The 122,050-nt window shown below is 52.0% G+C and overlaps 6 protein-coding genes and 1 long non-coding RNA gene across 58 annotated transcripts; 2 read left to right on the forward strand and 5 right to left on the reverse strand.

The window, feature by feature from the left end:
* Positions 1-1,488: 1,488 nt before the first annotated feature.
* Positions 1,489-60,506, forward strand: CAMK2G (calcium/calmodulin dependent protein kinase II gamma). Of its 44 annotated transcripts, none has more exons than XM_051982088.1 (25): positions 1,489-1,649; positions 3,060-3,154; positions 14,752-14,811; positions 24,703-24,757; positions 25,948-26,013; positions 29,639-29,711; positions 29,942-30,044; positions 30,439-30,522; positions 31,327-31,421; positions 31,879-32,001; positions 36,883-36,966; positions 37,343-37,385; positions 40,519-40,581; positions 41,813-41,856; positions 48,090-48,122; positions 50,798-50,926; positions 52,512-52,556; positions 52,963-53,011; positions 53,988-54,104; positions 54,806-54,931; positions 55,686-55,761; positions 56,083-56,177; positions 57,409-57,489; positions 58,015-58,256; positions 58,578-60,506. In XM_051982088.1, exons 1-24 carry the CDS (start codon positions 1,585-1,587, stop codon positions 58,245-58,247), a joined length of 2,037 nt encoding a protein of 678 aa, XP_051838048.1. In that variant the 5' UTR covers positions 1,489-1,584; the 3' UTR covers positions 58,248-58,256; positions 58,578-60,506. The 44 variants fall into 44 exon arrangements, with proteins under 44 accessions (XP_051838048.1, XP_051838049.1, XP_051838052.1 ...); XM_051982089.1 differs by having other exon boundaries at positions 58,581-60,506; XM_051982092.1 differs by having other exon boundaries at positions 50,798-50,860.
* On the reverse strand, positions 28,113-29,632 carry LOC127551914 (uncharacterized). The gene is made up of 2 exons (XR_007951203.1): positions 28,837-29,632; positions 28,113-28,596 (listed from the first exon to the last, which is right to left on the reverse strand). It is a non-coding gene; the product is annotated as an uncharacterized LOC127551914 (long non-coding RNA).
* Positions 60,507-61,199: 693 nt separating the features above from the next.
* On the forward strand, positions 61,200-68,065 carry NDST2 (N-deacetylase and N-sulfotransferase 2). Of its 2 annotated transcripts, none has more exons than XM_051982087.1 (15): positions 61,200-61,439; positions 61,978-62,030; positions 62,445-63,695; positions 64,377-64,464; positions 64,852-65,006; positions 65,281-65,391; positions 65,532-65,660; positions 65,785-65,967; positions 66,057-66,153; positions 66,272-66,395; positions 66,520-66,694; positions 66,832-67,002; positions 67,111-67,220; positions 67,429-67,531; positions 67,617-68,065. In XM_051982087.1, exons 3-15 carry the CDS (start codon positions 62,691-62,693, stop codon positions 67,740-67,742), a joined length of 2,577 nt encoding a protein of 858 aa, XP_051838047.1. In that variant the 5' UTR covers positions 61,200-61,439; positions 61,978-62,030; positions 62,445-62,690; the 3' UTR covers positions 67,743-68,065. The 2 variants fall into 2 exon arrangements, with proteins under 2 accessions (XP_051838047.1, XP_051838045.1); XM_051982085.1 differs by having other exon boundaries at positions 61,201-61,439; positions 65,206-65,391.
* Positions 68,066-68,175: 110 nt separating this feature from the next.
* ZSWIM8 (zinc finger SWIM-type containing 8) lies at positions 68,176-83,357 on the reverse strand. Of its 6 annotated transcripts, none has more exons than XM_051982078.1 (26): positions 83,138-83,357; positions 79,842-79,995; positions 79,575-79,669; positions 79,303-79,475; positions 78,999-79,106; positions 78,789-78,870; positions 78,462-78,582; positions 77,630-77,831; positions 76,845-77,020; positions 75,534-76,527; positions 75,027-75,158; positions 74,767-74,946; positions 74,448-74,631; positions 74,224-74,307; positions 73,356-73,480; positions 72,646-72,886; positions 72,399-72,557; positions 71,918-72,146; positions 71,479-71,768; positions 71,135-71,358; positions 70,232-70,711; positions 69,837-69,987; positions 69,536-69,730; positions 69,205-69,324; positions 68,821-68,999; positions 68,176-68,698 (listed from the first exon to the last, which is right to left on the reverse strand). In XM_051982078.1, the coding sequence occupies exons 1-26, from the start codon at positions 83,340-83,342 to the stop codon at positions 68,495-68,497; spliced, it is 5,487 nt and encodes a 1,828-aa protein (XP_051838038.1). In that variant the 5' UTR covers positions 83,343-83,357; the 3' UTR covers positions 68,176-68,494. The 6 variants fall into 6 exon arrangements, with proteins under 6 accessions (XP_051838038.1, XP_051838037.1, XP_051838035.1 ...); XM_051982077.1 differs by having other exon boundaries at positions 74,224-74,322; XM_051982075.1 differs by lacking the exon at positions 83,138-83,357 and having other exon boundaries at positions 74,224-74,319; positions 79,842-80,044.
* Positions 83,358-86,198: 2,841 nt separating this feature from the next.
* Positions 86,199-87,874, reverse strand: CHCHD1 (coiled-coil-helix-coiled-coil-helix domain containing 1). The gene is made up of 3 exons (XM_051982136.1): positions 87,688-87,874; positions 86,807-86,925; positions 86,199-86,468 (listed from the first exon to the last, which is right to left on the reverse strand). The coding sequence occupies exons 1-3, from the start codon at positions 87,809-87,811 to the stop codon at positions 86,355-86,357; spliced, it is 357 nt and encodes a 118-aa protein (XP_051838096.1). The 5' UTR covers positions 87,812-87,874; the 3' UTR covers positions 86,199-86,354.
* A 2,548-nt stretch (positions 87,875-90,422) lies between these two features.
* FUT11 (fucosyltransferase 11) lies at positions 90,423-95,759 on the reverse strand. The gene is made up of 3 exons (XM_051982135.1): positions 95,038-95,759; positions 93,988-94,610; positions 90,423-93,023 (listed from the first exon to the last, which is right to left on the reverse strand). The coding sequence occupies exons 1-3, from the start codon at positions 95,704-95,706 to the stop codon at positions 92,864-92,866; spliced, it is 1,452 nt and encodes a 483-aa protein (XP_051838095.1). The 5' UTR covers positions 95,707-95,759; the 3' UTR covers positions 90,423-92,863.
* Positions 95,760-95,852: 93 nt separating this feature from the next.
* On the reverse strand, positions 95,853-116,750 carry SEC24C (SEC24 homolog C, COPII coat complex component). 3 transcript variants are annotated; one of them, XM_051982082.1, is made up of 24 exons: positions 116,649-116,750; positions 115,293-115,489; positions 111,945-112,083; positions 108,220-108,392; positions 107,485-107,850; positions 106,843-106,979; positions 105,555-105,623; positions 104,048-104,159; positions 103,679-103,806; positions 102,168-102,306; positions 101,796-101,911; positions 101,553-101,677; positions 101,213-101,404; positions 100,393-100,486; positions 100,141-100,257; positions 99,746-99,916; positions 99,454-99,550; positions 99,199-99,344; positions 98,741-98,879; positions 98,298-98,416; positions 97,969-98,148; positions 97,580-97,771; positions 97,267-97,356; positions 95,853-97,118 (listed from the first exon to the last, which is right to left on the reverse strand). In XM_051982082.1, exons 2-24 carry the CDS (start codon positions 115,459-115,461, stop codon positions 96,978-96,980), a joined length of 3,351 nt encoding a protein of 1,116 aa, XP_051838042.1. In that variant the 5' UTR covers positions 115,462-115,489; positions 116,649-116,750; the 3' UTR covers positions 95,853-96,977. The 3 variants fall into 3 exon arrangements, with proteins under 3 accessions (XP_051838042.1, XP_051838043.1, XP_051838044.1); XM_051982083.1 differs by lacking the exon at positions 116,649-116,750 and adding an exon at positions 115,969-116,330; XM_051982084.1 differs by lacking the exon at positions 105,555-105,623.
* Positions 116,751-122,050: the final 5,300 nt, after the last annotated feature.

A 122,050-nucleotide genomic window follows, 5' to 3' on the forward strand; every position in this document is an offset into this window, starting at 1 on the left:
ATGCATTTCACTTGGCTCTGGTCAAATTTGAATTAAACCTGGGTTCTGGAGACTTTAAGAGTCAGTAGGGGCTGGCTCTGCCATCCAGCTCTGTCACCCACCTGATATGTAGCCTTAGTAATAACAACAACAACAAACCATAATGTGCTTTATGGTCTACAAAGCATTTTACATAATCTTATTTGAGCCTTACAAACAACCCTGTGATGTAAGTGCTTTTGTTATCTATTTTTTACACATGAGGAACTTGACTCAGAGATTTAAGTGACTTGCCCAGGATCATACAGCAGACTTCTTTCTGCACTCTCCAATTTACCTCCTAGCTTGCCTCAGTCGAACTTATTCAGCCTCTCGGGTTTCAATTTCCTCCTCTTCAAAATGAGGAAGGTTTGACAAGATGAGAGCTCTCAGGTCCCTTCCTAGCTCTGACCACTCTGGGGTGTTCCCAGCTAATCCTCCTCTTGGCTTTGAGTTGGTATCATCTCCTGGAGCCAAGAACTGTTTCCTGCAGGTTCCTAATTCTGGTCTCTATTGTCTCTGAAGATCATAGCATTGCCTTAGAGTCCAAGGGGACATTAAGGGACAGCAAGACCCTTAGGTCAGGAAACGGAGATTAAGAGAAGATAAAGAAGTAACAGCTGAGTGTAGCAGTGGATAGAGCACCGGTCCTGGAGTCAGGAAGAACCGAGGTCACATGGGGACTCAGACATTTGACAGTTACTAGCTGCGAGGTCCTGGGCAAGTCGTTTCACTTAAAGCCTCGCAAACAACCCCAAATCTAAGCGGTAGATTCAGAATTAGACTCGGGTCCTCTGCCTCTCCTTCCGCCCAGGACCACGGTTTTCAGAGCGGGAAGGAGCCGGAGACATTTGTTATCTAGTGGAATCCCCTCCTGGGGCCGAGGCCCGGGCAGGACCCCGCTCGCTAGAGTGGCCGTGCTGGGATCCCGGGCTCCTGGGACTTCTTTCTTCTGCAGCCCGGGTGGTGCAGGGGCCCGGCTGGGAAGGGAGACGGGACCGCCCGGCCATGTGCCCGCAGCGGCTGGGTTTGGGGGCCCCGGGGGTCTGTTTAGGAGTCCCTCAGTCCAGGGCCCGGTCTCAGGGCCTCCGTCATAGAGGCAGGGGCCGCCAGCTCTCTGTCTCCACCCCCCAGCCCTCCACGCCGGACTCCTCCGTGCAGCCCAGACCCCTGGGAAGGACACTGGGGTCACGTCCCCTCCCGCCTCTCGGGACCTTAGCCGTGGGGCGGCCGCCGGGTCAGTAGAGCCCCCCCCCTCCCCGCATCCGTCCCCGCGGCCCCCCTGCCCGGCCCCGGCCGTCGGTCCCGCGGTGCCCGGGCTGGGCCGGCGGCAGCCCGGCCGGGGCGGGGCGGGGCGGGGCGCCCGCGAGAAGCCCCTCCCCGGGGGCGGGCGGGCCGGGCTGGGGGCGGGCAGCGGGGGTGTCCCTCCCCGCCTCGCTCCCCGGTAAAGTCTCGCGGTGCTGCTGGGCTCAGCCCCGTCTCCTCCTCCTGCTCCCTCTCGGCCGGGCGGCGGTGACTGTGCACGGAGATCGGAGCGGGCAGCGCAGCCGTGCCCGCCCCGCCAGCATGGCCACCACCGCCCCCTGCACCCGCTTCACCGACGACTACCAGCTCTACGAGGAGCTCGGCAAGTACGGCTCGGACTCCCCCCGCCCCCGGGCGCTGCTGCGGCTCCTCCCCCCGCCCCCCGGCCCTGCACCGGCCCCGCTGCGGGCGCCCGGCCGGTGCAGCGCCCCTTCCCCGCCCGGCGCCCCCGCCCCCGGCCCCTCCCCGGCCAGCTCCGGCCTCTGCAGCCAGCCCCGGAGCCTCCCGCTGCATCCGGCTGGACGGGCGAGCCCCGGCTGCCCGCAGCCCCCCGGCCGCTCCCGGGCTTCCCCAGCCACGCCCCCGGCCCGCTCCGGCCCCGCAGGCTCTCCGACCTTGGTCACACCCTGTCCGAGCCCGGACCCCGCGGCCCGAGCCGCAGCCGGTGCCCGGGGGTCTGAGGGGGGACTGCTCGGGCGCCTGGCCCCGCCCCCGGCTGTGGGCTAGTGCAGCCTCTTCCCGGATCCGGACCCCGCTGCCGGGCGCTGCTGCAGCCCCCCCTTCCTCCCTCCCTCCCCCCCCACCTCCCTGCAGTGGTCCCGGGAGCCGCGCGCCGCAGCCGCAGCATCCCCCTCCCCTCCGCACGGCCCCGAGCTGCCGCCGGCCGCCGCCGCTACTGCTGCAGCCCCACACTCCCCTCCCCGGCCACTGCAGCCCCCGCCCTGCCCCCCAGCCTGGTCACATACAGGCCGGGGGAGCTGGCTAGCGCAAGCCGGAGGGCTTTCTCAGGGCTGGGGGGGCGGGGGGGAGGGAGGACGGGACCGGGAGGGAAAGCGAGAAGGAAGGGAGAGACTTTGTAGCCCTGCCCTTGACAGCTGGGGCCCCTGCCCCACTGGTGACGGCTCTCCTCCCTTCTGCTTGCCGCCAGCCTAGCGGGGGATGCGGTGGGACGCCGAGGGTCCTTGGGCCTCGCTCCGCCCCCCACCCCCACCCCGGGCTAGAGCTTTATTCCTCCGGCGGAGGAGGGAGATGGAGGGACTTCCACCTCCCCGCATTCCAGGGGCTCCCAGCTATGACTCCCATGAGTAGGAGAGGAGGGTACCTTTGCCTCTCTCACTCTGCACTTCTCCCCTAGAATGCAGGGTTGCTCTGAGTGCATCAGGTGTGCGTGAGGAACATTTCCCACCAATCCCACACCTGGGAGCCTGAAGTCGGAGCTCTTTCTTTGCCCCAGGGTCAGATGGAAGGAGAGGATGGAGGGAAACAGCATTTTATCCCGTCCAAGCCGTGCCGCTTTTCGTCATGAATGCTCAGATGGGGTGCCATTGGTTGGGGGGTCAAGCAAGAGGCTAGTTCCAGAGCTGGAGGAGTCCTGGGTGGGAGGCTTGCTTAAAGGCAGGGGTCCCTCTGATCTAGAAGCTGGGCCTGGAGGGCGTTCTTGTTGCTGTGAGATCAGTCTGAGTATTTGTCTCTCGGGTCCAGCCTTTGTCCCAGTTCTTGCTCTCTGCTCTTTCCAGGGGCGCCTTCTCTGTGGTCCGAAGATGTGTTAAGAAAACCTCCACTCAGGAGTATGCAGCAAAAATTATTAACACCAAGAAACTATCAGCCCGAGGTGAGTGTGGACAGGGCGGAAGCAGGGACTGGGGCGCTTCTGGCTTTACATCCCAGCCCCCAGCAGCACCTAGTAGGCCCTAACAAATACTGGTTGCTTGGTTGATCTTAATCTCGCTCCCCAGAAAGAGCATTTGGATGATGGAGCAGAAGTCGGGGATGGTAGGAGGTGACTATTGGAACTTGGAAGAGAAGTGACTTTCTGGGGAACTGGTACAGAGAGCTCCTCTGTCTAGGCAGGAGAGCCCCAGGGGCCTTTGGGATGGAAGAAGAAATGAAGAAGTGGTGGGTTGTTCTCGCAAGGGTGACTGGGGCAGCTGAAGGTTCTGGCACAGCAGGGGGAGTTTGATCCCTTAGGGGGAGAAAAGGTGGCATTAACTGCGAGTTTTGCTGGAGAAATGTAGAGCTTAGTTTCATGTAGCACAAAGCAAGAAGCCCTAATTTGGTGAATGTGAGGAAAGGTCCCAGTGGATACTGATTTGTTGGGGTCAAAGGCGGTGAATATTGAGCTGTCCTATCCTCATACAATCCTCCCCCTCCCAACTTGTGCTTGGGTCGAAACTGCAGTAAATGAGCAGCCTGGATGGTTGCTTGCCTCCCCCTGCCCACCAGGCAGCCAAATAGACTCCCAAGGGGAAAAAAATCTGTAAACATCAGGGGAGGCTGGTATTGGCGAGGACTCTTCGGGAACAAATCCTGCCAGATGAACTGGATTGCCTTTTTTTGATCAAATTACCAAGTTAGTGATGCAGCCGCAGATGCAATCTCTCCTGGGCGGAGGTTGGTTGCCTCATGAACAAGAGAAAGCGAGAAAGCACCTGATGGTGGTGGGTCAGAGGGGCCGCAGCTCTCCAAAGCAGGGAGGTCTGACTCCCAGGCCTGACTGTGGAGGCTTTCTCAAGGCCAGAGAAGACAAGGTCTAATTATCTCTCCCCCACCCCAAAACAGCTCTTCTAATCTCGCCGTTGGAATATACCAGCCTCTTGGCTTGTGTGGTCCCCAAAGTATGAGTGATGGGTAAATGAATAGATCCAGTGAAGGAGTAATTATGTACAGATGTTTAGTGGATGGGGTGGGATGAGGACTCCAGTACATAGCTGTGAGGGGAGAAGGATGCAAAGCACTACAGGGAGGGTACCCCAAATGGGCCGCCTAGAGGGACTGTGTGCAAAGAGTACTGGGGCTTGCCTTCAAGAAAGACCCAAATTCATATTGACACTTGGGTGTATAACTGGAGGGGGGAAAGTCACTTAACTTCCTCTTAAGTTTCATGTGTGAAATGGGAGTGATGGTTACGGAGATAGCCTAGCTCACTGGGTTGTTGTGAGAGTCCGGTGTACAAAAGGGGCTTTGTAAGCCTAAAAGCACCACATCGGGATTTGTGGTTATTATCCTAGAGAATGAGGAGCTCTGGGATTGCTTGAGTAGAATGTAAGCTCTCGGAGGGCAGGAGGGTTTCATTTTTGCTTTATAGAGGTTTTTGAAATTTCAGAGTCACATTGCCAGGCTCTAGGATTGAGGGGAGCTAGAGGGGATTGGCCAGTGTTATCAGTAACCCAGTAACGAATGTTCTGTAGTCAGGACTGACCCTGGTCCTACAGCACAGATGCTTTCCTCTGGGCCTGCCTACCTTCTGGTGTTTGGATCCCGTGGGAGGCGACCCTAGGTGTGGGATTTGTCGGCTTCTGTTGTTCACGGCCCAGCTCCCCCTCGCTTTCTTGGCCCTGAGCATCTGCCACCAAGTCCAACTTGTTCATTGGTGCCTTTTCCGTTTGGGCATCTTGGCTCCAGGGTAATGGTTGCCATAGGAACACGTGGGTGGCCAGGGTGCCCTCCCACCCTCCGTCGGGGCAGTGTGGGCTGGGATAGGAACACGGCTTGGTTCCCACCTTCCTCCCCCTGCAGACATTCTCTGTCCTAGGAATGGATACATCTCTCACCAGCAGCCCACAGCAAAGTCCCAGCGCCCTCAGAAATGGGACCCTGGTGTCTGGTGTCTCCAGTTGATGATGCAATGTCCCTCTCTCCTCCCGACAGTGCCCTCGTCTTGTCCAGGAGCTGGGGAAGGGAAGGACAGCTGGGAATTGAGTCCTGTGCCGATAGACCTGATTTGGGGGAGCTGTCTGCTCTCTTTGACCTGACCTGAAATAGAGCTTCATACCTTTTCTCCCTCCCCTTTCCCCCCAGGCTGCCCCGAGGTGGTAGAGGAATGTCCCTTTATGGTCCTTAGCCTTTTTCCTCTTTATCTCTTGTAAATCATCCTAAACCAGTACGTTTGTCCCCAAACCCCGGGGACCTTAACCCAGAGTTATGTTTTAAACCAGGCTTTATTATTTTCCCCCCCTTAGAAAAAGAACCTTAGCAAAGTATTTTCTGTGGGAATGTGAGCTAGGGTACCATGTTGTTCTCTCTTGGGACTGTCATGCCCAGATGGGGACTGTGCCCTGGGGCGGGGAGAGGGGAGTATGTGCCAGGAATCTGTGGAGCAGAAGAATTTAGAGAACCGGTCCATTCTGATTGGCACAGATGCCAGGAGTGAGGACGTCCTGAGTGGGAGCGTAGAGGAGGAAGAGATGTTCATTGGGGAGTACCAGCATCAAATGGCTATGGAGTCGTTGGGACGATAGGAAGTGTTAGAGCATAACAGGAAGGTACATTTTAGGGCTGTTTATTAGGTAGGAGAAGGGAGAGGGCAGCAGGGTGGGGTAGAGTCCCTGGGGTGAGGGTTGGGATGTGTGCCACGTTCTGCTCCTGCCCCAGAGGGCCCTGGAGTAAAGGCCGTGGTTATCCTGCAGCCTCTCGGCTTACGCTGTATATTTTATAAAGGTACTAGAGCAGCTGGGGCTGGATTTCACCTCTCCATGTTTGCCCGGGGCTAACGGGTGTTGGATTTCGGAGCCCGGGCCACGGTGGGCATGCAGGTAGTGTCGGGGCTTGGGGAACCCTTCTAGGGGGAAGAGGTCTGGGGTTGTTGCTCCATCACCCAGATTCCCTTGTCTTCTTTTCCCCATCCTTTTCCTCTTCTTGCTGCTGGCAGTTCAGCTGACCTGGGAAGAGAAGGTGTAGAATTCCAGTTGGGAGACTAGAGTAGTACGTGTGGTGAGGTGGTTAGAAAGCCAGCCTCAGTCAGGCGGTCATGGGAGTCTCACCTCTGAACACTTACTAGCCGTGTGATTCTGGGAGGGTTATTTAACCTTTCGGTGCCCCGGGCAGCTCTAGGATGCTGGAAAGCTGGTGATTGGCAGAGCTTCCTTATGTCAGTGGAAATCTGGACCCCCAAAATTATTAGTTGCTGGGGATTCAAGGTAGCCTCTGACGTCCTTCCTGGCCCTAAATCTCGGTTTGAGGATTTCTTCTGGGGACGTAGGATCTGGTTACTTGGACAAGAGGATTAGAAAAATTGTGGGCTCTTCAAATCCATGCCATGTGAGTGCATGAGTTTCCCCTGTGGGATGCTGAAGAACTAAAGAACCTGGGTTCAAATCTTGGCTCTCCTAATTATTACTCGTGGGAAAGAGCTTACCCTCATGGTGGGCCTCTGTTCCTTTCTTTATAACAGCAGAAGTTTAGAGCAATGGGTTAAAATATTCTTTTTTTTTTTTTTTTTTTGGTCGAAACCCTTGATTTCATTGAACTCTGATGTTCTCTGATCCTGTAACCGGCTGGAGACTCCCCTCCCCTTTTTCCTCTCCAGTCTCCCTGTGGCATCAGAGGTTTGTCGTGACTTAGTTTGGGGGTAGGAAGTGGAGCCGAGGTGGGCTGGTCACTGAGCGCGGAATCAGGTTTAAAGAGCTCTATGATTGCTTTCTGGCTGGGCCAAATTAGGGGTCAGGGACCTCCTAATTTGATCCTGTAGCACAAGGGGAGACGGCTTATTCAGCTGGAGGCTTTGTGACAGAGGATGATATCGGACCCTTGTCTGTTTGGGACAATGTAAGAGCCCCCTGCCCCCACCTCTGATAGGACCAGTTGTAGCTTTCCCAGTCGGAGCATAATTACCCCAGACTGCAGAAAAGCCTTGAAAACTACAGGTTGAGTTGATGACATACTTTCAATGAAGAGTAAGCTGTACATTACAGACACGTGAAGCTTAATTTGCAATTTATTTCTGTTCCTCCCGCGTCTGTGGAAATGCACATTTTATGTGGTGTTTATTCAGAATAAAAATGAAAAAAGCAAGCGATGGGCAGTTTTTGGGAGGTCATCCAAGCCGAAGGGGCGGCAGCAAGAGGGAAGCACGTGGGGTCCTTCCCCATCGCTCGGGCCCCAGCAGGGCAAGGCGGACTGTTAGTGCCGTGTGTTTGTCTTGGGCCTGGCCCTCACCCGCTGCTTGCCCTCTTCCCCGGCCCGGATGCCTGTGACTGGGGTTGGGGTGCGGAGGGCGGCGAGGGAAGGGCGAGCCTATCGCCGCGTAGTTCAGCGCGGGATCGCCCCCAGGCCATGCCCCCATTTTGCTCTGCCTGTTGCTGGAGGCCGGGGTGGGCCCGTGTGGCCTGTTGGCGACTGGGAGGGATGAGGCTGTCTCTGCCATGGCCCAGCTGGCCCTCGGGCCTGAAAGGGGATCCGCCTGGGTGGTGCCAGCCGAGAGTCTCCGCCCCCCTCGAGTTGGCCTGAGCAGCCCCCATGACATTTGTGTCCCTTGCGGCATCTCCGAGAGCTATTTTTCTGCTGAGGACAGGGGGTTGGGGGGACGAGAGGTTTATGATGTACTCGGACGACAGACGGGGAAATGGGGGGACAGGGATCCCTGAGACTGTGCTCAAAATGAGGCTTTGGTGCTGGGGGAGAAGGGGCAGGAGAGAGGGGCCCTTTGGTGCTGGGGGAGAAGGGGCAGGAGAGAGGGGCCCTTTGGTGCTGGGGGAAAGGGGCAGGAGAGAGGGGCCCTTTGGTGCTGGGGGAGAAGGGGCAGGAGAGAGGGGCCCTTTGGTGCTGGGGGACAAGGGGCAGGAGAGAGGGGCCCTTTGGTGCTGGGGGACAAGGGGCAGGAGAGAGGGGCCCTTTGGTGCTGGGGGACAAGGGGCAGGAGAGAGGGGCCCTTTGGTGCTGGGGGAGAAGGGGCAGGAGAGAGGGGCCCTTTGGTGCTGGGGGAGAAGGGGCAGGAGAGAGGGGCCCTTTGGTGCTGGGGGAGAAGGGGCAGGAGAGAGGGGCCCTTTGGTGCTGGGGGACAAGGGGCAGGAGAGAGGGGCCCTTTGGTGCTGGGGGAGAAGGGGCAGGAGAGAGGGGCCCTTTGGTGCTGGGGGACAAGGGGCAGGAGAGAGGGGCCTTTGGTGCTGGGGGAGAAGGGGCAGGAGAGAGGGGCCCTTTGGTGCTGGGGGACAAGGGGCAGGAGAGAGGGGCCCTTTGGTGCTGGGGGAGAAGGGGCAGGAGAGAGGGGCCCTTTGGTGCTGGGGGACAAGGGGCAGGAGAGGGGGCCCTTTGGTGCTGGGGGAGAAGGGGCAGGAGAGAGGGGCCCTTTGGTGCTGGGGGAGAAGGGGCAGGAGAGAGGGGCCCTTTGGTGCTGGGGGACAAGGGGCAGGAGAGAGGGGCCCTTTGGTGGGCCGGGCCTGTCTCGTTGGCTGTCACAGTGCTGGAAGGGCTAGGGCAGAATCTGGGCCCGGCCCGGTCTCCCATTTCCTCTCCCCCTTTCCGGGGTGCTCTAGAGCAGGTCACCGTCTGGGCGCCCGGAGGAGTGGTCCGGGTATGAGCCGTTCTCCCGAAGCGCCGCGCTGGATGCTGCTCCGACGGCCCCTCGTGGTGGGGCCCCGGGAGGGGTCGGCCGGGCCTCGGGCCGGTCCTGAAGCCCGTGAGGGGCGTGGGCGGCCGGACTCTCAGGCCCAGGGACAGCACGGGAGGGTTGGCTGTGTTAGGGGCAGGGTGGGGGCGGGGTGTACCCACCCCTCACCCACTCTCCCCGGGAGCCCTGGCAGACAGGCGGGTGCCGTGCCCGGGGCTCTGGGTGCCAGAGGAGCTGGTGACAGCAGCAGCTTGGCACTTTGCACCTTTTAAAGTACCTCTCGGCAGAGGGCCTTTGCCATCTGCCACCACCAGAGTGAGCGGCTTCAAGGCCCGGGGCGCCGAGAGCTGCCTTTGGCCGGGGACTCTTCATCTCGCCGGTGCCTCGAGCCTGGCACGCGGCCCCTCGGCCCTTTCCTTGGCCAGGACTCCCCTTACCTCCCTGCCACCAACCAGAGGCCCCGACCCCGCTCCCCTCACCCACCCCCGCCCGGAGGCTGGACCGCAGTGATGGAGGAAGCCTCTGCCCCTCCCCGAGGTCCCTGCTCTGTCCCGCCCTGCCCCCGGCCCCCAGATCTCCATCGCCCCGGGCCCGCCTGACCACGGCCTCTCCTGGTCCCCTCTTCTCCGTGCTCTCCCCTCCCCCCTGCTTGCTGCTGGCCTGGGAGGAGTTATTTTTAGGGTTGCCTTCCTGGGATGCTTTACTTGGGGCGGGCTGGTTACCGCGAAGGAAATGTTACCCAAGCAGGCGGCAAAGACTCTGACACCAGAATCCCCTGGCCTAGGAACCCTGGGCGCTGACCCTGCCCTTGCCCCGAGGGCTGGCACCCTCTAGGGGCAGCCGGCGTGATGTCCCGTCCCCCAGCCCAGAGTGCTGCCCGGGCAGGGCCTTCCCCTCGCAGAGCCTTCCCCTCCCGGGGCAGCGGAGATTTTCCCCGGCCTACAGCGGGTCTGAGCTCCTCGGGTAGGGACGCTCGTGGGGGCTTCCTCCCCTCCCGGGGAAGCGGAGATTTTCCCCGGCCTACAGCGGGTCTGAGCCTCTCGGGTAGGGACGCTCGTGGGGGCTTCCTCCCCTCCCGGGAGGCAGGGCCTTCCCCTCCTGGGGCAGCGGAGATTTTCCCCGGCCTACAGCTGGTCTGAGCCTCTTGGGTAGGGACACTCGTGGGGGCCCTTCCTCCCCTCCCAGGGGCAGCCTTCAGGGTCAGAGGCCAGGGGTTGGGACCAAAGGGTGTGATCGGTGTGTGACTGAGAGAAAAAGCTCCGATGATGGGGGGGGGGGAGGGTCTCCATCCCCGTGTGAGGAAAGGAAGCCGGCCCGGAGCTGGGAGGCCCCGGATCCCATCCCACTTTGGCCCCTCAGTGGGGACCTCACACAAGCCCTTTCGCCTCTCCAGAGCGGCCGGGACCGTGCGTTGTCTCGGTGCAGGAGACGCCGGGTGAGAAATCGGGCCGGGCCAGTTCCCTTTCTGCCGTTTCCTGACCCGGCGGCTTGGAGCCGGGCGCTCGGCGGCCTCAGTTTCCTGACCTGGAGCAGGAGGTGGGGGCGGGGCTCGGCCTGGGACCAGCGATCCTTCCCAGACGGAAATCAGTGCTCCTCCGGCTTTCGGGGGGGAGGGGGCCATTTGTGGAGATGGTTTCCACACTGGGAGTGTTCCCAGCACTGATGAAGTCACGGCCCCTTCCCAGCCGCCTGTGCAGCGCGCCTGGATCCTGAGTGCCGTGGGGAATAGGAAGGGAACAGGACACATTAGGCCATCCTTCATTAGACCGCTGCCAGGCTCTTTGTGCCTCACAGGAACTGACTCGGGGTGGGGACGGTGATGGAGAGGATGTCGCAGCCCGGGGAGGGGGACGCAGCCCGGTGGGAGAGCTATCGGATTAAGCCTTGCGATTTCCTCTTGCCCGCTGCCCAGGGCCGGGGGGCTGCCTACAAGCTGCCGGGAAAGCTGGATTAAGACGCTGAGCCCCCGTGAAACATTCCTGCCCTACAGAGCAGGGCCGGAGGGGGCTGGGCTCGGAGGGAGGGGGGGTGGTACTCTGGGAGAGAGCTGAAGGAGATTGATGGTTCTGGAAGTGACCTCAGCAGTGGCTGGATCTTATGAATGCTCAAGAGCCCAGCACTGAATCATGGCACGCTGCTTACGCAGCCTCCGGGGGCTAGGAGAGAGACCCCCCGCGGCCCCCCCAGCCAGAGTGGGGGAGGGTCTCTGGGGGGCACGGAGCAAGAGAAGGGCAAAGCCGGGGTTAGAACTCGGAGCTGGGCCTGAGGGGCTTGTTGTCCCGCATCGAGGGACTTGGGGCTCTGGAGCTGGCTGCCGAGGGGCCGTTCCGGGGCCCACCTTGTTGTTGCAGAATAATGAGAACTCCTATTTATGTAGCCCTTTCAGGAACTATAACTATGACATAAGGTGTACATGTCCCCATTTCATAGAAGGGAAAATTGAGGCTCAGGGGTTCACCAGTTTCCCTGGAATCCAACAGGCAGTGACAAAGCCAGGATCGCAGGAGGCAGCCTCAGAATCAGAGGGGACCTTGGGGGGGGGGGGTTACCAAGCCCAGTCCTTCCCGTTCTGCGGATCAGGAGACTCGGCCACCAAGAGGTAATTTGCCTTGCCCAAGACCACCTGACCGAAGACCCTCACTTAGATCCAGAGGGGGTGGATCATGGAAGTCATAGAAGCAGGTGGATGTCTCAATGGGCAGAGCAAAGGTGGCCTCAGGCACTTAGTAGTGATGTGACCTGGACAAGCCCCTTAACCTCAGTTTCCCCCTCTGTAAAATGGGGAAGATAATAGCCTCTACCTTCCCTACTTTGTGGGGACCAAAAGATGCAGTATTTGCAAAGTGCCCGGCGTACAGCTGGGGCTTAATAAATGCTTGCGCCCTCCTCCTTGGGCTCAGAACCACCCCCTCGGAGGGCCAGGGTCCTGAGTCCGATCGGGGTCACGCTGGGTGGAGAGCTGCTGCTCCTGCTCTGCCTGGGCCCTCCCTGGGGGAGCCCCGCGGCCCTGGGCCGGGGCGATGGGGGAAGGGCGGGCACCCCTGCATTTGCCCGGAGCCTGGCCCTGCGCCCATGGGGAGAAGGCAGGATTGCCCCTGGGCCTTCAGGAGGGGGTGTAGGTGCTTGATGGGAGAGAAAGCAGAAGCTGCTGCTGTGGTTCTGGGGGGTAGAGGGGACAGGGGGCTGCGGTTGGAGCTGGGCTCCAGGGCCAGCGTGGGTCCCTGCCCATGGCAGCAGCAGCAGGCGGCAGGAAGCGGCTTCTGCAGAAGCGGGAAGTGGCTGGGTTTTGAACAGGAAGGGGGTGGAGGGTGGGGACTGGGCTGGGGGGGCGGGGTCCAGGAGCCCGGATTGGGGGGGGGGGGCTGAAGAGGTTGGGACTTGGAGCCCCAGCAGGGCAGGCTTGCTCCCCTGAAACGGGCTGGGCAGCGGGCTGGGTGGGAAGAACCCGAGCACTTAACCCCGGACTGTGAGCCGGCTCCCCAGTGCTGCCCCTGCCCCTGCTGGGGGGTTAGCTGGGGTGGCTCCGGAGGAAGGGCCCCCCAGCCTGGTTCCTGCTGGGGAGGAGCCGCAGAAGCGGCCCTGGGGGGTTGCTGTAGGACAGGAAGTGTGGGGGGCTGGGGGTGGGGGAGGCGGGAGATAGCAGTTGGAGCTCTGGAGGGATGGCCCGGCTTCTGCAGGGGAGAGGTGCAAGCGGGCGGTAGCAGAAACCACACGGCTCGCTGAGCATCCTTGGGGCGGCCACGTGCCATCCAGGGCTGAGGAAGCATCCCGGCGCACGGGCCGGGGCCGGAGGGGATGTCACATCCCGGCCGAGCGGCCCCCGCCGCCGGGCTTCTGCCCACAAGCCCCTGACACGGGGCCCTGGGGTTTTCCCCCACCCAAAATGGGGGGGCGAGAAGCCCAGGGCAGGGGGAGGCAGCCGGGCTGGGGGAGCCGCCTCGGCCTGGGCCGGAGCCCTTGCTCTCTCACGCGGGGCCCGTGGGTGCCCGAGGCCGCTCAGACGCCAGGCCCTGTTTGACGCCACTTTGTGCGTTCTTGGCCGGGGGTCGCCCCGCTGGGAGCCCCTCGGCCGCCTGTCCGGGTCTCTCTGGGCACGGGGCCTCCCCCCAGAGTGGGAGCGCGCCGAGGGCAGGGGCCGTCTCCTTTCCGTTTCACCCTCCGCCTGGTGCGCCTTCCCGAGTGCCGACAGAACGCTGGCTGGGCCGAGTTGGGTAGCCTTCCCCTCCTCCCGAACCCGGCCTTTGGCCGAGCCCCGAGTTCTGGGCCTTGGAGCGGGAGTGCGGGCAGGGCCCGGGCCTTTCCGGGTGGGCCCAGCCCAAGAAGCCGGTGCCCGCCAGGCCAGAGGGCGAGAGAGCAGGGAAGCGGGCCCGGGAGCCGGGGCCGGGCCCTGGCCGCCCTCCTTCCCCGCCGGGAGAAAGCGGGGACCATCGCTTTCACACTCCGGCTCCCTTAGTCTTAGTGCGGGGCTGCCTTGGGTCTGTCACCATTAGCCGGTAAGAGATTTAAGAGCGGAGATAAGCATTAATCTCCCCGGGCCTCCCATGCCATCCTCTTGCCCACTCTGGCTTGGAGGCAGGCGCCAGGAGTCGGCGGGGCGGGCAGCGGGACCTGCAGCTTCAGGTGCCCCGCGCCCGCAGGCAGGGCCGTCCCCGAGGGCCCCCCCCTCGCAGCCGGCCACACCGCGAATCCCACTCTGCCCGGGAGCGTGGGGAGGATGCTGGGGCCCTCCCTTAGCTGTATCCTAGAAAGCCCAAGAGTGCGCAGGAACCATGCTGAGCCGGGGGCGGGAAGGGCTGCTCCAGATGAGCAGCTGGCCTGGATTAGCCCGGCAACAAGGACACTCCTCATCCCTGCCCGCTTCCCCTCCTTGGGCGAGCCGGAGCCGCCTCCCGAGGGCTTATCCCACCGCGAGCAGCGCCGGCCCCTCACACTTCCATGGCACCGGAGGTCTCTGCAGCGAGGGGGAGGGTGGCAGAGGGTTTAACGAAGCATGAATTCTCGAGGGTTTTTGTTTGTTTGTTTGAAGTTGGACCTAAAGGCTTTTCCCTAAAGACTCGTATAGCTCCTTGGAAGGGAAGGACTGTTTGGGGCTTTCTCTTTGTACCCCTCCCTCCCCATCCCGGGCTCTTCCACATAATGGGGGCTTCATAAATGCGGAACTGAGCCTCATGGAGTTAGATCAGAAGTAGAAATGTTTCCACCTTTGGAGAAAAACAGCTTGGACGGTGTGTGGGAGGAGGCTGGGAGGAGGTGCAAGACCCTGGGTGCAGTTCGGCTGAGGGCAGCGGGACCCTGACGTTCCGGTGTCCGATGCCGTGGCTGAGGGAGAAGCAGAGGCCATAAATCCAGGTCTGGGAGGCCTCAGAGGCCGAGTCCCTTTGGCTTCGGAGATAAGGAAATAGACCCTGGGAGGCACCCGGAGGTGAGACTGGTTCCGCTGTCCCCTCCTTTGTCCCGCAGCAGTCACCTTTGGATCCTCGGGAGCCCAGGGTCCGCTTCCGGCCTTGCTGCCTTTCTCTGGGGCTCTGACCCCAGAGCGAGGCCTTGGCCCTCGGAGGCTCCTTCCAATACAATCCTGTGACTCAAAAGCTCAGAGAGGGGGTTGGAAGCGCCTCCCAACCCGGGCCTTTCCCCCCGTCCCGTGCTTCCTTATGAGGAGCTGGAGAGGAGGCAGACGGCCGAGAACTGGAGAGAGCGAGGTCCGCAGAGGCCTCCAGACTTCTCTGGGGAGAGAGGGCATTCGTCAGCAGGCTTCAGCTCCCCTCTCCAGAGAGGGGGAGGCCTGTGGAGGGGCGAGCTGCTGGGAACATCCCCGGGGGGCGGACGGCGGAGGGGACGGACGGCGGAGGGGACTGACATCTCCTGGCTTTCTCTTATGATTGCAGATCACCAGAAGTTAGAACGGGAGGCCCGAATATGCCGGCTCTTGAAACACCCAAACATTGGTAAGTGCTTTTGGGTGCGCTGCTTGGTTTCTTGCCTGTTTATGGGAAATGGTGGAAGCAGTTCTGTCTTTTGGGGCTGGCTGCTCTCTGTTTTGGGGACGTTCTTCCCCTGGCGTCTGGTTTGGCTCTAATGTGTTTAAAAAAAGGACAGCAGCCGTCTCATTCCGAGTTATGGGGATGCTCATAATTACAAAGTGCTTCTTGGGTCGGTTGTGAGGAAGGAAGCATCGGGTTCGGAGTCAGAGAATCTGCTTCCCATGCTTGTGCTGCCATCAACCAGCTGTGTGACCTTGAGAAAATTGTTTTCTCCCTCTCTGAGCCTCAGCTTCCTAATCTGTAAAATGGGGAGGTAGGGGTGGCCTGATCCTTAAGGGCAGTTGACCTCTCTTCTGTCCATGAATCTGGGAGCCTTTGCTCCCCAGCGTTCCCGTAAGCTCAGGGGGGTGGGTGTTGCGCCTGTTAGCTCGGTCAGAGGGGAAAATCCAAGGCTGTCGGATTGCAGACTTTGGAGTTGGGGGTGATCTCGGTGACCCCTCATTTAACAGAGGAGAGCACGGGGGCCCTCTGCCCCACGGACTCGGGTCTTCTGGCTGCCCTCCCGAGTCAGGGCCTGAGCCCCCCGGATCCGGCCCAGGTCTGCCTCGCCTCCCCCCTTCCTCGGCCTGGATTCCCAGCGTTCCGGGCAGCAGGATGGATCTGCCAGCGTCCCTCAGCGGGGGCCGCCTCGGACGGGTCAGCATTTTGTTTCTGTACCTGAAAGCGTTTTGTCCCTGCCGCAGTTCCGTGCGCACTCGAGGGGTTTCCATGGTGCCTGGGTTTGTGTTCCCCCAGAGCCAGAGAGCGCGCTGCCCGGGAGCGGCTTGGACTCCAGATACAAGGGAAGGGAAAGATGGGGAGTATTCTCTCTCCCCCTCCTCCCACTCCCTCCTCGGTGGGGGGAACAGGAGTAGATTGTCTGGCGTTCCAAATCCTGCCGAGTTTTGCCTGACACAACCCACTCCAGTTAAATTTCACATTGTTCAGCCGAAGCAGTCTTTGGCAAAATCACTGGCCTTGATTTGCTGCTCCTTGACAAGGGGCCAGAAATTAAGCCGGCTGCCAAGTCTGAGCAGAAACCAGGCCCTTGTCTTGAGGGAGAGGCACAGGGGAGCATCTCATGAGCTCGGGCTTCAGAGTCCTCCGGAAGGGAAAGGAATTTTCCGTGGCCACGGCCGGAAGACTCGGGGGCTCCTCCAGGCCTCGAGGGCCCTGAGACTGACACCGTCGGGAGCATTCCGCGCCTTCCGGTCACCTCTCATTTAGTGGTGCTGCAAAGCCCGGTAGTCTGGGCAAAGACAATAACTAGCTGGCATTTTACCGTGCTTGAGCACTTGCAAAATAAGTTATTTCTGTCTCAAGAACTCTGTAAGGTCAGCGCTGCAGGGATCTTGATCCTCATTTTCCAGATAAAGAAATCGAGTCTCAGAATTACGGAGTGACCTGCCCGGGATCACCCCGCTAGTGTCTGGGGTGAGATTCACACTCGGTGCTTGCTGGCTCCGGGTCTAGCCCCCAGTCAGTCGGTCTACAATCACTTATTAAGCATTTTCTGTGCGCCAGGCGCTGTGCCACAGGCTATTGTTCAGTTTTATTATTGATAATAATCTTATCTCTTTGCTGAACTATAAGCAGAAATCCTCTTTTATTCTCCCCCAGATTTTTTGGGCACATTGCCTTGCTCCTGGGGGTTGGTAAATATTATTGCCCTTAGTCACACACAGCTAGAAAGGTATCCGAGGCAGAACTTAAACTCGGGTCTCTGGAGGCTGAGCCCCCTTTGTCCCGCCCCTTGCTGAGGAGAAACACCCCAGAAGCTCACGCGGGTGGGGGGGAGCCCCTCCATCCTGTGAGGGGGCAGCCCCCTGTGGGGGTGCTCCCAGCCCACTCCAAGCCACAGGGAGAGGAACGGTTCTGGGGAAACCAGAAATCAAGCCACACAGGGCTTTACAACTCAAAGTCTTCATCTGGAATTACACCCTGCAGCAGATTGGCAACTGTGACTGCAGGTTGTGCAAAGGTGTGCCCGGTGCCATGAAACCAAACCTTCGAGCCGACAGGCCCCGGCTTCTGAACGTGCTCCAGCGCCGGGGTGGTCTTTGAAGAGCCCTCCCAACCCCCGCCCCTGGAAGGCGCTGCATTGATCAGTCTTGTTTCCCTTTAATGGGAACGGGGTGGATTCTGGGAATCCGGATCAGAGAATAATACCCACAGGCCCTTAGAAAGAAGAGAGAGATGTTGTGGATCCCCACGGCCACCCAGGAGTCCCAGAGCAGGGTGAAAGGCAACCACTCCCAATCTCCTCATCCATCAGTGTTGCTCCTTGAGGGAAGAGAGATGTATTTTATGACTAACAAGACTGTGACATGTTGGATTTGGAGGTAATTATCCTGAGTTCAAATTCTGGCTTTTCTTTATTATTGTGACTTGGGAAAAAAAATCACTTCATATTCTCAGGGTCTTTCTTGCCTCATTTGGGTGGGTTTTTAATTCCTTTCAAGCTCTTGATCTTAGGCCCATGAACCTTTTCTTCCCCCCTTTCCCAAATAAAGTAAATGAATGAATGATTTCATTGAGAAAGGTGAAGGTGGGTTTTAAATTCCCTTCAAGCTCTTGACTTTAGGCCTATGAACCTTATTTCCCCCCTTCCCCAAATAAAGTAAATGAATGAATGATTTCATTGAGAAAGGTGAAGGTGGGTTTTAAATTCCCTTCAAGCTCTTGACCTTAGGCCTATGAACCTTATTTCCCCCCTTCCCCAAATAAAGTAAATGAATGAATGATTTCATTGAGAAAGGTGAAGGTGGGTTTTAAATTCCCTTCAAGCTCTTGACCTTAAGCCTATGAACCTTATTTCCCCCCTTCCCCAAATAAAATGAATGAATGATTCCACTGAGAAAGATGAGAGTGTAGAAGGTGGAGCCTTGCAATTTGCCTGTGATGGGGGTTCCACTAAAAAATCAAGGAAAAATAAAGAGGGGTGTGGGAAAAAATAGATAGGAAGGGCATGAGGTGAGAACAATCGGGACTTCTAATTTTCAGTGTATTTCTAACCATTTCTCCCTCACCGTCCACCTCTAGTTATAGAAATCCGAGATGTGTGACTTGGTTTTAACTTAATTTGGCAGCCCCCTCCCCATGGAAGGAAGGCAGAGTGTGAGTTGCCCCTGTAACTGAGGGCACCGGGAAAGGCCCAGGATGGGTACTCTTCAAGGCTAGAATCTGTGGGCCTGGCGGTGACCCCATTACAAGACTGCTCCTGGTGCCTTGTGTTGCCAGGGGGGATGTGAATAGCTGGGGAAGGGGAGGGCATGAGCCTGAGAATGAGGGCCTGGAAGATGAGGTCTGGCCTTGGTTTCCTGCTTATAAAGGGGCCCCTCTTGGAGATGTGGTGGCAGTGGCCGAGGGAGCCGTGGGGACGTTGCCATGGATTCTGACCTGGCCCGTAGAAGGGGGAAGAGGTGGCTGAGTGCCTCGTATTCATTCCCTCTCCGCCTCGGCCCCCATCCTCCAGGGGTTGTGACCCTCTTGGCTCCGTCCTCCCCCAATTCAGCCATCCCAGAGGACTGGACTGCCCTTTGGTGCTGGCGAGGGAGAGCAGCTTTTCAGCAGCTAGTTGTCAGCAGCCTTAGAGGCACTGGTTTCAGCAGGTATATTTGCGGGGAGGGGGTCGAGAGTCATGTTCCACTCACTCTCTCTTCCCCAGGTAGAATTGCTTTCCGTCCTAGGAGTTGAAACCTGCTGGTTACCAGCTGAACTCCAAGGGATCCCTGGAAAGGAGCAAGCAAGGGAGTTCTGAGGGACCAGCACAATCTGAGTGGAGCACACTGTCTCCATTTGTACCCTGGGCTGTTATGAAGGCTACTCGGCTATCCCCAGAAATGGGGTCACCTCTAGGGAAGCTGGCACTCTTTCTTGGTGGAACATAGCCTTAGAAATGACCTCAGAGGGCAGCTAGACCAACCTCTGACCGTTGGCCAGGGGAAAAAGGTGCTTTTCCTAGGGTCATACAGGGAGGTCAGAGGCAGAATTTGAACCCAGATCCTTTGCCTATTGAGCCAGTACTCTTAGCACTGAGTAACATTGCCTCCCCTTAGATCCTCTGTATCTGTCTTCCATCCACCCTCTCTCCCATTACCATTAGCTCAACTCCCACCGTCTCAGGAGGTCTTTCCAGATTCTCTCCCCCACCCCGTCCCTCCCTTTGGGTTGTTTTCTGTTTATTCCATATTGATTTCGTCCTGTGTGGTTTGGGGGATTTTTGTTGGTGGTGCTGGAACCTAAGCTCCTGGAGGGCGGCAGGGACCTTACTTTTCTTGGTGTGTCCAGCACTTTGGTCAGCACTCGAGATCTTCCTGTCTTGGATCTACCCTCTCTGCCTTTACCCCGAAGCTCTCCCTGCTCGGAGCTCCTGGTCCCCCCAGCAAGGCGGCGAGCCCCTGGCGGCTGGGGAGCCCAGCGGGCGGCATCCCCACCTTTTGTTCTGACCGAGGCTCGTTAGCAGAGATGGGGACGCCTGTCAGGAGAGCCGTGAGCAGGAGCGTCCCACTCTGGGCCGGGGCTCTGTCAGTCCGCAAGCCTACGCAGCGTGGGGACGAGCTTGGCAACATCAGGCAGAGCCATTTGGGGACTTGGCCAGCCTCTGAGGATCGTTTTTTTTTGCTTTCTTTTTTCTTTAACAGTTTAAAGAAAAATAGTTATGTTTGTTGCTGAAATACTATAAACACCCCCCTAGGATGCTGGAATCCTGGTGTCTGAGACTGCCCACGACAGGACAGGGAACACGGGAGATGACTCCTTCCTCAGTTAGAGAGGGAGCCCGGTGCCGGGGCATGGGGGGAGAAGGAGCAGCCCCAGCAGTGGCAGCCGATTGGCTTGCAAAACCAGGGAGTCTAAAGTCCTTGCTTTAAATGGGACGAGAGTGGGGGAGGCAACCTGTTTTTGCCTTCGCCTCCTTTCTGCTTGCTGCTCAATGCCTGACACGGATGCTGTTGTTCAGTCGTGTCCGGCGCTTCATGACCCCATTTGGGGTTTTCTTGGCAAAGATACCAGAGCCATTTTCCTTCTCCAAGCACGTAGTAGGTGCTTAATCTTCTTCATTTGGTTCTTCATGTGGTGATTGTGTGTCATGGACGCCTTGGGCCCCTTCTCAGAATGATGTTTTTCAAGGTATAAAATACAAGAGTACAAAGGAACTGATTATATTGAAATGTAATTATCAGTCTTTTTTTTTAAGTTCATGAATCTTAGGTTAAAAAATCTCTACCCTAAAAGATTATAGGCAACTGTGATGCAGTAAAAAAAAAAAAAGTAATAATAGCTAATATTGAGCTAACATTTATGTAGCACCTAATAGGTGCTAAGTGCTTTACAATGACTATCATTTCTTTGATTTTAGCAACAACCCTGGAAGATAGGTGCTATTATTATGCCCATTTTATAGATGAGGAAACTGAGACAAACAGCTTAAGGGGCTTGTCCAGGGTCGCACAGCTAATAATAGCTAGTAGCAAAAGCTAGCATTTAAATAGTGCTTACTGTGTGCCATGCACTGTGTTAAGCACTTTACGGTGGTTTCATTTGATCTTTACAATGTTGGGAAGTGGATTTCTTATTATCCCTATTTTATGTTTGAAGAAAAGAGGCAGAAATTAAGTGACTTGCTCAGGATCACACAGCCAAGAAGTGTCTAAGAGTGAATTTGAGCTTGGGTCTCTTCCGTTCCCCAGTCCCTGCCCTTGAAAGGCAATGGATTGATCAGCCTTGTTTGTCTTTTAATGGGAAAGGGGTGAACTCGGGTCTTCCCGTCTCCAGGCCCGACGCTCTGTCTACTGGACCAAAAAAGGCATTTGTACTGAGGTTCAAATGCTAACTGCCATTTACTACCCACGTAATCTTGGGCAAGTTTTATCAACTCTCTGGGTGTCTGTTTCCTCATCCATAAAATGAGGATCTTAGCTTAAGGTTCCCCCAGCTCTGAATCAGAGATCCCAGGGAGGGCCCTTTGGTTGGCCCTTGTGCTCCCCCCGGGCCAGGCGGGGGTGGGGGCTGCCCACCGGTGCCTGGGCATCTCTGCGGGTTCCCAGGCTCCCCTGGCGGGCTGTGTGCAGAGCTGATGGGAGGGGTCCCGGGCTCTCAGCTCCGGGTGAGTGGGATCCCCAAGTGAGGGGGAGGAGGAGGCGGCGCCTTTCTGCAGTAATCCCCTGAGCCTGCCCGATTGCAGCGGTCCCTGCTGGTCTGTCAGCTCCCCGTCCTGCCACTGTTAGTCACCGTTCTAACGAAGCTGGTCATTAGCTTCTGGGACAGATGATTTCCAGGGGATTATTTGTATTACACACTTTAATGCTTTTTAATAGCGAATTTTTAATTAAATGGGAAAGGCCTTTTGGAAGCAGTGAGAGCAGCTGCCACAGCCACACTTAGCAGAAGGCACGAATTTGGAGGAACCACTGAATAGTGTGCCTCCTGCTCGAAAGGGCTGGGAGAAGGGATGGGGGGAGGAGGCGTGACAGGTGGGTGTGAGGTCTGGAGTCGGGACGCCTGAATCGGAACCCCCTCCTCATTTATCTGCCGCTGGCTGGGTGACCCTGAGGAAATCACGCAGCGGTCCGCCGCCTCGGTTTCCTCATCTATAAAACGGGGATAATAATAGCACCGACTTTACCAGGATTGTCGTGAGCATCGGAAGAGATAACATATGTAAAGTGCTTCCGAATCCTCAAGGCCCCCTATCAGTGTTAGCTAATAATAATTAGCTGTTAATTTACTATAGGTGGTACAGCAGGGGTCAGCAAGATCCGAATTTGAATCTGCCCTCTGACACTCATCAGCTGTGTGTTAAACTAACATTTAACCTCTTGTCTGCCTTGGTTGCCTCATCTGTAAAATGGGATTATTGATGGTACCCACCTCCCAGAGCTGTATAAAATAAAGTGATATTTGTCAAGCACTTTTCAAACCTTAAAGTGTTACATCAGCACTACTGCTGTTGCTCTTGTTCGAGGTCATGAGGGAAGCAAAATATGAGGGTTATACATCCAACTGTCTAGAACACCTTCTTCTTTCTCTGCTGACCTTGAAAGGGGTAGCTTTCAATTAAGAATGGAGGCAAGGCAGACTTAGCCCCGGGCTGTCTTTGAGGAGCAGGATATTATTGCCTGTCCCTTAGGATGAATGGTACCTGCCATCCGTCCCCTCCAGGAGGAGGAGAGAAAATGAGCTGGATGATCAGTAGTTCCTCGGGCACACCCTAGGCATGTAATAAATGCCGGCTGATTTTTGAGCTTTGGGCACGATTTGTGATTTTGGATTAAATTTGAGGAGCGAGCAAGCTCCCTGTTAAGTTTTTGGAGATCTCTAGTATAGCCTCAATTCTGTTTGACCTTGAACGAGTTATCCAGTCATTTCTGAAATGGGGGTGATACCTGTTCTTTCCCGTTCTCTTCCCTCCCAGGGATCTCCTGATAAAAAACACATGCAAGAGCTTTGGCAAGCAGCCTCTTGTAAAACTATGCAGCAGTCAGTATTGGGGCTCTCGGTAGTCCTGGGCCCGCAGCCTTCGTCAGAGTGGCTCCTCCGGATTTTGCACCCCTGGCCAAGAACTTTCCTGGTGGAGTTTAGGAGCTGTTGAGCAATTCCCTTTGCCTTCCAGAACCAGGGAGGGACACCCTGTGGGGCCCAGGGCAAAGCCTGCCTCCCTCAAAGAGCTCAGGAGGAGAAGGAGCCCAAAGGAGAGGATCCATCTTTGGTCCAAGAGGGGAGGGGCACCCAGGGAGTTTAACCCAAGAGCTTACTTAGGTGACGCTTCCATCAGAATGATGATCGGGGCTTGGCAGCCTACCCAGAGGTGGCTTTGTGGGCACGAGGCTGGAGAGAGACTAGCTTGGTTCTTGGCCCAGGAGATGTGGGGGATGGGGAGAGGAAAGGGATCCTCGGCTTCTCCGCTTCATCTTTACACTTTGTCTATCTTTTTTGGACATCTTGCCCTGTTGCCTTGGCTATCTGCTGCTGCTCAAGGGCTGCCCCGGCTCTTTTTTCAGATGCCCAACGATGTGTTTGATTGTCCTTTGCCCCGAGTGATCTGGATTTTTTCCCACTTCTCACCCCCTTCCCATAATTCTCCTCCCTTTCCCGTGTTCTTTTATTATCTCCTGATCCTAGTTAGCATTTTGGTTTTCCCTTTCATAAGCTCACTCCCATGGCGTTCTTGCCCAGTTCTTAGCTACATTTTGCTTTTCGCATCTCTGCCATTTCCCTGTCTGCTTTTCTGCTAATATTCAAGAGCAAACATTTACTTTAGGGCATGTCGTGGACAAGGACACTGAACTAGTTTCTGGAAATCCAGAGATTAAGATGTGACATTGTCTCTCTCCTCAAGGAGCCTGCGGACTACGGGGAGGGTGAGACGTGTACACTAATATCCATGAGACGGGTTACAATGAGTTACAATGGGAATAGATCCCTCTTGTTCTGTATTTGTATCTCAAATCACAGCATGAAAAACTGAAGGAGGGACGGATCCTCTCGAGCAGAAGGATGGGGGTGGAGACAGGGAAGTCAGGAAAGACTTCTTGAGGGAGGTGATGGCACCAGAATTAAAGAGGGAAGATTTCATCAGACAGAAATATGGAGGAAGCGCATTCTAAGGATTAGGGGGAGGGAGGGACCTAGCAATGCATGGATAGAGAAAAAGGAAAGATTGAGGTTCCAGAAGAGTAAGTAAACCAGTTGGACTGGAGCATAGACTGTGAAATAAGGTGGAGGAAGCACGGTGCATTTGGAGTCCGGGCCTTGAATGCCAGGCTGAGGAGATTATATTTGGGGAGGGGGGGTTGTTTTGCTTTTTGTCTTTTTGGAACAAATAAATAACTCAGCCTTACATATTATGAAGTTTCCTTTTGGAAGAATTGCAAAGGGGAAAGGCTAGAGGCAGAGAATTCAGTTTATTATAACAATCCCCAGCCTGGGCAAGAGAAGTGAACCATGCACAAGTATAAATGGAAGAGATAAAGTCAGAACCAAAGGGGCTTGGCCAAAGGTTGGCTGTGAGAAGCAAGAGAGGGGAGAATTGCAGCTTTCAAGGCTCGGTTACTGGGAGAATGGCATTGATGTTCATAGAAGCAGGGCGGCTTGGAGCATAGGAGCAGGTTGGGTGGGGGGATAGTTTTGACAGATTGTAAACTCCCCAAGGACAGAGACTTTGTGTCCCCAGCTTAGTGCCTGGCACACAATAGTGACTTAATAATTGCTCGTTGTTGGATTGAGTCAGAACACAGGGAGTTCGAGATGCTGGCAGGCAGCTAAAAATTCAGGGCTGGGCTCAGCTGAGCGGTCAGGATGTAGGTTTGAGGGTCCTCTGCAGTAGAGTTGTGAGAACAGGTAAGATATGATCCCCAGAAGCAAGAAAGAAGAAGAGAACCATTTTTCCTCTGCATCTCTTTTTTTAAATTATTGATGTATTTTTTTTTTAAGTTATCAGATTTTCTCCTTCTCCCGCTCCCAGTTCTCCCAGAGGGCTCCTCTTACTCTATGGAGTAGACTTTCCTTTTTCTTTTTCCCTGTCTGTCCAAATCTTCCATCTCTTGGCTTTGCCTCCGTGTTCTGGCTTGTTGCGGATTCTTTGTTGTAGTGGATTGCGCTCCTCTCCTTCGACTTGGAACCCAGCATGGGTGAGCTCTGGTGAGAGGTGAGATCTTATTATCTCCTATCACTTGTACAGCTCCTTTGATGGAGTGCCAGGATGGAGGGAAGCAAGGACACGGGCAAGGAGAAGGAAGAGAGAGCAAGCGCGTCTCCCCCAAAAGACTCCCTGAGTCTCCTTTCTCGCTAACCCCTCTCTCGCTGTCTCTTTTACAGTGCGCCTCCATGACAGTATTTCTGAAGAAGGTTTCCACTACCTCGTCTTTGACCTGTAAGTGCCCCTTTGCTTGGCAGTGCCAGTGCCCCCATCAGAAGCATTTGGGCGGTTCCCTCCACTCCACTCCTTTCCCTCCTTAAGATAAAGGCTTGGAACTCGTGACTCCAGAAGATGATGGGAAAGTGGTCTCCTTAGAGGGTCCCCCCCTTTTTTTTGCCCAGGAAACAGAAGGGACTAGCATAACGTTTATTGTCTAGAGAGAGAGCCGAGTCGGTGTCCTGGGTTCAGATGCCGCCTCTGACACATACTGAATTTGTGACCCTGGGCAATCATGGAATTTTTAAAGTGCTCCCCGGCAGCTCTCCAAAACTATATGTTGCAGAGAAGGTGTTGACCTACATTGGTAGAGGGACTTTCCTTCCCAAGAGTTCCCTACGCCATTATAATCACAGATTTATTTACAGAAGTAAATAAATAGATGAGATAGATAAATATATAGCTCTTTTTGCATTTCCTGCTCCCTGGTTTTTGGGGGGAGGAAGGGTTTACAAAGACCTTTTACACTTTTAATTCTCCAAAGGAGATGGAGGCTTTGGGCTAGCCAGGAAGACCGCTCCTGCGACATCTTAGCTGTTTAATCTCTCAGCGCCCAAGCAGTCTCCCAAGATTCAGACTGATGTAGCCAGCAGCAGTGATCAGTACTGGTGGATGGAGTTCCCCACGCAGTTGAAAGCTGTGGCTGTCACCCCCTGCCAAAAAGTCTAGAAGGAAGCAAATTGGCCTTTCTTAGTCATGGCTCCAAGTGGGTTTTCCTGGAAACTTTCTTACCCCTTTTTTCACTGGGGAATTTTGTCACTCCGGATTTATTCACGGGTGTTATTTTTGGGGACAGGCCAGGTGCTTCCCCTCAGGTGCCCATCTTGTTTCCTTCCGGCCCTCCTGAACGATGTGAAGGTCATAGAAATGGGACTGAAGTGAAGGTAATCAATGAGAAGGTGATTAAGCCCCCACTGGGCCAGGCACTGTGCTGAGTCCTAGGTAGTTCAGTCTCCAGACTCTCCGAGAGTGGAACGGGGCCATCTGTAAAGGAATAGAGCTGGCAGAGATAACCAGCCCGGATGGTCTGGGTTCTGCTGGAAGCAGGTGTGCCCAAGTGGATTGATTCCTCCCTGCCCGTCCTGGGATTTGGGACCGCGATGTCTGGCTCCTCTAACTCCATCTCGCTCCCTCTTGTTGGGTTGCAGCGTTACCGGCGGGGAGCTGTTTGAAGACATTGTAGCCAGAGAGTACTACAGTGAAGCCGATGCCAGGTGAGCAGCAGTTAATAAAGATGCAGCTTTTTTCCTGCAGCATTTAGCGAACTCCCTGCGGCTCGGGCTCTTTGGGTTCGGAGCTCAGCGGATTTTGCTGTCACTCTTGGTGGCCCGGGTGATTTTCCTCACTGAATCAGCTGTGATAAAGTTAGGGGCCAGCTTTGAGATCAGGAGGAGTCGAGTTCAAGTTCAGCCCACCTCTAACGTGTTATATGCTCACGGGCAGCTTCCGAGTGCCCAGATAACTTGCTGAGACTTAAAAGTTCTGAAGAAGTTGCCAGTCGGCTTTGGACGCTATTGCTGTATATGCCCTGATGAAATCTCAGGTCTGTATCAAACGGGAAAAATAAATGGTTCTTTGTCACAAAAGAAGGGTCATCGGTTCTGTGGCAGGAGTGTAAACTTAACTTGAAGCTTGCCTAACCAGATTTTAGTCCCATTTTCCTAGAAATGCCCTCTTCCAATGTGCGTCCTGTGTAGAGCAGCCATTCTAAGACTACAGATAGTGAACTATTAAGCCCTTGATAAGTTCAAGACACTGTGGGAGGCAGGATGTAGAACAAAGAGATAAGTAAGATAAGATCCATGTCCTCAAGGAGCCATTCTTTGCCTGTTTGCCACATGAGCATTCTATTTCTAAAGCACATTGTCTGCCTGGGACACTCGTGCTTAAGAATCTTCAATGGCTCCCTATTGCCTTTAGGAAAGATGCAGACTGCTTCTTTAAAGCCCTTCCAAGTCTGGCTCCAACTTATCTTTCTAGGCTTTCTAGTTTTTTTGCCAAACTGGCTTTTTTGTTGTTCCTTGTGCACATCATTGCATCTCCCATCTCTCATTCTGTCTGTCCACACCTCCCTATGCCTTTTGACTTTTATCCTTAAAATCCAGAGCTTCAAAATGTGTCTCAAGTGTTACTTCTACGTGAGACCTTTTCTGATTGTTCCCCACATTTCCTCAAAAAAGTTAGTTGTGGAAATATGTTCAGTATGATTGTATATACGTAACCTAATCAGATTGATTGCCGCCTTGGGAAGGGAGGAGGGAGAAAAAATGGAAATCGAAATATTATAAAAGTAAATGATGAAAACTAAGAAACAATTTTTACATTTAAATTTTTAATTTTATTTGTATTTATATTTATTATATATTATATTTATATACTTTACATAATATATATGATTTATATAGTTTATATAATATATATACTTATATAATATGTTTCATATATTATATATTTTTTAATTAAAAATAAAAAAGGGAAAAAACCCAAGAAAATTAATTAATAAATTAGTAGGCCTTTATAAGCACACAGTATGAGCCAAGCACTGTGCTAAATGTTAGAAATACAAATAGATGCACAAGAGCAACTCACAGTCTAATGAAGATTAAGATGAACTGGTATAAATCTTTTATTTATGGTGAACATGTTCTAATACCCATCCCTCCCCAATGGACTGAAAGCCTATTTCGTTTTTATCTTCATTTTTAACCCTGGGACCTTAGCACAGTGCCTTGCATCTAGTAGGCCCTTAATAAATGTTTTCATTGAATGAATATTGAATGAATGAATCGGCCTAAGAGTGTATCTCTGAGACTTCTGGTCTGCTATGTTTTCTGACCACTGTGGCCAGCTGCTGAATCCGCATCTTGCCCTCTGGAGCGAGGTCTTATCACCCTAAGAGCTTCTTGATAAAAGGGCTTTTCTTCTTCCTGGAGATCGCTCTGGTGTCCAGGTGTTCAAATCTTTCCAGTGCAGATGTTGTGTCCAGCCTCCTTGTCTGGACTCTTCCCTTGGTCCCCTTCCCGGCACTTCCAGGTTTGGTGTGATTGCGTTCTTCCCACAGCCTGGCTCTGCCTCTGGCTTATTTGGATCTCGGGATCGTTCTGGCCATTTCTTGAGGAGATAAAGAGTTTCTTGAGGCTCGTGGAATAATTTCAGATGCTTAAGCCACAAGAAAGAATCTCAAATGGGAAGATAAATTCTAGTGCCAGTGGGGATGGCCTGGGACCCCGGGGGGAGGGGGCTGAGAGAAAAAGGGAGGAGAGAGATAGCCCTGGAAGCCTCTGGGGTTGGGGGGGGGAGCCCTGAGGGGGGAGTGTGGGGGGATGACGGTGCCAGTGGGCTTGGCCTGGCTCAGCTGGGACACTTCACACTTTTGCCATTTTTGGCCAGAAGGCTCTCTGCCGGCCCAGCTCTGTTCTAATTATACATTTTTGTGGAGAGAGCAGGGAGTAGCCTCCTTGTCTGGCCCTGCAGCCTGTTCTGTGTGTCGTAGGTTTCTGCAGAGCCTCTTGTCTCTGGTGGGAGTCCCAATGGCGGTTTTTGACGTGAGAAACTGGAAGTCAAGTTTGCCTAGGGGAAAGGACCCACATCAGAGGCCCCCTGTCCCAGCCCAGGTGCCAACAAGCCTGTCCCGGGCTTTGGACGCCACCCCCTTGTTCTCTGGGCACTCCCTGACCAGTCGTGGGAATATGTAGTCTGGTGGGTAGGACGGGATGCCTAAAATTCCTCGATTCAGAGAACCACTTGAAGTCTGAAACGCAGGTGGAGCAAGTCAGGGTGATTGAGAGCCGATCATGCTAGATGAAGAGAATGAAATCACTGAATGTTGATTGAGCCCTGAGCTGGTTTTTTACCCCTAAACAAAAACATCCCCGGGACCTTTCCTTCCCTCCGTTGGGCTCTGTTTGCAGGTCTCATCGGGCATTTTGTGTTACAGCTCATCATGCTCTACACGGCTCACGTTTAGGGCCCGTGAAGCACTTTGTATGTCTCAATCAGTCTTGCCAGCGAGCCTGTAAAGTGGGTGCTATTCTTACCGTCCTTTTAAAGATGAGGAAATTGAAGCTCGGAGTGATTAAATGATCTGCCCAGAATCCCACGGCTACTCCCGTGTTTGAGGCCGAATTTGAGTCTTCCTCCCTCCCGAGTCTGTCATGCAGTCTACTATGCTACGCTGCCAGTAGAAAATGGAACAACACTGGTTAATAATTCTTATTAGCGACGATCTTATCTCTCCCACTGATCTAAGCAGGGGCCGTTTGCTACAGCACCTGGCACCCTGCCTTCCTCCTAGTAGGTGCTCGGACGTTTTCTCATTCATTCTCTCCAGCAATTCCTAAAATTATTGCAGACCTCCCCTCTCCCAAAGAGCTTTTATTTGCGTGAGTTGTAGCTATTGATATTTAAACTGTGTTAGAAATGAAAACAACTTCATATTATTATGAAAATAGTTTTTAATCTCCCGGTCTCCTTAGTCCTGGGCTGTACTTGGAGAACTGCTGATTCATTCGGTAAATATTTACTGCCACAGAGCAGACAGACACCCAGAATGTTCAAGCGGGAAGGAATACGGGGGAGCTTGGGCACGGGCTTCGGGCTTGGGGAGGACTTTTTGTCAGATTGAGCACTTTGTCACACACACAGAGCACAGCCAGAGGCAGGTTGGAGGCGGGGAGAGGTGACTTGGCTCTTGTGCCCCCCAGGATCTGGCCGAGGATGCTGTCGTTTCAGAGGGTCTCCGGGGATGGGGTCATGAGCTTTGGGGGAGGGCAGTGATGTGTCTTGCAGTGACTGCGGTCTAACCTCGCGTCCTTCTTTCTTTCCCATTTGCTTTCTCAGCCACTGTATTCATCAGATCCTAGAGAGCGTCAACCACATCCACCAGCATGACATCGTGCATCGTGACCTCAAGGTACTGACTCCGTGCCTGCTGTAGCGGTACCTTGCGGCATCCGGGCGCCATCTGGTGTCGAGCCCTGGGAGCGCTCGGGTGGCTGGGAGATGGATGCAGGATGCAGGATGCTCTTCGATTGGGTTGCAGAGTTCACTCTCCTCTGCTCCCCCTGTAGGTCGTGTGAAGAGCAGATCTGGGGGGGCCCTGAGGGCTGAGTCATTACAAATTTCTCTCTCCTTCCTCTTTAGCCCGAGAACCTTCTGCTGGCGAGTAAATGCAAGGGTGCTGCTGTCAAACTGGCTGACTTTGGACTGGCCATTGAGGTGCAGGGAGATCAGCAGGCTTGGTTCGGTAAGGGGGTGGTCCCCCCTTCGTGGGATCCCTTTTCCCTCTCTGCCCATCCGGCAGAACAGGAGCTGAAACTCCAGGATTTCTTACATCCCCAGGGCACCCAGTCTCTCTGTGTCCAGAGCCTTACAGTTCTGTCTTCCTTCCACTCTGGGGAGACGATGTTCCCCCAAAGAACACTCTGGGGGAATGAGCAGGAAATTGCGGGTGCCCCTAGTCCTTGATTCTGATTGATGCCCTTCTTGTCTTACTGGCTCCATCCAGAAGCTGAGTCTTTCTCTGTCTCTGATGCAGAGTCAGAAAAAGTCCCAGGCCTGGGCAGTGGGGAACGAGGGCCCCGCCTATGTGGTTTGGGAGGCAGACACGTGTGGACCAGTGCCTTTTTCCCCCAACGCAGGCTTTGCTGGAACACCAGGGTATCTGTCCCCTGAAGTCTTGAGAAAAGATCCCTATGGAAAACCTGTGGATATCTGGGCCTGTGGTAAGCCCCTTTAACACACTCAGCTGTGAGTGTGAGCAGCCTTAGTTTCCAGGAGCATTGAAAAGGGGGGAATGAATGGGGGCCAGTTAGTGACATTTGAATGGAGGAAGCTCACTCAAATGTCCAGGGGAGACCAACCCTCATAACTCTCTAACCAATTGAACAGAGAAGGTTCACTTGCTGTCTTGTATTGGATTCTTTGCTCTAACAAGACCAGGGAGTTGGTTCTATTGAATACAAATTGTATAAATGCTAAATGCAAGAGTAAACATCTCTCTGCCACCTGGGCCAGTTGTCTCAGTTCCCCACTTCCTGCACCCCTCCGAAAAAGGTGAATTAAGGAGCACAGCCTTAAAGTGGTGATGAGAATTTCCTTTCAGATGAGAAAATATTTGTAAAGTGGAACATAGTAGGTGCTTCATAAATGCTTTTCCCCTTCCTTACTGAGATAATTCTATAGACTCATTCACACATGTATGGATTATATATATACACACATGCACATACCACTCATCCATCTCTGATGAGTTTTTTTTTAAGCTTTTTATTTTCAAAACATACGCACGGATAATTTGTCAACATTGACCCTTGCATAGCCTTGGGTTCAGATTTTCCCCTTCTCCCCCTCTCCCCCCCATATATCCAATATATGTTATACATGTTAAACTATATGTTAAATCTGAGGAGTTCTAACCTCGACTTGGCTGCCAGTTTGCTGAGGGACTGTAGCCTGGGTCACCCCCCGCCTGTGTCTTGGGGTGGCAGCCAGCCCTAGTTCCGTTTGTGCTCTGTGTCTTCCCCCAGGTGTGATCTTGTACATACTTCTGGTGGGATACCCTCCCTTCTGGGATGAGGATCAGCACAAACTGTATCAGCAGATCAAAGCTGGAGCCTATGACGTAAGCACATGCTGAGAGGAGGGGGCCTGAGGGGAAGGAAAAAGGGGCCTGAGGAGCAGAGGGCTGTGGCTCCGGGCGGACGGTGGCTGAGACCGCTCCTGCTCCCGTGTCCCGTCTGTGGGCTACCTTCGGAGGGCCAGATGGGGCCCTGTCCTCCCCCAGCCTCTGCCCGAGGCTGCAGCCCCACAGCCTGAACGAAGGAAAGAATCCCTGGACATCTTCTCTCTGTCACTTCGCCTTCCCTCATCCACGTGGCTTTCTTTCCCTCCCGGGTCTGGAGTCTTTGGCCATTGGTGTTCTGGAGGCACTGGAACACATAATGCTTAATGTCTGATTCTTTCTGTGCTGCCCCCGTGGACCGGACCCCATAGAGGGTGGGGAAAACTGAGGCAGGGAGGAGAAGCCCTCCTGCCAGCTCGGGCACATTGCTCATGTTTCCCCATCTCTCCTTCCCTAGTTTCCGTCGCCAGAGTGGGACACTGTGACTCCCGAAGCCAAGAATTTAATCAACCAGATGCTGACGATAAACCCTGCCAAGCGTATCACAGCTGACCAAGCACTGAAGCACCCGTGGGTCTGCGTAAGTGCGGGGAGAATTAAGGCCTTTCTAGAACACAATAGGTTTCAAAAAGATCGGGGGGTTTTAGTGGACCACGAACTCGTCACCACCCCAAAGCAGCAGCGCATCTGAGACTGACTGAGATTGGTTACGGCAGGTGTGTACTTGATAAGGTGAAGGTTCTCTTATTTTATGAAGGAAGTGATCAGACTGTGTCCCAAGAAAAGGAATTACAGGGACTGTTTAGACTGGAAAAGGGATGGGTAGAATGACTGGCTAAAAGAATTTGCAGGACTTCCGTGTGGAACGGGCAGTGACTTTACTCTGCTCGGTGCCAGAGGGTGGAGATGGGAACAGTGGGGGAACGATTATTTTTACAAATGGGTTTAGGCTGAGAAAATTTTCTATTAACTCAAACGGCCCAGAGATAAGAATTGTTTCTCACTTAAGGTTTTCAAGTAAAGTAAAGTGGGGATTGAATAAGCATTTATTAAGCACCTATGTGCCAGCTATTGTGCTGAGTTTGGCTTTACAGATATTATTTCATTTGATCCTCATAATAATAACCTTTAGAGATTGGTGCTATTATTATTCCCATTTTATAGATGAAGAAACTGAGGCAATTAGAGATTAAATAACTTTCTTGGTCATATCTGACCAGATTTGAACTCCAGGCCCTTAAAGTGCTACCCCTAAAAATGAGAACGAGGTGGTAATCTGTTGGAAGTGTGGTGGGAGTAATTCTTGGTCACATAACAGGTGGGGGTACGTGACTTCTGGGGTCCTTTCCGACTTTGTGAGGTTTTTTTTTCTATCTAGAATGGTCTCTCCACTACATGTCCACTCCCCCTGTGGTTTAGTTGTTTTATTGATCCGTAATTCTTCTTCAGTCTTAAAAATTCAGAGTAGCTTGTGATGAGGCTGTTTCTGCAGCACCTGATCTAAATTCTCATGCTCTTTATTTGTTCTGGGAGGAATATCTTGCTTATTTAGAACTCAGCTTCCCCCTCTAAAAAAGGGGGGGGCAGCAAAAATAATAGATGTCAGAGAGCTCTCTCACATCCTATTTACTCTTACTCTGTACACAATTAGAGCAAGCTTTTGGTTACATAATTTCTAACCCCAGAGCCGGGCAGACTTGGCAAGTTAGAAGAGAAAACGTGCTTTTAGGGGAGCAGCATTTATTAAATGCCTACTGTGTACTCGCCACTGGAGACAGAACAGAATGAAATCTTTGCTCTCAAAGAGTTTATGTCCAACTTGGGGTGAGAACATTTATTTTTACAAATAAGTAAATGAAAGACATTTTGAACAGAGAGAATGTAACTTCAACTAGGGGAATAAAGGTGAATTTCTTTTGCTTTTTGTTGTTGTTGTTGTTGTTGTTGTTGTTTTTGAGGCAATCAGGATTAAGTGACTTGCCCAGTCATGACTTAATATGTTTCTGGGGCCAGATTTGAACTCAGGATTTCCTGACTCCAGGACTGGTGCTCTGGCCACCGAGCCACCCAGCTGCTGCCCACTCTCTGCAAGAGCTGGAACTTCTGTTGAGCCATGAAGGAAGCTAAAGATGTCAAGATGTGGAGGGGAGGAAGGCAGGCCTCCCAGGAATGGGATACAAAGGCAGGAGAAGATGGGGTGGCAAGTTCAGGAAATAGCAAGTGAGCCCCACTTGATTGGAACGTAGACGATATGGATGGGAGGGATGAATGTGCAGTCAAACTGGAAAGGAGAGCTTTAAGTGCAAGGCATGGCACTTTCAGTTTCTCTCAGAGGCTATAGGGAACTATTGAAGATTCTTGAGCAGAGGAGTGACTTGAGTTTTAGGGAAGATGATTTTTGGTAGCTGGATGGAGGCTGGATTGGAGAGAAGAGACTTGGAAGCATGGAGACACTTTAGAAGAGTATTATTCTCATTCAGGCCGGAGATGATGAGGTCCTGAATGATGGTGGTAGCCATGTTGAGCGAATACTGGAGATGTTGGCCTGGCAGAATCAGAATGATCTCAGTGAGGAAAATGGAAGTGCTGGATCCCCTTCCAAGGTTGTGAAACTGAGGAAATAAAAGAAGAGAAGTCCTATTAATAGGGAGATCTGGAAAGGAGGAAGAAGGGTAGGAAATACCTTGGGTGGGGGGAAGTGGCGCAGATAATGGAGCTCCGTGTTGCACGTGCCGCCACTTATGGCCCATGTGAACTTGGATAAATCAGTTACTTTTTGCAGCCTCAGTTTCCCTATCTGTAAAATGAAAGGGTTGGACTAGAAGGTCCCCCCTGGTTTGGCCAGAGCCCTGAGGGTTCCCTGGCAGGGAGCGGGTCTAGGACCCAGCGTCTTCCAGAAGAGCCCCCAGACTCTGAGTTATGGGAGGGCGTACTTTCCGCATTTGATCCTCACAACACCCCTTGGAGAGGTAGTGATGGTGGTATTATTCCCATTTTACAGATAAGAAAACTGAGCCTTAAGTTGATAGATTTCTCCAGGATCACATAGCTAATAAAGGTCTAAGGCAAATGAATTAGGCTCCTCCTGACTCCACGTGTAGTCCCCCTGATTTCCTGATGGGAAATAGCTAACGGGTCAGTGCGACTGCAATGCAAAGTGAGTGTGAGAAGGATCAAGAATATGATGACATAATAAGACTAGGAAGGTGGGTGAGAGCCATACTGGGCCAAGCGGAAACCTTGCTATTTTGTCCTGGAGGCAGAGGAAATCACAAGATATTTTTGTGTGTGGGAGTGATCAAATCAGGCCTGTAATTAATTAATTTTTATGCAGTTAATTTACTTGTATTAATTTTAATTTATTAATTAATTTGGTGGCTTATTGAAGGGATTAGAGAGGGAAGACACGGAAAGCAGCCTCAGTTTTAAGGCTATTGCAATAATCCAGAGGAAAATCCCAAAGCCCCAAGCAAGGGCACGAGGGCCATAAGGTGGAGGAAAGGTAATGAATAGGCCAGATGTTATGGAGGCAGAATAAAGAAGATTATTTTTTAATTTTATTTTTACAACTGATTAGATATGATGGTGTGCTAAGGGGGGAATCAAGTTTGATCTTGAGGTTGCAAGCTTAGGTGACTAAAAGGGTGATTGCGCTCTCCGTGGAAGTTAGATTTGGGCAGAAAATAGGATGAATTCCGTTTTGGTCATGTGGATTTAAGGTGCTAATGAACCATTGAGGCAAAGGTTTTCAGCAGGCCATTTGGTTTTTAAATGTTTAGTAGTATTTTATTTTTCAAGGACACATAAAGATCATTTTCAACATTCACCTTTGCAAAACCTTGTGTTCCAAATTTTTCTTCCTCTCCTCTCCTCTCGCCCCAACACAGCGAGTAATCTGATACACGTTAAATGTGCATTTCTTCTATATATATTTCCATGTCTTTCATATTACCCAAGAAAAATCAGGTCAAAAGGGAAAAAATACACAAGAAAGAAAACAAAACCACAAACAAACGACAAAAAAGGTGAAAATACTATATTCTGATCCACATTCATTCCCCATAGTCCTCTTTCTGGGTGCAGGTGATTCATCTGGACTGAATCACCTCATTGTTGAAAAGAGCCACGTCCATCACAGTTAATCATTGTATAATCTTGCTGGTGCTGGCCACATTTTCTCTTGGTTCTGTTCACTTCACTCAGCATCAGTTTCTGTAAGTCTCTCCAGGCTTCTCTGAAATCATCCTGTTGATCATTTCTTATAAAATAATAATATTCCATTACATTCATATCCATAACTTATTTAGCCATTCCCCAACTGATGGGAATACACTCAGTTTCCAGTTTCTTGCCACTCTAAAAAAGGCTGCTACAAACACTTTTGCGCATGTGGGTCCTTTTCCCTTTTTTATGATCCCTTTGGGATACAGGCCCAGTAGTGTAGCACTGCTGGATCAAAGGTTATGTGCACAGTTTGATAGCCCTTTGAGCATAGTTCCAAATTCTTCTCCAGAATGGCTGGATGTATTCACAATTCCACCAACAATGTATCAGTGTCCCTGTTTTCCCACATCCCCTCCAACATTCATCATTATCTTTAGCCAGTCTGAGAGGTGTGAGACGGTACCTCAGAGTTGTCTTAATTTCAGCAGGCCATTTGTAACATCAGGCTGGCCTTAAGGAAGGGGAGAAGAATTGAATGTATAGGCTTGGGAGCCATCTGCCTAGACACACTTATTAAGCTGTGGGATCTAATAAGGTCACAGGAAGAGAAGAAGGCCCGAGTCAGAGCCCTGGGGGATGCCCTCACTTAGGGGCCGAGAGACTGAAGCTAATCTGGAAAAGAGCCTGAAAAAGCGGGGTCAGATAAGGAGATGGCCGAGGGTTAGCAGTCACGGACCTAAGGAGGAGTGTCCTGTGTGCAGGCTGGGAAGAAGGGGCATTCTGCAGGGTCAGAATCCAGGGAAGTTCAGTGAGGATGGGGTTAGAAGTTGAGAGAGAGTCATTTCCCAAGTGTGCCTCAGTTTGCTCATCTGTAAATTGAACTAATTGGACTCAGCAAATGCTAAATTATTCTCTCAGATGTAATGTTCTGTGGTTCTTGGAGTTCATTATTAACTATCAGATTGTCCTTTCATTGCCTTCTCTCTCCTGGGGAAACTTGGGCACTCTCTGGAGGCATCATTAGTGTGCGCTGTTATTTACTTTTCAGACTATCATCCTATAAAACTTGCATTTGCAGAGTGCATTAATTCTGAGAGTTCTTTCCCACCGATGAGGTCATTCTGACCCGAGCATCCCAGGGTGGTGGGGAGGATACGTAGCATTACGCCCATTTTGGGTGCCCACTGACAGGTTAGCCCTATCCAAGGGCCGTCATTTGGATACTGGAACTAGGTGGCTTAGGCAGAGCGGGCGTAAAAAGCAGGGAACAAACCCCCTTCTCTGTCTGCCCTTTCAGCAACGCTCTACAGTGGCCTCCATGATGCACCGGCAGGAGACTGTGGAATGCTTGCGAAAGTTCAATGCCCGGAGAAAGCTGAAGGTGAGCTGTCCCCCTTCCCTCGCCGACTAAGCCAGCGGCTCTGTTAACGTTGGGCCATTTGGAAGGCCGGGGAGTTGGGGGTAGGTGGGTGGTGCTGGCTGTGGGACCCCAGGCCTGGTGTCTGATGGTAATAAGAGTTGTAACTAGGGTGGGATAGCTGGGGCTTTGTCTAAGGTGCTCCCTGGGGGAGTTCTCTCCCAGATCTGTCCTTAGAAAGGTCCCATTCCCTCTCTACCTCCAAGAGGTTGCTGGTCTGTTTCTTTTCCTCTATATACCTTGCACCCCAACCAGCACGGCCCCCTATAGCGAACAACCTTGGGAATAAACGCCCTGAAGCTCGTTGCACAGACCGTTTATTACTTCTTTTTTTCCTCAGGGTGCCATCCTCACAACAATGTTGGTTTCCAGGAATTTTTCAGGTAAGTGTTTGCCAGCGGGCATTTCCGTCCTCCCAAGGTGAGTTGGGAGGCGAGGTACCGAAACGGCAGCTTTTCAGGACTAACGAAGGGCACTGGCCCGACCCCGGTGCTCCCCTCCACGCCAAGACGCTGCAGCCTCGGAGTTAGACTTTCGGATGAATCCTCCCTGGCACATCCGGGCAGCAGCCTCCCTGTTTCTTCCAGGAGTCTCTTGACTTGACAAGCTTTGCTGCCTCTGGTTCTCGGGGAGCTGGGGGCGGTGGAGGGAGGGGAGATGTAGTAATGTCCCACAGTGGGAGCTTGAGTCAGCCTTCACTGCCAGCTTGCTGACTGAGCACATCTAGCCCCGTCAGCCGGCTTTCCCAATCCCTGGCAGGAGGCGAGCGAGCCCAGCCCACTAGCCCAGAGAAATTATGCTAGATGTCAAGCTCGGTGCAGAATAAAGTGCTTATTACTTCTTAATGATAATAATTGTAAAGGAGAGAAGGAACGGAGGGAGAAGACAGGACTTGCTCGGTGCTGGGAGTGTGTGGGAAAAGCGGGAGAAGAATTTATAGACCTGCCTCCATGTTCACATGTGCTTTGCTCCCTCTCCTCCTGTTTTGTGTGGGCCTTTCCGGCCCGGGGAAGTGCAGCCATCACGGCGGGGCAAGCGTAGGTAAAAAGGCTCCAGACGCTGCTGCTCCTACCTCTTGGGGTTAGGAGGGTCCCCTCGCATCCGTTCCTCTAGGTTGTTTGTGGTCATTTTCCCTCCCTTTTCCTCTCGGTTCCATTCTTCTCTCACATCTCTTGCCGCTCGGGGATGTCAGCCGCCATTAACATCCTTAGTGGAGGAGGACACTGACCTCAGGCAGAAGGGGGTTACACCCTTGTTCTGGGGGAGAATAAAAACACAGAGCCGTAGGGCAACAGTGCATTAGAACAAACCAGGCATAGGAATGAGGTCCAGGTGGGTAGGGAGTGACCAGTGACCTTAGGGCTTCTCTGACTGTTTAACGATGGAATCTTATTATTCCCTTCTTTGTGTGTTCCCCTGCAAGTGGTTTCTGTCGTATTCTGCATCTGAGGAGTAATTCTCTGGCAGTTCTACGGACATGGGACTGAGGATGAGTCGGGCTAATTCCTCCGAGGGATTTAAAGTAGACTCCTGCGCCCCTAAGTACTCAGTGCTTCTGATGTCCAAATTCGGTCATGCTGAAATTATTGGATGGCCCCAGTGGCGTTTTTATGTTGAAGTCAGAGGTGTAATTCTGTTCCTTCTCATGGCTTGAAGATACCTTCTGGCCTCAGGCCTTTAGGGTCAGCTCCTCGGTGCTCCTTCTAGGGTAGCCAAGGGTGGCTGGTCCCTTCTGGGACAGGCTCTTGGTAAGGACAGGGAAGGCGTTTCTGATCCCGAAAGAAGCCCTAGAATTTTGCTGTGTCTTCTGTTCTGCGTTCTCTCTGGCCCGGGAGCTGCCTCAGGCAGGGGAAGATGGGAGACAGCAAAGAGGCCTTGAACCTGGCATTGATTGCCTCCACTGGAGGCACTCCAGGCTGACCTCTCCTTACCCTGGGTCCCTGGAATAGGCACAGAGCGGATCCTGTCTCCAGGAGCTCCGGTGAGGAGGGGCGTTGAATCTGCCTAATATGGGAAGGACCCTGAACTTTTCTTGATTATAAGCAGGAGTGAACGTAGATCAGTTAAGCCTGGATTAAGCACCACTTTGTGACAGGTACTTTTCAGTTAGGTGTTGCCAATACAAAGACCGAAGTAAAATAACTTCTGCACTTAAGAATGTTATGTTCTGTTTTAAGAATAAAAAAGCTTTAAAAAGAAAAAAAGAATTTCATATTCTACCAGAAGACTATTAGGTAGATATAGAAAAAAAGCTTCAAAAGTAAATAAAAAGAAAGAAAAAAAATAATGTTATATTCTACCAGACTATATCAAATAGACATGGAAAGGAAAGTTTTAAAAATAAATAAATAAAAGAAGAAAGTGGGGAAAAAATAAAGGAAAAAAGAATTTTATATTTTACCAGACTATCAGATAAACATAGAAAGAAAAGCTTTAAAAATAAATAAATAAAAGAAGAAAGAAAAAAAGGGGAAAAAGAAATTTATATTCTACCAGAAGACTATTAGATAGACACAGAAAGAAAAGCTTTAAAAATAAATAAGAAGAAAGGAAAAAAAAAAAGGAAAAACGAATTTTATATTCTACCAGAAGACTATCAGATAGACGTAGAAAGAAAAGCTTTAAAAATAAATAAATAAAAAGAAGAAAGGAAAAAAGAATTTTATATTCTACCCAAAGACTTATCAGATTGACATAGGAAGAAAATTGCAGGTATTTTGAGCCAGGAGAAAACTGCTGACAGATGGGGAAGTCCACGAAGGCTTCCTGGAAAAGGTGGCACTGAAGCTCAGTGGCAGAGGTGGAATTATAAGTCACAGGCACAAAACTAGACAGTTTGAATAAAGGGAGAAGCTTGGCTGGGACGCTGGAAAGGGGGATCCGGGCTGGGGTTGTGCTGGTAGAAGCTTTGGTTCCTTCCCTGTCCTCCTTTTCTGAGTGCTGCTGGGGCACCATCTGCTCCAAGCCCGTGTGTGGGGAGCCAGGAGGGACTTGAGGAGGCCCGTGGCTGTCCGAGGGCAGGCCCGCGGTGGAGCGGCTGCGGTGTGGGGGGCGGAGGGGGCCCCGCGTGGCCCCAGGGAGCCCTGGCTCTAGCTCTCCTCTGCCAGGAGTCCCTTCCCCAGGCTCCGAGCCCGGGGCCCCGCAGGAAGCCCAGCTTCCCGGGCTCGGCCGTGACTGTGTCCGTGGATCTCGTGTGTCTCCCCAGCGAGCTCGGTGCGTGTGGGGTCTCTCTGGGGGTGGGCTCAGCCTCCTTCCGTGTGGCGGTTTGATGTCCCCCGGGCCTCCGCGCCACCCCCCACTCGGCCTAGGAGCAACGACTGCCTTGTCGCCCTTCCCCAGACGCTCCCGCTCCTCCCAGCTCGGCTGGCTTTTGGCCACGATGCCCTTGGCCCTGGCGTGCGTGGGCCGTGAGCGGGCGCCTCCTTCGGGCCCACTCCTCACGCTCAGGCATGCTAGCTGCTGACTGGCCAAGAGCTTCGTGGCGGCTCTTAGCACTGAGAGATTGTATCTCCTCAGTTGGCAGGCAGAGCTCCGCCCCCGCCTTGGCCGCCGTGAGCGCCGCCGGCCTGGCCGGGCAAGGTACGTGGCATGAGTCCTCCCCGCCTGCCCCCTCCCCCCGCCCGGGGGGGCCAGCATGTCCGGCCCGCTCATCAGGGAGGTCCCCGTGCTTGCTGGCTGAGATTGGCATGCAGGACGGGCACCTAACCGGCATCCTCCGAGCCCACTAACCAGCTCTGCATGCCGGGCGCTTGCTGACTCTCAGGGGGCTGCAGCCTGGGGGACGCAGCCGCGTGGTGCGCTCTGGCGGCGGCGAGGGACGGGGGCTGGTCGGGCCCCCCCAGTGCGGAGCTCCCGGCCCCTCCCGGGGAGAGAATGGACGGGCTGGCCCCACTTCCAAGGCAAGGCCGGCCCGGCCCTCGGGGGCCTGAGGGGATGGTGCTCTTGCCCACTGGGCCACCCTGAGAGCCCAGCAGAGACCCCGAGAGCTGGTCCTTCCCCTCCCACTCTGCACCCTTCTCAGCCAGCCACCTTCCTCGGCCCCAAGGGCCCACCGCTGCTCCCCGAACCTCTTTGCCGTCCCGCGGTCCTTCCTGTTCCCGCGGGGCGAGGCGGCGAACCCCTGGGGAGATGGGGGGGAGGGGCAGGCTCACATAGGCCGGGCGTGAACACCGCGGCCTCCTCGAGGTTCGAGCCCCTCTGTGGAAATCTGCTTGTTTTCCTCCATAGGCTGGTCTCTGTCGGTGTCTGTCTGTCTGTCCCACGTCTGTTTTCCTTTGTGATTTCTCTCTTGACGAAGCCTTAGACGTCTCGTAGGCTCGGAGCGCAGTGCTCCTGAGTTCTCAGTAAAGCGTAGGGAGATGGGACGTTGCCTTTACCTAGCCCCTTCCCCTCAGCCGCTGGGCCCCCGAGGGTCTGGGTTAGATGCCGTTGGAGAGAGTGCTCCGAATTAATGTGGGGCCTTTTCTGAGTCGTGGGTTCTCCCCAGAGATGGAGCATTTCCTAGTGGAAAGCGATGGAGGTACATCCCCCGGTGGGTGAGACCTGGGGCTTAGGTCACAGATCCCGCCCCTGGTGCGCTCCGAGTCTGCCTCCCCTCCCGCCCAGGGGCACGAAGGCCCCTTCCACGAGCAGGCGCGCTTCGCAGGTCCTCAGGACCAGGAGGAGGCCAGAGGGCGTGATCGGAGCTCTCCCTCTGCCCGGCCCCAAGCTCTTTGGGTCTTTCCGTTCCAGCAGGAGCTCAGATTGGAGAGAGTGAGTGAGAGAGGGGCTGGCACTGCAGGAGTCCTGATTTTCTGCTTTATCTTCACAGCTGCCAAAAGCCTCTTGAACAAGAAGTCAGATGGAGGTGTGAAGGTAGGTTTCCTATCTGCTCCTCGGGCCGGAGACGCTAGTATCTCCCTCTGACTGCACCCACTCCAGGGACTTCTGCCCGTCCACTTCCCCCACTTCCCAGGATCCCAGGCCCTGGCTACTCTCTGGCTAAATCAAAGTCTTTTTCTGTTTTAAGGCTGCAGGGTCCGGTGGGCTAAGGGAAGGAAATTCTCCTCTAGAGGACTCGGTGTCACTTGGGAGAGCCTCCTCCAGGAGGTTGTCCTTTTGTCTGTAGGATTTCTTTTTAGGTGACTTTCTTAAATTACCTCGGTGTGACTAAATGTTGCATAAAATAGCAGAGACAGATGTGTGACTGATTTTTTTTCCCATTCTGCTTTGGTGAGTCAATTTTCCATGCAGAACCAGGAAGAGAAAAATAGGGTTGGTCTGTGAGGAACCCAGACAAGTGTCTGGAGACATGGGGTCTCAGGGAGGGGAAAGGCCAGCTTTCTGTACGGCTGAGAGAATGGTCAGAAAGCAAAAGGATTCCCAGAGTATGGCTTTGTGCAGAAATGGGTGCCCTCTTAGGTCATGGTGATGGCTGCTGGGAAGAAATTCGACCCACAAAGCCACCCAAGGGTATGGCATGTTTGAGCCGGACTTTTCCCTATGCCATAGGTGTGTCTGCATCTGAGATGTGAACGTGCACCTCTTCCTCTTTCCATCCTTTTACTCTGCCTTAATTCTATGTGCATGGCTGCTTCTGTGTACTCCACCCCCAGGAGTTTGGAACCCCTACCCTTTGGAGGGGAGGGGAGGAGCAGATGCTAAGTAGGAAAAGGGGAAAGGTAGTGAAGGTGCCCGGGTAGATGGAGGGGAGAAGCTGCCTTAGGTGGGCAGGGAGCTTGAGCTTCATTCTCTTGGCAGAGACCAGCCAAAGCTACTTGCTACCTATATTTTGAGATACACTGAGTATTTACTTTAGGGCTCTGTATACCTTTTAGTCAAGCAGATGAACCACTTAACTGCAGAGTGATCATGTGGCAAAATGGTTGGGACTGAAGGGTCCATTTAAGGGAGAGATCACCGTGGGCTGCCAGAGTTGGAAAAAGATTTCCCAGAGGAAGTAGGATCCATCCAAGCTAGGATGAGTTAACATATCTAAAATGCTTAATAAATCTTAAAGCTCTCTTTAAGTGCTAGTGACCTGTATAGACGGACAGCTAGGTCGGCCTGGAGGCAAAAAGCCTCATCTCCCCAAGTTCAAATCCAGCTTCATAGCTATGTAACTCAGAGCAAATCATGGAACCCTGTTTGCCTCAGTTTCCCCATCTGTAAAATAACCCAGAGAAAGAAATGGTAAATCACTCTGGTATCTTTGCCAAGAAAACCCCAGAGGGTTTGTCTGACAAAGAGTCAGACGTGACTACAGTGATTAAACAACAGCAACCTTCTGTACAGGCAAGGGGAAGGAGAAAGAGTATTTCTGGGTGATGGAGGCGAAACACAAGAGAAGATAAGCAAAAGAATGAGAGCAAGAACAAAGATGGCTTGTGTGGGGACGGTAATGAGACAGCTAGTTTGAGTGGAGTCAAGAAATAGAGATATCGGGTTTGATCCAAGAGCCTCTGGTGGCGAGAAGAGATTATCAGATGAGGCAGGGTCCTTAAGTACCAATTCCAGGGTCCCCAAGAGTCTCCTATAATCCGGGACATCTCCTGTTTCCCTTGTAGTCAACAACCATTTATTACACAAGGCAATTTGTAGCTAAGAAAGAGGAAGCAGGGACAAAGCAGGAAATTGGAGAAGACAAGTAGGACCTTTCACCTGAGGAGTTGTTAGTAAATGGCTAAAACACTGGAAAAGGAGATAAGAGTCTATACAAAAGCTTTCTGCAAGGGCTCTTTTTTTCTTCTTTCTTTTTTTTTTTTTTTTTTGATAGTATTTTGTTTTTCCAAATACATGCAAAGATAGTTTTCAAGATTCATTTTTGTAAAAGCTTGTGTTCTAAATTCTTCTCCCTCTCTCTCCTTGCTGCTTCTCCAAGATATCTGGTAGAGGTTAACCATGTTTTGCAAGGATTCTTGATGTCAGACTAGCCTAATATATGTGGTTGAGCCACACGTATGCTCCAGAAAGATTCTGTTTCTAAATTTTGTCCAGACGGGTCAGTTAGAAAATTATAGTCTGCTTTGGTCTGGAGAAAAACCTAGAGTTAGATTATGCAGAGATTTAACTAGTGAGATATCTAATGTTAACGAGGTGTTCACATTTCTTTACATCTAGCTCTAAATAATAGATCGTTTTAAATCTAGTAATTATCAATAACTATATTTGTATTAAAATACAAGAGTGGTTTTTTTAAGCATAAGACACTGAAAAAGTCTGCTCTGTTCCATATGACCAAATTAATACCTTTGAGAAACCCATTCGGCGTCACAAGGCTATAGCACAGACAAGCATAGTATCTAGGAAGAAGTAACCACGATATATATAAAGATCCTTTCCAAGGATCATCCTGGTCAAGTAAGAATTATGTCACCAGTAGACTGAGCCATTGGTGGCCATTCTTTGACCATGACAATCTGTGGAACAAAGAAGGATACAATATGACTCTCTGTGCTGTGAGAATCCTCTTCCATTTTTGTAATGGTGGAAGAGTGGAAAGGGAGAGAATAGAAGAAACTTAAGTTTTTAGACAGCCTGCATATATTGCTCTTGGCATCCTAAATGTGGGATCTTTGTCCTGTAGCCATGTCCAGTTGCCAGTGAGTAGACAAACAGCTGGAGGCATCAAATGTATTGATCTGGACATTCTTGTTCCAAATGAAACTCGACAAGGAAGAAAGTTTCAGGTGAATGATTCTCCAGCTCACCTTGGGAGGCAAATAAAAGAGTTGACCGGGTTGGTTTTAATGTAGGATTATAGGGAACAGGAGCTATCACTTAAGGCTCATTTTTAGTACTCACTGCTAAGCATTTTCCAAAAGGCCACTGCAAAGACAATGGCAGCCTGTAAAGAATAAACAGGAAGAGAAATTTTATGATCTGACCCAAATAAAATCAGTGTAAACATTTTGTAACAATCAGTGTGATTTCATTGTCACTGATTTCAAGTCTATGTAACACTCTGTTTTCACATAAACACTTTGTAGCATTCTATGCTTTGTAACATTCTATTCAATATAATAGTTAACATAAAGGAAGACAGAAAAAAAAGATTCTGTAAAATATGGTTCTGGAGTAAGAAAAGGAAAATGATGATCTGCCTTTGCATAAGGAAGCAGCATGTCCCTGTGGCCATGAACAAATTATTTAACATTTCCAAACCTCAGCTTCTTCATCTGCAAAATGTATACAAGAATTGTATTTAATAGGTAAATCTCAGGATTGTTGGGAAGCCCAAATGAAATGATGTTTATAAAGGGCTTTGCAAAGCTCAAAACACTTACATAAATGTCAGCTACTGTTATGCGGAAGCATTGAGTTTATATATCAGGAATATTTTTCTTCAAGAAGAGAGCCAGGAGGTGCTAGAATATGGAGAGCACCAAGTTACATCTCAAAAAATGAAATTGATTTTCTTCTCATAGACACGAATCAACCGGTTACCAAAATGAGTCATTTCTGAATAAACTATAGAGTTAAGTTGTTGGCTTGTTAGAACAAAGATAAAAATCAACACCAAATTAGAAGGAATGAAAAGATACAGCATGGGATTGTACACAGCTCCAACTGGACCTATTTCAATAAGCTGTTGATGCCAAAAAATGGGAAATGGATTTTAAAACACAGACATCAACACAAACTGTCACCGTCGTCTTAAGGAAGTTAAACCAATGTAAGTCATTTGCCACAGTAAGGAGACTTATAGAGCCTAGAAACCACTTCAGTAAGCAAACATTTGATCTTGCCTAGCACACACAGAGATGATCCAAAGGCAACAGAAGTTGAGAATATAAACATTTATAAATTCTTAAGAGAAGGATGAAGATGGAAGATTTCAAGAAGTATCACTTCATTAGATACTTGAGAAGCAAAGGAGGGCAAAACAATAGCGAGGATCCCATTATGTGAGACTTTCCTCAATATACTAATGAGTGAAACTGGAAGGGGTACGATAAACAGATGACAAAATGGAAAAATTCTGAAATCTAACGAGAAAAATCTGCACACATCTTAAGACATTGTTGATAAAGGTATAAAACTTTCACAAATGACATTTTGTAGCTGACTACATTTTTTCAAAGTGGTTCCCATTTATACTTTAAAATTATACAAAATTCTTGGAGAGAGATTAAAAGAGAATTTTGCAACTTTCTTGATTATTAGTTTCCTATGAAGCATAAAAACAGGGAGCCATTTACTCTTCAGTTTTCTGACCTTGTCCCAGTGGGCATCCTTCATAGAGTCTAAATTGGAGAGGGATTCCTTATAGTTAATGGGATCCTGCAGATGTATCTGTTGATAGGCAACATTGTGCTGATCATTTCAAATTCAAAAACATTTCAGAACCTCCTCTAGTCACTCAAAAGACTTCAACCAAACTATACACATAGCAAAAAATCCAAATGGCTGAAGGTTGTGTTTCATTTTGATTGTGCTCTGCAGGTATATAGACAGGTATTTTAGTATGTATCCATCAGTGTGTATATCTTAGATGACACTGCAGATGAGCATTGGAACTACGGCTCAATTGAATTGGGAGCCAAGCAAGACAGAGTGCCTTTGAGAAATTGTGCTGCTTTTGACAATCCCATCTTCTCTCTGAAACAAAGGCCCATCTTCTTAAAAACAACAGTCTTCCAAGGATGCTGTATAGGACACAAATAATTAAAGAATTCCAAGTTGTGGCAGTGTGTGAGGGCAAAAGATTGTCCCATTTTTGTCTTTTTATGGCCATTGCTCAGTACATAGGGCCTCATAATACCTAGTGGGCCCTTGATAAATATCTGGTGGTTAATTGAAAAGGCTGTAATATGTTTTAGATGAGGAAATATGCAGAACACAGTATAAAAAGATACTATCGGAACAGTGTGGTAACCAAAAAAAACAAAGTGGGATAGTCATATGGTATGAGAGCAATGATGCATGGAATGATAACCGTTAAAAAAAAATCAGATCTAGAAGAAGGCTTCTCTCACATTGTGCAGACTCTGTGGATGATTTATGGGAAGATACAGCTAGGAAAGCACATGAGTAGATGCAGAGAGGGTTGCATTGTGCACCACTGGGGGACCACAGATCTGTTTAAAATATCCAAGTATGTTTCCTGGTCTTATAAATCCAAACTTGTGAAATAGTGTCGATTGTCCCAACGTGTTAGATTTATAGATGTCTCTTCTTGGGAGGTTTTCCCTTGGCAGGAGTCAGAAGCCTTGAATAGATATTCACGACTATGTCTCCCTGAAGGTTTTTGGAAAGAAGTCACCAGGTAGGACTGGATCAGGAGAAGGGCTCTGAGTCTCTGTTATATGTGGTAATGACAGAGAGACAAAGAAGAGGCGGCCATCACCACAGGTCTGGGAGAAGAGGGGAGAATAATAATGGTAGCTGATGTAGTGCTTCTTGTTTTCAACAAGAATTTATGGAGCACATACTCTGTGCTTTATAAAGAACAAGGACCAAAAAAGAAAAAAAAAAAAAAAGAAAGGAAGAAAAAGTCCCTGATCTTAAAGAATTGGTGTTCATTTGGGGAAGGGACATTTAGAATGGACAGCTTAAACACAGATAAATAGAAATAATTTCTGGAAAGATGTGCTAGCAAATAGCAGGAAGAGAAGGCAGGCTTAAGTGGGAGAGAGCACTTGCTGAGCTTTGAAAGGAATCATAAACTCGAGGAGCAGGAGGAAGGAGAGCGCTCCCGTCCATGAGAGAGAGACAGTGGGGCAAGGACAGAGATGAGAGACGGAGTCACAGAGGAACAGGGCACGTTGGCCAGTCTGCTTGGAACATGGGCTTGACCAGGACAAGTAGAGGTAGAAAATATTTCTTGAAAGGTAAGCTGTGAAGTGCCTACAGTGCACAGTGTCACTCGGGATAGGCCTGGGTCTGGTCTGCATCCTGCTCCTGGCTGTTTCTCTACAGGGCATCTGTGTGGGTGTGTGCCTTTGTGGGCATCCCGGTGCTTTAATCCTTCTCCCAGCCCGTCCTTCCTTCCGTTCTCTGCCCCGGTACGGAGCCCCCACTCTAATGCACTAATCCGAGGCGTTTTTGTGCTTCTTCTCTCATGTCCTCTCTCCCCTTCTCTTTCCCTTTTGCTGTGGTGTATCCAGAAAAGGAAGTCGAGTTCCAGCGTGCACCTGATGGTGAGCCCGGCCTGCCCACCCATCTGCCCGCCCTGTGCTGCCCGCCCGCCTGCCAGCCATGCCCCCTCATTCTCATGCCATGCACGCCTGCTTGTGCTCATCACCACTGTGTCTGTCCCAGGCGGGCAGGCGGGGCCATTGCACAGGGACATTATCACCTCCCTGCAGCCCCGATGGCCGGAGAGCGAGCGCTGAAACGTGGGGTCGGGCTGCGGCCCGGGCAGGAGGTGGCCTGGTCCGCAGAGGGTTGGTGCAGATCTCCTGGCACAGCGAGGGCGAGCGTTCTCTCCATCAGAGAAGTTTGTGTGTTTTGGTCCCGGCCAGGGACACAGGCAGCCCTTCCTGAAATGGGGTTCCCCATGGGGCAGCCTCCAGACACTCATCTGAGTGACAGAGCAAGGCACCTGGTGGTTCTCGGCTCTCTTGGCTTTTTGGCCTGCTGTGAATGCTAGGACTTGGTCCTTTCTGTCCCTCCCCAAGGGGATAAAGTCTGATAGAACAAGGAGTCTTTTCCTAGGATGTACTTTTCAGATAGAACTAGGAGCTTTTTCCTAGGATATACTTTTCAGATAGAACAAGGAGCCTTTTCCTAGGATGTACTTTTCTGATAAAACAAACAAGGAGCCTTTTCCTAGGATATACTTTTCAGATAGAACAAACAAGGAGCCTTTTCTTAGGATATATTTTGTCTTCCCATGATACCCAGTGAGACAAGGGCAACCATGAAATTATGCAGATCCAGCCACTAAAATGAGAGGTCCGGATGAAGATACTTTTCCTCTGTTAGTTCTGGCTTTGGATGGAGAGCATTGATTCTGCTCCCTCGCCTAAGAGAATAATGACTTATCACTCACCAGAGTGGGCTTGACCTCTAGCCCACTTTATAGGGGGAATTTTGTGAGGGATACAGAAATGAGGGGACAGGCTGCTTCTAGTAAATCTAGGATTTCAGTTCTGACAGCGGGGCTGAAAAAACTTTATTCTCGGCTGGCTGCAGATAGGGGAAGCTGTGGAGTAGGGATTATCATGGAAGGGATCCCTGATACCCCCTCTGAGATCTCATCCTCCTCCAATCATGGGACCAAGCCCATCATCTTATTTCTGTGGCGCCTAGTAACACGTGGTCCCAAGTCTTCAGTGCTGATCCTTGCCCTGAACTTGGGATTGAAAGCCACCTAAAGATAAAATTTAGGTTCAGATCAGTCTTTGCCACATACCACTTATATGGCTTTGGATCACTAAACTTCCTTATCTGTACCATGAGGGTGTTGGACAAGATAACCTTAAAGGTCCTTTCCATCTCTAAATCTATGATTTCAAGTCAACCTGTGGGAGGCAGAGGAAGTGCCTGGTGCTCAAGTTCCCTGTGTTGACAAAATCAATGATTATTCACATATTCCTCCAACATTCCTCTTGTTGGCTTTGGATCTGGTACAAGGGGACCCCACAAAAGAGGCCCCAGGACCGAAGAGAAGGGGAATCACTCTGTTCCTCTCAGCATAATTATAGAGAACTGCAAAGGGGTAGGAAGTATGTCTGGTCATAGGCTTCTTTCCAGCAACCCCTGAATATTTAGTGTTAGATTTCACTTCACTTCTCACCTGGCTCTGTTGAGGAATGGGCTTTCGCAGCGACTGAGGCTGCTATCCGAAGCACTCTGAGCAGTACTGAGAGATGCCCCGATGGGGCTCCTGGGCAGGTGACCATAGGGAAGGGACAACGGGCCATCTCTTCCACCACAGAACTGGCCGTGGTCTTGCGAAAGAGCGGTGTCTGTCTTTGGTCCGTGGAGATACAACATGGCATAGCTTCCTTTTAAGCTTCCCATCTGCCACGTGGTAGATGGAGCTGACACTTTGGAGAGAGCCGTGACTGCAGTAGCTGCCCTAGCTCCTGTTAGCCTATCTGCACTTCCCTGCCTCATCCCTGGAATTCTGCTTGCAGATTGCCTCTTCTTGATAGTTTCCTTTCATTTTCAGTGGTCTTGTTTGTTCTAGTATTTATCAAGCAGAGTGGAACAGCCTCACCTCGTCACTCTGAGGCAGTAGATAAAGGCCTTGAACCTAGGACCCCAAAACAAGAACCAGCAGCTGTTAGTGAAATCACAGCCCAGAGGAGTGCTTTGGTCTCTAGGACTCTCTCCTAGTACAGGGACAACCAGCCTCAAAATCCAGCTCCTTTTCCATTGAAGCTTCAGTCTGTGGCAGTGTAGGGTAGCTAGTTATCAGGAGGAAAAAGGGAAGTGGGCCCCCAACAGCGTTCTGATTCTGGTCATGGTTTTGTCTCTTTGTGACCCAGAATAAAAAGCCCTCTTACCTTCTGGGCAATGAGAAGAATCCCGAGTTTCCTTGATGTGTGAGAAGAGCTGGTACCTGGTACCAGCAGGAAATGCCAAAGAGGAGCTCCAGAAGTCTGGCCTATAGGCTGTCCTTCCTCTGGCACTGGGAGCTTCTGGCCCCCCTGACCTTGGGGGCCCCGCGGCCTCCCCTCTGCTCCTCTCACCCATCTCCACAACCATCACTCCCATTCACACAGTAGTGTGGAGGTTGCCTCGGGCCCGGCTCCAGCGGGGCTGGGGCCAGGGCCGGGGGTGAAGGGAGGTCTGGGACAAGAACCTGGGCTACTCGGTTAACTCTGGGGGAACTAAATCATCTGTTTTCTTGTCTCAACTACAGAGCAACAACAAAAACAGTCTCGTAAGCCCAGTCCAAGAGCCTGCGCCATTGCAGACAGCCATGGTACCTCCTGACTCCGGCTTCTCATCCGCCTCTGCCTCCCCTCCCCCCTCCTGCCTCCCCCATGGGGTGCGCCTCTTTTCCTTCCCCCCTTTCTTAGCTTTTCCATCTCCCCATAGAACAAGCAGCTTTGTTCACCATGGCTCCCCTCCCCTCTCACGGACTGCCTCTGACCCTGCTTCCTCCTCCCTCTGTGACCCCATCATGGCTGCTGCTGCTGCTGCTGCTGCTTTGGGGAGGGGAGATGTGGAGGGGAAGCCAGATCCCCCTTCAGCAGAGGGCCAGGGCAGTGAGGGGCATCTCTGGGGGTGGGTGGGATGGGAAGTTAGCATGGCCAAAGAGCCAGCCAGGTTTCCCGGAAAGGAAGACCCGGCCCTGCCAGCCCGTAGCGGAATCGGGAGGATTTAGTCCCAGCTACGCCACTTAGAACTCCTCCTGCTAAAGGCCGGCCCTGGTGGTTTGCAGAGTACTTTGGATATGTTTTCTCATTTGATCCTCACAACGACCCAACCTGGTGAGAGAGAGGGGTGATTATTATACCCATTTTCCAGATGAGGATACTGAGGCTGAAAAGCTAAATGACTTGCCTGAGCTCATACAGCCAGATGCCTGAGTCACAGTTGAACTCGGGTCTTCATCCCTATGTGACTTTAGATAGATCACTTGATCTCAATGGTCCTTAGTCTCTCCATCTGTAAAAATGAGGGGCTTGGACTAGTTAGCTCCTCAGTTCCCTTCCAGCTAGGGACCTTCCTCCTGTTCCTTTAAGTCTTTCGGTGGGGAGGAACTGGGCTCTCCTGGCCTGAGGGAGGCCTAGCAGGCCCTTCCTCCTCCCCCTCCGGAGCTCTGACAGGGACAAGGAGAAGGCGTAAGCACCTGAGGGCTGGGCATGGGACAGCCTTCTCCGCTTCTGCCCCCCTTTCAGTTCCCCCCTCTTCCCAGAGTGAGGTAGTTGAAGGGACACCAGATTCGGAAGCAGGGGCCTGCCGGCTTCCCGACCAGAAACCTTGGCCAGAGGGACCTTTGTATTTGTGGGTCTCAGTGGCCTCCGTGAACCTCAGGTCTCGGTATTCTGTGGTGAGCTTGATGGCCCTCTCCTGGCCACAGTCCCAGCTTCCTGACTGCCAGCTTCCCATTGGGTTCTGAAGCTCCAGTGTCTTTCAAGGAGACAAAAATAGTGAAGTAGAAAAATGAAGCTAGAACCTTTCCTCCCCGCTGCTTCTCTCATATAGATCTATGGAGAGGAAGTGTGGCCCAATGGACAGAGCTTTGGACCCATTAGTGTCAGGAGGACACTGGACTCAGCACCCATTAGCTGGCACCTGGGCCAGCCCCCAGCCTCTCTGAGCCTGTTTCCTCATCTGTAGAATGAGGCAGGGAGCCTTAATGACCTCTGAGTCCAGATTTGTCATCTTAAGACGACTCCCCTTAGCTCTCCAGTATCCATCCCTAGCCATTAAACCCAGAATTTCCCAGGCTCCCCTTGGGGCAGCCCAACTTAGCCAGGGTCCTTCAGGTGAGGTTGAATCAAAGGGATTGGTTCCCTGCCAGGCAGTTACCACAGTGCCCCTAAGGGAACTGCAGGGAGCCCCTCTGGAAAGAGCTGCAGCCCTGCTCAAGGCAGGAGGGCAACTCCCCTCTTCTCCTCTCACAGGAACCCCAAACCACCGTGGTACACAATGCAACAGACGGGATCAAGGTGAGTGTGGCCCCCCGCCCTGCCTGCCTCCCTTTCAGCCTGGGGTCAGGACAGGACCAGTGGGGAAGAGGGATCCAGGTTAGATTATTTCCCTGGGTCCTGTACTCGAAGAAATATTGAGGGTTTATTCCCCTTATTCGCTTCCAGCAGGGGCCTAGGCTGAAATGGAGACAGACAGTCTGGTTTGGGGGGCTGTATTCCGGCCTCAGAAAGGAGTGTCTTTGTGCTCTGATTCCTCCTTGGCCATCATCCCCACTGTGCCTCAGGTGGGCAAGGATGGACCTCACAGGAGGGCTCGGGGAGTCATCGCGCTCTCATATTTTCCGTGGAGCTGCCTCCCACTTCCTTCTCCCCTCCCAGTGTCGGAGGGCTGACTGGGCAGTAATGTGCTCTTTTTATCTGGCAGGGCTCCACAGAAAGCTGTAATACGACCACTGAAGATGAAGATCTCAAAGGTAAGAGAGAGAGGAGAAAGTAGGGACATTACTGGGGAAAGAAGGGACATCTTCAGTCCCTTTGCAGCAGGGTCTTGGGGTAAAGGGAGGAAATAGGGCCAGCTGGGTTGAACAAGAGCCTTTTTTACCTTCTTCCCAGGCCTGTCTAATTGCCGGATTTTTGTTAATGATGAGTTTTAGGAAGTTAAATAGTGCCTTGGGGATGACAGGGACCGATGTTCTAGAAACATGGGATTATCGGTCCTGGAAGAAATCAGTCAGACATGAATTTGTCCCTCCCTAACATAAAGCCAAGGAGTCTGAAAATGGTTGTAAGAGCAAGAAAAAAGAATCAAAGACCTAGTTAAACAAACCAACAATGGACAGATGTGGGGGAACCATGGGTCTTCGGCCACCCTCCGCCAGACTCCAAACCTAGAATTGCCGGTCTCCTCCCAGTGGGAATGGGGGGAACACGATGAAGCAAAGGGCAGCCATGCCCTCCAGTCAGGCCTGAGGGACGCTGGCGAGCCGGGAGCCCAGTAAATGGGGCGGAACCTTGAAAGCCAATGTAGAGATGGGGGATTTTGCATGAAACGAAGGATACTCTCAGGCTGCGGGGTGGGCGGGATGGAGGAAGTACCAGTGGTGTCCCAAGTATGCTGCTAGATTGGAAGCAGCTGCCCCCCCCCCCCGGTCTCGGTTGTCTCCTCTGGGGAGACGGGCGCCCGAGTGCAGTGACGGACCGAGTACGTCCCAGCGCTAGGGTTTCGGCGGCTCCGGTTCCGAGGGCTCTCTGCAAGCCCAGCTCCTCCGCCTTTCTCCGCGCAGGCCGCAGGGGGGAGCCTGGGGCAGAGGCGGTGGCTTGGGGGTGGGGGCCGGCGCCCAGCGGCTTGCCCGCCCAGCTCCCCACTAGCATGGGCTTGAGGGTCCCGTCTGGCTTGCGTGTTCACCTGCCTTGTTCTGTCTGTTTTGGCACCCTCCCCTGCTCGGCTAGCTGCCCAGCTCCGCACTGGGGATCGCAGCAGCTTGGGGTCTGATGGACGGAGCCCCCGGGACAGAACAGCCCCCTCAGCAGGCATGCAGCCCCAGCCTTCTCTCGGCTCCTCAGCCAGTAAGTTGGAAGGAGGCGCGGCCCCCACCCCCTCCAGTCGCCGGCTCCCCACCCCCTTCGGTCGCCGGCTCCCCTTGCACTGACGCCGTCTCTGGCCGCGCCAGGACAGGAGCCGGGCCGGTGGTGCTGCCCGGCCTAGCCAGGTTCTGGAGCACAGCCTCTGCCCTGGGCGGGGGTTCTAGGTTGGGGGAAGATACGGAGGCTCCGAGAGAGGCAAGCAGGGAAAGGGCCCCTAGGGAAGGCCCGAAGCCCAGCTTAGGAGGAGGCAGAAGAGGGGCAGGCCAGGGGGGTGGGAGACAACCAGGGGCGTCCTCAGCATGCTGGAGGCCAGCCGCGGGGTTCCGTGTCCTCGGAGACGGCGCTCGCCCCCAGCTGCCAGTCGTACTTTGGTGCAGGGGCCCCCTCCTTTTCTCCTCTGGCTCACACCGGGCCGGCCCGCCAGATCCGCGGATGGCACGGGAGAGAGGCCCTGAGGGGGCGGGGAGGTGCACGTGTGTCTGCAAGGCGGCTGGCGCTCGTGGCTGCTGCCTGCCCACCTGTGGCTGCTGGCTGCGCGCCCCCCCCCGGCTGCGCCCTTCCCCGCCCCCCCTCCCCTCCCCCCGCCTGGCTCCGCTTCCGTTTTTGGTTTTTGGCTGCGCTGCCCCGCCCTCCCCACCGGGCTGCCGCGGGGCGCCTTTCTAATGCTTGCATTTGTCTTGCAGCCGCTGGCTCCTGTGAGGAAAGGCTTATGGCCTGGGACGGGCCAGGGCTGCCATCAGGGCTAGCACGTGCTCAGTCCGAGCCCTCCCTCCCTCTGGTGGCGCCTTTCGCTCTCAGTGGCGCTCGGTGTAAGTGAGCTGCCCGGGAGCGTGGGACGCCCCCTCCCGGCCTTCCGGGACCTCCCTGGGCCGCAGCCCCGCCCCCCCGAGCTCAGCCTTGAGCCCCGGGACGAGGCCTGATTGGATAGCTGGGAGGGGCGGGGGCCGGGGAGCAGGTCGGGGCTCTGGGTTTGTCTGGTGTGGGGCTGCCAGCGGCCCTGGCTTGTGTCTGCAGCTAACACGGGCAGGTCCTCTCCCTTGTCCCTCCGGAGAGAGCCGGGGCTGCCGGTCCTTCTCCATGTTCCTCACGTGTCTCCCGTTCCTGCCTGCTCCTTTTGGAACCCTTCCCGAGGGGGCTTGGCTCCCCTGGCCTAAGCGCGCTATTCTAGGGGCGACTGAGTACTGAGGGGCGGCTTTACCTGGCAGGGGGAGGTTATTAGTGGCGCTGTCCCAGCTGGACGATGGACTCTTCTCCCCACGGGTCCCTGGGGGCTTCAGTGGTTTGGCTCTGGCTGTAGGAGCAGGGCAAAAGCCAGAGCCCCACACCCAGTCAGCTGTCGGGGTGGGATGGGGGCTCCCTGGGGGCGGGGCTGGGAAGGGTCCTTTTCTCCTCCCATGGTTAGGCTAAGGAGCGATGGCAGAGGTCTGCTCTTTGGGGAGCCCTAAAGGGGGAGGGGATAGAAGGTAACTCTGGAGCCAGAGGCGCTGTGAAGGAAGGGGGGAGGGGGCTTTCTTGGGTTCTTCCCCACCCATGCAGGTGAATTTCAGGGCTTTTTTCCTACAGTTCGAAAACAAGAGATCATTAAGATCACGGAGCAGCTGATTGAAGCCATCAACAATGGGGATTTTGATGCCTACACGTAAGTACATGCTCTGAGTGCAGCTCTCTTCCCAGAAGGAGCTGCCCCTCCGACCTAGTGTGTGGGTCCTAGGAAGTAACTGGGGTCTCAGAGGGCCAGGGCGCTGAGTCTCAGCCATTCCCTTTGCCCAGGGGAACAAATCTGGAGGTCTTTGAGCTTCCTGATGCCTGGGAGGGGAAGCCAAGGATTGATATAAAAGCCAGATAACCAGGGCCTTCTCAGTGTTTAAGTCACTATGAACACGTGGCTGGCTTGTGGCTGCAGAGGAGAGGGCTGAGAGAGGCCCTGGAAAACCTTGCCTTGACTGGCTTCTCCCTGCAGGAAGATCTGCGATCCGGGTCTTACCTCCTTCGAGCCTGAGGCACTCGGCAACCTGGTGGAGGGGATGGACTTCCATAAATTTTACTTTGAGAATCGTGAGTGGGTTCGTGCTGCTGAGATCCTCCCACCTGCCTCCCATCACTTCCTCCTTCCCGTATCCTGCACTGGCCTTCTCTTCCCTTGTGTGCCCACTGCTTCCCCCAGCCTCCTGCTTCTGTCTCGCCATCCTTTCCCAAAGACCTCTGTCTTCCCGTGCCAGGGCCCGGGCATAGCTAAGCGGTGCACCCTGCTTGATCTCGCCAACTAAGTAAATGGGTCACAGAGGCTGTTAGCAGCTTAAAATCAGGGTGGGGCAGTGTACACGGCTAAAGGGGTTAAGCTACAGCTGTGTTTGTGACGTGGAGAAATTTGGCTGGGTAAAAATTCCAAATGTTGAGGTAAAAAGCAGTGAAGAAGTTGGATTTCAAGCTCTCAAATACTTCTCCAGTGGATCTGTGATCGGTTCTCGCCAGTTATCTTCCCACACACTTTTAGGCCTGCTTCTTTGATGTGACATTTGACCCCACACAAATGCCCCACAACCTATCCATCTCCAGAGACATTCCCCTAGAGGAGCTCTTCTCAAACTTTTTGGTCTCAGGGCTCTTGCTTCCCAGCCTCACAAAATGCTTTTCTTTATGGAGGTTATATCTATTAATAATTGCCATATTAGAGATTAAAAACTATGAAATTAGTTTTGACCTCACAGACCTTCCCAAAAAGCCTCAGGGACCCCAAATCAGCCTAAGAAGACTGTGGCTCTGAAGTGGTGGTTCTTTATATCCTTTGTGCCACGGACCCCTCTGGTGGTCAGTCTGGTGAGGTTTATGGACCCCCATTTCTAAGAATAATATTCTTTAAAGTAAAATGCACAGGATGACAAACCAAATATATTGTAAAACAATATGGACCTTTTCCCCCTTTGGGGGGCTACTGGGGCCCAGATTGATCTCTAGATCACTTTATGTGAAGGCCAGTTGGAAGGTGCAGGCTGTCCTCCCATTTATTTCTCATTCTTATTATGTGACTGGCCCTCTTCTGCAGGAAGATTCCTGATCTTCCCCTCAATCAGGCCTGAGTCCCAGCTCTTCTTTTAATCCTAAATTTATCTGGCGATGTCCCCAACGCCACTTCTTGCACCTCTCTCCCGTCCTTTGGGTGACCCTCCCCTCACTCAAGATCTTTGGAGAAGGTATTGGAGAACTCCTTGGCGTTCCAGGGCTCGACGCCCACTTCCTCCCCCCCTTCCTGATACCAACACTTTCTCTCTCCCTCCCACCTTCTCAGCCCAGTCCTGCTCTGATGCCATCACTCATCCATCTCCATATCAGTTTCCATCCCCGTCCCCAGTATTCCAGCTGTGCAAAGGTAAAGCCCTGGATTGTCTCAAATGCTTTTGACTAAGGCTTGAAGTCTTGAGCTCTTAAGAGATCTTGTGTATTCTCAACACTCTGGGTTTTTGTTTTTTTTTTTTTTTTACTAAAATGATATTTGCCCTCAATAAAACATGAGCCTGACTGGCTAAAAGCAGCATTTTACTCACGCCCTCTCCACAGCGAGCTCTGTCCACCCAGCTTCGTTTGTCTTTTTCCCAAAGGATCCTCTGAGCCCTGGGAACTTCCTGAAAGAAGCATGTTGATGGTCAGGCTTTTTAACTGTCTTACTTCCTGTCACAAGTGGGCTTTTTTAAAAAACATTTCAAGCTGGTGATTTTGCTGTGTTCAGATAAAGGGGGATGGTGATACGATCACCGTTATCACAGACCAAGCTGCGGCAACAGCTGGTGATGGAGATTAGAGCGAACCCCACATCTTGGGGAAATGTTGGGGTGCCTGCACCAAGGGGATGCTAGCTGGTTCTCGGCGTGAGCCTAACACCTGTTCCCCCTTGCAGTCCTGTCTAAGAACAGCAAGCCCATCCACACCACCATCCTGAACCCCCACGTGCACGTCATTGGCGAGGACGCGGCCTGCATCGCCTACATCCGCCTTACCCAGTACATCGACGGCCAGGGCCGGCCTCGCACCAGCCAGTCTGAGGAGACCAGGGTCTGGCACCGCCGGGATGGCAAGTGGCTCAACGTGCACTACCACTGCTCGGGGGCCCCCGCTGCCCCGCTGCAGTGAGCTCCCAAGGTGAGCCGCGGGTGCCGGGGGCAGGGTGGGCCCTGGGAGTGGGAGCCAGGACACCCTGTCTCGGACCTGACTCTGGCCACAGACTGAGTCAATTCAACTAATGAAGGATTTAGTAAATGCCCCCAACGGGCGAGACACTCTGGCAGGCGCTTGCCCCCAAGAAGCTCACGTTGTCATAAGTGAACAGCGGGGGACAAGGTCTTGTGTTTCCTGCCCCAGCCCCTTTTCCTTGCCCTCCCTGGGATTGGTAGGGTTGTTTACAAGTACAAAGGGGTCAGAGGTTCCTCTCATTTACCTTGTCCTTTACTCCCACGGCTGCAGCAGCGGTGTTAGGAGATTCCCAGCCAGAGGTCAAACCTTCGAAGCCAGCGGCTCTGGAGGGCCTGAGTGACAGCAGCAGTCATGTTCGTTTGAGGTTTAAAAACAATTAAAATTACAAAGCGGCAGCAACCAATGCACGCCCCTGCATGCAGCCCGCCCGCCCGTCGTGTCTGTCTCTGCTGTACCGAGGTGTTTTTTACATTTAAAAAAAAAAAAAAGAAAAAGAAAAAAAAGATTGTTTAAAAAAAAAAAAAAAGGAATCCATACCGCTGATCATGTTTTAAACCATCTGCAGCCCCGCCTGGGCTGGTGAGAGGATGGGAGTTTGAGCAGCAGGCTCGTCTACCTGGCAGTGAGTGCGCCCGGTTTTGCAGCCCTCATGGACTCTGGGGGGGCCAGGCAGGAACTCTTGACACTGACCCTGCTGGAGGCCACAAAAGCAACTGTGCGGGGTCCCCCGGATCTCTGCAGCCTCCGAGGTGGCTTGCCCAGCCTTGGGTCCTGGGAATGGACTTGTCCAGAGTCTGCAGGGGAGCCCGGAAGGAGGGCCAGAGCAGCAACAGGTCGTGAGAAGGCTGATGCTTGGAGCGCCTTTTCCCTTCCCTGCTGGGGGGGAGGATGGAGATGGCACGGTCCCAGGCAGCTACCGCGGCAAGGCAGCGCTGAGGCGTGGCTCCGAGACGGAGGAGGCTCGTGGCTGGGATTGTACTGTACTGTTCCACTTAGCGTAGATGGGAGACTTGGTGCTGCAGAAACTCGCCCACTAGGAAGCAGGCAGAAACCCGATGTTAGTCTGACACGTACTCCCCTCATCCATCCGTTTCTCCTGGATACACGACCGAGCGTGGGTCCGGGGAGCGAGGCCTGGGCCCCCGGGGAGGGGCAGGGGCTGCTGCTTTGCTTGTTTGTTCTCGTGTGACTCGGCCTGGACGGAGCCAGGCCCCGGGTGGCGGGGCCTGCCACTCCCGCTGTAGCCTGGGCACTTTGTTTCCGTGCTGATTTCAGTCGTCTTTGTCTTGCTCCCCCCCCACACCCCCCAGTTGATGGCCCCAATTCCAAATCTCACCTGGGCCTGGGGCCACTGTGGAGTGAGTGCCCTAGTAGGAATGGGAGAGGTGGGACCGTCCCTCTCATTTTCTCCCCGGCGTTGGCTTGTCTGAATCTTGGTAGGTGTCCCTATTTCAAGAGGCCTCTCTGCTGACCAACAGAGGCTCAGAATTGCTGCTGGAGAGTCTGCATGGGCCTTCACCTTCCTCTACCCTGCATGCACCCCAAAAAAGGAGGTGCCCAGGGCCACGGCTCCCCTTCAATCAGTTTTCCTTCCTGTTCCCAGGGGGTTCTGTTGCCACAAGGGAGGGAGGCAGGAAGAAGGAAAGGTGCTTGAGGGCAGCTTGGCCATAGGCCAGGGTCCCCTGCACCTTTGCAGAGAGGGTGGGCAGGCCCCAGGTCCCCAGAGTGCCTTCAGAGCATGAAGCTAGAGCGAGGAGGGGCCGGTGTGCGATCTTCGGTGGGTCGTCTCGGTGGAGCCCCGTGTGCATGCCCACCCCCTGGGCCCAGGCCCCTCTCCTGCCCCGTACTCTGCATCGCCAGCACGCAGACAACTTCACAACATGGTTTGGTTTTGCAGTCTTTTGAGACAAATGGTCTTTGAAACCCATAGCTTGATATCGGCTGCTCGAGCCCCACCTCTCCTTAGCATTCTTACTCTCTCCCGGGGCTAACGTCAGCATCTATAGAATTTAGATTATTAAAAAAAATCACCTTTTAAACAGGAAATGGAAGGCATTTGATGCAGAATTTTTGCATGATGACATAGAAATAATTTAAAAACTAGCTAGTGTTTGTTCTGAATGTTGGTAGACCCTTCATAGCTTTGTTACAACGAAACCTTGAACTGAAGATATTTAATAAAATAACATTTAAACGGTCCACGGCTTTGTTGATGTTGGGGGCTCATAGCTAAGACCTAGAAACGGGGAGGGGTGCTGGATTCCACCCGCCGGGGAGGGGGGGTGTCAGCGCCCAAGCCCTTCTGCGCACGCGCGCACACACGTGTACCATCCTCTCTCCAGCCTTGCTCGGAGATGTCCGTGTCCGCGGAGGCACGTGGGGGAAGGCCTGGGTGAGAACTGGGTGGGGTGGGGACAAGCCCGTCGACGGAGCTCCCCGACCTCGAAGATGTGGGATTCTTGACTGCGAAAGCTCTAGGCCTTTACAAGCATCTTCTGGAGGGGCGGCGGCTGCTGGACGCCTGAACTTCCCCCTTCTCCCTCTCCCCACTCCCCTCTCAAGGTCCCGACTGTGCCAAATGTTCGGCTTTCCCTGCCTGGGCTGGACCGCTATTCAGCTTCCCGAGACATCCCCCCTCCCCGCCGGGCGCCATGGGATGGTCCGCCCCGCCCCAACTCCCGTTCCCCACCCCCGCACAGTGGACTGGTCCACCCCCTCCTCGCCGGGATTGGGCCCGCCGGCCTCCACTCCCCGCGCCGCTTCCCCTCCGCGGTCCTTGACGTCAAACGCGACGCCCGGACTGTTCCACTCTCCCAGAGGGTTGGGGGAGAGTAGCTCCTCAGGCTCAGGCGGGAGTCGCGCGTTCAAGTACTCGAGGCGGAGAGAGCGCACATCTGCCCCTCGGACACTTCCGAAGGGGCGGACGAGTCTGCGCGGAGCCCTCGGGTCCCGGCCCGGAGCCGCGCGCAACAAGGTTCGCCCCCTTTGCTCCCCTAGAGAGCCGTGGTTCGGCCCGCCTGCGGAGGAGCGATCTCGGGGAGATGGCGGAGCCGCCGCGGCGGGGCCCGGATCCGGGAGAGGTGGGCGCACGGCGGAGTCCGGCCACCGCGGAGACAGCGCCCCGGCCGCCGGGTGAGCAGCGCCCCAGCGGTGTGGCGTCCTTGGCCCGCCCTCCGCAGGATCGCGCCCCTCCGTGGGCTGCTTCCCGGGGTCCCCCCTCCCCACTAATAGTGTGTCCCCCCGTCCTGCGCTCCCCTCACCTTCTGTCCCCCGCACTGTGACCCCCACCTACTCCCCCTCATCGTAGTTTCCACAGTTCCCCATTCACTGACCCCAAAAGTTCCCGTTCTGCCCCCGTGTCCTCACCGCTGTTTCCCCCACCGTGTCCCACCCAGTGTCCTCCCCGTCGCCCCCCACTGGGCCCCCCCAACCTTCTCCTTAAGTCTTTCCTGGCCAGAGTCTGGCCGCTGACCCTCCCCCTATTGCCACCCGCGCTGCAGATGCCCTCCCCCCAGCAGGTCCCTTTCCTCCCCCTTTACCCCTCTTATCCCTCCCCCCGCCCACTGGGCTCTTGGGGACACCCCGGGCCTGGGAGCCGGACTCTGGCCTTCCCCCTGCCCCGGTGCTCGGGGTGCCCGGACCTCGCACTCAGGCCTCTGGGTTCTCCTAGGTCCCTGTGGTGTGAAGCGTGCTGCTCTTCCCTGCAGACACTGAGAGGTGCAGGTGAGAGGGGACAGGGGGACATGGGAAGCCCTTCCCTTCCCCCCAACAGCCATGACCGCTGGGCTGTGGTCTGGCTCGGGGCCAGGGGCTGACCCGCCCCATTAGAGATAGCGTAAGGGGGGTAGCCGTTATCTGATGGGGGGGCACTTCCTGGGCACCCCCCAGTCCTGCTGACCAGCCACTCCCGGCCTGGCCCCGCTCAGTCCCACTCTGGGGCGCGCCAGGGAGCCCTTCCCTGCCCGAGGCTCAGAGCCAGTGGAGCTTAGGGACCTCCCCGTCCTCCCCGCTTCTGCCCTGCAGGCCCTGGGACGGGCCGATGCCCATGTGGGAAGCCCAGCCCGTGTTTGCAGGGAGCTGTGGGGGCCTTAGGGAGCCGGGGGCATCCTGCCCAGCCCTCCCCCCTCTGCCCTGCAGGCCCTAGGACGGAGCCACCCCCGATGCCCGTCTGAGAAGCCCGTGCCTGCAGGAAGCCGTGGCGAGCGCGCAGCCCAGAGCCATGGGCCAGGGGCCATGGTGACGTGAGGCCAATGGAGCGCGGCCGGCCCAGCCCACGGGAGCTCGTCTCTACCTCTGCCCTCCTGCGGGGAGCTTGCCTTGGCTCCCTCTTGCTCTCTCCCCCCGGGCCTCCTCCCCAGGAACCTTAGCGGCTCCCCCCGCGCCATGCTCCAGCTGTGGAGAGTGGTCCGTCCAGCCCGGCAGCTGGAGCTGCACCGCCTGGTGCTGCTGCTCATCGCCTTCAGCCTGGCCTCCATGGCCTTCCTGGCCTACTACGTGTCCACCAGCCCCAAGGCCAAGGAGCCCCTGCCCCTGCCCCTGGGCGACTGCGGCAGCAGCGGGGACGCGGGGCCCGGCCCGGCCCGGCCCCCGGCCCCGCCCTGGCCCCCCCGGCCCTCGGAGACGGCCCGCACCGAGCCCGTGGTGCTGGTGTTCGTGGAGAGCGTCTACTCGCAGCTGGGCCAGGAGATCGTGGCCATCTTGGAATCCAGCCGTTTCCGCTACAGCACGGAGCTGGCCCCCGGCCGCGGGGACATGCCCTCGCTGACCGAGCGCGCCAGGGGCCGGTACGCCCTCGTGGTCTACGAGAACCTGCTCAAGTACGTCAACCTGGACGCCTGGAGCCGGGAGCTCTTGGACCGCTACTGCGTGGAGTACGGGGTGGGCATCATCGGCTTCTTCCGCGCCCACGAGCACAGCCTGCTCAGTGCCCAGCTCAAGGGCTTCCCCCTCTTCCTGCACTCCAACCTGGGGCTGCGCGACTATCAGGTGAACCCCGCCGCCCCCCTCCTGCACCTGACCCGGCCCAGCCGCCTGGAGCCCGGGCCGCTGCCCGGGGAGGACTGGACCGTCTTCCAGTCCAATCACAGCACGTACGAGCCGGTGCTCCTGGCCAGCCCGCGCCTGGCCGAGGCCTCGGCCCTGGGCCCGCTGCCCCGCAGGGCGCGCCTGCCCACGGTGGTGCAGGACCTGGGGCTGCACGACGGCATCCAGCGCGTGCTCTTCGGCCACAGCCTCGCCTTCTGGCTCCACAAGCTGGTCTTTGTGGACGCCGTCGCCTACCTCACCGGGAAGCGCCTCTGCCTGGCGCTGGATCGCTACATCCTGGTGGACATCGACGACATCTTCGTGGGCAAGGAGGGCACCCGCATGAAGGTGGCTGACGTCGAGGTCAGTTCCCCGGCCGGCCCCGGGCCTCCCGGCCCGCTCTCCCCTCCCAGCCCACTCTCCCCTCCCGGCCCCGGGGCTCCCGGCCCGCTCTCCCCTCCCGGCCCGCTCTCCCCGGCCCGCTCTCCCCTCCCGGCCCGCTCTCCCCTCCCGGCCCGCTCTCCCCTCCCGGCCCGCTCTCCCCTCCCGGCCCGCTCTCCCCTCCCGGCCCGCTCTCCCCTCCTGGCCCACTCTCCCCGGCCCCAGGGCTCCCGGCCCGCTCTCCCCTCCCGGCCCGCTCTCCCCTCCCGGCCCACTCTCCCCGGCCCCAGGGCTCCCGGCCGCTCTCCCCTCCGGCCCGCTCTCCCCTCCCGGCCCGCTCTCCCCTCCTGGCCCACTCTCCCCGGCCCCAGGGCTCCCGGCCCCAGGGCTCCCGGCCCCGGGGCTCCCGGCCCGCTCTCCCCTCCCGGCCCGCTCTCCCCTCCCGGCCCGCTCTCCCCTCCCGGGCCGCTCTCCCCTCCCGGGCCCGCTCTCCCCTCCCGGGCCGCTCTCCCCTCCCGGGCCCGCTCTCCCCTCCCGGCCCGCTCTCCCCTCCCGGCCCGCTCTCCCCTCCCAGCCCGCTCTCCCCTCCCGGCCTGCTCTCCCCGGGCCGGGTTCTTCTTCCCCCAGCCCCTGCTGAGCCTTCTCTCTGCTCGCTTCCGCTAGGCCCTGCTGACCACGCAGAGTAAACTCAGGGCCTTAGTCCCCAACTTCACCTTCAATCTGGGCTTCTCAGGAAAGTTCTACCACACGGGTGAGTTCCGGAACGTTCCCTCAGCCTCTGGGGCACGCGCTGCCTGGGGCCTGGTGTGCGGGTGCCCGTTTGGGGGGGGCTGGTGACTAGCGTTGGTGCCCGGGGGCCACGTGGGCAGCTGCGGGGATCCACAGAAGCCGCTCCGCGCTGGGTCGGGGCACACGCCACGTGCCGACCGGCAAACGTTCTGGCAACGGGCCCCGTGGGGGACGGGCTGTGGCCGGTGGTGGTCAGCGCTCACGACCCAGAGCTAAGTGACGTGGACGCGCTCAGCCCGGGGCCCGTCAGTGACGGTCACCGCTGCCGCCGAGCTGGCGGACGGCCAGAGTGAGGGTGGGGAGTGGGCGGCGCTCGCGGTCAGTTGTAGAAGTCAGCGTGTGGCCACAGGGACGGAGGAGGAGGACGCGGGGGACGACATGCTGCTGAGGCATCGCAAGGAGTTCTGGTGGTTCCCCCACATGTGGAGCCACATGCAGCCGCACCTGTTCCACAACCGCTCCGTGCTGGCCGACCAGATGCGGCTCAACAAGCAGTTTGCTCTGGTGAGACCCCCGGGGTGCCGGCCCCTGCCCCCGCCCTGAGCTGCCTCCCCTCACTTCCCTGTCATCCCCACACCCACAACTCCCTCCAGTTCTCTCTCCCCTCAATTTTCCCTCCTGGGATGGAATCCCTATCCCTTCTGCCCCTCTACGCCCCCCCGCAACCTCCCCCGTCCCAGATGAGAGTCTGTGCCATCCCCAGGAGCATGGGATCCCCACGGATCTGGGGTATGCAGTGGCTCCCCACCACTCGGGCGTGTACCCCATCCACACACAGCTCTATGAGGCCTGGAAATCCGTGTGGGGGATCCAGGTGACCAGCACTGAAGAGTATCCCCACCTCCGCCCTGCACGCTACCGGCGAGGCTTTATTCACAACGGCATCATGGTGAGGGACCCTCCGACCTGAACTCGAACCCAAGCCCGCGCATCCCCGATGCATCCTCCGGCCTGACCCCTAGGCCCCCAAGCTCCTCGTCCCCGGAAGCCGGGCCCATGCGTGATCTCCTTCTCCCCGCCCTTCTCCAGGTCCTGCCTCGACAGACCTGCGGCCTCTTCACTCACACCATCTTCTACAACGAGTACCCGGGGGGCTCCCGAGAGCTGGACCGCAGCATCCGGGGGGGCGAGCTCTTCCTGACCGTTCTGCTCAACCCGGTACAGACTGGGAGCCGAGCCGGGGGGGAGGGGGGGGCGGGTAGGCGGGGGGCGCGACCTCCTACTCTGCCGGTCGGGTCGGGGCCGAGGCTCCCCTTGTGTGACGCGGGGGCTCCCTGTGCAGATCAGCATCTTCATGACCCATCTGTCTAACTACGGCAACGACCGGCTGGGCCTGTACACATTCGAGAGCCTGGTGCGCTTCCTGCAGTGCTGGACCCGGCTGCGCCTGCAGACTCTGCCCCCGGCCCCCCTGGCACAAAAGTACTTTGACCTCTTCCCTCAGGAACGCAGCCCGCTCTGGCAGGTCAGCCCGCTCTGGGGGAGCTGGGGTAGGCCGGAAGGGGAAGAAAGGGAGAGAAGCCGGGTCCCATCACCACCTCCCCTTCCTCTTAGAACCCCTGTGACGACAAGAGACACAAAGACATCTGGTCCAAAGAGAAGACCTGTGATCGGCTCCCCAAGTTCCTTATCGTGGGGCCCCAGAAAACGGGTAAGGACCCTGGGGGTCCCCCCTCCCTTCGCCCCTGGCCGCCCCAGGTCCTGCTTCCGCCCAGGGAGCTTCCCGGCCCAGAGCACTGAGCTGGCCTCTCCCCACCCCCCGCTTCCAGGGACCACGGCCATCCACTTCTTCCTGAGCCTGCACCCGGCCGTGACCAGCAGCTTCCCCAGCTCCAGCACCTTTGAGGAGATCCAGTTCTTCAGCGGCCCCAACTACTACAAGGGCATCGACTGGTAAGTGGCCCTGGGCCACATGTGGGCCTCCCGAGTGCTTAGGGAGCGCTTCCTGTCACTTTGCCTCCTCGGCTGGCTTCCCTCCCTCTGCTCTTCTCCTCTTTGACCCCAAGTCCATCCCCAGGTACATGGATTTTTTCCCGGTCCCCTCCAATGCCAGCACTGACTTCCTGTTTGAGAAAAGCGCCACCTATTTTGACTCCGAGGTTGTACCACGTCGGGGAGCGGCCCTTTTGCCCCGTGCCAAGATCATCACAGTACTTACCAACCCCGCTGACCGGGCCTACTCCTGGTACCAGGTCAGTCAGGGTCAGGGGGCCAGGGGTCTGAAGGGGAGCTCAAGGAGTGAGAATGGGGAAGGGGTCTTGATGGGGAGACGGTTTCTGGGACAAACATGTCACTCCATCCCTCCCCATCCACCCTCTGCTTTTTGAAGCATCAGCGAGCACACGGCGACCCCGCAGCCTTGAACCACACCTTCTACCAAGTGATCTCGGCCCCCCGGCAGGCTCCCGCGGCACTCCGGGCCCTGCAGAACCGCTGCCTGGTCCCTGGCTACTACTCCACCCACCTGCAGCGCTGGCTCACCTACTACCCTTCTGGGCAGGTAGAGCCCCTTCCCTCCTCCGGCCGCCTCACGGTGGCCTCGCCCGCAGCCCGGGGACTCGGGGCCTCCCCCAGAGGGTCCGTCCCATCCCTGTCCCCCTATCCTCAGGTGCTGATAGTGGACGGGCAGGAGCTACGCGCCAACCCAGCGGCCTCCATGGAAAACATCCAAAAGTTCCTCGGTGTCACCCCCGTTCTCAACTACACAAGAACCCTCAGGTGGGATGGGTGGGGAGAACAGGGGTGCCATGCTGAGCTCTCTGCCTAGAAGCAGCAGGATGTATCTGCAGAAGCTCGGGCAGAGAGGCCCATCGGGCACAACCCAGTCTGGGGCTCTGGGGCCTGGAGGGAGGATGTCAGCACCTTTGTTGGGGAATCCTTCCTCCCTTCCAAGTAAGTCCCCTGACTGCCTTCTCCTGCCGAGCAGGTTTGATGAGGGGAAGGGATTCTGGTGCCAGGGGCTAGAGGGTGGCAAGACCCGATGCCTGGGCAAGAGCAAAGGACGGAGGTACCCGGACATGGACCCCGAGGTGAGCGCCTGGGCTGGGGAGGCCCTGGGGTCACCTCCAGCCCTCTTCTCCCGGCTGACCGTCACCTCTCTCTCCCCTATGTCAGTCCCGTCTCCTCCTGGTTGACTTTTTCCGGGACCACAATCTGGAACTGTCCAAACTGCTGAGCCGCCTCGGGCAGCCGTTGCCCTCTTGGCTTCAGGAAGAGCTGCAGCGCTCGGGCCCGGGCTGAGCCCTCCGCCTGCCCAGAGGAGCCCCTGGCAGGTGCCTCAGACCAGGGTCACAAGGGCAGCCGCTCACCCACCCTTGGCCCAGGTGGGGAAGGACAGAGTGCAAGGCAGGACTCCGGATTAGGGCCCTCCCACATGCCCAGGGGCCAGTCTCTTTTTGTCCAAGGTCAACAGGTTCTCTTGCTTGTGAACCCTTCAGTCAAAGGGGTCACTGCTGCCTGGCCTCCCTATGTCATTCACATTGAATGGGGGATGAGGCCAGGAGGCAGCTCGGGGGAGCAGAGAACAAGGCCACACGGGTCCTCAATAAACGTCATTATTTTTCTGTCTTGTCTGTCTCCTTTGGCGCGTCAGGTCTCCCTCCCAGTGGCTACTTCCTGGAGAGGGCAGGGCTCCCTCCCTCCCGCTTAAGGAATAGAAAGAGGCCCAGGCCGATGAGTAAAAAAGGAGAGTTTATATATTTATAAATGCCAAATAAATATCAGAGGCTGCCCGGCACCCCCCTCCCAAGCAGAGCCGCCTCCTTCCCCCCACCCCCGATGGCTCCCAGGCCCAGAGGCAGCTCCTCCCCAGCTCGCCCCACTACCCCAGCCCAGAATGACAAAGTCCTAAAACCACAACGTCCTAGAACCACAGCTGGTCTGGGCCACAGGGAACCTCCCCCCACCCCCAAGCGAATCCGTCCAACTGGTCAGAGGTCCCCTCTTTTGTCTGGTGGGCTCCGGGGAGGTGAGGGAGGGGGGGTGGGCCAGGCTCAAGGGGAGAAGGTGGTCATGTCAAGCGATACACGCTGCCACAGCTCCTTGGTCTGCTTGCTGCGTTTGAGGTTCTGCAGGATGTCGTTGAACTGCATCATGCCCATAGGAGTCAGGCAGAAGGCGCTGCGAGCGCCTCGGATGGCGTTCACAAAGTCGTCGTAGTCGGCAGGAGTCAGGTGGATCAGGCGGTGGTGGATGTACTGAAAGGGGGGGGGAGACGGGGACGTGGATATTGAGGCTCCACCTGCCTGAGTCTCTGGGACGACCCTCTGCCTCCCCCTCCCTTCCTCCCTCTCCTCTCCCCCTCCCCCCCGGCCTTCACCTGCATGTATGCCTGCTGGCAGCGCTGGACCAGCTGATGGAAGGCTGGGGTGCGCAGGTGGGTGTGCGCATGAGCAGGGTTCAGTCGCTGCAGCGTCTCCATGACGATCTCCTGTAGCACAAATGGGCTCAGCACCCCCTTGGCTGCCCCCATACAGAACTGGTGCACGTAGTTCACTCCTGGGGGGCAGGGGGGAGGGGCATGAGACCAAGGCAGACACCCCTGCCCCGGGGGCCTAGCTGCCACTTCTTTTAGTCCAGGTCTAACAGCCCCCCTCTTTGCCCACCCCAGAAGCACAGGGTTCCAGGCTAGCCTAGGGCCATGAAGGCACTTTGGAGCAAGACCCAGGGGAGGGGCCTCGAGAGGTTTAGGAAGAGGTGTTACCCAGCTTAGCCGCCAGCCCCAGCAACCATTTGACGTCCTCGGTGTAGGGAGGGCTGCGTGAGAAGTTGTTGGGGTGATCGTTGTGTGCCCGCCGACCTAACATCTCCAGCGCCAGCATTCCTAGAGGAGAGGGTCGGGAACGTGAGGGAAGATGATGGCAGCCCCCACGCCAAGGGGGAGGAAAAGGAAGAGGAGATGGGTGGGGGAAGGGTACTAGAGCAGAGACCCAAGGGACATGGGAGCTGGCGTGGCTCGTGGCAGTGCCCCTGGAGGTGCGGGACCCCCATGGGCAGCGAGGCAGGGGAGCATCTTGGAGGGGAAGCCATCTCACCAACTCTGTAGGCAGCGTGCAGGTGATGCAGGCTCTGGGCGCCAACAGGCTGGCTGTGCGTCTCCTCCTCGGGCGGGGGGAAGCTCCCGCTCACCAGGGAGCTGGGCTGGTTGCCCATGGCCGACATGGAGTTGCCCTGGACGGCAGGATAGGTGGAGCTTTGATGGATGCTGCTGGGTGTATGGACATTGTTCACTGCGGGGGGTGGGGGTAGGAGGGAAGGGAGCAGAGTGTTCAGAGCCCAGAAGGCACCCACTGTACCGCCCCCTGCCCTTCCCCACCCCTCGGTACCCACACTCACTGGTGGGGAGTGGGAGCCCTGATTCAGTGTGGTAGGGGTGCACCGTTATGGGCGCCATGGAAGGGACGGGGAAGGACACAGCCGTGGCAGCAAGGGAGGACGGCGTCACTGAGTAGGGATACTGGGGACCCAGGAAGGCATGGTGCACACCCTGGAAACAGAAGGTGGGAAGACCCAGATCAGGTGGGCAGCGCCATCTCGCTGCGAGTTTCATTCACCCAGATACCTACAGCCCCTTCGCGGCCGACTGACGGTCCTCCCCCTGACTGAGGCCCACCGAGCCGGCCCTGACTGTGCTGCTGATCTCTCCGGGGTCCCCTCATCAGCCTCCCCGGGGGGTCCCAATCCTCCTCTCCTCTCTCCCTTCCCTTCCCTCCCCTCGGTTCTTGGCTCACCTGTGGGTATGCAGAGCTGGGCACAGGAAAGACAGCAGGCCGAGGCATATGGGGCAAGGGGTGACCAGGGTGGGTAAGGTACTGGGGGTTGCAGGGCAGGTGGGGCTGCAGAGTGGTATAGGGGTGCAAGCCAGTAGAGTGGCCATGTCCCAGGCCAGGCCCCGGGTACAAACCGGACCCCACTGAAATGACTGGTACCACTGTGGCTGCTGCCGTCACTGCCGCTGCCGACACTGTGACTGCCTCGGTCCCTGGTCCGCCACGGCCCTCGGGCAGTGCCCGCCCAGCCTCCCCCGATGCCCGGGCCCCACCGGCACTGCAGCCTGTGGCACCCTCACGTGGTGTGGCTGAGCCCCCCACCGTCTGCTCATAAAGCCAGAACCACTGGTGGGCGACTTCGAACAACACTTCAGGGTACACACCCCCACCCTTGGCAGCCTCCTCCACGGCCATGCACGCCTTCTCAAGCATCAGGTTATCCTGCAAAGGGCACAGGGAGTCAAAGGGAGGAGTCTCAGCTGAAATCCCCTTGGCAGTCCTGGGGCGCAGCCCCTGCCTAAGTGACTGGGGGGGAACCGGCTGGAAAGCGGCTGAGGCGGGTGCTCCGGGAAGTGCTTCCATACTGGCCACAGGCCTGAGGTTTGGATTCCGAGTCCCCACTTGCCTACTATTTAGCCTGGCTAAGTGAGGCAGGCAATCATGGAGCCTTTAGGTGGTGTGGGACTCCCCAGGCCCCTCCCCTGCCCATTCCCCGGGACTGCTGCTGAGGAGAGAGAGAAAATCTTTAAAATGCGGGAAAAGCCCGACAAATGCCCACGTGAGGCACCGAAAGATGAAAGAAGGAGGTCGTCTGGGGCCCAGGGCAGACCTGTCACCCTTCCCACCGTAGCTGAGCACACCTACCTGCTCCTTACACTGCACTAAAGCTCGCTGGATCTCGTTGGGGTTCAAGGCGTGGGCGTGAGGTAGGCAACTCAGAGCCAACTCAGCCGCCGCCCTCACCATGTTGGAGTCCCGCGCCCGTGACGCCCGATCGGCCAAGGAAGCAACTTCGGGGGGTGTGAGATGTCCATCCCAGCACTCGACGAGGATGGTCAGGGCCGCGCTCCCAATCTCCATTGCTTGGCCTGTGGGGATCGGGATGAAGTGGATCCCAGAAGGCTCCTCGAGACCCTGGCGGCATCTCTGCCACCAGAGGAAGTGCCTGCCCCCCAGCCTCAGGGCTCCAACCGGAGCCTCGGGCTTACCTGTGATCCAGGACACATGGGAAGAGTAGGTGCGAGAGAGCCAGTTGGGTGAGACAAAGTTGTGCAGACCCAGAGCGTAGAGTCCAATCTCAAAGGCGCAAAGATGCAGATTGCGGTGGGGGCCCTGGTGACCCCCTGACGAAGATGGGTGAGTAAAGATGGAGGTGCTGCTGTTTCCCCCGGCCTTGATCAGCACCGTTTTGGCCAGCTCGAAGTAGAAGTGTGCAGCTGCCTCTGACGGCTGGTTGGGTACATGGGGGGCATGGCTCTCGGGACGACGGCCCTTGTACCTGAGGGGTGGTGCAAATGGGAAGGACAAGCTGAGGCTGCAGGGCAACGGGCACTCGGGGGACCCAAGGGGCCAAGGAGACGACACCCACATGGCCTAGGCGTGACGGCACCGGGGTCCAAGGGAACAAGACTGATCTCTCTCACTCACCTGCCAACCTCAGCTGTCTTGGCCCGGGCACCCCCACTTGCACTGGCGCGGCGGCTGCCACTGGAGGAGGAGGAGCCCAGAGAGTCGGAGGATGAGCTGCTGATGCTGTCGCTGTCCTGACCCCGGCCCCAGGAGGTGGGGGCCCAGCCCCCCCGCAGTGGCCTCCGGCTCAGGGTTGGGGAGCTGTCCGATGTCGTCTCGGGGGCACTGCTGTCAATGCTGGCCATGCCTAATCCCCCAGACAGCAGTCAGTCCCCAGCCAGGGGGGAAGAAGGGAGAACCCAAGGGATGGGAACTCCCCAATCTGACCCCTGGGTAGGTGCTCAAAACCTAGAACACAGCCTGGAACCCATCTCAAACTAGGGAACTGCTTCAGAGGTGGTGAAAGCCCCCCTTCCCCGTGGTGGCCCACCCCAACAACAGCCCATGGTTCAGGCCAAGACCCTTCTCCCAGCCACGCCCAACCCAGGGCCCCTCATACCTGTGTGTTTCTTCTTGGGCCTTCCTGGGGAGCCCCAGCCCCGGCCATTGTAGCCTCCTCGGCTGCCAAGTGCCAAGCGGCTGGGAACCTTCCCCTCTGGTTTGGGGGCCACAGTAGTCTCAGGTGGGGGGCCCTCACAAGGGGATCGCGGGGAACTCTCTAGGCAAGGGAGCAACGAGTCATCAGACAGTGTCAAGGGGCAGAAAGGCTGACTTGGGGCTCATCCCACTGGCCCCCAACCTCTCACCAGGCACAGTCTTTTCCGTGAAGCCCTCGGCTGGGTCGGGGTTGACCCCAGCCACAGCCCCAGGCTGGGCACCCCCCGCCGAGCCCGGAGGCAGCGGCTGCAGGGCTCCCGCCGCAGCAGGGGCTCCATGCTTAGATGGGGACCTCTGACTGGATGTGGCTGGGCGGCTGGACGAGTAGAATGAACTCAGGGTCTGTGGCTTATGTGTCTGACTCTCCCGGTCCAGGAGCTTGTCCAGGATCTAGGGGAGAAAGGCAGTGCAGGGGTCTCCTGCCTGCCACGCCGCATCCCCCCATCCCACCCCACTCCAACTAACTCATGGCAGCTCCTTCCAGGAATTCATCAGTCCGCCCCTACCGGGCCAAGCGCTGCGCTCCTGGGGCCAAAGGGCCGGGGCAGTCCCAGAATCAGCCTGTGTCCAGAGGCAGGGCACAGCCTCCCACTTATGGTGGGCTAAGAGGTCAGTCCTCTTGACCTCAAGAAGCAGCACCTGGGCCAGGGGGAGGGGGATGAGGACGAGGACAAGGAGAGGCGGGGGCACCTTCTGCTGGGAAGCCGACAAGCCCAGCTCAACCTCAGGCCCTCGGCAGAGCTGGGTCAGCACATCCCAAATCCCAAATGTATCTCCCTAAAGGCAGTTGACAAACACCCCCAACACCATCTGCAGATCCGGTGTCCTCCCCCTCCCCCAGACACGGGGCCGCCCTCACTTTCTTGAGCTTGGCCTGGTCGTCCTTGTAGGTGATCATCAGCGCCAGAGCCAGGTCCCCCTTCTCCCGGCGCGTGCCTTCGCACAGCAGCGGGTGCTCGGCCTCGCTCACTGTCGTCTTCATGCCTGGGGGTTGGCAGGCTCAGTGACCGGGCTGGGACCCTTCACAGAGGCCCTCCCACAAGTCTTCCCAGGGCTCGGGGGCCACCCTTACAGGACAGGGATGATCTGTGGGGGTCCTGAAAGGGCCACAGGCCCCTATTTCTGACCACTCATGTCCTGATTTCAAGGCCCTCTGTGCCCGGCTGGTGCCCCCTCCCCTTCCCTCTCCCCCCCCCCCCCCTTCCATGAACATGGCTTGTGCTCCTGGCTCACAAGCCTTCTCCTTCTCACTGGACAGAGAGCATGAGGGTGGGCCTTCGCACTAGGCTAGCTCTAAGCCTCCGTTTTCTCCTCTCTAAAGTGGGGCTAAGAACAGTTATGCTGTCTGCTCCACAGAGACATGGAGAAGGCACTATTCTGTTGACCTTAAAATGCAATTAAGATGTGAACTACTCTTATTGCTTAAACACTTCAGCCGCTGCTAGGCTTTTCCTCCTTGGATCTCCTGGGGCTTAATCGTGTTCTAATTCACTTTCTTTAGGTGGGCCCATCTCATTCCTCCTTCAACACACAAACTATTTGAGGGACTGTGCCACATCTTATGTACTTCACCCTTTGCTACAGCACAGGGGTCTCAGCCTGGGACTATGAACTTAAAAAAAACAGATAACTGTATTTTTGTATAATTGGTTTCTTGATTTTGAAAAGGAGTTGCTAGGTTCACCTGACCTGCCACAGGGGTCTCTTCACAGGTGACCAGGACTTACCCAAGGCAGCCACCGCGGCTTCAAACCCCAGCTCTTCGTCCCCAGGCATCTCGCTATTCCAGTTCCGGCTTGGCGGACGGGACCCTGTGGGAGAAACTACTGTGGGGAAAGTAGGAGAGAAAGAGGTGAAGGGAAGACACGTCAGGAAGAAAACCCAGTCACAGGGAGTGGGAGAAGACAGTGGGGGGGTCCCTCCCACACTGCCCCAGGCCCCCTCTCCCTACCTGGGGTGCAGAGAACATCAAAGATGAAGCTGGCCAAGATGAGGGGGAGCACGGGCCGGTAGTCACACAGGGTCCCTTCCCGAAGCTCCTCTGCCCGGCATCGCATTGTGCTCATCTCACTCACCCCCAGAGGGATCTTCTTCAGCAGAGCAGCCACTTCCGACTCCTGGTAGGCCAGCTTCACCTGGGAAGAGAGGTGGGCCGTCAGATGCCACCCTGGCCCCCCACCCTGGCAGGGGAGGGGCACGCATTAAAGGGTCTCTGTCTCAAGGACTTGGCAGAAGCTGACAAGTTACAGAGGGGAGGGAGGCGGTCTGACCTCCAAGGCCTTGGTGGAAGCCGGAGGCCGCTGCAGCTCCAGGGCAAACATGCCGATGCGGAAGGCCAAGTTGTGGTGCTCAGGCCGCTCCCCCAGCACGGTCAAGAGGAAGGCTGCCTTGGTCAAAGTGTTGGTGGCCACCCAGGTCTGGCGACTCGTGGACACCTTGTTCTTCTTTCCCTGCGGGTAGCCAGGAGGAGATGAGCACGGCAGGCTGGCCCTGTTGGCAGGAGGGGGAGGCCCGGGGGAGGGCGGCTCACCTTGGCCGGGGGCGGCTCCACCTTGAGGTCGGGCGGATTGGCCAGCAGATCCTGAGCCAGCTCCACAGTGAGTCGTGAGGCCTCGTTGCTGTAGCCGTGGGCATGCAAGGCCTCAGCACAGGCAAAGAGAACCTGAATGGGTGGGACACGGGAGAGAGGGGGCAGAGGCGGCCCATCAGAGGCTGGTGAGCAGAATGCCGGTCAGAGAGGCTGGGGCTCCCATTCTGACTGCCCATCATGGTCCTCGTGCACGGGCAAAACCTCTGCCCCTCTCTGTGCCCAGCTTCCTCCTCCGTAAAACGATGGAGTCAGACTGGAGGATGCTAAGGCTCCTCATGCTCCTAAATCTAGAATCTGAACATCCACAGGAAATGCCCACTCCCCTTTTCATTGTCATCATAGGGAAAGGAAATCACTCCATAAACCTTTATGAGGCACCATTCTTAGCATCACACCAAATGACCCCTACTCTGTCATCCCACCCCACCTCCCCTCTCCTGGCCTTACCTCCATTCGGCTCTCCTGTTTCAGGGGCTTGAGCCCAGCAAAAAGGTCCTGCTCCTCGCCAGGACCCACCTCGGGCTTCTCTTCCTCACCCCCAGTCCCATCCTGGGCATTCAGGTAATACACCTGGTAAGCATCATCTTCCTCCCCAGTCCCAGGGGCCATATCTTTGGGTTTAGGGGGGCATCCACCACTCTCATCTGTGGAGGGGAGGTCATCCTGGGGAGTTCCTTCCCCTGGAAGCAGTCCCGGTAGGCTGGAGGGGGCAACTGGGGGCTCAGGCCCCTCTAAGAAATAAACGCCGCCATCTTCTTCATAGGCATCGGGAGGTTCAGACTGGAAGGTGGGGGGGCTAAGGGGAGTACTGGGGGGAAGCGCGTGAGGTGGGCTCTCGGGAAAGCCCCCAAAGGTGCTGGCCTCTGCCCCCAGAGCCAGGCTGCTGCCGTCATCCAAGCTCATCTCAGCCAGGTCCGGCTCCAGGGAGCTGTCCTCACTGCTCAGCCGACGCTTGCCCCCGCCACTCCCTGGGCCTTTACCGCCGCACCCTCCGCCCGGAAGCTTGGCTTTGGCTCCACCTAGACCCTGCTTATGCGCAGACTTCTCTCCTCCCTCGGCTGAGGGGCGACGGGGGCCACGCTGGGACTGGGGAACCCCCTCCCCCGACCCTTTGCGCTTGGCCCCGGGCTCCTTAGGTCGAACAGAAGGCTCTGGTGGGGATGGCCGAGGCCGATCCCCAGCCTCGTCGGGGCCCCCAGAGCGGGGAGGGCCAGCCCGAGACGGAAGGCTTCGTGCCCAGCAGAGAGCCAGCTTCCTGTCAGAGCCGCTGTAAGTGACCCCAGGGAGAGGGTAGGCCTCTTCCCAGCTGAAGTCACAGGCCTCCACCGCGGGCCGGAAACCTGGAAAGAGACGCTCCAGGGCTTTCTTGTGCTGGCCCCGCTTGACATTCTCAATCACCTTCAGGTGCCACTGGCGCAGCTGGACACACAGGTCTCGGCGACTGTGGGGGCAGAGGTAATTGGATATTGGGGGAGCTCTGCCCCTGCCCACCGCAAGGGAAAGAAATGGTGAAAGACACCAGCAAACACCCATGGCTTCCAAAATCACCAAATTCCAGCATGGTAAGAAACCTCTCTTGGGGATGGGGAAAGCCACCAAAGTCAGATAGGGTGACCTCTAGATTCTCAAGTACAAGGCAGCGGCGTTCCCTACACCCCAGGGTGCAAACTCTTGCAAGAAGCGTATGTGCTAAAGTTAAATGAAGACTTTTGGTGGGCTCTCGTTGGGGGTACCAATAAGAGATTTGTGGCAACTCACCGTTGTGGGCTAATTGAGGGGTCCAACACAGCCAGCCTCCACAATGTGACCATCTCATCACACATACTTGCACAGGCATGAGCAGCCACCTCTGACTGCCCATTACTGCGGCCCGTATGCCCACTGGCACTGCTGTGAGAAGCTGATGTTCGCACGCTATACCACCAGCCTGTGATCTGGGAAGGCAAGGGCAGAAAGCGGGCACTGGGTTGTTACTAGGGGCTGGCCCAACCCAAGGAAGATGTTCTACCTCCAACCTGGGATCTCTAAACGAAGGGTGGGAGGTTAGCAGGGGGATGGCTTCAGATAAACCTGGGAGACTGGCAGGATCTCATGCAGAGAGAAGTGCAAAATCAGAGAATAAAGTATACTGTTACCACCATTTTGCAATGAATGTAAGAGACTTAGGAACTCTGACTGACATAGTGACCCACCACAATTCCAAAGGACTCATGTTAAAATGTGGTATTGGATGGAGGAAGGGAGGACTCAAGAGTATAAACTGAAGGGTCTGTTGTCCTGCTTTCTTTCTTTTTAGAACGTGACTTAACAGAGAAATTTGTTTTTTGGGTGACTATGCATACATTTATAAACAGGCTTTGTTTTTCTTGCCTTCTCAATAGGTAGGGGAGGAAGAGAACTTGGAATTGAAAATAAAATCACATTGGGAAAACAGTTAACTGTGGTATTAGAAAAGAATGGGAAAAAGTCGCAATCTCAGAACCCTCCACAAGGAACCACAGATCAGCCTTGGAGACATCGGGGGAAGGAGAGGGCAAGGTTACCTGCTCGTAGGTGAGACACTGGTCCGTGAGGATCTCCAGCAGCGGAGCAGCATTGCTGTCTCTCCGCTTGAACATTTCCCGAACGATGCTCAGCAGATTCCACACACCCTCCGGTTCTCGACCTCGGAGGGGACGCAGGAGACATGCCCACTCGGCAGCTGCTGGGGGCTCAGTTGATGACAGATACATTGAGTTTACATCACTGTGGAAGGAGAAAGGGAGCTGAAGTGAAAAGAGAATGAACTGCAGAGCCAAAGAAACACAAAGTTCAGAGTTTTTTTGATGAATCCCAGGGGTCTGGGCACAAGGGCAAATGAACTTGGGCAAATCCACAGTGATCACTTTATTGATGATGACAGTGAAGACGAGAACATGAGGTTGGGGGGTGGAGAGGAGCAGAGGAGAGTTAATATGGCCCCTCTAGCGTGCCAGGGAGTGTGCTAAGTATCTGACAAATATCTCACTTGGTTCTCACAATGTCGCTATGATGTGGGAGCTATTATTTATTATCTCCATTTTATAGGAAACAGACAGAGGATAAGTGACTTGCCTCCAATCCTATGGCTAGTAAATATCTGAGGCAGAATAAATGTGGGCCTTCCTGACTCCAGGCCCAGTGCTCTATCCACCACCAAGTGAGGGGGACTCTGCAAATGTGAGGATAGTACCAGCCTCACATCCACCAATCCATTTACCAAAGGTGGGAGCCATAGCAGGGTCTGAGTCTGGTCAACAGTCTTAACAGAGAACTCCAAGAAGCTCACCTCCTTCCACTTTACCCCCAACCCAGAAACCCACCTGTGCTTCTTATTAGCAAGAGGGTAAAGGTCACCTGAAGACAACTGGGGAGGGACCACAGAATTTGTGCAATGTCTTCTTGATGTTCTCACTGAGCGTAGACTCATCCAGGTACCACGTACTCTGGTCAGAAGCTGAAGGACCTGCAGTGGGGTCTGGGGGCAACATGGTCATAGGTAGGACAGCCAGCTGTATTACAACAGAGCCATCTCATCTCTTGAAAACTACCCGCAGGTTCCAGTCCCCTTTGGTTCCCATTCCTGTCAATCTATAAATGTGGGAACTGGATTCTGCCTCATTCCATGAAGGGGGACTTCTTATTTCAGCCCCCTCACATCTCCTCCTTTCTGCCTTCACTCACCTGGGGCTCCACACACAGTGTTGATGGCAGTAGATTGGGAGGACAGGAGTTCATCCAGGAGGCGCTGGGCTGTGGGAAGGATCTTGGGGTGGAAGGGGCAGGGACAGAGAGAAAGGCACGGGTGAGTGGACAGAAGCACAGGCCAGATGGGAGAGAGATCCAAGGGAGTAGGGGATTCCAAGAGTGGGGAGAAGGGTCAAGGCCACCGACCTGCTGAGGGAGCTCACTGATGAGGTACTGAGCAAACTTCTGCAGCTGATCCCTCTGGAGCCGTGACAGGGACTCTGAGACAGGAGCCCGAAGGCAGACGGCCGAAGCCTGTACGGAAGACATGAGACACACTGGAGGAAAGCAGTAAGACCTACGAGAGGCCAAAATAAAGATGGGAGAGGCCTGAGGGCTCTGGAAAGAAGCAAAGTGCTATCTATTTCCTGAAGGGACTACTAAAGATAAAATGAATAAACTAAGGCTGTGGGTGGGGAAGGGGGGAAGGGAGGGAGTAAGGGGCTCTCACGTTGTGAATCCTGAAGAGGCAAAGGGCCACTACATGGGTGCACCATTTGGCACCAGCCCCACAGGTGCAGCTGCAGGAGGTGACCCGGCATCGGTCAAACATCACAGCCACATTGTATGCCCCCTTAGGGGGAACCATCTGAGGAGGCACCACTGTGGCACTCAGGTGAAACCCTGCCAGAACAAGGAGGGCGGGGAGCATAAGTCAGAGGGAGAGAAGCCTGGCAGCAGCTTCCTAGGCTCACCCCCCAAAACCCCACCACTTGTCCATACCTATTTGTAGTGGATCCTTCACAGCTCTCATTCGGAACAGCTGTTCCCCACGCTGGAATTCATCTGCACTCCCATTAGCCAGGCACGAATAGAGCCTGGGAGGAGAGGGAGGACACAGGGATACACACAAAATTCAGCAAGTTTCCCCCAACAGAGCCTGCTCAGCCCCAAGGGGTCTGGTGCTCCCCACCTCCCACTCAGCCCCAAGCAAGCACCCTCTCCAGCAGGCCCCTGGTTCTGGCCCCCGGTTCTGGCCCCCAGCAGTACCGTATGTCCTCCTCGTTCTCTGGGAAGCTCCAGAAGGCTATCCGCAGTTGTAGCTGCTCAGGCACTGGGGGGTAAACCTTCTCCACCACCTCAAAGGGGATGTGGAATGCCACCTGCTTTGCCGACAGCTCCACTAAGGGGATCACCAGGCCGTCTGCCGAGAGGGGGGAGGGGAGAGCCACCAACATTCTCACCCCATTCTGGAGCAAGGCACTAACCCCTCTCCTAACTCTTCCCCAGGGGAACTGTCTTGGATCTGCTTCCGTGGAAGAGAAAAGATTTGGGCATGTGCTGTGCAGGGGCAGAGGGATCTCAGGCTCTGCTGTCCCAAGTCCCAAAGACTTGTTCACCCAAGGGAGAAAAGGAAGAAACATCCACCCCACCCTGCTTCATTCTCCTTACAGGAGGGGATACCAAAGGTTTCCCCTAGAAATCTCTAGTCTCAGAATGTCTTATTCCAGTAATCTTCCCCACATAAAATTGCAGCCTGTGAAATTGGGGGTGGCCTGCTTCTGAGTGCTGTCACCCTGAATCTAGACTTCCTACCTTGGGGCTTACTTCTGTCCCTCTCTCCCAGAGTCCCCTCCAACAGAACAACCCAAAGAAAAGGCTCTGGGAGCACTCCTTTTTGAGGATCTAAGCCTCTCTTTCCCCCACACATCAGAGCTCAGAAGACAACAGGTCACACCATAGGGGAAGCCAAGGAACAACAGCTTCTGCTGTCACAGCCTCAGCTCCTGGAGTAAGGGGAGGGAAAATTTTTAGGGTCACCCCACTCCACATGGGTTCCCATTCCACACTTGCCAAAGGCAAAAGTTAGTCCATGCTACAGACTCTATTTCTAGACAAATTTCCACTAAGCTAGCAGCCCTCCCCCTCAGCCCTAGGGCTGTAACATTAACCTTTCTGTCTTCACTCAGGCCCCAGCCCCACAGGGCCCCACAGTCTGGACTTTGGTTCCCGGAGGGAGGAGGGTGGCAAGACTTCATTATAAGGGACATAAGAGGTAACAAGAGGGAGTTGATCATACAAGGGGCCCCAAAAGGGTTTTCAAAAGTCCACATGTGTACATACAGCCATGTGCTGTCTCTCCTAAGCTAAAGTTGGATCATTACTGTGTCAAGAGATGACATGAGTAGATTATTTTCTGTTCCAAAGGAGCATGCCAGAAAGCTCTACTAGGAGACTGTTTTGTTGATGTCCCATTTTTCAAGAGAGTTATGAAGGAAACAATAGCTATCAGATCACAAAGAAAGAAATCCAGTTTGGGTAGGCACCCACAAATTAAAAAAAAAAAAAAAGAACTGGGAGCAGGGAAAGATAAAGGGGTTATTGGATCAGAGACTGAACTGAAAAAGACCTAAGACTTCTGGTCCAATCTACTCATTATGCAAAAGAGGAAATTGGGTCCAGTTCCATTAAGGGAATTTGCCTGAAGTCACAGAGTGACTGTAAGGTCAAAAGCAAGACCTGAAGCCAGGTTCTCTGATTCCTTCCACAGTTCCACAGCAGTGCCAGCAATCTCAAAACTCCAATCTACAACCGGGGGAAGGGATTTTAAGTGTTCACATCCATGAAGGCATAAGAGTAGGTGTTTGGTGTTAATGAAGGATGGTGCGGGTGTGGAACAATACAACTAGGATTAGATTGATAATAGTAAAATAGTGGATTGTAATTCCATGTCAATAAAGTAATTAACAAAGCAGGTTATAGCCAAGAAAAAATTAAACAAAAACACACTTAGGAGGTAAACAGATTGAACTTTACATAAAAATGAACACAATGCTGTGAATTATTTAAATTTCTTGGAAGGCATTATGAAATTGCATATTAAGTTACAAAAATTTTACAACCTTTATGCTGGAAGGGATGTGGGAAAAGAAAGTCTATCTGGAAAAAAAATGAGAAATAAATAATACGCCTGACATGTTATTGGAGAGGAGAGGAAAAATTGATGAATATATAATAACATGTGAATGTAAGAGTATTATAGTACTACAAGAAATAAAAAGAGGAAAACATGAAGATTGAGTAAAACAAATTCCCAACATATCCGTCTATGTTAACAAGAAAAAAAAAATTTTAGAAAGCCTCATTAAAATTAACATCCGCTGCTTTTGTTTCTTTCAACAAACGGTTAAAAAAAAAAAAAAAAAACAGGTTGCATACAGCATCCAATTGGTTTGTTCCTACTCTCCTTTGTTATTGTTCATGTGTTGGAATGCTTAAAGCATATCAAGAAAGTAAGCCTGATAGTTGATTTTGTAAAACGTGGCTCTCCCGGAACAAGCAGAAACCAAGCCCAGCCAAATCCCATTTCTCCCCTGTATACAAAGGGGGTCCTGGGAGCAGATTCGTGTCAGGCCCATTTCAGAATCCCTAGCTCGAGGCGAGTGGGAGACTGGGGATCTGGAGCGGACCTGGCTTAGTTACGATGGGTAAAAAGGAGTCCTTTCCCCCAACCACACCCAAATCCGTTAGAGTATAACTGGCTATTTCTGAAAGTTCCAAAAAGGCTCCTGAAAGAGGGAAACCAGCCTGGGAAGGGTCTTGGCAGCCAGAGCTCAGTTCCAGCCACCGGGTGCGTGTACCCCAGCTCCAGCACTGAGACGACCCTCCCTACTTTGCCTCTCCCGATCCCGCAGGAGAAGTCCAGGCTGTCCTGGGCCTGCTGCCAATGGGGATCCCAGGTGGGCGCACTGACCCCTTGCTGACCCCTTCCAGGACAGGTTCCCTTGGGTCCCTGGACAGGGAGCTCGGCATCCACACTGCACCCCTCCCCACTCCCTCACCCCTCCCTCGCCCATCACACCCCAGAGACTGCTGGGTCTCTGCCACGGTGTCCCGGGGCCAGTACCCGGGCTGACCCCTCTACAGGGCCTGTTGTCTCGCCTGCGGGATGACCGCTGTAGCTGCCTCCCAGCCCTACTGACCACGACCCGGACAGGTCAATTCGGGTCAAGCTGTCACCCGTGAGACGGTTACCTTCGGCTCCCCCCCCAACAAAGTTCCCTTTCCCGGGGGTTACTCCCCATATCTTGCTAGCGCCCTTCCCCCTGGCGGGGCTCGGAGCGCGTCAGAGGGTCGTCCCCGAGCCCCGGGACCTAACGCCGGGGCCGGGGCCGGAGCCGTGACGGCTCGGCGTGCGGCGGGCCCTCCCCCGTCGGAGCCCCGCGTTCCAGCGCCGCGCACAGCCGGCTCCCGGGAGCGTGCGTGCGTGCGGACCCAGTGTCCCGGGCTCGGCCCGCCCTCCGGCCGCCCGGGCGTGCGCCTCGCCGGTCGCGTCCCTGGCTCACCTCGGCTGCGGCCCCCGCCGCCCCCGCCGCCGCCGCCGCCCGTGGGGGAGTTGGGCCCCGCCGACTGCTTGCGCCATCCCCGCCAGTTCTGGCAGAGGCTCTCGGCCTCCGAGATGAACGAGCAGAGCGAGTCCTCCTCGAAGCGGTCCGAATCCTCGAACGAGAAGCGCTCGCCGTCCTCCCACTCGGCGAACATCAGCTCCATGGGGCCCAGGCTGAAGATGGAGGAGGAGAGGCCCGGGCGGGCCTCGGGGGCGGGCCGGCTCGGGGGGGAGGTCCGGGCGCTCGGGATGGCCTCCAGGGTCAGGCCTTGGCCCTGGCCGTGCTCGGGAAGGGGCCGCGCCTCAGCGCCGGGCGCACGCACGGGGCCGGGCTCGCGGACTCGGGGACCGGGACCTGGACCCGCTGCTGCCGCCACCGGGGCCTCCCAGCAGCCGCGGCGCCGCCTCCCCCATCAGCTGATCCGCACTTCCGGCCGCGCCGGCCACTTCCACTTCCGCCTCCTTCGGGCCGCTGAGTCGCCCTTGCCCAGTGGGCCCGCAGAGGAACTAGTTCTGGCTACGAAGATTTCGTCCCACACCTTCCTAACTTCTCCTGTCCCTTCATTCCCTTCGCGCGGCACGTTACAAACGGGTTCCCCCAAACTTGGCCCAGTGACTCTGAATTCCTGAACGGGGCGGAGGCGGGGGGCGTGGAGGTAGCGTGGAGCCTCGCTATGCATGCCGGGAATCGTAGGCTTCGGACTGGCAGCTCCGGAATCCCTGGGATCTTTGTGCTCCTCAGATTCCTGTGTCGCGCGGCCTTATGGGAATCGTAGTCCGAGGACGTGGAGTTCGAAAACAATGATGGAGTAGGCTTGGCGATAAGTTTAGGTTCCGGCGAGCTTCATCCCTCTTTTCCCTTCCCCGCCCTCAACGGTCTGACAGAAGAGATTCTGACAGTCAAACGTTCTGTCTGCCCCTCGGTCCCCACGCCCAAATTGTATCCCAAGTTGGCGAAGGTCATGTCCAGGCGGTCACCAGACTTGGGGTGGTAGCTGTGGCAGCTTTCTGTAAGCTCCCTCCAGACAGAGAAGCTTCGGGGATTACCCCCCCCCCCCACCAAAAGAGGCAACAGTCCGTGCTCTTAGTCTAACAGGGGAACAACTCGGAAGACTTGGCGAGGGCGGGAGGGCAGGAAGGCTTTCTGGAGCCAGGGTGGGATTCTAGCTGGACCTAAAGCAATGAGACCCTTGGCAGTAAGAGCTTAAAGGCACGAGGCCTGCTGGCCACCAACACCTCGAATGAACTTATCTTTTAAAACTCTTCCATTTCTATTTCTCCTAGTCTCAAAACTTAGGCATCTTTTCCCCCCTCAGGTTCTGATCAGTTCTAATTACATAATTTCTGTCCTGTCGTTCCCATACCATTGCCATTGCAGCTCTTCTACTTACCTGATGACACTTATTCTTTAATGAAGCCATCTGCCTCCATTTTTTCTCCAGTCTAATCTTTCACAGCATTATTTGTCAGAACATTTAACATATTACTAAACCTCTAGCCTCGAGATGTTCGAACTGCAACGTCTCCCATGTCCTCCAATATGACTCTGCCCTAAAGGGATTTTAGGTAACATTGATAGTTACCTTGAACAAGGAAAAGATGTTAAGTCCTTGTGAACATTTGATGGATGATTTAATTTTGCACATCTCAGCATCTTCTCTAATGAGGGTATACCATGCCTGTGCCAATATCTCCCATGTCATCCAATCAATTCTAAAGTTCTTAAGAAACCTAGAAAGAGTGTCCTTGTATGGCTTTTTCTGGCCACCCTTCGAGCTTGTGAGATCTCCACAAATTATTATTTTTTTTTTTTTTGGCAAGTGTACATTTGGCATTCTAACACCTTAAAATGCAAGAGAGGTCACTGTCTTTAAATGGGTCAAGGTGCTTATCATTTGATGTTTTTTTTTTTGATTTGATGATGTTTTTTGAGTGTTTTTTTCACCTATTTCCCTAAGAATGACCTTAACTTTTGTCCTACTTACTTTCTAAAGAGGTATAAAGTGGGTTTTTAGACAGAAGAAACATTTCTTAATATGTAAAGTGTGTAACATGCCAACAATAATCAAACTCAATGACTTCCTGCCCTCTCCTACCTCAAGGCCAGTCCTAAAGAGGATACCTTCTTTTGTTCTTCCCTCCTCTCAAGGTCTAACTCAAGCTCTATTCTTCCTGCAGGAAGTTTCCCAGATCTCTTAACTAAAAGTGATCTCTCCTTCCTAACCTTTTACTCCCTTCCTTTACAATTATCACATTTTTGCTTTGTTTCAATTATTGGGGTACCTTTATTATTCTTCCAATTGGAGGGCTGTTTATAGACAAAGTTTGTCATCTACCATACCCACTGCCCCCAGCACTTAGTACAATCGGTAGAACACAGTGGCTCCTTAATGTTTGTCTAAAAAGTTATTAACTTTAGAGTAATCTGGTCAAGCTATGATCCCTTCCCTCAGAATAATGTTTTTAAATGCACGAAATCAAATAAATTAGATTACAAAGGAAACAAAAGATGTTAAAATCATTATCAAAATTATATATTTTTTAAAAACAGATTCACAGACCCCAGGCTAAGAACCTCTGGTATAAAATGTCAATCTATCATTTGTCTCTGACATAGTAGAATCTGAAAGACAGAATGAGTCACCACTGATAGGCTCAGTGAACCAGTAAGAAATCCAAAATCTTTTACACCTTGACCATGTCTCCCAGTCCCCTCCCCCACACTGTACACAGTAGTGATGAAGGAATGACCATGAAAACAAAAGGCTTTAAGTAAACCTGGCCTCTCATGCTCCAATAACAAGAGGCATCCAAAGCAAATATCAACTTGAAGACTAGATGAGCTCTAAATTCCTTCCACCTCTGAGCATCGTGTGTCCTTCAATGACCTTGAGGAAATCAAACTTGAGTCCACTCCCAAGGCAGGTTAAGTATTCTCTATGAATGACCCTGGAAAAAGTGGAATGCTGGGGTTCGGGGTTGAGAAGCAAAGGATACTCCATCCACAACAAAGTCCAAGCTCTCTTGTAAAAATTTTATTTCAGGGTAAAGCAGAACTCTCACCCAAATCACAACCCCACAGGGGTAAGACTATGTCCTCTGCCACTCAGAAGCCACTCAGTCCAAACACCAAGTTACTTCCATGAGGTCAGTCCTTCAAAAGCTACATAGTACCTTCAAATAATGTAGGATATATTAGGAAACCTCCCCAACAATTTATTTGTTTGCTTGGGAGTCAAATTCCCAGAGGGGCCCAGCAAGTCTTGTTTTGCCTTCTGCTTCCGCTCTGCCTATAAGAAAAAAAAGTAATGAAAAGTGTTGACACCCAAAATTCCTTCTGATTTAAAACTCGCACTCCCCACAACTCTAGGGAGAGAGAAAGGACTTTGATCTGTTCTTGGTTATTCCTCTTCCTCCTCCTTCTCTTCCTCTGAAACACTCAAATCCTTTCACATCTACCTCAAAGTGTCTTGCTGTATAGGTAGATATCCACCCTTTTCATCTGGATCTCACCTCTCAAGGGTCAGAGAGCTTGGGGGTCTAACAAGAACAGGCTAGTCCCCTCCCCAGCCCAGACAGGTATCCCACCCCTTGCCATCTCCTTCCATCCCAGGGGAATCCCTGTCACCTCAGCCTTTGAAGCACAGTCAAAGAAGTCTTTGATCTCCTTGGCACAAATTGTGTCGCTAAATTCATTCTGCTTCCAGCAAGCCATCATCAGGGACATCTCCAATATACAAGTCGCCTCTGGAATGGGGCAGTGGAGCATCCCTGAGTTGGGGTGCCCACCTGCCTCACACTACCATCCCTCCCCAGCCACCCCACCCATTCAATCACTCATTCACTTAAATTATTTATCTGCTTTCTTATTCAAAAACTGCCTACTTTATTCACTCAAAGATTCACATGCTTGCTTCATTTACATTCACTCACACTCACATTGACCAGCGTGCTCGCTTCATTCATTTGAACAGTCACTCAAAAGTTAACCTGCTTGCTGCATTCACCAGGTTGCTTTATTCATTCATTCACTCAAAAGAGTGACCTGCTAGCATCATTCCTTCCCTCCCAGGTACCCCTACTAGCTTCATTTGCTTTCTCCCTTCCTCTCTCATCCCCCACTAACTTTATCTGTTACCTCCCAGATTTCCCTCCCCCCCCACCAGTTTCATTCGTTTCCTCCCTCCCTTTCTCGAAGATTCCCGATAGCTTCATCCGTTTCTTCCCTGCTAGCTTCTTTCGTTGCCTTCTTCCCTCCCTTCCAGGTTCCCCTGCAAGCTTGATTCATTCCCTCTCTCCCTCACTCACTCACAGGGTTCCCAGCTCACTCTGGGCCAGCTCAGGCTAACAAGGAGCCCCTGCTCTCGAGGGAATGCCGGCAGGTTGCGGAGGCGCCCCTCGGAATCCGGGAGGCCCTGGAAAGCCGCGCAGGACGTCTCAGGCTTCTCCACGAACCGACCCCTCCCCCACTGGCCCCGCTCGCCCCGTGCCGGGACGTGACGCACTCACCCCCGAGATCGCGCCGCCCCGCGCCAACCTGGTTGGCCAGCATCAAGGGTTTATTGGGTTTCAGCACCGGCCGCTTCCCATTGTTCAGACGCGCCAGGCGGCCTCTCAAGCTCGGTAGCGCCATGACGCTCCCGCACCGGCAGCCGCCGCCGCCGCTACTACCGCTAGCTCGCCGGACGACCTGACGTCATCGAGCACGCTGGGGGCGGGGCACGTTTCTCTCGTCACAGGCGCTGCCTCTATTTTCCCGGGATCCCACTCGCCCTTGGGAGATTCTGCAATCCGTGAAAGCTGTCCTAGCCGCGGGCCCCACGTGCGCTGCACAGTGTCAGGGCAACTGCGAGGTCCGGCGGAGTCGGGTGAACTCTGCCACCTGCTCCCTGCGGGATTTCTCCCGGGCCTCAGTTTCCCCGTAGGTTCGGCCTGTTAAAATGCGCGCTGAAGCGCATGTGGGCCGGGTGGGGGCAGAGCAGTTCGCGGACCTCTCGGACCGGAGAATCGCGTTGGACCCGGCGCTTTGAGCCCTGCCACTGTGAGCTCTTAGCTGGGGAAGTGAAACTGCAGCCCGCTTGTCCCCGTGAAACGGGCGATTACTCCGAACGCTAGTCTGAGATCCAGAGGCCGCCTCACCTCCGGCTCCATCCGTGCCTTCCCAAGTCCTCCCAAAGCGGGCCGCCTCGCAAGGTTGCCAGCGTGTACTCCGGGGCGTCCCCTCAGCAAGCCGCCCCGTCGCTTGTTGGGAGCAGCGTAAGTGTCGTGCCTCGGGTCAGCCCGTGCCGCCGCAGCTCTGGGAGGCGCACGGTAGCGGCTGGGGAGCAGTCCGCTCCCAGAGATGGGGTTAACGGCTGGCGTCCGTGGAGACTTCAGAGCGTGCGGAGCGCTTCGCTGATGTCTCCTTTTCTCTCCGTAGGCGAATTAACACATCTAGTTAAGGGTCTCATTCTGGATTTAAACTCGGGCGTCTCTTTTAACACGATTTCGGGCTCAGACGCTTAACTAGCTCCAGGCTGTGAATTTAGATTCCAGAGGAGTTCCAAAAATGTGCTGCGCAATAATGGCGTCGTAGAAATTACACTTTCTTTCTAGAGGACCACTTATGGGGCAACACTTATTTAGCTAGTAGAGAGGGCACCCTCCCTCTCTCAATCATTTATCATTTTTCAAAATTCAACTTAAGTACCAAGAGCTCAGGAAAGGAAACATCCCTAAATCCCCCTGAAGATTAGTGCTCACTCCTTCAAGTCTATACTTCTGTTGTATTCCTCACTAGAATGTACGTAACCAGCCTCACAAGAACAGGGTCTGGTCTTGGGGTCTAGTCCCCAAAGTTAGTCTCTGCTTTTGGTCATTCCCAGACTAGAGTCAATCCAGGAAAAACTCCCAATGCAGTTTAGAGTTTATACTTTATGTGTAAGTTTTCCCAAATATGAATGGGGCTCCTAGCCTCTCTGAACACATGAAATTTAATCAGTGCATATTGGGTAGTGTAACCTTAATTTCAATTCACAGGGGGGTGGGGATGGAAAAACAGGCAACACAAAGGACTCACATAAAACACAATAATTCTCGAATTCCAGTGAATTTCTTTTAACTCTGCAGAGAATTTCTGGGAGCCTGGACTCCCCTGGAAGAGAAAAAGGCTTCTTAGAACTGTTAAGTCAGAGTACATAGATACAGCCTTCCCACTGGTGGACTGGCAGAGTTTGTGAAGAACAAATTATCAACGTCAGTATCTGTTCCACTCCTAGGACTAGTTTGTTAGCAGGAACCATAAGGGCGATTCTCTTTTCTTCTCCAAGACCAATGTTCAAGAATAGGGTGAGTAATCATTTCTTTCCCTAGAAGGTCTGATCCCTCCACTTTCCAGCGTGAGAATTTTTGAACTTGGAAATCACTGCCTAGTTAATTTCCCTTCTCTGATTAGAAAGCTCTAGATTCTGGGATCAGCGTGCCTAAGAAGTCAACTGTTCACATTATGTCCTCTTGCCATGTGCTCTTGCTTCAACTGATATCTTCTCGTGGACTGGGAAAAGCTATTCTTAGAAATACTAGTATCTGACCTGTGCTCTCATGCTCCAAGGAACAGGTTGCCAATTCTTTGTGCCTAAATTTTCCTTCCTGGGAAAGAGATCTGCTCTTATTGATTGGGAGGTCTCTCTCTCTGAAGAGAACAGATAGCTTTGTTTCATTGCAGTGTGCATGGAAAATGCTTAATAACTGTTAAATTTCTTAACTGATAATCTCATTCCCTTCTTACTCAAATCACCTCTTAGCTTAGAGCTCAGTCTTTTTTAGACATTTATTCATCACATCTATCGACTGCTCCAAAATCTTCAGGGAGCTCCTAGAGCCTAACAAGTTCAAAATCTTTATGGTCTCTTGGAACAGTGGGAAGAGTTTAGAATGGGAATCAGAAGACCAAATTCCATTTACTGTTCTCTCACATCCTTGTCTGACACTCTCTCTGGCTTCAGACTATTCAGTCTGCCACAAAATAAACAGTTGTTTTCTTCTTTCTTGAGAGGATAGAGGGACTTTTCTGGAAACCACATATTAAATAGCATGACAGTGTGAATCTGAAGGAGATGTGCTGGGAATATAACATGAGGGGAATATTGAATTGGATGATCTCTGTTCTCCAGCTCTAAATCTTTGGTCTAAGAAGCGAATTGTATAGATTCTTATATATCAAGAATCCGCCTCTGGGGGAAATTATGGCAACACAAAAACAAAGATATCAATACATTTTTAATTAATCACATTTATGTGATGTCCTGGCCACAAAAATTTATTTTTTTCCATAGGCAAAGAAAATAATCTTGAAGCTCTTCTCACTTCTATCTCCATTCTACCGTTAATATACCTGATTGCCTGTCCAAAAATACACATAAAAATACCTGAGAAGTATAATAAAAGCATTTTATTACAAAATTAAACCTGAGATTATAATATAAAATAGTAACAAGTCATGATAATAAAGGTAGTACTCACTGCAAAGCAATCTGAAATGACACTGATTCCAAGGCAGATACATAACTGGTAAATCTCTTAACTGCAGGAACCAAATCTGAGATTAATCAGGTTTATGCTATATTGCTGAAGGCAACTAGTAAATCAGGAAGAATAACATAAACTAGCATTTCAAGTCCTCAAAACAGGATAAAGTTCACACTGGCCTGGGTCCTCCATAGGGAAAGTAAAACCCTCACAAGAACTCACTAGTGTTGTCCCACTCCACTTTCACCAATGTCTACACTGGCCACATAAATGGTCAGTGCTGTACTTTCTTTCCTATGTATTATTAGCAGGTGAGTAAAACAAAAAAGCTAGCAATCAGATCTTGTCTCGATTGCTATGAAGATTCCCTAATGATTGACCCACTTGATACATGTATGCTGTAACACACTTGTATAATAAGAAAGAATGGTAGGGATGAATCTAGCACCTTCCCCACTATTCTAATAAAAAGCATCTATCCTTTATTATTGCACATAATGTAAATATCAAACTAGTTTTTGTCTGTTTAATATATATGTTCTATATTGTTATATGTCTGTTTCTAAAGTTGCAAATTCACAGGGTATGGACTACCTTTAACTTCTTTTGTGCTGTCCAGATTAGTGCCAATTTTAAATGAGAAACTAGTAAAAGCTTTGGTTAATGGTTATTTCATTTCCTTTGACTCTTTTTCCTTATTGAGCTTTCTGATAGAATGCCCAAATACAGCATACACAGCTTTTTTTTGGATGCACTGTGTGTAAAGTACATTCTGTATTAAAGACTCATAACTTTTCTGAGCACCAAAGAAAATTCCTTTTTATCACTTCAAAATACAGTTAGTGCTAGAAGACTTAGGCTAGGTTAGCAAAAGGAGAGACAAATTTCAGAAAAGATTTTGATAATACTGGTGAGTGGATGTATAGGGACCATAACTGGGAGACTGATGGCATGAAAGCTATCAAACACAAGGATAATTCACCAATGAAGATGCACAAAATCTTTGTGTCTGTGTCTAGGATTCAATGCACATTTGCTCTATTGCCCTAGAAAAGGCCTATGGTCTTTTCCTGCCTAGAGGAAGTCAGGCTGTGCATACAACAAACCACAGTGATTTAAGTGGGTTTGGCTGCATCTCCAATGCTGACTGACTATAGCTTTTTATTTACCCAGCCACTTGTGGTGACTATCTCTTGTCTTCTCATCCCCATTAGCTTGGTGCCTTGGCTTTATTCCATTCTGAATAGCTAGCCTGAATAAATGCATTGTCAATAGATGTTTCTACTTCTTAATACCATATGGCTGGGAGAAGACAACAAAACTTTTCACCTGAAAGCAGCAAACCAAACCATCCCATCCACTCGGAATGGAAAATGCTTTAGAATGTAAGGTATTCAAAAGATCTGTATAAAATAGCATCTGTAATAGCCTTTCCATGATTCTTTAGAGAAGAAAATTACTTTGTAGCATGCAAAAATGTAACAAAAAATTTGCTGAGCAGCAGGCAAAAGCAGAAGGCCATGTATTGCCAACAAATGATTGTTTTTTTGGTTGAATGACTGCCTCTTTGTATATCTTAATGTCACAGAGACTCTGGGAAGATTCTCTCCACTATATTATCTAAAGCAGAGTAATACTGTGAAAGGAACTCGCAAGTGAAGCTCAGAAAACCCAGTTTTAGTCTTTCACTAATATACTCCAAAATTGCGCTTATTTCATCTGACCTTCAATTTTTCAATTTGTTTTAAAAAAATAAATATGGCTACGGAGGGCAGGGGGAGCCTATAAAATTCCTTACAATTCTAACATTTTAGGCTTAGAGCTGTTGGCATAGATCTGACCTGAGAAGATGAAAAGTTTGGTGGACTGAGTAGTCTTGGCCATTTAACCCTGGGGATCTGTTCTCTAAATAAAACCAGTCAAAATGCAGCTTTCACCTTTCAGGTGCAGCTGCAACTTTCACCAGTCTGCCAGAGAATAAACAGTTCTGTTTTCTTCCTTGAGAGGGTAGAGGGACTTTTCTGGAAACTACGTGCTAAATATAGCATGACAGTGTGAATCTGAGGGGGATGTGCTGGGAATCTCTATCTCAAGAAGAAGTGGTTTTTTCCCCTTTAAGTCACAAAATAGAAAAGATTCTGTCTTCTCCCAGACCCTTTCCCACCTCAGCCAAGGGCACTCATGTAGGTGGCTGGAGATACTGGTTCCTTCGGAGGAAGATGTCATGCATGTAATCCCAAAACTTCCCTTGATGTGTCTCATTGTTGTGGATCATGGTGGTGAGGGCCTCACCTTGGTCCAGGCCTTGCCAATAATCCTGCAGCCACATCTCTTTCCAGCTGAAATATCAAAGGAGAACTGAATTATGAAGCTCTTTGTAGATTTAGAAGCATAGCATTGGAGCTAGCCAGCAAGTACTTAAATTAATAGGTAGATACACACTGGTATGATCCAGAAAGGTAGAAAACCCAAGACCTGTGACAGTAGGAAAATCGAGATCATGCACATGGCCTGAAATCCCTGGAACATGCAAGAAGAGCAAAAGAAAATACCCACAATCACACAGCAGAGCAGACTGGTTTCCTGGCAGAACCAGGTAGAACTGGGTTATGAGAGGTATGCTTGCTTTTCCAAGGACCTTGGTTTTTCAAAGAGCTTTAACTCCAAGTACCTGTCCCCTGTAGCTTGTTTTCCTCAATCATCCACACCCAATTGTCTACCCTTCCTGTGGTCCATCCTAGCATAGAACTAAGCCTACAGTAGGCACAAGACAGGACCTTTGCCCTCAGAAGCCCCCCACCCCTCAATCATCAGCAACAGCTTCTTAAAACCAATTCTCACCTGCCAGTTGCTGCCCAAGGCAGTTGCTACCCATATAGTACTAAGGGAGACTTACTGTGACACTCTGGAGCAGTCCAGGGCTAGCCATTCCAGAGCTGGGACCTTGCCTCTTAAGAGCTTGTTTAATACGGACAGCACCTCATTCTCAGCATCCCAAATTCCCTCCACAAGGCCCTTACATTTTCCCACCCCACCCCATCTCAAGTCCATGTTATGACCAAAGAAGCAGTGGCCTCACAAGGTTCTTCCTGCTCACTTGGCTCAATACAGCTACCAGATTCTCCTTTGGAAACCTTTCCCACCCAAACCTTTCCAGGATCCATCACTACCGAAGAGCAATAAGCCCAACTCTGACCAACGTTGGAATCCCCTCTTTCCTCCCACCCCACCTCTCATCTCTTAAAAACCCGGACCAAAGGGATCCCCCCCTCCCTCTTGTGACCCTGGAGAGTCTCCTCTCACCTGTCGTTGTCGGGGATCTCCTCGAGCCGCCCAAAGCCGGGGCTGGGCTCAGGGCAGGCCATGTGGGAGTGCTGAGCGATCCGAGGAGGCGGTGGTGGGATGTGGCCAGGGTCGGCCTCGTGGGCCCTTTCGGCGGCCAGCCTGGCCAGCTCGTGGTCACAGACATAGCACTCGAAGCCCTCCAGGTAGCTGGGCTGCCGGGGATCGTTCACCCCCCACTCGCGTTGCTCTAAGCTGTCCAGAAGGAGCCGGTTGGTGATGCCCCCGGGCTGCTTATAGGCCAGGTATTGGGCATACTCGGCGTCGTTCCGGTCCAGAAAATCGATGAAGGCGGCCAGCTGCTGCGGCGACTCAAAGTCATCCACCAGGATGATGGCGCGTTCGTTAGGCATCCAGTCGCGCACGGACGGAGAGCCGCGATACACGGGCACGGCCCCCAGGTGCAGCGGCCGCCAGAGCTTCTCCGTCATGTAGTCCTCGCAGATGGCGTTCTCCAGGGCCAGATGGAACTTGTAGCGGGCCAAGAAGGCCAGGAGCTCGGGATCCTCCGACGTGGCCGTGGCCGTGTCGCGCAGCCTAGCCGGCAATTCCCGGTTCTGCAAGCATTTGCCGTACGAGTCCACCTGAGGGGCGGGAAGAAGCTCAGGGCCGCCCTCACTTCCCTCACGCTTCCTAGACCGACCCTCTCTTCCCTGGCCCCGCCCCCAAGACTGCCTTCTCCCTCCCCACGCTTCTCCCACACTTCTAAAACCGCCTCTTCTCGCTGACCACGCCCCCCGAGCAGCCCCATTTTCACTGGCCCCGCCCTCAAGACAGCTTTCTCCTCCCCCTCACTGTTTTCCCACGCCCCCAAACAATCCTCTCTTCGCCGGCCCCGCCCACTCCTCTCCAGCCACGCACGTCAGGACTCCCTGACATCCCACACTCCCGGGCACCGCCCCTCTCCTACTGGGTTCAGCCTCCCTCAGAACCACCTCCCCTCTCTTCGCTGAGCCCATCCCCGGAACCGCCTCCTTCTTCACTGAACCGCCCCTCATCTAGTTCTCTCACCGGAATGTAGCGCATGAGCTCGCGCACATAGCGGTCACGATCCGAAGGCACGTCGCAGTGGGATTGCAGATATAGGAGAGGTGCGTAGCCGCGGCGGCGCCAGGCCGTACGCTCATGGAGCGCAGGCGCGGCGCGGCGCAGGTAGGCGAGCCCTGGGAGCCACTGCAGCGGCAGCGGATAGTCTGAGCGGCGGCTGAAGGTGGCGCTGAGGTTGAAGAGGCTGATGCCGGGCGCGTGGCTCAGAAGGAAGTTGTTGAGCGGCGATTCCTCGTGTAGTAGCGCCCAGCTCTGATGAGACAGGCGGGGTAGCGGCGCCTCGGAAGCGCGGAAGTCGGTACCGTAGAAGAGCAGCGCGCGTGTGCGCCCTTCCCGCCATCGCCGTCGGTCCCGGGAGGCTACGCACGCGCCGCGCGCACATTCGATGCGCTCCGAGTCCGCGGGAAAGTGAGGGAACAAGCCAGGACTCCACCACAACAAGACGGGTAATTGGCCTTCGTCGGGCGCCGGTGTCCCCGAGCTTCGTGCCACTCCCACCGAGCCCAGCGCCGCCAGCGGCTGGAACACCGAACCTGCCCAGGGCTCCGCCCACTCCTCACCCTGGGGCTCCGGCTCGCCCCCGCCCACCCAGAACATCAAGGTGGCCGCCAGCGCCACGCCGACGCCCGCCATGATTCCTCCCGGCCTCGGCCTACCGGCCTCTGACTGGACGGGGAAGAGCGCCCCCCGCGCATGCGCAACTCTTCGCGACCAGCGCCCGCCTCTTCTACTATAGAAGTCCAAAGGGGAGGTGGGACCAAGAACCAAGCGATCGAAGATACGTCTTAATTTATTTTATTTCTTTACAAATTAAAGATGCATTGAAAAAATAAACCAATGAGGAGAAGTGAGAGGCCCGGGCGTCCCGGGATGGGGGGCAGAGTCCAAAGGAGAGCCAGGCCCACCCACCTCCAGCCCTCGGACGGGGCCTGTTAAAAAGATTCAGCTGTCCTAACGGGTCAGTGCCAGCAACCGCGGTGTGGGGTAAGCCAAAGGTCCTGTTCCACTGTCCATCGGGCCTCGCCAACTCCAGCCCCGGAGGTTGGGGGGGGTGGGGGGGAGGTGTAGGGGGAGGCTGGGGGTGGGGGGCCGGGCAAGCTGCGGGTCAGGGCCAGGAGGGTTGGCTCTGTGAGGTATTGCAAGTTGATGACCAGGCTCCCTACAGAACCATCCAGTGTGAGATATCCCCACGGCAATGGGGCTCGGTGACAGGCCCCCAGCCCCCAATGTTCACCATCTCGTCCAACTCCTGAGAAGGGCCCCGGGGTCTCCACCCAGGGGGAACACCAGCATGGGGCCAATTCCTTCTCCCCCCCTGCCCCACCTCCTGCCCCCCAGGGTCAGCTGCTTCCGCAAGGCCCAAGGGCCTCGGGCTACCCCAGAAGCACTGGAGCTCCCCACCCCCAGCTCCTGTGCCCCCTACATTTCGTCCCTAATATAGGAAGTCACTGAGAGGGCTGCACCAGCTAAAAGAAGCCCCCAGCCCTCTCTTCTGTCCCGTGGGACCCCGGCCCAACTCCCACGAGGCCCACCATTGACTCCTTTGGCCCCCTCTCTTGACTTAGAGGCTGGCCCAAATGGACACAGAGCATTCCCAGAGTTTGGGTGCCTCTGCACCCCCAACACTGAGTCACACACAGTGAACTGAGAAACTACATTCATTATGACAGGGTTAGCAGGAAAGAGGGGGATAGGAGTACCTGCCAGCAGCAGGACATAGTTGAGTGGTGAGACACTTGGACCCAGAGAGGGGCTACCCTCCCCATCCCCTCCCCCACCCTCCTGAGACTGAGGGGATCTCTGCTTACGTGACTTATAATATATGCAACTGTCCAGATTTCCCTGCTGTCCTGGAGGACTTGTGGGGAGCTGGCCTGGAGCCCTCTGCCCTGCACCCACTTCCTCTAGCTCAGTAGCTGCCGGATCTCCTTGTGCATGTGACACAGAAAGTCTACATAGGATGCACCCCCATTCAGGCTCTTGTCCTCCACCAGGAAGTGCTTGAACAACATCTCCAATTTGTCCTCTTGCTTCACCACGATGAGCTGGTGCAGAGCAGAGATTACATGGGAGGATGGTAGAAACAAACCAACCCAACGTCTCTCCTCCACCATGACTCCCCAGGATCATCCTTGGCCCCATAAGACCTTGGGAAGTGAATGATACAAGGGGAACTTGGGAAAAGACCAGTACCTTCATATATCGGGATCTCTGTGCACGGAAGCTATCGATGAGGTCACGCACCCTTTTAGACAATGGGTTCTCCAGGACTGGCAGGGCACTCTAAGAAACAAAGAATTCATGGTTTCCCCTATGGCCAAGTCACCATATCTCAGCCCTGTCCTCAATACAGACCCATGAAGCAAAGACAATGCCTCTCTAATACCTGGAAAAGACCAGCAGATCCCATACAAGGAACCAGGGTTCCTGAAACTGCCTTTGCTCATTAACATCACCCACAACCCTCTTTCCCCCTCCCAGATTCCCTGGAAGCCCAGCTCCTCACCAGGCCACTGTTAATCTGGGTGAAGGAAGGAACGCTGAAGAGGCTCTGGACAACACCTTGCTGCACACTGGCCCCAACCCAGAGGAAAAGGTTAAGCCCATTCTCCAGTAAGTACACATCTCCCTTGCTGAGGCGCTCCTCAGAGGCCCGGACAGCTGGTGGTTCTGCACTGCTTTCCACTGGAACCTTTGTCTGGATTGGGGAAGGGAAAGAGGATCAGACCGCCGGAACCAATAAAACCCTAAACAAGATAATGCCAACTTGGTCAGATTCTTTTCTCTTTCAGGCCAGGCTCTCGGCTTCTCATTGGTGTTGACCTTCTTCCCCTCCTCCTCCCCCAAGTTCACTTTCTTCCTAGCAGGAGCTCACACACCAATCCTCATCCTCACCAGCGGCAGGAGTCGAGGATAGAAGAAGACATTGGTTTCAGCCACATCCATGGAAGTGACCAACTGCCGGACATAGGCCCGGTCATCAGTGGTGACCTCAGCCCCCGGCTGCAGGACATCACTCTTTAGTACGCAATTCAGGTAAACAGGGAGAAGCTTCATGCACTCTGGAAGGATGAGCTGAGGGAGGAAGAGGAGGAAAACTGAGGCGCACTGGGCAATTCCTCTCAAAACCAGCCCTGGCTTCCTCCCTTCTTTTCATCACCTTTGCAGCACAACATAAGGTCCATTCCCAACAACACACTTGCATCCACCCCTTGTTCCCAAACCTGTCCAGCAGAAGACGGGCTGGCGCAGTTCTTTCGGTAACAGGCCAAGATCTGGGCACATTGGCTGATGAGAGCATCACGTACTGTCTTCACAGGACTACTCAGTACCCCCCGGTATGCTGAGAGAGGAAAAATGCAAAATAAATCATTACAAGTCACCCTGCTATAAAAAGACACAAATAGTAACAACTAACATTTACATAGTGCCTTAAAGTTTGCAAATGTGTTGCAAATATCATCTTGCTTCATCCTCACAACAACCCTAAGAAGGAGTGCAGCTATTCTTATTCCCTTTTTTAAGGATAAAGAAACTGAGACAGAAGAGGTTATTAGGGGAAGTGCCCATGGTACTCATCTCACATTCATCTCATCAAACCTAAATAGACAATCCTCCAAGTCCTGTCCCCCACTAGTCCTTGCCTACTCAAGTGCCCATCTCTCACCAAACTTGGCCAGGTAGTTGATGAGCGTATCAGTCTCACAATTCCGATACAAGTCAGCCAGCTGGGTGCAGCAGTTCAGTGACAGGTTGTGAATGCGGAGCCTCCGCTGCCCAGCACAGCTGGTATAGAGCAGGGCACACTGGATAAGCAGATATGATCAAGAGTCAGGCGGAACCTGCACCCTTTCTCACCCCCCACTCACCTCCTCCTTCTCCCTCCTCTCTCCCTTCCCTTCACACATAGCAGAATGATTTGGGAGGGTCGAGTAGTATGGACCTGTGATGTCACTGGCCTATGTAGGGAATCTGGCATCAAGTTGATCAGCAATTCTTGGCCAAATAAATGACTGTTAGGGTAGTGTGCCCAGGATCATGAAGCCACCATTAACACGAATGGAATTCCCAGAATGGCTCCTCACAGAGACTCACTGTCATTTCCTTGCGGTTTCATTTTCTAACCTGGATGAGGGCTCCACTATCTTCACTGAGGCGATCATCATGCTTGAATTCTACAGTCACCGTCTTGTCTCCATCCAGACCTGCCAGCTCCACATCTGTCGTGTTGCTCATGTAGAAGGCCCCAAAGAAATCTGTAGCCCGGATACCTGAGACCACAAAGACAGGGCCAGGACAAAGGCCCTACGTCACAGCAGCTCAACAAACCTCACCTGAAACCTCCCTCCTTTATAGGTTTCCTCCTGTCCCAGGACCAACCAGTGCTCGTCCGGACCCGCATCACAGCATCAAAGCCGACGTCCTTCTGTACATCCCGGCGTAGGTCACTGAGGAAGCGCTCCTGGTCACTTTCCACCTGCATTTTCCCAGGCCTCAAGTCATATCACTGACTACCCTCCATCCACCCATCAGATACTTCCATGAATTACTCCTCCCGGGCCCCTCAAGCCCACAAGCTGTCTCTAAACACTGTCATCAACAGTCTAAGTAGGATGGAAACTCCCAACTCTGCCACATCTTTGCTATTGGTTTGAGTGTTCACAATCCATACCTGGAAGCAAGCGTACTTGTAGATGGAGCCACCAGTATGGTGGGGTACTACCCCAAGGGTGGCCACATCTACATACTGGTTAGGAAAGAGAAACAGGTCCACACAGCAACCCTGGGCCACACACTCCTTGGCCAGGGACTGATAGAAGCCCGTTTGTGGCTGGAAAAGAGTCTGGAAAAGGAGAGAAAGAGACAAAGTTACAATCAACAAATATTTCAATACTTACTGAGTATTGTGTAAGATACAAAAAATGTATCGTGTCTACAGGGAGCTACTATGAATCCCAGCTTATTTCTGAAGAAGGGTGAAAGGCTAAGTGAGAAGCAGGGAACGTGTCAAGAGGTACACGCTTGGTAGGGATAAGGAATGATCATCTAGGCCTTGCCCCACCCCACCTTCTCCTTGTCAGTGTTAAGCAGCTTCCTGTCATCTCGATTCTTCAGCTTCCCTGGGGCTTCTGCAATGGGTAGAGATGTATGGAACAAAAACAGCTTCCCTGGACACTCAGCAGCCTGTAGATGAGGCAGGAAGGAGAGCCATGAACAGCTACTAGGCAGATGCTTCTTTCTAGTAGCTAATAACTGAAGGGGCTGGAGTCATACCTGACACGCTCTATCCTAACCACCCCATTACAGTGCTGTGCCTACCTTCAGGGCCTCCATTCCAGCCTGAATCACAGGAGCAAAGACTGTCTCTGTCTCCCTTGTATCTGCAAACATTTCTGGAATCTGGTCCAGCAAACTGAAGGAGTACAAAAAGTCAGTCTGAACATTTCCCTCCATCATCTTCCTACCCAGCTAGGGCCCAACGGTCAAACCTTCCAACTGCACACTGTACTCCCAATTACAATTTAATCCAGCACATGTTAGATGCAAGGTACTGTGTCAAGTAATGGGGATGTAAACAGAAAGTAACACAGGTCCTACTCTCAGGAAACTTACCATCTATTAAGAAAATTAAGAAATGAATTCTATTAACTATAAGGACAGAATATAACTACCAAAGAGAAGTAGAAAGGACAATGAGAAATTTGAAAAAAGAAGTCTCAGCTTGTTGCAAGGAGGGGAGAAGGCAGCCCCAGAAGTGGCAAGTTACAGGAAATGAAAAGTTTTTATGAAGTACGGAGGTTCCTAGAGCGGGAGTATCGATTGGATGGTACAGCCTCTGTGTGACAGGTAGAAATGGAGGATGGAGCCAGATGATGAAAAGTTTTGAGAAGTAGGCCAAGTTCTTATTTTATTAAGGAGGCAAAGAGGAGCACAGAAGTTTTTCAGGAGGAAAACTTAATTGGAGGAGGATGTTCAGAAGATTACTTAGGCAACAATAAGAAGGATGAAAGCAGAATCCCACCAGAGACCTTGGGAGCCAAAACCAAAGATCTCCCTAGAAAGCTGCTGCCTGTTCCCTTCCCTCTCTCAACCTCCATCCTAAATTACTGTGACCCCAATAGCTGGCCCAGGACCCCACCTGGTGATGACTGTCCGGGACTCACTGACGTTGACCAGGAAGCCATCCAGCAGCGGCACAAACATGTCGGCCACATCAGACACCACCATCATCTGGGGCTGGGCCAAAGAGCTCTTCACGTTGTAGAAGTGCAGCACTTTGTTATAAGTGACAAAGCCGACCCGGACAGCTGACTCCTCGGCCCCGCCCTCCCTGTAGGAGGGGACACTCCTCAGCAGATGCTCCCTTCCATCTACATGCCAGACACCCCATCATCCAGAAGGTTGTCAGGCTAGTGGTCACTTTAGCAACCTGGCTGTCCCGTGACCCCAGAGAGAAAGGAAGAAATTAGGCCTCTCACCTAGGCAGGAAGTCCAAGAGCGATTTGAGTTCCTCACAGAGGAGCTTGACAAGGCCACTTCTCACAGCATTGTAGGAGACGTCGATCATGAAGATGAAGGCAGGGGGGCGAGGGAACTTGTTGTTCTGAGGTAGAAAACAGCATGAGGGGAAGGAAAAATTATCAAGAGGGTGACAGAAGAGCAGGAGGAAAAAACAGAAAAGAAGGAAGATGGGCCCAGACAGAGGCAGCCTCTGACCTTACCTTGCAGTAATCCACAGTAGCCAGGAATTCATAAGAGCCCAGGGAAAGCTCAGGCCGGTCATAAAAGTCCACCCGTTTACCAGTATGATCCAGGTGTTGGAAATACTGGGGAGGAACTGTTAAAGGGGATGACAGAATGTTACCCAAAAAAAAAAAAAAAAAACCATTTTGTCAACTTCCATGAATAAGAAAGGGGCAGCCTATACTGAAACTCTTTAAACGCTTAGCTTCACACTTCCATACATTCTCATTTCCCCAATATCCTTCATATGAAGCAATCAATGACTGCTGTATCCCAAACATATCTCTCCACCCCGCCCTACCCCGCCTCACCCCCTCCCCACTCCCCTACCTCCTACCCCCGAGACTGACCTTCAGTAACACAGCTGCAAAAACAGCACTGGAAGCGCCTCCCGCCTTCAATAAACTGCATAAAGGGACACATGTAGGCTTTGCAACGATTGCAGCGCACAGGGCCTGATTCCCCATGATCCACCACATATGGAGGGGCCTAGAGAAGAGAGGGGAGGAGCTGAGACACAGGGAAACTAGGGTGGGTCAGGCATCAGGACAAGGGAAAGGAATGACGACTTGGGGATGGGGGGAAGGCAGAGATGGAAGAAGGGAAAAAGGGAAGGGAGCAATGGTCACAGAAAATATGTCCCTCAAAGTATGAATACTATAATCTCCCCCATCCCTAAATATAAATTCTCTCCTTAGTGAGTTGAAGATTGGCAGTGCTCATCCCATTTAGTTGAGGGCTGTAATAGAAACTAAGAAGGAAATTCCCATCTTCTTCTGGAAACTTTTACTTCAGACCCTGTTTTCATTCCTCACGCTCAGAGCTGAAGATTCCTTGTCCTCTATCCTCAACTCCTCCTAAATATGTGAGATTCCTGCCCTCCCCTGAAGTATCTATAACTTCTGCCCTCCACCATTCCTAAGTATCAGTGACTCCTGTTGTTCCCTTATGTTGATGAACACCAGCAGGTGAGAATTCTCCAGCCAAGTACCTATCTCCTAAGATATGAGCAGAGACATCAAGTAACACAGAAATGGAAAGTAGGGGTCTAAACTTTCAGCCAAACTCAGCATAACCCTTCCAAAACCAGATGGGGCATGATAGGAATAGCCATCAATTTAAAGCCACACTCAACCAGCCCTCCCCTCCACTTCCCATGCCCAGAGGTGTTTTTGAGGTCTCTGGGACACATGTGCTGTGGATCCTCCCACAAGGGTCTTATTTAAGGCAGCTGCTTAATTATTATCCAAGTAGTCTTATTTGTTAAGGGACTGGGTAACAAGAGAAGGATCTAAGCAGAAGAGAAATATTATCTCTTCAAGTGTGGAAGATGACAAGGGTGGAAATGGACATGTCAGCTGTGTCTAGAATGGTGTCCCTAGAACTGGTTCCTCAAAGCCCACCCCCTTTATTCAAACTGTCTTTTGTCAGACAGGCTGGAACAACCTCCAAATCCCCCTACCCAGTCTTATCCCTATTGATTCTTTCTAAACACAGGCCTAAGAATGATAAACAATGAGGCCTTTAGGCTATATATCCTTACAGCTAAAATGCCATCACTATCTGCACTTGAGGGGAAGAGGCGGGGGGAGGGGAGGAAGAGGTGCGCACAGTAAGCAGTGTGCCAGATCCAAGAAAAACTCAAAACTCAAATTATGCCTAAGACACAAACTGTGCAACTTTTCTGAGCCATTTCCTTAGCTGTAAAATGGGATTAATAAAAAAAGAACTACTCTATCAAACAAAATAATTCTACATAAAGCACTTTGCAAAATTTAAAGCACTCAATAAACACTGACTCTTCTGACTACCATTTATTCCCACCTCCTTATTTCCTAACCCCACTGTCCAGGACACTCACCTCCTCAGGGGGCAGCCTGGCCAGTGGCTTGATGACAGCTGCCAGGGGCACCTGAGCCTGCTTGGCCATGTCAGATGTGCAAGGGATATTATATGATGTACACCGGATATATCGGGGACTTGCATTCCCTGCAAAAAAAAAAAAAAAAAAGTAGAGACCCAGACTTAGATCAGTTTCTCTTACATTCCTATGTACAGACCATAAAACCAGTACCAAAGTGAGCCTTGCTGCTTTCCATTAAGGACTATGTCCTAATTAAACATGCCTAAAACACAATTCTCAAGCTCCAGACTACAGCTGAGTCTACCTCCATCCAATTTATAAAGGTCCCTCAGGGATGGGCAATAAAGGTGATGGTGTCTTGCTCACCTTGGTCTTTCACTACAAAGTTGGTGGTAACCAAGGGTGGGACTTGGCCTCGTGCTCCAGTGACAAATGGCTCTGAACCCCGGTTATTCCTGTCATCTTCAATGACCTGGATCTGTAGGAATGAGGGCAATGAGGTAAATGTAAAAAGGAAGAAACCAGACAACAGAATACAAGAAATGGAAGAGAATGGAGTTGTACAACACACTCTTGATGATTCACCAAGTAATATACTTACACATCCCCAACCTTCTCAACTAGGTCCCTCTCCAGTGAGATACCAACAAATGGTTACAAACCCAATCCTCACCCTTACAATCCCCACTCTCAAGCCAGCAGCATTCCAAAGTGGGCAAAACTAAGGGATGGAGGAGGGATATGTCAGGTGATTGATGAGCTCGGCAATGAAATCTCAAGCCCCCCAGATTCCACCCTGCCCAACCTCTTTGAATAATTCTAGGGTAATCTAAACACAGACCCTTCAGGTGGATCAGATTCCCTCTACCCAACATGACTTCCCTTTCTTTCCCATAAGTTACATTCAGAATCAGAAGAAAAACAAGAAGTGACAAGGTGAAAACAAATCTATCTAAAATGATCCCACACTCAATGGAATGGGCAAATAGGATAAATGGTGAGGTGGGGAGGGGAACAAACACTGCCTTTCTCTCAAAAGGAGCACTAAAGATGAGCACAGGAAAGATGCTACAGCTTGCTATTCAACTATAATCCTAAAATTCCCCCCTTAATCTTTAGTATAGAAAAGATAACATTATTTTAGACCAGTTTCTCTTTATCCTACAAAGATGCTGAAGGGAGGAGAAAAATTTGGTGGGCCAATGATGATATTCATGAGCACCATGGTCTTCTTCAGTCACCCCAAGAAGGGACAAATTAAGTCAATAGTGAGAAAGAAGAGGACCTGCTTCCAATTCCCCCACCTCATATTCCACAATAATCCATAGCAGAAAGAGGGTAGAAGTCAACATTATTCATGAGTACATGAGGAAGAGGTCCAGAACCTGCTATATCATCCCTCAACCCAAGCTGGCAGGGTCCTCTTCTAGACAGTTCAGTCCCTAAGCTATATCCTAAAGCCCCATAGACCAGTGCCCCTAAAGAGATTTGGATTCACCACAATAGGTAAACTAGCATCAAAATGGGGAAGACCTGACCCCTACTCTCACCAAGTCTTAACCATAATGCCTCACAGAAGCTGGGGGAGGGATTTATCAGATGAGGCAAGTGGAATGGCTGCTTACTTCTATCATTAGCTTTCTAGAAACTTCACCTCCATTCTTCATTGCTGCTGTTCCCAGCCCTCTACTTTCTTTGCAACATAGTAAGCAGAGAAATGCATGCTGTTCCTGCCAGTGGGGAGATGGGTGGGTTGAAGGATGAAAGGAACTGGGGAAGGGGTGAACACAGTCAATGAAGTGAAGTTGAAGTCACGGCATGCACAGGTGGCACCAACACGGAGAAGACACGCACTCCCCACCCCCGGACTTACTGGGCTAGGAATGGCATCAGGGTCTATTCTGTGCCTGGTTTTCTGCTGAGGAGGCAGCTCATTGAGTTGCTTTTAGTTTGTTTTAATAATAAAGGCAGCAAAAAGACACACGGAGAGAAACAAAAGAACAAGCAAATGTTACTTCTCTCAGCCCTGATGGAGTTAGACATATACATCTGGAGCTTTGAAAACATCGTGAAACCAGGTTCCCTCTGGGTGTGGAAACCCCTACATCCCTGGCTTCTCAGCTCAAAGGCTCTGGTGGCTCAGTGTGACATAGGAAGACAAGGAACAGGGCACAGACGGATGCCAAGCAAGGAGAATATGGGGAAGATCTGGGCAGACAGTGACACTCCACAGAGGAAAAAGGATGTTCCCACTTGACCAGTCACAGAGCAGGTAGCCACCTAGGAGACCCACTCATCATCTCACTGAAATAGTATGACCTCAAACCAGCTGGCCTTCTATTGCTCCAAAAGAGCTCCAATTACTTGGGAAAAGCTTTGCTCACTCTACCCCTCAGCCAGGCAGGCTGCCATCACAGTAGTGGCTCCTCCCCAAGGATCAGCCCCACAGAGAGTAGGAAGAGAACACAATGAAATATGATAACTTGAAAGTATTAGTGAGTGAGCAACACACCAAATGCTGTAACTGGAATGGTCAGGAAGCTGATTCAAGAGAGAGCAGCCCCCTGGCATCTAGCCTGATTCTTAGTGGTTCTGAAGTCTCTAACCACCTTCAGGGACAAAATTAATTCTTTCTGAAACATAGTAGTTCTGCTGTAGGCTTTTCAATTCATATGCCCATAATGAACATGGAAAAAACCCTCCTTCCCTTAGTATCAATGAAACTGGAATGTTCCAGGGAGGAGAGTCTATCTAAACAGGAAAAATGGTCTTAGCCCATGCTCCAAAGATGAGGTGATCAGTTCCCAAGAGTTTCAAGGTATATCCACTGTGACATATCTCACTAAAATTGACCACAGCTCCACAAAGTCTGGAGGATCATATTATGTCCTGCCCTAACACAATATTCCTCCCTCCTCCCCTTACTGGAAATGATAACAATCAAAATTTACTCTAAACTTTGCACCAAAAAAAAAAAGAAGATGAGAGAAAAGGGCTGAAGTATGTTGCTTAAGATTTGTTCCCATTCTCTTAACTTAGCATGAACACAACACACACACACACACACACACACACACACACACATACACACTCACACATGTGTTCATTACTCCTGGCACACAGATGCACAAACAGACACAGTCACAAGACAGTGTACCTACAGGACTGGGAATAGAGTCAGGATCCAAGCGCTTAGGAGGAGGTGGCTGAGGAGGCCCAGGCTGACCAGCAAAGTTGGGTGCTCCAGAGTAGGACCCCCCATAATTGGGTTGAGGGCCTCGAGCTGGTCCAAAGGAGCCTGCAAGGCAAAGTTACAAGGATTAAAACCACCATGTTCCTCCCTAACCTCTCTCACAAAGCCTAAGACATTCCACAAACACAAAAGATAAATATTAAGGTACACTGATACAGCTCACTGAGCACCAAACTGGAAAAAAATCAAATGTAAAGTATGTAAAGAACACTAATTAATCTTGGAGTCACAACTCCTAGATCAGATGCTTAATCGCTGTGTGACCCCAGGAAAAGTTCCTTAACTCCCCTAAGCCTCAGTTTCCCCAAGTTACATGGAGTTGATACTTGCACTACCTATCCTACCTTCAAGGGTTGGGAAAGAAAATCACTTTGTAAATCTCCAAGTGTACTAACAATGCAATCATCATAATAATTATCATAAACTCCTGGGAAGGAAAACTGCTGATAACCTCTATCCCATACAAAAAACACTAGTCAAACAAATGATATTTAAAATCATGGCATGTAGAACTCCCAGCTTCAACAAAGTTAACCTGGGAAAGACTCACCATTCTGTTGTAGCTGATAGCCTGGTTGGGAGGAGTGCATAGGAGGTGGTGGTGGTCCTGGGGGACCAGGCAATGGGGGTTGAGCTTGTGGGGAAGGTGAAGATGCATGGTTGGTCTGACTCACTGGGGGCCCTCCAAAGCTCTGTCCAGACATAGGTGGTCCAGCAATTGAAGGAGGCCTAGGAGCCCCTGCTGCTGAGGGTGGGAAACTAGAAGCCTGCAGAGGGACAGAGCGCTGTGGGGTTTGGGCACCAGAATGAGCCTGGGCTAGGCTAGTGGGTGGAGCCAGGTTCTGAGGGTAAGAACCATAGAGATTGGAGCCTGGAAAACTTCCTGAAGCTGAAGCCATTGATGTAGGTGGTGGGCCTGAAGAACAGAAGAGGACATCATCACAGAACCTTATAGCTTTTATCAGTCATAACTACCAAAGACCCTGAAAACAAAACTCTCAACAGAAAAGTGTTTGGCAGTGCCCAGTAGTACCACATAAAAAGCTGGTGTGGTTTAATAATGGAATTGTCACTAAAGACACAAGATTACCTGCTTTGCCACTGCACCCTTAAAGATGTTGTGCCTTATCATTCAACTTGCAAACTGAAACCTCTACATATAGTGTATCATCCATTAAAGGAATTCCTACTTTTCTATTTATACCCCCAAAGTTTATATGCTTTAGACATAGTAAAAACTTAATAAATGTTCTTTTCTCCATTCCTTGGAGGATGGGCCACTCACCATAGCCTAACCCTGAAGGAGGAGGAGCAGCAGCCGGGCCACTAATCTGCATTCCTGCCATCTGAGTGGTCACCTGTGAGCTTGTTGGGAGAGAGCCATAGGGCTGAAATGTAGCAGGCTGGTTCACCAGAGGGGCTACTGGGGCTGGCACAAATGGCTGAGACACAGGGGGCCTGAGGAGAGAGAGAGAGAGAGAATAGAGGTAATAATAAGATCTAGAAACCTTGGCAAACCTGACAAGAATCAATACCCTAAAACTATCTTACACTCTTCTTTTCCCTAGCCTGGGTTCTGCCAAGACTTCATTTCATATCTACACACAAATGGTACAAATTCTTGATGCCCAAAATATAAATTTCTTCAAGTGAGCATCAATGTAGTAGGTTTTTTCACCGCATAGATTGTCATTAAGAGATCCAATGCGTTCCTGACTCCCCCTTCCCCCAAAAAATATTATCATATCGCCAAACAGGAAATGAAGCTCAAAATGAATTAGGCTGATTCTTAGACAAAAGTTTCTTTCAAGAATATCACTGAGACAACATTAAAAGTCTTTTCACCTAAGACCCACCAAAGACTATATTCTAATGTCAAAGCCTTCAAGAATCCAAAATCATCTCCTCACTACAATGAGATGTTGGGTTAGAAATTTATGTGACACAACATCAATATTATATGACGATCAATTCTGATGAACGTGACTCTTTCCAACAATGAGATGATCGATGCCAGTTCCAATGACCTTGTGGAGAGAGCCATCTACCCCCAGAGAGAGGACTGTAGGTACTGAATGTGTATCACAACATAACATTCTCACTCTTTTTATTGTTGTTCACTTGCATTTTGTTTTCTTACTCATTTACTTTTTTTTTTTTTTTGAGATCTGATTCCTCTTGTGCAACAAGAGAATTCTACGAATATGTTTATACATATTGGATTTAACATATATTTTAACATGTTTAAAATATATTGAATTGCTTGCCGTCTAGGGGAGAGGGTGGGGGGAAGGAGGAGAAAATTTGAAACACAAGCTATGCAAGGATCAATATTGTCAAATTATCTGTGCATATGTTTTGAAAATAAAAAACTTTATTTAAAAAAAAGGGAAAGAAATTTATGTGACAATACTATGAACCAACTTTTTGGTGGCTCCAATGGTATACTAGTTACATGAATACAATCTGAGGCTTCTTCCCAAAATACAGATGTAAGCCATAAAGAAAACAAACAGAAAGTTCAGCGTAGACTGGCACACTGCACAAAAGGCAATACTTTTGAATGTCAGTTGACTGGGAAGAAGGAAGCTAAAAAACTTCTCAATTCTTTCTAAATGAATTCTTTATGGTGTGGTTTCATTATTTACTTTCCAGTATTTGCATTCTCCTAATTTCAGACATGGAGGCAGCTAGGTTACTGAATGGATAGAGTTCTGGGTCTGGAGCAAAGAAGACCTGAGTTCAAATTGAGCAGTAAACACTTATTGGCTGTGTGATTCAGGGTGAGTCACTAAATCTCAATTTGCCTTTCCTAATCCACTGGAAAAGAAAATGGCAAACCATTCCAAAATCTTGGCCAAGAAAGCTCCAAGAAAGGAGCCACAGGTCACAAAGCACTGGACACGATTCAGCAACAAAAACCATCAGACATAGCCATTTGGTTCAGAAACACTATCCAAATATTAGCACCAAGAAAACATTTCAAATTATACAAGCTGACAAAACTCATTACAAATGAGTAAAAACACGCATCTACATTGCTGGTAGAACTGAAAATTAGTACAATCTTTTTATACAAAATCTAGAAGTTAAAACAAGAATCAAATAATACCATTATTGGGAACACTCAGAATGTTATCATAAAGTAAAATAAAAAAGGTATCCAATAGGTAAGGATGGCATTTATTTAAAAATGACTTTTTCCATAAATGCAAATGTAATGAACAATCTAAATACTCCACATTTGGTGAATGAACTATGGTATATCAGTGAAATGAAATAGAATCTTAGTGTGCTACAATGGCATTACAGAAATACACTGAGGATCTAAGATTTCAGTGCTGAACCAATACAGATTTCAACACATCTAAAATTTAGAAAACAGGTCTTAGAGAGCTACTTTAGGATCAGAGAAGCTGTGACCAGATCATGGCCACATAGCCAAAAAAGAAACTCTGAACTGAAGCGTCATGTTGCCATTAAACAAGACTTAAAGAAATCTGGAAAGGTTTGTATGAAGTGACATCAAGTAACGAAAGTAGAAACAAGAGAGGGAAAAATATATACATGAAGATGAATCTTAGAAGATCACAGATTAAAAGGCTCTTAAAGGACATTTATGTTAATGTTAACCTCTTGTTTCACGAATGAAAAAGCCTCCACTGAGACTAATTTACTAGGCTAAATTCTTTTAAGTACTAAGTGGCAGAGCCTAAAATTGAGAAAGACAAACAAAAATAAGATATTATGGACATAGTGTATGAATTAAATAATGTATGTTTAATTGATTTTGTTGTTTGAAAGTAAAATCAAAGTCATTTTTAAAGGAGCCTGGCTAAAGCTATCCTTGGAATTCATGTTAGAGGGCTGTACTATAAAACAAGGTCCTTCTGGTGTTTCTGTGAGATGAAAAAAACTCCCTTGGAAAGAGCCTAGACAGACTTGCCATCCCAAACTATGGAAAGGTAGACTACATTACCATGTAGACTTTGCCCTCTAACCTCCTTAATTTGTAATCTACGATTAACGATATTCATATATAACGTCTTACTTTTAGAACTTAGTCACTTACTGTTCTATTCCTCTTAATTGTATCTTCCCCACTATACTGTGGACAAGATTATATTTTGTACTCTCTGCCACCTAGCTCATGAAGCACATAGTAGGTACTCAATGGATGTTTGCTTCATCAGCCTCCCTTGAATTAGAAAGGATAATTAAGAGCTCATTGCATTCTTATCAAACATATTTATTTCATAACTCAAAGAAGATAAACGTCACTTGTCACACATTCAGCTAACAAAGATCAGAAACTTTCCCAGGCTATTTTCCTTACTTTCTTTTATCTCAATGTATAAATCTAAATTCTGGGGCCCCTTCTCTTCTCTTTCCTTAAATGAAAAATAAAGAACCCTAGTGGAAAAAGGCCACAAAGGAGAAGCAGCTCCTGAAGGCTCTATGCACTGCTCTGCCAAAAAATCTGGCTGGTTTCTTATCCGGGTTTTCCTGCTACATCCCTCACAAGTTATATCCTAGGCTTCATTTCTTCTGTCTCTATGAAATAGAGGGGCTGCTCTTCTATACTTGGAGCAGGGTTGGCGTGATCCAGCCAACCCTACACAGAGCCTAGTGACAGGAGCAGATCGAATGGATCTCAAAGTCCTATTCTTTCCTAGGAATAGACTCAATAAGGACAGTAAATGGCTAAATGGTGTCTAGATAAGAAAAAATCCCATGGCAGAAAGCCTAGAACTCAAGGGAGAGAATGTGAAACAGAATCCTAACTAAGAAGCCAATATACCAATAATAGCAGAAGACTAGGGAAAGGAAATGAGAGAAATAAAAAAGATGAGAAGGGAAATGGTTGACAAAGGGCAGAAAAGGAAAGAAGAGAGATAAGAAGGGAGAGGGGAGGAATAGACTAGAAAAGGAAGGAGGATCCATGTGCACCACTGCTTTCTTTTCACAAAGCCTGAATGTAATCTAGCCAAAAGTGACACCAACACTTACCTCTGCATCTGAACAGTGGAGCTGGGCCCATTCTGCACATCTCCTTGGCCAAACTGGCCGTATGCAGACTGGCCACTAGGAACTCGGGCTGTAGTAGAGGCTGGGGGTGTTCCCGAGGAAGGTGGTGCTCTTGGCACACCTGGAAGGAATGGACAGAAACTCAGTGATTACCAAAAGGTCTCCTTTTTTTCCCATCCTGGGCCAGAGATTCAAAATAGAGATCTGAGAGCTCAGCCACCCACTGCCCGCTCCCGTTGCCTCACAGTGAAAATGACACCCCTGATTGTCACTTCTAGCCATGGCAGCCCTCCTTGTCCTGAAAGCCCAAACAGAAAGCTCTCCCCCTTCCCTCTATCTGTGTCACTGATTGAGTCTTCTACTAGACACAAAACCCTTCTGAGATCTTCATATCAAATCTGCTGACAAAATCTGTGAATTCTACCTTCTCAACATCTCTCCTGTCCCCTCAAGGCTAGGCAATAATCTTCTCTGGTTTGTCAACCTGCCTCAATTATCTTCCCTAGTCTACTACCAATCATCTTCCTAAAGCATAGATCCTCCTCCCAGTCCCCAACTCAGAAACTTCAGTGCCTTCCTATATATCCCAGTATCAAACAGAAAATCTGGCCCCTTCCAACCTTTCAGGTTTTCTCACATTTTACTCCATGTACTCTATAATCCAATAACACTAGCCTCTTTGCTATACCTTGCGCACACCACTCCATATCTCTCAGCTACATGCCTTTTTATTTGTTGTCTCCCACGTGCCTAAAATTCTATCCTTGCTCATCTCTGCTCTTTCTTCTCTGACTCCCTTCAAGTGCTAGTTCAAATCCCATCTTCAGCAAGAGGCCTTTTTCAACTCTTCCCCCCTTCCTCCACATGCTAGTACTTTTCTGAGATCACTTTTAGTTTACTAAGCAACTTTCTTGTATGTACATAGATGTTTGCAGGTTGTTTTCACCATTAAAATATGAGCTCCATATAAGGACAGAATCTGTTTTTGCCTTTCTTTTATTCCCAGGGCTTAGCACAGTCTAACATATAGTAAGCACTTAAATGCCAAATGAACTTGATTCTTACACTCCTCCTATTTAGTATAGTCTTGCTCTTTCACAACCCAAATATTAACATATTCTAGAAAAAAACATCTAAACTAAGGATTAGCAATTTACGATATGTCATAAAGGAACAGATAAGTTTTACAAGGACATGACACAGACCTTGGCTATGAAGGTGTTTCATGAGAGAGCAGATGAGGGTAGGGAAACCACCTGTCACCTACTCACACTAGATCCCTGGATAAACCTAGATGTCAGAAGTCCTCAGTTGTCATAAGTGTTTCCCTAGCAGAACTCAGACAATGTCTTCATTAACAGCTTCTTATTTCTATCCTTATCCAATCTTCAGGCTCCTCTCCCAAATGATGCCATTCGTGACCCCACAGTAACATAATGTAACAGAAAGAATGCTTGTTTAGGAGTTAAAAGAGCCAGATTGTAACTTCAACTCCCCACTTACTATATGACTGAATAAATTGCTTAATTTCTCTGGTCTCTGTTTCCTAATCTGTCAAATGAAGAGTTTGAACTAAATGAACTCTTCAGATCTCTTCCAGAGCTCAATCTATGATCCTATATATTCATTTATATCCTTAAGGGATGAAATAACCTCCTCTCTATACCCATAAGAGGTTCTGTGGGCACCTTGATCCTCCAATTCCCCCTTTTCCCATAAAGAAACTCCATTATCCATTTCTTCTATGCCACTTCTGTTCTGTTCTCACAGTTAGAATCACAGAATTTCAGAGTTGATAGGGACCTTGGAAATCATGTAGTCTTGATTTAATCTGCTCAAATGATAAACACTTACTGAAATTAAAAATGACTTGCCTAAGGTGAGATATAACTTTTTTGTAATCAGAGCTAGAAGTGAAACTTTTCTAAATCCAGATCAGAATACTCTTCCACAAATCTAGCCCAATTTCTTTTGTTCTGTCCTTAGTAGAAGTACCACCACCAGAAGCAATATAATAAACCTCACTTTACAGAAGCATCATGACATATTTAAAAGAGTACTGACTTAGAAGTCAAGACCAGAGTGCTATTTACTAGCTCTAAGAACAAATCATTTACAACACTTTAAGCTTCATTTTTCTCATCTGGAAAACAGGGATACTTATGTTACCTACTTCAGAGCTGTGAGGAAAGCACTTTGTAAACTTCAAAATACTATATAAATTGTCCTTTAAAAGTATGTGAAAATGCTTTGCGAAGTACAAAGTGTTGTACAAATGTAAGATATATTGATACCTATGAAGCATGGCAAAGTTCCCAATTTGTTCCTGTTTCAGACATCACCCATGAAATGATGCCAAACTCCAGTCTGATACGGCAGGAGTTAAGATGCCTAAGGTGGACTCTGTCATGATCAAAGTCTCGAATCAGAATAGAGTAGGGACGTGTTACAAATCTAAGCACTTTTTTTTTTTTTTTTTTTTTTTTACCTCAAGTCAGTTTCAACATTATCAATTTTGAATTCTAATACTTTGTTTTCATTCATCACATTCCTTACCGAAGTCCTCAGTGGTCTCTTACTTTATATTTATAAAGTCACCGCCATGACAAACATTGAGTTGGGCATACATCAAAGATGTACTTTCTTCTTCTCTGAGTAACTTGAAATAAGGTACAGAATCCCATTTACCCATATAATCTTAGTACAATCCTTCCTGAAGGTGTACAAACCCTACAATGAATTTCATTGTGACAAACCCTCCAAACACAGAGATGCTTGAAGACTGTGACAGAAGTAAATGATCTCAGCAGAAATTTACAAAAGGCGAAAAAGTCAGACTATATGTAAAAACACTATCCCTTCTATTGAATAGTCAGTTCCTTAAGTCCTTCATTCTAATCAGTCCTGAAAAGTCAAATCCAAGTTCAGGAACCCTCAAGGTAGACCAAAAAGAGGACAAAGAACAAAGCTCCTGCCATCCAGAAGCTTGAGAAGCACTTATCTAGTAACTTATCCCTAGTTACTAGTAATTAGGTGGCCATTTCCCTTTTCCATCTAGTCGTTGCCAATAGGACCTGACCACAGGCTGTAGTCCAATGGAACTAGAACACCACCTCAAGGTGGTATCGGGAAGCAAAGAATTATCAGTGGATACAATGTGGAAGCTACACACCCATTAAATGTCACAAAGGTGAATCAGAACCATAAACAGGAAAAGACCACACTCAGTCCACTTGACCCTAAGTGGTTATATAAAGTAATTACACCACAGTCCCTCTTCAGGACACTGCCACAACCTCTTCATAGTTTACAAGTAACTCAAACACCTACCTGTCGGAGGCAGTTGCTGATAGCCTGGCACTGGACCATTGTAAGCTCCATAAGGACTAGGGGGGATAATGGGTCCTGGTTGCCCACCATAGCTGGATTGATATCCCGTGTAGCCAGGCTGAGGCTGTCCATAGGGCACCCCAGGGGGAGCTGGCTGATTGACATTCATCTTGAGTGCATCCCCAACCTGGCCTCACCTGCAGGGCAGGAGAAAAAGGAGAAAGGAAATAGGGAAGGTTCAGAAACTAGCTTTCCAAAGTTGCAACATATCATATAAGTGATAACTCCACCCAAAGAAGTGCTGAGACTAGCCAGAAGTCTATTCTTGAGCAAAGTCCTCTGTGAGTTTCTGCTCCCAGTAAAGATTTGGTTGGAGCCTCTAATCCTGCAGGTAATTTTCCCTGGAACAGAACCACCACCCCAATTTCCAAGCTACCTGTATTTCTCCAGTCTGGCTCAACCCAGTACCTCCAGATTCTGGGAGAAAACTTATCTCCACAATTCAAGTAAATCCCCTCTTCTTCCCCATCCCCAAGATTACATGGTTATCTCAGCATTCCCCACGCCTAGCCCACGAAGAGAAAGGTGAACCACCGTTCTCAGGATGGGACAGGTAAACCAAACGAGGGATTCTGGGTTAGCTAGCTGACAGCAGCATCTCTCGGGGCAATCCCACCTCCAACCCTTCGCTCCCCGCTTCGGGGGCTGATGGACAGCATCCTCAGGTGCGGCCGCCTCGCCGGGGCTGTCAACAGAGCCGGAAACCGAACGGCAGCAGGGGCCCGGGGGGTATGGGAGGGGGCACCACGGTTTCTTTCCCTCGACAACGGGGGCGGAATGAAGTTCCCCCCCCCCCCCCGCCTCACCACGAGCATCCACTGCAGGGTAAGGGGCAGAATTCCGAGGGGGCGGGGCGGACTCCCCTTGACCCCGAAGGCGGGGGAAGGGGGAGCGGCCGGGGAAGGTTGACAAAGTACTTGGAAGACCCAAGCAGCCGGCCGGCGGGTCGGTCCCCGGGGCCAAAAGTTGAAAGGGTGGACAGACAGGAGGATGGGATCACCTCTTCCGGGCAAAGAGGCTCAGGGCTGGGTAACCCCCGCACTGCAGATCCGGGGGTAGAAAGAAGGCAGGCAGGAGGCCGGCCAATGCTGGGACAAGGTGAAGGCCCGCCGTAATGGGGGTCCCGGCCCAGTCCACTCCCGCCCGGCCACAGCCCCGCCCCCGGGCTCCTCCCTTTCCCTGGCCGCACAGGGCTCGCCCAGGAAGGACCCCCAGGACGTCTAGTCTATATCGTCACTTCCCAGCCTCCTCTCAGTCCTCCTGTCCTCGACCTCTCCCCCTTCTTGAGGGCCTCACCCGGCTACGGCTCCAGCGCCTAACCCGGCTGCGCTCCCGGCGTCGCGATTCTCAGGCCCCACTTCCGGTTCCGAGCCGGCCGTCGTGTCGCCGCCGGAAGTGCCTCCCCCGCGCACGGAGGCCTCGGCCTCCGCGGCTGCCACGTCCTCACTAGGACGAGACGTACAGACCCGGATGTTGCGCGTGCGCGGAAGCAGCCGCCGCCGCCTCCCTGTCATGGCGGCGGCGGCGGCGGCGGCGGCAGAGGAACCTTTGCTGTTTCTGACGTGTTTCCGCCCCTTGCGAAGATGTTATGTCAGGGCCGTGACATCCCGCCCCTTCCCCTAGGACTGCCCCCTCAACTCCCTCCCCTTCTTCAAGTCTAAACTTCGATGGCGTTAGACCCGGCAACTGATATGGACTTCCCTGGCACTCCTGTGACGTGCTCCTGACCTTTCATCCCAGGCCGGGAGTGACACTGACGCCAAGGACTTAACTTGGAGGCCCAGACCCAACAGGCTGCGGAGGCTGCGTGGTTTCCTTTGCCGAGCCCTGGGCTCCGCTGCAGAGCCCCCTGCTGGCTGCTTGTATGCATGCAGAAACGCATGTTGGAAGTAGAATGGAAGCTCTTAGAGGACAGTCCCCCCTTCTTCTGACGGCATCCCTAGGGCCTAGTAGGTTTAGAAGCCTTAGAGACGGTAGACTGGTTAATTAAAGAGCCTTTCCCTCAGGGAATTCCAGTCTAAAACGACCGTACCTGGCTCTGACCCTGAAGAATTCACAGATTTGGGGGATGTGATGATGATGATGATGACGATGATGAAGATGAGGATGACGAAGAAGACATCGATAATAAGGGAAAAAATAGAAACTGCTCACTGCAGACTGCAAAGATTTAACTCCTATCAAATACCTAACAAAACAAAACCTGTTGGCTATAATTATACATCAGAGAAATATGCTTTTTCGTGAACTGACATCGCCAAAATCCCTCAAAAATCTTTGAAAAACAGGAAAAGTGTACTGGAACCAGGAGCATTATCACAAACCAAACTATTGTTCACTGGTGCTAAGACATGATGCATAACAATTTACAAACAAGCTTTCAATAGCTGTAGTGGCACCAAGAACTTGTACATAATCTCCAAATTACACGGAACAAAAGCTTTCAAATACAGAGCCTGGTAGAAGAAAATAATGCAATGGAATACATACATTATACATTGCCATCCTGTTTGCTACTGACGTTGTAGAGAGGATGCTTTCAGCAAGTCTACAGAAGATAAGCATATATCATAATTTTATTCAATTAAAAAAAAAGTCATTTTACATTGAACATAAAGGAATAATGGCAGGAATAGAGACTTTCTAGTTGGATTCCATTGAATAAGTTGTAATGCTGGAGAAATTTGAGGCAAGATAGAGATTAGAGAGTTTTTAATATTTTATTTTGGTTTCTGAGGAGTGATTTTCTAGGGGGCAGGTCAGAATCCATTATTTTCCCCAGGGCTGAATTGGACTTTCCTCTCAAAGAATTCAGCATTGAATGTGAGATTACAATGATTTTTATATGGCTCTAAGTGATCAGGGGAGACAAAGGCAAGGGGTGGAGTCAGAACACTGGTGAGCACAGGAATTTCCAGGAAGGAACCATCACTTTGGTTCTGACAGGTTGGGGGTAGGACCATAAATTCTTGATAATTTAGGAGGACTTAGGAGCCAGGATATCTGAACTCCCCCTTATCTGAGATAAGACATCTGAAGTTTTATCTTTTGGAATGCCAGGACAAACAGAGAAGATGAATACCAAAAAATGTTTAACCACTTAATTTAAAATTCCTTTACCATATATAGAAACACTTGAGCTAATATTCTTTAATGGGGCCCTTCCTTTTTTGGGACCCTAAGCATTTTGGAAGGCTAGATGGACAGTAGCTGCATCAAGCAAGCTAGCAAACAAGCATTTATTAAGTACTACTATGTACCTAGTAGTACCAGTAGGGAATTGGAGAGTAGCTTCAGAGTATATATATTGTAATTTGTGTATATATGTGCGTGTGTGTGTGTATATATATACCAGAGTATTATACAAACTGAAATGCAAACACAGGAATGAGAAAAACATTTTTTTAAAAAAATGTGAGTGAGCAATGTTAAGGGACTTAGCAAAGTTAAATTATTTACATTCTAAAATAGGAAAATAATACATATTCCCTCAGAATCTTATCAACATTAGGCATCATCAAGGAAGACTAATGAAACATGGCCAGGGAGTGATTTAATGTTTTAATGGTTTTAAAAGAAGAAAAGAAAGGGAAGAGGAAGGTATTACACTGGAGTAGGGGGAGAATATCTCATAAAATCAATGTACAAAAGTAGAAGACTATTGCAAAGAGGAAAGAGGTGAAGGGAGTAGGGAACACTTGAATGTCACCTCCTCTTTATCTGATCAAAAAAGGGAAGAACATAAAAATAGATTTGGATGCAGAAATAGATGTCATTCACAGAGAAAAGTAGGAAAAAGTGGGAAGGATAATAAAGTGTAAATTAATCATACTTGTTACTTTTAATTCTATTCCAGAATTACCTTCTGTACACCCTTATCCTCTTCTGAGGTACTGTGCTTTAGTGGAAAGAGGGAATTGGTTCAAATCTATAAGAAAACAAGTCATGACCTAATTGATAAAGGGATAGGAGAAGTAATTTTTTTTAATTATAGCTTCGTATTTACAAAACATATGCATTAGTAATTTTTCAACATTGACCCTTACAAAACCTTCTGTTCCAACTTTTCCCCTCTTTTCCCCCACCTCCTCCCCTAAATGGCAGTCTAATACATGTTAAATATGTTAAAGTATATGTTAAATACAACATATGTATACATATTTATACAGTTATCTTGCTGCATGAGAAAGATTGGATCTAGAAAGAAGGTAAAAAAAACCTGAGAAGGGAAACAAAAATGCAAGCAAACAATAACAGAAAGAGTGTAAATGCTATGTTGTGGTTAACACTCATTTCTCTCATGCAGAGACATCTTCATCAGCCTCATGGTGGCAGGCCTATCCTCCTGCACTTCCCCCACTGAGGCCAAAGCCAATCTGAAAGGCTCTCTTCCTTTGTTTCTCCACTGAAACCAAGAGTCAGAGGAGACAAGCAGATTGGAGGTGGGACCTCAAGTTCTCAGAGCCAAGAAGAGACAGATTCATTCCCTCATCCACCTTTGTGGTGGCTGGAGACCCTCAGAGGACTCAGAGCCAGATTCATTCACTTCATCTCACACCACTGTGGTAGTTGGCCTCCAGCACTTCTCCTACCAAGGCAGGTCTGAAAGGCTCTCCAGAAAGCTGCCCACCCCCAGGCAAGGAGGCAGTAAAGAATTTGGACTTTAACACTTGGCTATTCTGTGGTGATTATTCAACTGAAAAGAAGGCTGCCCCAGAGACCTCCCGAAAACCAAACAAGAACACTACATCATTGCTGAAGAGAGCCATGTCCATCAGAATTGATCTTCATATAGTATTGTTGAAGTATATAATGATCTCCTTGTTCTGCTCATTTCACTTAGCATCAGTTCATGTAAGTCTCTCCAGGCCTTTCTGAATCATCCTGCTGGTCATTTCTTACAGAACAATAATATGTCATAGTATTCATATACCATAATTTATTCAGCCATTCTCCAATTGATGGGTATCCACTCAGTTTCCAGTTTCTTGCCACCACAAAAAGGGCTACCACAAACATTTTTGCACATGTGGGTCCCTTTCCTTCCTTTAAGATCTTTTTGGGATATAAACCCAAGAGAAACACTGCTGGATCAAAGGGTACGCACAATTTGATAGCTTTTTGAGGATAGTTCCAAATTGCTCTCCAGAATGGTTGGATCCGTTCACAACTCCACCAACAATGTATCAGTGTCCCAGTTTTCCCATATGTCCTCCAAAATTCGTCATTATCTTTTCCTGTCATCTTAGCCAATCTGAGAGGTGTGTAATGGTATCTAAGAGTTGTCTTAATTTGCATTTCTCTGATCAGTAATGATTTGGAGCACCTTTTCATATGACTATAAATAGTTTCAATTTCTTCACCTGAAAATTGTCTGTTCATAGCTTTTGACCATTTATCAATTGGAGAATGGTTTGATTTCTTATAAATTTGAGTCAGTTCTCTACATATTTTAGAAATGAGGCCTTTATCAGAACCTTTGACTATAAAAATGTTTTCCCAGTTTATTGAGAAGTAATTTTCTAAAGAAGACACCCAAGCTTTCAAAAAATTATATGAAAAAAGTCCTCTAAATCAAATCTTGCTACGATATTTGCTAGATCTGTGATGTAATTTTTTTCTTAGGGAATCGATTAATAGCTTGTTCTATTTCATTTCTAAAATAGGACTATTTAAGTAATTTATTTCCTCTTCTGTTTATCTGGGCAATCTATATTTTTGTAGGTATTCCTCTATTTCACTTAGATTACCAAATTTATTGACACATAAATGGGCAAAATAACTCCTAATTGCTCTAATTTCTTCTTCATTGGTGGAAAGTTCTCCCTTTTCATTTTTGAGACTAACAATTTGATTTTCTTCTTTCCTTTTTCTAATCAAATTAACTAAAGGTTTATCTATTTTGCTGATTTTTTTTCACAAAACCAACTCTTAGTTTTATTTATTAATTCAATAGTATTTTTACTTTCAATTTTATTAATCTCTCCTTTTATTTCCAGAATTTCAAATTTGGTATTTAATTGGATGTTTTTAATTTGTTCTGTTTCTAGCTCTTTTAGTTGCAAGACCAATTCATTATCTTCTTTTTTCCTATTTTCTGCAAGTAGGCATCTAGAGATATAAAATTTCTCCTAATAACTGCTTTGGCTGCATCCCACAAATTTTGGTATGTTGTTGTAATGCTGGAGAAACTGAGGCAAGATAAGAGATTAGAGCGTTTTTAATATTTTATTTGAAAGGGAGAGATTTACTGGAACCAAATGGATCCATGGTTTGGTGCTAGGGCTGAATGAGATTATGGTCTTCAAGAATCCAGCATCCAGCATCCAGTAGCCAATGAGAGTTCTCAATGACATATTTATACACAGTAGTTAAACAAAGGCTTGGGGATAGAGTCCAAACTCTGGTGAGGGGGAATCTCCAGACAGGAACCAGGAATTCAGTTCTGACAGGTTGTGGGGTAGGACCATAAATTCTAACAAACTGGGAGTTAAGAAAGTGTCTGGCTAGAGACAGAAAGTCTGGACTCTCCCCTTTTGAGTTTACACATTGGCAATTTATAATCTCTGAGTTTTATCAGTCTTAATGAACCAGATTGGGGAGTGGGGTTGCAACTAAGGGGATTGAGGCAGAACAATTAAGGAAACTGAGGCAGGACAATAAAAGAGAACTGTGGCACAACATTGTCTTATTGTTGT

Source organism: Antechinus flavipes, chromosome 2 (assembly GCF_016432865.1).
Source record: "Antechinus flavipes isolate AdamAnt ecotype Samford, QLD, Australia chromosome 2, AdamAnt_v2, whole genome shotgun sequence".
NCBI lineage: Eukaryota > Metazoa > Chordata > Mammalia > Dasyuromorphia > Dasyuridae > Antechinus > Antechinus flavipes.

Coding starts and splice junctions, on each gene's coding strand:
- CAMK2G (XM_051982088.1), top strand. CDS start 1,585: ATGGCCACCACCGCCCCCTGCACCCGCTTCACCGACGACTACCAGCTC. Junction 3,155..14,751: donor CAAGAAACTATCAGCCCGAG/GTGAGTGTGGAC, acceptor TTATGATTGCAG/ATCACCAGAAGTTAGAACGG. Junction 14,812..24,702: donor CTTGAAACACCCAAACATTG/GTAAGTGCTTTT, acceptor TCTCTTTTACAG/TGCGCCTCCATGACAGTATT.
- CHCHD1 (XM_051982136.1), bottom strand. CDS start 87,811: ATGGCGCTACCGAGCTTGAGAGGCCGCCTGGCGCGTCTGAACAATGGG. Junction 86,926..87,687: donor GGGGCGGCGCGATCTCGGGG/GTGAGTGCGTCA, acceptor GCCCCATTCCAG/AGGCGACTTGTATATTGGAG. Junction 86,469..86,806: donor ACTGTGCTTCAAAGGCTGAG/GTGACAGGGATT, acceptor TTTTTCTTATAG/GCAGAGCGGAAGCAGAAGGC.
- FUT11 (XM_051982135.1), bottom strand. CDS start 95,706: ATGGCGGGCGTCGGCGTGGCGCTGGCGGCCACCTTGATGTTCTGGGTG. Junction 94,611..95,037: donor AGCTCATGCGCTACATTCCG/GTGAGAGAACTA, acceptor CCCGCCCCTCAG/GTGGACTCGTACGGCAAATG. Junction 93,024..93,987: donor GAGATCCCCGACAACGACAG/GTGAGAGGAGAC, acceptor TTGATATTTCAG/CTGGAAAGAGATGTGGCTGC.
- ZSWIM8 (XM_051982077.1), bottom strand. CDS start 83,342: ATGGAGCTGATGTTCGCCGAGTGGGAGGACGGCGAGCGCTTCTCGTTC. Junction 79,996..83,137: donor CGGCGGGGGCCGCAGCCGAG/GTGAGCCAGGGA, acceptor CCCTCTCGGCAG/ACGGCCTGGTGATCCCCTTA. Junction 69,731..69,836: donor AGGGCTCCCACTCCCCACCA/GTGAGTGTGGGT, acceptor CACCCCCCGCAG/TGAACAATGTCCATACACCC.
- SEC24C (XM_051982082.1), bottom strand. CDS start 115,461: ATGAATGTCAATCAGCCAGCTCCCCCTGGGGTGCCCTATGGACAGCCT. Junction 102,307..103,678: donor CCAGGCTGCCCCCTGAGGAG/GTGAGTGTCCTG, acceptor TCTCTTCTCTAG/GCCCCTCCATATGTGGTGGA. Junction 98,880..99,198: donor ATAGTGGAGCCCTCATCCAG/GTTAGAAAATGA, acceptor CTGCTTATCCAG/TGTGCCCTGCTCTATACCAG.
- NDST2 (XM_051982085.1), top strand. CDS start 62,691: ATGCTCCAGCTGTGGAGAGTGGTCCGTCCAGCCCGGCAGCTGGAGCTG. Junction 67,003..67,110: donor CCTACTACCCTTCTGGGCAG/GTAGAGCCCCTT, acceptor CCCTATCCTCAG/GTGCTGATAGTGGACGGGCA. Junction 67,532..67,616: donor ACCCGGACATGGACCCCGAG/GTGAGCGCCTGG, acceptor CCCCTATGTCAG/TCCCGTCTCCTCCTGGTTGA.